Raw genomic sequence first — 111,583 nt, 5'->3', positions numbered from 1 at the left:
TTCTGATGATGCACTATTACACATGTGTCATGGTTCTAATAGTGTTAATTATCCAAATTTTAATCATTTGGAGGATATGGTCATGGATGAAACAGGTTGTCATGTAATAAATAATGAGACATGTGAGATGTCAAATTCAACTGCACAAAAACTGTATGATATGTTAAATGCAGCTAAGCAAGACCTATGGCCTGGATGTGAAAGTCACTCTCAATTATCAGCAGTTTCACATTTACTAAATCTGAAGGTAGAACATCATTTCTCATATTGGTGTTTTGATCAAATTTATGAACTTATCAAGGAGATGTTACCGAGTGACAATGTCATGACGGACAACTTTTACTCAACAAAAAAACTAGTATAAGAATTGGGGCTTCCTGTAGAAAAGATACATTGTCGTGTTAATGGGTGTATGATTTATTGGGGAATTGATTCAAAACTAACCAGATGCAAATTTTGTGACCATACAAGATTCAAACAACTAAAGGACACTGTGGGGAAAGGTAAGACTCTTATACCATACAAAAAGATGTATTACTTCCCCATTACACCACGTTTGTAAAGACTTTATGCATCGTCTGTTACAGCAAAGTATATGACTTGACACAATGACCATGCAAATGAGGATGGGGTGATGCGTCATTGTTTAGATGTTCCTACTTGGAAGCATTTCAACCAAACTTATTCAACCTTTGCAACAAAGGCCCGAAATGCCAGACTCGGCCTTTGAACTAATGGCTTTCAACCATTCGGTCAATCTGGGCAACATATTCTTCATGGCCAGTAATATTAACTCCATACAACTTGTCACCAGGGATGTGTATGAAAGATGAGTACATATTCCTAACAATTATCATACCTGGTCTTAAGAATCCAAAGGAAAAGCTTGATATATATATGCAACCATTAGTTAATGAATTGAAAGATCTTTGGAAAGTTAGTGTGAATACTTACGATGCTTTCCAGCAGAATAATTTTAGCATGTGTGCTGCTTTAATTTGGACTATTAGTGACTTTTCCGCTTATTCAATGCTCTCAGGGTGGAGCACAGCGGGATGCACTACATGTCCATATTACACGAAAAATACAGATGCTTTTACATTAAAAAGGAGAGGTAAACAAATATGGTTTTATAGTCATAGGAAGTTCTTACCACAAGACCATCCTTTTCGTCGAAACAAGACATATTTTATTAGGAACTGAACTGTCTGCAAGTCACTGCCGCCAATTAAAACTGGGGAATACTTGTTAAAAGAAATTGAAGAAATTGGCCTAATGCGGATAATAGACAATGACAGTCAAGAAATAAATGGTCGACTTTCAAAGGCAACTGGTTGGCGTAAATAGAGCATATTATCGGATTTGCCATATTGGTCATCAAACATGATTTGCCACAATCTAGATGTCATGCACATTAAAAAGAATGCATTTGAGAATATTTTTAATACAGTGATGAATGTGGAGGGAAAGATAAAAGATCATATAAAATCACGGGTAAATTTAAATGAGATATGTAGAAGACCAGAATTGAAGAAAGATCCAATCAGCGGAAAATATCTAAAAGCAAGTTATTGTTTGGACAAAGATTCAAAGATGTTACTGTGTGATTGGCTGAAAACACTAAAATTCCCTGATGGATATGTTTTCAATCTATGGATCTATGGAGATGTGTTGATAGTTGAAAGCTTAGACTATTTGGTATGAAAAGTCACGACTGTCATATTTTCATGCAATGAATTCTTCTTATAGCTCTCAGAGAATTGTTACCGAATAATGTTTAGTAACCAATAACAAAGCTTAGCAATTTTTTCAGAGAACTTACTTCAACTACAGTTACTAATTGGGACATGCAACGGTTAAATGAATAAATTCCTGTGATCCTTTGTAAGCTTGAACGAGTATTTCCTCCTAGTCTGTTTAATTCAATGGAACATTTACCAGTACACCTTGTATATGAAGCATCAATTGCAGGACCAGTACATTATCGGTGGATGTACCCATTTGAGAGGTATACTTACTAATTATTTACATATATTGGTAAGCATGTTGATTCACTCACAAGACATTTGTAATTTCTATTGCCACACAACAGATACCTAAGAAAGTTAAATAACAATATAAAAAATAAAGAAAGGGTTAAAGGTTCAATATGCAATACTTACTTGGTGGAAGAAGCAGCTGCATTTTCTGCTCATTATTTTGAAGCACATGTCATGATAAGACATCGAAAGGTTCCATGCAACTTGCCTGCAGTTGTCTCTGATGACGATGTACCGGGTAAATCAAGCATATTTAAATGCACAGATAGAACTCTCAGAAAGGGAAAATCGAGATATATGACTGAAAATAAAATTCGAGCTGCTCAAACATATATTCTCTTAAATTGTCCAGAAGTGAAAACATATATTGAGTACGTATTGTTAGTTTTAGTAATAGTATAAATTTCTCTTAAATTGTACATTCTATTAAAATACTAATTGTAAATTTATACGTATAGCATATATATAGAGCGAGTAAAGTCGGCACAACCAAATATCACAGATGCAGTTGTTGATGAAAACCTGGAGAGAGAGTTTGTCGAATGGTTTTACAAGTATGCACATGATTTGCAGAACAATGTAGATAATCAATTTATACAAGATCTGTCAAAGGGACCACTGAGAAGTGTCACCACTTTTGATGGGTATATGGTAAATGGATATAAATTCAACACAATCAAAGAAAGTTCAAATAGGAACACAATGAATTTTGGTGTATGTATAAAACGAAGCAATTACAGTTCAGAAGAAAGTGACTACTATGGATAATTGGTAGAGGTGTTGAGATTGGAGTATCCAGGGTTACCAATTAAGCGGACTATATTGTTCAACTGTAATTGGTTTGATCCAACACCAAATACTGAAATCAAGGTACATAGAGAGTATAGAATAGTTGATATTAATAATAAGTGGAGATTCACTAAGTACGAACCATTTGTGTTAGCATCTCAGGCAACACAAGTTGTTTATGCTTCATACCTGAGCACGCGTCGTGACAAAAATGATTGGTGGATTGTGATGAAAGTTAAAGTTAGACCTGTTGTAGAAGTAGCAAATACATCTTCAAAAACAGATAAACCTTTCCAAGAAGATTATATTGATTACGTAGAAGTAAATCTGGATGATGTAACTGAACAACATTTCCTAAATGATCCAAATGGAGGAATGACTGAGACTCGTGATTATGTTTCGACGGATGAAGATGAGTTCCTTAGTGACCCTGATTCAAATGCAGATATAGATGGTGATAATGAGTTTAATTCGTATGCATTAGAATGAATTAATTTACATTCTCAATCAGTTTAAAGTTGTATATTTTCATACTTTCTCTGTAAGTAACTTGCTACATCTGCACGTTTGTTATTTAATGTTAATGAATTTTATACTATTTTTTGGTCTTGACTATTTTTTTTCACAAATGAGGGGACGTGGAAGGTTTAAGAAGTCCAGAGGACCGGTTCGACTACCTAACCATACAAGTCAGGAGGAGCTGATTGCAGTTGACCTAATAGAGCATGAGCCACAGGTACCACGGACATCGATGGGACTTGGTGATACAGAGTTTCAGATATGGGTACCACTTGCATCCGGAGTACAGTCATCTCATAGTGATCGATCATGTCCACCAGTTCCTCCTTGTACCACTGCATTTCCTTTTCGTCCCATTGCAGCTCCTCCCCGTCCCACTATAGCTCCTCCTCGTCCCACTGTAGCTACACGACCTTCGATATCACATTCACAGTCATCTCATCCTGCATCTTCTTCTGCTATTGCATCAACTAGTGTAGCAGAATCTGCATCAGCATTTGCTCCAGCATCTGTGGGTTCGACCACTACTGTAGGCGACAAACAATCGTTCCAACAAACTATTTCACTCATTAATAATAAGTAATAATGAATTATTTTTTAATTACTATTAATTTCATTATTTTCCTATACTCATTAATTGTTGTTCATGTAGTTTATATCTGTCGGAGTTGTGCAGTCGCAGGATCACTCTTATAATAAAAGAGAGATTGGTCGCGGAAGGGCACTGTTGGAAGACAGTACCAAATGGCACGAAGGAGTTTTATTGACAAGAATTCAAGGTGAACCATAAAATTTAATGTATATTGAACTATAATATGAAATGTAAAATTACTAACTACTCTTATATTTTAATCTTTTTGCAGAAATACTTCCTATGGGACCAAGCAATTGATAGTTTGGTCAAAATTGCATGGCAGAAAAAGTTTACTGAGAGATATAGGGGCCTTACGTGTGAAATCAGAAAAGGAAAGACAAAAAATCTAACTATACCAGATTTTATTTTGAGGAAGTGGCAGGAAACTTGGAACACTTTTGAATATAAAGAGAAGTGTAACAAATTTTCTACCAATAAGCGTAGTGAGGCTGGAGGGGCAGGATCTAGCATTTCTAAGCATGCTTGTAGATCAGTTTCACAATATGCCCACCAGCAAATGATGGTATTAATAATCATTTTAATATTTATTTTGTTATATATATTTTATTACGATACTAATTGTCATTCTTCTTATACTTGGTAACAGAGAGAAAAATTAGAAGAGAACCACATCCTCATGAGCTTTTTGAGGCCACACATAAGAGAAAGGAGACTGAAGAGTTTGTTGATGCTAGGTCAAAAACTATTTATGTAAGTTGATAATAAATGTAGTTATAAACAATTTTGATATACTTAAATCTTATCATATTAATAACAAGTTATTAAAATTTTATAATATAGGATAAATACATACAACTAAAGGAGGCAGTAATACAGTAACAAGAGGGAAGCAGTGAGCCGACACCCATAAATGAGGCCCAGCTTTATTACGAGGCAGTTGGCGAACATAAAAAAAAAAGTCAAGTTTATGAATTAGGGTCCTAGGCTTCTGCATATTTTCATGAATCATCACATTGTTCCGCCTCATACTCGTCTACACCCCAAGTGGATTCTCCTACCATTGAAGCAATGAACAGGATGCAGAATAAAATTGATCAACTGGAGACTGAGAATGATCGACTGGAGACTGAGAATGATCGACTTAACTCAATGGTGGAGGAGTTGTAGGCGTTTATGCATAGGATGATGGCAAACAGGGTGTTGGGACATCTACTTAGACATCTGCTCCTCCGGCACCTCCAGCTCCGTCTCCATAGCAGCAGCATGATGATACCCTTGTCATTACTGATCATCATACAGACAATGATGATGATACAGAGGATGAGCTTGCTAGTTTAGTTTAGTATGTATATTTTATTTAGACCAGTTGATAATTTTATTTTAATTTAGAACTGTTGTACAAAATTAACATATGTAATATAATTATAAAATATTTTAAGTTTTAAAGATATTTTATTTTATATAATGATTGATTTGGTTCTTACATATATAGTTGAATATATAGTTGAATAATGTATAGGGTGATGATGGATATATATGAAAGTATAGGAATGATGAATAATATACGGGTGATGATGGATATTTATATGATTCAATCACAGATTACCAACGGAATTTATATTAGTATTCTAACAGAAAAAGTCTGTTGTAATGGAAAACAATATTATTTTTAGGGAAAATTACTTCTTAGTCCTTGAGGTTTAACGTAATTAACACTTCTGTCCCTCTATTTTGGCGACCCAACACTTAAGTCCCTTACTTTCTCTTCCGTCCAAATTCGTAGTCCTTCCGTCCATTTAAACCGTTTGGTCAAAGAGTCAAAAGTGAGAGGTGATAATTTTTTCCAAAAATACCCTTCTCTCAATGTGAAATTCCTTTTTTTTTTCTCTTTCATGTTTTCTCCAGTTGCAGAAGAAGAAGAAAGGGTAGGAAGAAGAAGAAGAAAGAAGAAGTTGCAGAAAAGGTAGGAAGAAGAAGAAGAAGAAGAAGAAGAAGAAGAAAAAAGAAGAAAAAGAAGAAAAAGTTGCAGAAAGGGTAGGAAGAAGAAGAAGAAGAAAAAGAAGAGGCATTTGAGTTTGGATTTAGTGAGGGTTAATTTTGTCAATTCACGTGTCCCAAACGGCTATTTTGGACGGAAGGACTACGAATTTGGACAGAAAATAAAGTAAGGGAGTTAAGTGTTGGGTCGCCAAAATAGAGGGACAGAAGTGTTAATTACGTTAAACTTCAGGGATTAAAAAGTAATTTTCCCTTATTTTTATTCACTAACGCATTACTAACGGAAATTCTATTATAATTAATAACGGATAATTCAGTTCGTTAGTGAAACACATGTTAAAAATCTATTATATCGCTAACGGATGGAAATTTTTATTGTTGATCCATTAATGACATTAACGAATTTTAAAACCGTTGATAAATACATCATTAACGAGATTTTTTATAACAAATTTTATTTATCACTGATCCGTTAGCAAATTATTTTACTAACAAAATTTTATTTACTAACGAAAATTTTCGTTCGTAATAATAAACATTATTATAGAGATACATATTTAGATATAGATTTTATTCCATTCATGCATGCAAAATGTAATTCATCTTTAAATTTGGTAGTACTTTTTATATTATTTTTATTTTAAAATTTATTGGGTTTAAAGTATAAATTTTGACAGTAATTTTATTAATTTAATTCATTTTGTACATGTAAATAAAAAGGGTTTAATTTGGAATAATTCATGCTGATCTTTGATCCTAATTAGATTTTAATATTCCAACAATGGGAATCTAAGGAACTCAACCTGTTGAAGAGACAAAAATTTATCACATTATTTGTAGTTTTGTAGTTGCAGTTTCTGATGTTAGCCAGTGCATGTTGACAAGGATTAACGTGGAAAAATCCTTTAAAAAAATAGTTGCAATTTCAATCACTTTCAGACCACCTAGGTTTTATTTTGTATTGCAGCGACACCCATCTAATTTAAAAATAAAATAAAATTTATTATTTATATTTTAATTAATTATTAATTTAATATAAATATTTAATTCGATGATTATTATTGGAACCTAAATTAAATATTCCATCGATGTGCTTTTCCTTTCTACGTCAGCCTAGCTGGTATTGTATTTATCTGAAATTTCGAGTATTTTAATTATTAAAAAAACTCTAACTTTTATTTTAAAAGGAAAATCTCATGATGCAAGTGAAGAAGAAGAGAATTGCTATTTTGCCTACCTCGTACAAAAATGAAATCACCATTTTACCCTTTTTGCATTTTGCTTCATCTCTCATATTGCTTATTTTATGGTTAATTTAATTAAATTAGTTACTAGTCATTTGATGAATTTTTATTTTTAAATTTATTTATGAAAATTAATAAAAAAATATTTATTAATTTATATTATGTTTTTATTTTTCAATTTCGTAAAATTTAAAATGAATCTAATTTAAATTAAAATGTTAATTTTCAATAGAAAATTACTTCTAATATCAGCATTGGATTTTATCCTTAAATGAATAAAGTTAGTCTATAAATTTTCTATATTTTTTAATAAATAATTATTATTTAATTTGATCATCACAATAAAATATGAGAGAGAGGAAGGAATAAAATGAAAAAGGGAAATAATAATTTTTTTTTTATAACCAATTATTATACGTTAATATTTTTTCTAATTTAAAATTTAATTGACGATTTAATGTCTATTTTCTAATTTATTAATATTCTAATGAATAAATTTTTAAAATCAATTGTTTTCACATTCCAGTGCTTACCTGATAATAAGTGTATTTAAATAAATTTAAGAGGTTTAAATTCTAATTCTCGATTTCAATTTTTATTTTAAAAAAAAAATTATTTTTATATTTTTATTCAGAGAATAAGATATTTCTTTCTTTTTATTTTTTTTTCTTTTATTTGTTAGTCACGTCTAACTATCTCTTTAATATAGTGCTATTTATCTATATTATTTAAATCCGTACATATGGACGAGTTTAATTGTCTTTTTGCTATATTGTCATTTGTCTCTATTATTCAGATTCATATATACAGACGAGTCAAAATACCTTTTCACGTCAGACAGTCATTTAATTTTTTCAATGCGCATGCTGATAGAACTGTAGAGTGACTGACTTTATTTTTCTTGCTTTATATCACATCATCGAATTAGATTTTTCATAAGTATGTCCGAACATGTAATTAATTCAATCTATCTCTCATCACATGATTAATTACACGATATTGAACCAATCTATCTATGTAAAGTTTAATAAATTTTGAATCCGTAATTTTTTTCAGGTCAGGTCTCTTCTTCTGATTAGAGCTTCTGATTAGAGAAGCCTGAGAATCATCATAATACGTGAGAGTAACATTTAATCTCTACTTCTTAATTTTGTACACCAAACGCAGCCTAAATTTAAAATTTTTCTACTGGTAGAGCCGTAATAAAGAGGATGACGCTGGTCATTGGAAAATAGTAATTAAATGGTAGTAATGACAGAACAATAGTACTTAAAATACTGCTGATGACCGTTGAATATTAAAGGTGATGACGATAGACATAAGGCCAATTAATTTAAATTAAATAAAAATTTTAAAATTTATCATAATTTTAATCATTAATATAAATTAATTTTATCAAAATTTGATTTGAAATTGTCAATATGGTAATCTATTTAATGTTTTTATTATTTTTTAATTTATTGAATAAATTAATTCAAATATTTTTATAAATTCAGTTGAATAAACGTTAGTGTTTTTAATATTTATATTATTTAGTTTTTAAAATTTTAATTATATATATTATTTAATATACATAATTTTAACTATTTATATTATTTAAGTATTTTAATTAATATTAAAATAAATTAATTAACGATTATTTTAATAAAAAATTTAAATAATTTAATAATTCAGTAACATATTATTTTAAACAAGAATGAATTAATTAATTTTTTAAAATAAATCTACCAAAATAATCACTATGATTAGATAATAGTGATGATGATAATAAAAACAAATAAAACTCTTGACATTATATTTATATTTTTTATTTATTAGATAAATTTAATATATATATATATATATATTTTTTTTTTTCGAAGATGAATATTATTTCCCAGACATACTAATGATGCAGAATTACGGAAGATGGATGCTGCGATGTTTGTGGTCACGTGACGTGGAAGCCAATTCCACTCACACAGCAAAATAAGTTCCGTCTGAAAAACAAATTATACCTAAAAAAAAAATAATTATCATGTAATTTGTATTATTTCTAATAATTTATATTTTTAAAAATTAAAATATTAAATTTTCAAACACTTTTTTTAAAAAAATTAAAATTAATTAAACTGAACTTTCTAGTTAATCTCTAAATAAGGGATTACATTTTAAAATTTTAATTTCATATACATTTATAAAGTAATAAATTAAAAAACAGATTTTATTACAATTATTAAATAATTACTTCTTAATTTTTTTTAAAAAAATAACTGTTATATAAAAATTATTAAATAATTACTTCTCCACTGTAGTTTTTTGATTGCGATTGATGCTGATGCTGATCCTACTCGACACCAGAGATCTACGTGTACTAGTCATCAGCATTTATAAAATTTATATGGCGCCACGTGTCACATTAATATATCTCACTGCGTCTATAAATAAGCACCACTCTGCTGCGATAATCTCATTGCAATTAGCAGCAGTTCCGTGAGAGTCTCAACAGCTCTCTTTCTTGTTCTATTCTATTTTTGTTGTCTAATTTCTCATAATTTTTGGTTTCGTCTCTTTCTTGATTTTGTTTCTGATTCTTTACAACCCACCATTTTGCTTTCAAGAAAACTAATTTCCTTGATTTCATTTGGTTTCCTTTCTCATTGACAATGAAGCAGAATATGGAAAATCCTCTTCATCTCAAGTCCTTGAATCACATCTCGCTTTTGTGCAGATCAGTTGAGAAATCCATTGATTTCTATCAGAATGTTCTTGGGTTTGTGCCAATTAGGAGGCCAGGATCTTTTGATTTTGATGGAGCTTGGTAATTTTTCACTTTATATTGATTTAAAATAATAACTGAAAACCAAAAATGATCATTTCTTTCTGGGGTTTTTCATGAATCTAATTTTGTTTTTAATGTTATGATCTGTTGAAGTGCAGGCTGTTTGGCTATGGAATTGGAATTCATCTATTGCAATCAGAAGATCCAGAGAACATGCCCAAGAAAAGTATTATTAATCCCAAAGACAATCATATGTCTTTCCAGGTAATTTTCATTTAGTTTTTCTGTGTTTTTAAGGTTTTAATTTGATTTTAAAAGATTATTTGATTCTTTTTTGTGTTTTTGAGGTATCAGATGTATTATAGATGTGAACAATGAACCAAGACATGTTCTATCTGGTTCAGGCTTGATAGTCACCACCTAGTGGCTTTTTTTGTTTTGTTGTGGAACTTGTGGAGGAATCCTATAATAAAAAAGTCCAAAATGACAAAATATGATGCTGCAAGTGAAAATCAAGTTTTCAATGCAATGGTCATCTATTGCAAGGGATGATCTTATTTTCCAAATTGAATAAATTCTAACCTTTCTATAATTTAGATTACCATTTTGGAGTTCCCATAATCTGACAGACTCCAATTGCTTTGTCTACATGAGAAAAAGAAAATCATGACCAATGTGACACTTAACCTGCTGATTCTGCATCCAATGGCTACAAGTATCAACGCAGTAGTTTCCTTTTTGCCTATTTTCTACAAATGAAGGCATGATTCTGGTTTTACTGTGATCATTATCCATGGATTTATGTGGGTCTCATCACAATTCACATGGAATAATTTCTCCTGACCTTGATCAGGGTTCTCAATTATTTCTCTCAATTTTCTCACTATCATAATTATGCAGGGCAACTCGTGGGGACTTGGGACCACTTTGCTATTAGCATAAGAAAATTTGGGTTTTCCTGAAATTTTAGCTAGTCAAGTTTTGGCAATAGAGATTGCTTGGAGAAATCATAATCTCTATTTTGTTCTCTACTGGTGGATGAGGAAACAAAACAAGTATCCAAATATAAGAATCTAAAGACTATAAATCCTGAAAAGGATGTGGTAGCTGCTAGAAATCATATATTCTATTGTTAGCTTAGGTGAACTCGTGAATTAATCATTAGCTGTCAAACTTATTAAATATTGTATGCTGCAGTGTGAGAGCATGGGGGCAGTGGAGAAGAAGCTGAAGGACATGGGAATCAAGTACGTGCGAAGCATGGTGGAGGAAGGTGGAATCCATGTGGATCAACTTTTCTTTCATGATCCAGATGGATTCATGATTGAAATATGCAACTGTGATAGTCTCCCTGTGATCCCTCTAGGAGGAGAGATGGCACGATCGTGCTCTCTTGTGAATCTTCCGACAATACAGCATAACAAGCAGCAGATGCAGCAGGTGGTCCAGCAGTAGAGAGAAGTAGAGGCTAGCAATAGGCTCAGCATTTGGTGTAATTTGTCAATAAAATTGTCGGCCTAAGAGATGGGGTCTTCGTTGTCTATTGTGTAATGTGTTCCTTTTGTTTCTTTTTTTACTTGTTCGAGTCTTTTGTTAACAATAAGATTATAAGATAAATGCAAAATGTCCTTCATTTCAATGTCTACGGTCATTCTTGTTAAATTTGCCTCAACAGTGCTTGTAAGATTTTAAGAATGCAAGAGCAAAGAGTTCCATAAGAGTCCAACAATTGCAGAAACGACAAACTTAGTAATGGTAATGCCGACGAGACGACAAGTGTCTAGTTTCAAACCAGAAAAGGCAAAACAAGTGTTTGATGGAAAATGGTTATGGCTTTTGAAACGTAAATGCGTACCCTTTGAACCCGCAAAGAAATTTAATTTGCATTACTGGACTCATCTGGGCAAATAATTCAAAAGAGGTTACATCAAGCCTGCAGAAATTAGGTTCAATTGCAACAAGATAAATCAAACAGAAAGAAAAAAATCCAATTAAGAAAACCAAACCACAAATATCTAAACCCTACCCGAGAGGGAGGTCATTTTCGCCAAACTCCTAGCTGCAGTTCTGAAGCACACCATAAAAAGCAGCCAAAACGGACCAAAGCACAAGAAATTATAGACTTGAGATGAAGAATTCACAGTTGTCAGGAGTGACAGGCAGAGCTCACGGCATCTCAATTTTGTATAGCCTTCGAATACGTAGATCATGAGCAAAGCGGACAAAGACCTGAATTGCCTTTGGCATCAACATGCAAGTCATTTTCCTACAAACAAAACGTAAATGCATATATGATCTATGCCAGATGAGAGGTGACTATCTAATTGGAAACAACCGATGTAATTGTTTAGGGGTAATTTTTTAGTGGAACTCCCATGTAGATAATTAAATATATTTAATAAATAAATAAATATGGTACTTTCACGGACCCATTTATGACCAAACAGCTGTGGGCTCCCTGAAATTTTTAAATCTTTTTAAGAGTGTGTAGATAATTTTTTTAAAAACATAAAAATTTATCATTAAATTTTTTATATTTAAAAAATTTATCCACTCATTTTTATTTTAAAATTATTTAATTAAATCATCATTATATTTTATAATTTTAAATTTTTTAATTTATTTATCAAAAAATTTTTATTATTTAATCCCTCATAATCCAAAAAATTTATTTTCAAAATTTCAAATTCAAGTTTCCACTTAAATTTTTTTTAGGGTATTCATTCATTATTTAATTTATTTTTATATATCATTTTTATTATTAAGTTATAATTTTTTTTATTTAGTTACTAATTTATTTATACGATTGAAATTATATGAAAATAATTTTTAATGGGTTAGAATATTTAAAAAAAAATTTCAATTGTAAATTCTATATTAAAATATTATATTATTTTAATATTTTTTTATAGATTTACATATTACAATAATAGCGAAAATAAGTTTTTCTAAAAGTCAACTCTATAATAAATCATAAATAATTTATCGATAATTTATATTAAAAAATATATTTATAAATGAATAAAAAATATATGAGAATTTAATTATAATAATTTATTCATTTTTATAAAAAATTATTTTCTGAATATAAATTTTTTACACATATTAAAAAATCATTTATTTTATTAATTTTTTAATTATATTATCTTAAAAATATTAAATTTTATTAAATATTAAAAAATATTTTGAATACTTATTTAGAAAGATAATAATTAATGATAGAATAATTTAGAAATAATATAAAATTAAATAGAATTATAATAGTTAATTATATATTACTATAATAAAAGAAAGTGTTAAATAATTTTAGAATAATAATAAAAAAATAAAAAAATAATAAAATAAAAAATACTTATTTAAATTGAATCCTGAATTGAATTTTGCATTCATAACTGTATCAATTATATTTATTTAATTAATAAATATAGTGTTAATCATGTATTTAGTTGCACTCACAAATTTAATTTGATAATATGTGTATTTGAATAAATCTGACAAGTTTCATATTCTGCTCTCTAATTTCTAATTTTTATTTTTTTTAAAAATCCATATATTTAGCTAGTTTCTAAATCTTCCTTACTCCTAAATAATTTAACTAAAAAGTAGCATGAAATGAAGAAAAATCACTAGAATAATATTAAAATTTAACTACACATCAACTATTGATAACTGATTGAAGATCACCTTCAAAAATAAATTGATTGTAACCTTTTGCAACGGAAACTTCAATGTGTGGATAAAGTCTGCACTCTGCAGCTCTAACTCACAACATCAAAATTGAATTTAACAATGACTCTTGCAAGCAGGATTCCATGAAGAGCAGTATGCCTAAGACCTTCATGCATTTGTTTGATTTAAGTATTATTCCTTTAATTAGTAGGTCAAACCATACGAGTCATAACAGTTATTCTTAACATATTAGTTAATTTAATTTAAATTTATTATCTGCGTTTTTGGGATATCGATGAAGTGAGTACTCAAATATAAATCGATTAGGTGGATAAAATAATTTTTGTTATAGGACTAAAATACCTATCTATAAATTATTCATCATAATATGTACCAATGATCGCCGGTTTTTTATATCTGCAGACAAGGTCAAACTCTAAAGAAAAAGGTACACCCAAAGTTCATCAAACTTTTCTTAGACAGACCGACCTAGTATCGTAAGTTCTGATCCGAACACATGGGTAGGCTGAGCCTATCATAAGCCCAGATCCAACAAGAAACAATCCAGTCCGGTGACTGACATGAAGGAGAATAGCTAGCCAATCATTTCGCAACTTTGTTCACATGCGTGCCGGGAGAATTAAATGGCCGTGTAGTATTTAGTGGGGTTCTGACGTATCAGTACAATTTAGATAACAGAGACAGAGACAAGTAGTACTGTTGTAGCAGAAGAGCGGTTAGACGTCATCACATATAAAAGAAAAATGGATAAAAGGGAACATATTTTTCTTTTTTCAAATTTATACAATTACTATAAATCCTATTTTTTAAATCTCAGAATATCATTTACAAATCTTTAAATTGAAAATTTTCATTTTCATGATTCTTCCATCTAGTTGCAAGATAAACTTTTATAAAATTCACTTGATTCAAATTAACATGTCGGATCAGTGATGGCTGAATGCCCAATTTCATCCCTGTATTTATAGAAAAAGTTCAATTTAGTCCTCATCACTTTTTTCCCAAATTAGCTTAAAAGTTTCAATTTAGCCTAAAATTAAACATATATCGTCTAAATTTCTTGATTTATTAACTTTGCTAAATAATTAAGAACCTCAATTCCATGATTTTGGACTGAATTTCTTAATTTCTTTTATTTAGTCCAAAAATCAAGAAGCTCAATTCCTTGATTTTTGGTTTTCATTGAGCTTCACATATAAACTTTTGGATTAATTTGGACAAAAAAATAAAAATAGATAGAACTGAATTAGTAAAGGGATGGATTTCTTTTCATCTCATATAGATAATCAAAAAAAAAAAAGCAATTTCACAAAACAAAAGTCAAAATTACAAATTCCCTGAGCTTCAGAGAGAAGATAGAAGACAAGCCAGAGATGGAGGAAATAAAAATAATATTTAATACATAAAAAGGAAATTCCCATATTACCCAGTTGATTATTATTGTTAATATTCTTATACATGTTTTGTCTCTCAATCATACAGATGATGAAATAATCCAAATCTATAATATATCACAACTTAATTAACACCTCTTTCCAGCATTTTCTCGTAATTCTCAATGGATTCAAGCCTCTGGATCAAAAGTTGCTTCCTGAAATTCTTGATGAATGCTTCTGCACTTTCATTTATGTCCATGGATTGATTTCTCTCTAGTTTTTCTGCAGATTTATTCTCTGTAACCACAGCTCTTTCTTCCTCGCTGCTGAAAACCTGAGCCTCTTCTTTTTCTTCAAATGGTTTGGAGATTTGGCATTGAGAAGAAAAAGAGCTCTTCATCGTTGCTTCTTCTCTTGTTCTTGATTGTTGAATCCTGGCCTCCATGGATTGTTTCTTCATGGTTCTATGCCTCATATTGCCTCCTTATATAGAAGGAGGAGAGAATAGAATTAATGGTTCTTCTTGTCAAATGAGTAAAAGATTCTATCTTTTATATTATTATTATTATTTTCTTTTGCTAAATGAGCACTTCTCCCTAATAAAAGGATTACCATATATAGCTAATAATTTAACATTATCTTTTATTTTTTTTAAAATAATTTTAGTATTAAATGTTTTTCATTTCTTAATTATTAATTATATAACAAAATCACTTATATTTTATTTTTTTATTTTATTAAAAAATATTTTTTAAATATAAGATATTTTTCACAAAGTTTAGTCTTATAAAAAAACATTAACTTGTTGACAGAAAATAAGATAAAAAATAAAACTGTTAGGGTTATACAATCGATCGATTTGATTTTGAACCGAATCGAATTGAAAAAAATAAAAATTAAATTATAAAATTATTAAAAATCAAAAAAATTGATTATGAAAATATAATCGAATCGAATCGAATCAATAAAAATCAATTCAGTTCGGTTTGATTATTTCAAACCGAAATCTGTAATTTTTTCTTTTAATTTCAATAGAATAATTTAATAAACATTTCACATAAATTTATCAATAAATATTTTCTGAATATATAACGATAATACTTTAAAAAATTTATATAAATCTATATAAAATTTAAAAAAATTTATATAAATCTATATAAAATTTAAAAATACATATAAAATCAGTATTTCAAATAATTAAAGTATAAATAAAATTGATTATTCAATTTATTGATTATTTAACATGTTTAAATCGAACTAAAAATCGAATAAATTAAAAAATATTAACCGAACTGAATCGAATATTTTGATTAACCGAGCAATTAAATCAAAATTGATTGATTCAGTTTGATTTTTAAATTCAAACCGATAAATGCTCTCCTCTAATCGTATTAAACTTTGACTTTTTAAATGAATCGTATATTAATTAAAATTAGAATTCAGTTTGAAGAGTTAGAAGTAATTGAAAATGAGAACTACTCGATCGGTTCAAATTTCCTAGAAGATTAGATGATATATATGAAAGTAAAAGATGAAGACAACTTGCATTTATTTTTTATGTATATCAAAATTCAGAAATTTCCATCTCTGGAAAGTTTATCCGTAGAATTTGAGTTTTTTCCATGGCAGGATCTGAATTAAAATTTGGAAATAAATATATAGCAGGCAACTAATTCTTTTGAGTAATAGTGATTTTGAATTAAGAAATAGATTTTAAGAATCAAATCGATATAATTAAGTTGGATTTGATTATTGAAATTTTTAATAATTTTTTTATATTTTTTAATATCTTATTTTTAGTGTTATTTTTAGTTTGATTTTATTAATTTTTTTATTAAAATTAAATTAAATTAAAGTAATTGCATTTTTTAAAAATAAAAATCAAATCAAAAATAATAAAAATCAAATAAAAAATAATAAAAATCAAATTAAAAATTAAATTAATTAAATTAATTTTTTTAAATTTACATTAAATACTCTTCACCCATAATAATAAAATCTAAGGGCCCAACATTATTTTTAGAGAAGAAACAAGCTTAAAGAAATCGAAACGCACGAGATTCTTATTGAAAGAAAAGCTTAAAGGAACTTGAGAGACCGGATACTTTGGAGAAAAATATTGATAATATCCCCATGAGTGATAGTAACTGAAAGCAGAAACTGAACGCATGCAAGAAAAAAAATTATAATAATTAATATTTATAGGAAAATTATTATTTTAAAATTTGGCATTTTTATATAGAATTGTGATTAGCAAAACAAGGAGTGCCCAATTAAGAAGGAATTTTGATAGGCGTCTTAGCCGACATGGGAAAGGAATTGTCAAATAATTGAATTTACATACACACGCAGATGATAAGAACCATTAAATTAAAAAACGTGCGGCTTAAGATGAGGTTTGGGGCCGAAAGCCAGCCCTTCCAGAGTCTTCTCAAGCAAAGTCCCATACCTTTTGGTTCTTCCTCAACCATATCCCTTTAACCTAAAATTTATAAAAAAAAAAAAAAAAAGTTAAACTTATAGTTATGGTGGATTGCCAATAAGTCAACTCTATTTTTTTTTTTTTTAAATCAAAGAAAGGTGAATAATTGGAGAGAGGAGTAGGGTTGAAGTATGGTGAAGAAAGAAAATGGCATCTAGACCTAAATTCTAAAATGTACGACTATATAAACTTAGGTATATACAGTGTATGCACATGTTTTGCCCTAAAAATTAGTGGATAGGGACAAATTTCACATGCTTTACATTAATTCTCCAAGTATGGAACTGGCTGGTTTGTTGCCCATGCCATGTGTGTTAGCCTAATAAATTAATATTCTCGTAATTTTTGTTGAATTTATCTTAAAAATAATTTTTTAAGTAGGTATCTTCCATACCTATAACTCCATTAATGTCCAGTCTATGAAATCAGTGATGGTGGATCTTTGACATTCACTTGGTGGCATAACCATCTCTGAACTTGGGGCGCGACGATTTCTCTTTCAATTTTATAATCAAGTGGATTTGGATAGGACAATTGTCGGATCACCATGTTTGTTTAACAAGCACCTTCTTGTGTTTAGTATCATTGGTAGAGGAGAGGACCCTTTGAGAATTCCTTTGTTGTACGTTGATATATGAGTTCTTGTACCTTATTTGAAACCTGGTTTTATGAAGGAAGAAGTGGTTGTATCACTAGAAAACTTTGTTGGTGAGTTCATCGAATATGATGCTAAATCCTCGACTAGGGATGAAGACAGTCTGTGAGAATGAGAGTTCGATTTGATATTCGTCAACCCTTAAGATGAAAAGGAAAATGGTGGATGCTAATGGAGACGTCTTTTATGCCTTATTTAGCTATGAACGTATATAGGTATTTTGTTTCTTGTGTGGTATTTTAAGACATACAGACTTTTATTGTGAATTGAGATTACAGAAGAAGCCTGAAGAACTGTGTTTTGGTTGGGATGAACGACTCCGTGCTCCGATAAGGCATGGTGGTCAGCCGGCGAGTCAGTGGTTGAGAGATTATGGTCACCCAAACTTAAGCCCTATGATTTCGGATGGCAATAATGCAACACATAAAATTATGGAATCTGTTTTATTAAAATTGCAAATTTACAGGAAGTCTCTCTTTAGTTCAAATTCAAATTTTAGTGAGGTGGGTTCGGAATTGGGCTAAATGGATACAAAATCGATGGGTCGTATGAGTATTGGGGATTTGGAGGAAGAGAGGTTGGGTTTTCAGAGGATGGTAAAAAAAGCCCAGGAAAGACATACCACAACATCCTTCTATCGTCTCTAAGATTAAGGATCCGATAGGTAAGAACCATTTTGGAGTTTCTTCTTCAGTTAACAAAATATCAGCCAATTATGTGTTCTGGGATGGCCAGAATCAATGAGGATCATAAGTTGGAACTGTCAGGGCATTGGCAACCCCTGGGCAGTTAGAGCATTGTGGGATATGGTGACTATTAACAATTCCAGTGTTTTTTTTTTATTATTGAAAACAGAATGTTCGCCGGTTAGCTTCAAGAAATAAGGAATCTTATTCATTTTGAAGGTTGTTTTTGTGTTTATAGAATTGGCTTGGGTGGCGGTTTGTGTCTATTATGGAAGTCTAAAGTTGATAGTTTAGTTATTGCATATACTAATAATTTTGTAGATTGCAAGATTACTGAGGCTAATAAAGTATAGAAATATATAGGTTTTTATAGATATCTGGAATCTAATAGAAGGAGATCATCTTGGAACTTGCTTAGAGCTTTGGCAAATTGGAATTCTTTGCCTTGGCTAATTTCAGGCGACTTCAACGATATTGCAGCTAATGAAGAAAAGTTAGGTGGTCGGATAGAGCTAATCATCTAATTAATGCCGGCATTTGAAAAAGCTTTACATGATTCAGGTTTGTTTGATTTAGATTCAAATGCTTTCCTTTACACTTGGGAAGGCACTAATAGGAATATGGATTATATTAAAGAATGTTTGGATCGTGCTATGTCTAATGAAGCATGGAGTCTTATGTTTCCAAATACTATGGCACCTTCTCTGGTGCTTCCAGTTTCAGATCATTAAGCTATTTTAATGGAGTTGGAACCAGGTGATAGGAATTTAGTTGATGGGCCTTTTCGAGTTGATAATTCGTAGCTGATGGATTACGAATTGGAATTGATCATGAAGAGCTGTTGGATTTTGAACTTAGATTTGGACTTTATAGGAAAGCGGGACCTATTGATTAATATAGTTTAGAAGTGGGGACATGGCAGGATTAGGGATTTTTGGAGGAAGAGAAATCTCCTGAGTCATCAGATTGAGCTAGAAAAGGAGTTATACTGTGATTCTCATTCTTCCCATCTTAAAGAAGAAAGGCATCGTATACTGTTAGTGAAAGAAACCCGTAGGAAACAAAAGGCAAAAATATTTTTGTACAAGGAAGGAGATCAGAGTTCTAAATTTTTTTTACAAACAAATAAAAGGGAGGCAATCATATAATAAAATAAGAGATTTGCATAATTCGACAGGGGAGCTGATTTCTGATAGTGATGCTATGGGCTCTATTGTGAGGAGCTATTTTCAAATTTTGTTTCTTGGTGACAGTAATGAAAATTTTGAGAGGGTAATGAGACTTGTGGAAAAAAAGTCACAAAGCATAACGTTGATTTACTTCTGAGGCCTTTTCAGAAAGAAGAATTTAAGGCAGCTCTTTTTAGTATGCACTCGGACAAAGAGCTTGGCCAGATGGCCTTAATCCTGCTTTTCTCTAGAAGTATTGGCATATTATGGGTGATGATATCTTTCGTAGTGGTGTTCTCTAGCTTAATCAAGGTACTTTTCTATCTTTGCTTACTTTGACTACTATTACCTTGATTCCAAAACTTGCAATGTCTGATGAGATTAAAGATTTTAGACCCATTGCTTTATACAATGTGATTTATAAGATAGTTTCTAAAGTCTTGTCTAATAGATTGAAATAAGTATTGCCTCATGTTATCTCTGATAATCAGTCTGCTTTTGTGCATAACCGTTTAATTACGGATAATGTATGTGTTGCATTTGAAACTATGCATAACTTAAAGAATATGAGGTCTAGTGGCTTGGATTATTGTGCTATGAAAATTGATATTAGTAAAGCTTACGATTGGGTTGATTGAAATTATTTGAGGGCTGTGCTTGTCTCATTGGTTTTTTGGATAAATGGATTGTGTGGATGAGTGTGTGTTTCTCGAAGGCGAGTTACATGAATAATGTGAATGGTCATCTTGTAGATCCTGGTTCACCGAGTAGGGGGATTAGACAAGGGAATCCCATTTCCCTCTATTTGTTTTTTATTTGTACGGAGATGCTGAGGTAAAAGGTTTATTGCATGGATGTAGGGTTGGAAGGGATTGTCCTAGAGTTTCCCACTTGCTCTTTACTGATGACTCTATTTTTTTTATCTTTAAGGCTAATGTTATTGAAGCTATGGTGGTTAGGAATATTTTAGTTGATTATGAAAAAATTTCTGGTTAATGTGTGAATCTCCGAAAGTCAGATATTTTTTTCAGCCCATATGCGAGTAATAATATTAGAGTTGTTATCTCTAATTCTTTTGGTGTGACTAATTCTATGGAAAATGGTTCTTATTAGGCCTTTCCTCTCTTATATGCCGAGATAAGAAGCAGGTTTTCCATTACATTAAGGATAAGTTGAGGAAACGTATTAATTGTTGGAATAACAGATTTTCGTCAAAGGCGGGTAGGGAGGTTGTTTTGAAGTCGGTGGCTTAAGTTGTACCCTCTTACTATATGTTAGTTTTCTTATTGCTCCTATCCTTATATAATGAGTTAGAGGTTATCATTAATAGGTTTTGGTGGAATGACAAAAAAGAGTTAAATAAAAACATCAATTGAATGTTTTGGGAAGGATGAGTGTTTAAAAGAAGGAGAGAGGTATGGGTTTTAGGGACCTTCAGCACTTTAACTTAGCATTATTGGGGAAGTAAGGTAGCATCTTCTCATTCAAAAAGATACTTTGTTTTATAGAGTTTTAAAACTAAATATTTTTTCATAGGAGACTTGTTAAAAGCTTGATTAGGTATTAATCCAAGCTTTATTTGGTCTAGTATCTTTGCTTCCATCGATTTGTTGAAGAAAGGTATTAGGTGGAGGGTTGGTAATGGAAGAAGCATCTATGTTGATTCGGAACCTTAGATTCCAAATAATAATGGTTTTATGGCGAAGGATGGCCATTTGTTCTTAGATCATCTTTGGAGGGTGTGTGACTTCATAGATTTGGATAGAAGGAAGTAAAATGCGAGCAAGTTAATAGAATTTTTTTCAGCTGCAGATGTTAGAGCTATTCTCTCTAATCCTCTTAGTGATAATGATGTCAATGATTCTTTGTTCTCTTGGTGATAATGATGTCAATGATTCTTTGTTGTGACATTTTGACAGAAGAGGAATTTATACGGTAAAATCTTATTATCATGTGAGTCGTGAAGATGGAAGTTTTAGTAATTTGGGCATTTCTAGTGATGTGTGGCGTAGAGTTTAGAAGTTTGATACACCGCCAAAGATTAAAGATTTAATGTGGAGAGCTTTAAAGAATGTGGTGCCTACTAAGATCAACTTGAGAAGTAAAGGTGTTGATGTGGATGAGAGATGTTTATTCTGCCCCTCTCGTGAAACTATGGACCATTTATTTTTATTTTGTCCATATGCTATAGAGGTGCAGAGGAGAGCTGGCTTTGGTATACACTCGTCTGGTTTATCATTAACTAATATTTTCATGTAGGTTTGAAACTCCAATGGGAAAGAAAAAGCTACTTCTTTTACTTTTATTTGTTGGTACCTTTGAAAAAGTCAGAATGATCTATGTTGGTCAACTAAATTTTGCTCGGCTAGTCAGCTTTGTCAATATGTAAACCAACACTTGCTAAATTGAAATTTCTAGAGTAAATGCCGACCAACAAATGGAAGTGCACCAGCAAGCCAACACGTCATCAACAAAGCAATAGTTTTGGATAACGCTAATTGGAACGCTTTTGTCCATGTTGCAGTATTTCAACATGAAGATTGCACAAGTTTTGGGGCTGTATTTGAAGACCCAGATGATGGTTTCCTTAAGGCTATCTCCGGCTTTCAAGAAGGTGTCGAGTTACCTGACATTCTGGAAGCAATTGCTTTACGAGAAGTATTACTGCATGTGAAGGACCATTTACGTAACGGTGGTTCTATTTTTATAGATTGTCAACGTCTTTTCTTTACTTTATATTCTAACTCTTTAGATGTGTCTGAGTTTAATTTGATTGTGAAGGATTGTATGAATATTCTTGAATCCCGACCAAGTGTTAAGGTTTGATGAATTCGTTGGTTTTTAAATGAACTTATTAGAGTTTGAATTTGTTATTTCCTTTATAACTATTGAAAACTTGATCCGATCGTTAACATCCATCTTTTTACTCCTATTTAATTTAAAAGTTTTCGAACCCTAAAAAAAAAAAATTGGCAAAATAGCAATCAATTCAAATGAAAATAAAATTCTTCAATATTTTTCTAAAAAAAATAATATTTTACGGTGTTTCAATTTATGAGTTTTGCGCAATTCATTTTCGGTAATTGATTCAGCAAAAATATATAAATAGATTGTGCTCCTATATTTTGTTGAAATTGAAATGAATTAATTTAAATTTTCAGTTTAATTTTATATTACCTTTTATTTGATTTTATTTTAAATTTTAAAAAATTTAATTATTTTAATTCATTAGATTTTAATCCATAAAAATTTAAAAAAATTAAATCAAATCAATCAACTAATAATACTGTGTCGTTTTGATATGGTAAAGAAAATTTAATTAATATTAAAATATTTTAATTAAATTTTTAACATATTAAAATAAAATATAAAAAATAAAAAATTTATAAAAAATTTAATCAATTAAATCAAATTAAATTAAATTAAATTATTTTAATTTAAATTATTGTTTTAATTTCACTCAATTTAATTTTTATAAATACTTAAATTTTAATAAACCGAAAGATGCTCCTATTACTTGCTAAAAATATACCAAATAAAACTCGGGTCATTTTGGCCTTAGTCCAACCCAAGCTAGTTGACTGTAAGGCCCAAGCGGCCCAAGCAGTCCAAGCCCATTAGTAGAATAGCGAGTGGCAACCTTGTAATAAAGCTTGAACCAGCTACCGACAAGCCGGCTCAATAGCCATGGAGACCCTCCACCGATTGTCCCTCCGTCTTATCCCGGTATCTCTGGTCGGCAAATGTCTGACGCCCACCCCACTGCCTCCGATATCTCGTTCATTTAGAATGCCCATGTCCAAACCCGAATTCATAACCTCAAACTTCTCATTCATTGCCCGGAAGTCTATCTCTTCCTCTACAGTTGCCAAATCGGGTTGGCTTCTGGGTCTTGGACAGAAGAAAAGAACGAGCTTGCAGGATATAGTTAAAGCAGGTGATCCGGTTTTGCATGAACAGGCTCGAGAAGTTGACCCGGAGGAAATCGGATCGGAAACGATACAGAAGATAATTGATGATATGGTTAAGACTATGAGGATGGCTCCTGGTGTTGGATTAGCTGCCCCTCAAATTGGGATCCCATTACGGGTTTGTTTTGATTTTTTGCTTTTTTAGTGTTTGGTTATTGAGAAAGCGAATTAATTTGTTGATATGTGCGGGTATCCATGAATTAATTTGTTGATGCTGTTGAGATTTTGGAAATTTTAGGTATTCTATTGTACAGAGATTATAAGAATTATGATGAATCTTTAACAATTAAAATCTTGATAACAGTAGGATAACCTAGTTATCCTATGTGATGCAGTACGACTGTGATTTTTTGTCAGTTTAATCCTACAAGTTTCTCTTTTCTGAGAGAAAATTTTAATTTTTATTGAGTTTATAGAATTGGGTAATGTGTGATTACTTGCTGTATGGAAACGTTGCAGTACAATGTGAATTCATTGAAAATTTTAAATTTGCTAAAGTGAACTAAATTATGTGCCCTGCCTTAGGGGTGGCCAAGGACCAGTTCCGGCCCTGAATAGATTGTTCCACTTCAAGATTCAGGGTGATTGGATCCTTGTTTGTGGATATGGAGGCCATCTGATGAATGAATGGAACAATGGTGATTGAATGTCCCATTTTCTTGTGCATAAGGCCTAGATTACAATATTATTGTAGTTATATTTCCCTTTTACAATATTATTTGTTTCTGGATGAATTGGAAGATTCTTCTACTTTCTGTCAGTTATCTGCATTGTGTTAGAGCAATTGCTGGTGAGTTGCATGATAGTTTTGAGTGTAATCCTCTCATAGATCCTGATCTTGTGTGATTAGTATGGAAAATAGAAATATGGAGCATTAAACTCTTTTTACTATAGCCTTCAACTTAGGTATAAAATGAAATTTAAGGCAATATCACTGTTTCATTTCAGATAGCCAAGTGCCCAGTTCTCAAGCTCGAGGAGTTTCCTTTTTATTTTATGTATAGTTAATATATATGACTGCTACTCTTGGTGGACGAATGAGTTCTCTGTTATTGATATACTAGAGATTGAAAGGGGTTTACTATTTTTCTCTTTTCACTATCTTGCATACCCCAAAAGGACAACTACTTTACTCCTTTAAGGTACAAATGACTGTTACTTCTATTTCTGCAGATCATAGTTTTGGAAGATACAAAAGAATATATTGGTTATGCACCCAAGGAAGAGACTAAAGCACAGGATAGGCGCCCTTTTGATCTTCTGGTATGTTCATTTGTATGGAATCAGGAATATTCTAATCGTTGACATCTTAATTTTAAAGCTTAATTTTCACTTTACTTTTGCAATTTATTAGTTCATTTGAGGCAGGTGATCCTGAACCCAAAGCTTAAAAAGAAAAGCAACAGAACTGCATTCTTTTTTGAAGGTTGTCTGAGGTAAGACGAAGTTAAATAGTGAAATATGCTTGCCTTGAATATTAAAAAAGGCTTTGTGTTTTACTTTCAAGTTTCAACCCACATTTGGTTGAATGTCATTTGAGATTATACAACAGTGAAATATTCTGCTATGGATAACGGATAGATTAAATCCTTAACATCCATAACAAACAGATTATATTGATCTTATCTTATGTTTGTTATTGTATGAACCTCCATTATACAAGAGGTTTAATTTTATTTAATAAAATAAGCAGAATTTATTCCTAAAAATTGTGAGAAGACTCTCTCACTAAAGAGTCTATTGGTGTTAAAAGCACCCTCCAATGAGCTCCTTTCCCATCAACCTGATGCGGGACTGTATATTCTTGTGCCAGATTTCTTCATGCTCATTGACAAAATTTGGGTCTTGTTGATGGCACATGAGATTATACAGTAAATATTCTTGTTTCAAATTTCTCCAATTATGTAAATACTTTATAATCTTTGGCAAACTCAGGTGTTGCTACATAGGGAGAAGAGATTCTATTGCTTAAATGTCAGTCAGCCATGACTGTCACTAGACAAAGTACTATAGTAACCTTATTTCACTTTTATTGTCCTTCTTCACAGTGTTGATGGATTCAGGGCAGTGGTGGAGCGATATCTTGATGTTGAGGTTACAGGTTTGAGTCGTTATGGCCAGCCCATCAAGGTAGAGGCTTCAGGTTGGCAGGCCCGTATCTTACAGCACGAGTGTGATCATTTGGATGGAACTCTTTATGTTGATAAGATGGTCCCAAAAACATTTAGAGCTGTAGAAAATTTGGACTTGCCTCTCGCTGAGGGGTGCCCTAAGCTTGGTAACCGCTAGTTCGTGCGAAGTCATGAAGATGGTGGAAAAATGCAAAACAGGGGGTTTAAAATCCACTTCACATGGAAACTGGCTCAAGTATGTTTCTTTATCCGGTCTGTCGTAGAAATTTTCTCTCCCCTGTTTTCATATATTTTTGCTTCTTGGAAAAGGGCAGAGAAACAAGTTGGTGTGCATTACATCATGATTCAAAACAGTTTTCTCCGTTTCTTTTTTCAGCTAGTAAGTTACATAACTTTGTTTCCTTTTAAAGCATTGATTTATGGTAATTTTGATTTAATTTTCCAGTTCTAGCCTTCCTGGCATTTGGGTGTTTGAAAGGAGAAAATAAGTATGCCAGGTTAAAGATGTATGATACAGAACACTGGCTATCTATTGATACAGAAAAAAAAAGAAAAAAAAGAAAAATCAACGTCAATGCAAGAAGCAAAAGTTACTCAAATTAGTTTAAACCTGCTGCTTTTTCATGATCAAGTCCAAGTCTTTGAAGTCTCCACTATTTACAGACAACTCTCTATATGATGCTCTCTCTATGATAACAAGGCATCCACAAATTTCCCAAATGTCTTTTTGACAAAGAATCGGCTCCAATAAGATTCTTGGACTAATAATAACATTATTCTGGGTAGAGTGGGTCCTTCAGAGAAACTGTAGGGAGTCAGATGGGACTTTCTGCTTAATGAAGCTATCGTTGCATGATAAGCAAGGCGGGGGAGTGACTAGACCCACGCTTGAGCCATAGGCTTCCCAGCAAAAAGAATTTGAGATTTCTTCAGTGTTTAATACAAGTTGAATATCTTCTAAATATAACCCTGTGCACGGCGAGTAATCACTGCATGCAAGTACGATAGCATGCTCTGTTGCTGAAGTTCCTTTGATGTGTATATAGGATATGTTCGCCACTTTAACAGCTGAAGTCTGCAATCCATGGAATAATAGGTTATACAGTTTCTCTTAACCAGCCAAATTATTACAATTTCTTTGTAGTTTTCACTGTAAATCTCAAAGGGTGTAATATTCTCTTACCTGGTTTGCACATGGAAGTCGTGAATCACAATAATATTGATCTATTATAATTGGGTTTGACACATTTTCCATTAAAACATTCTGGAACTTGATCCGACTGGCCTCACCACTGCCTCCCTGATCAAGTGAAAAGCCAAGATCCCGTTTAGTATGAATTCACCTGTTCAATGCATCAACTCATCCATTTTCACAAGCACACACTTCTGCGAAAGAGATGTTGAGAAAATTACCTGCCATGTTTTGATACGAAGCCCATTATCAGTGTTGGACAGAAATGCCCCATCTACCAGTATATCATGCACCTTTGATGACGAGTGATATTTTCCCAAGCTTCCAATGCTAGAAGATGTATGTTGGAATCAGTTAAAGAAAAAAATTTTCAGAAAAACATAATCCAAGACATCATTGAAAATTGTCATTACCTTATGCCATGCCCTGGACCACAAGCAAAGTTCTTGATTCTGATCCGTGAAGAGTTGCTGACTATAGAGATGCAGTCATCTCCTGGATGCCCAATTTAGCATATAATCAAAATTATGCAATGAAAAGAGCAGCATGCATGTCAAACATCATGGTTATTTCTGAAAAAGCCAACCTGTCTGGACTATGCTGTCCCTGACCTCTACGCGACGGGATGCACTGATGTGAATTCCATCGGTGTTGGGGCTAAAAGCAGGTGAAGTCACTAAAACACCAAACACCATAACTCGGATACAATTAGTGAATGCAATGTGCATTTGCTGACCATAGACAATTCGAATGTTCCTCACTCTCAAATCCTTACACTTGTGGAAAGTCATGGCCTGTAGTGTAATTGTGATACCAGGTAAAACAAAGACATGGCCACAATAACAAGAGAAAGCATAACAGAAACAAATGTGTTGTTCGAAGAATGTCTGTAAGGTGAACTAACCGTTGGAGCATGTCGACATGGCTGCCACAAACAAAAATGAAAGCCAGATTCAGAAATTTGTTTAAATTAAAATGCATATAGAGAAACATGACCCTTTGTTTGGCATTGATTCTTCTAGAAAAGAATTTAAATGAATTATTGCTTTTCGCAACAATTCAACATCCTTTAAAATGAAAATGAAATTTTTTTGAAGTTAAAAGAAATTGAATTCTTTCCTTTAAGGAGAGAATTGTTTAAACAAAAATCAATTGAATTGAAATTCTTATAAAATTCTTGATACCAAATAGAAGGGAAATGAATACATTTTCCGGGTTGATCTTGCAAGATCGCGCCCACCATCTCCGTCCCATGCCATTGACAGTTCCTCCACCATCTATTGTAAGGTGGTTTACTCCATGGAAGTATAGCCATTTACGAGGATTCAGACCTTTCCAATAAGCAGGATCTTTGGGAGCAACAACAGTACCAGAGATCTATTAAATTACAATTCCAACGACATGACTAAGAGGACAATCATATTCCAATATATAGCTAAAAATTGCCTGCAAAATCGAGTAATCTAACTGTTTATTCTTACATTAAGGGTGATTCTTGATTTACACGGCCCAGCCAAATCAACAGGATGGACCAGCAAAGTTACTCCAGCTGGAATTACAATTCTGGTTCTTGCTGGGAAAGAACAAGCCTTCTTCCAAGCATCCCCGAAAGCCTGAAAACCCAGAAAAGAAAATTTCTCATAGGAGTATTTACAAACGTATTTGAAGTAATTTGAGATAACAGAAAGATTTGAAATGAAAGAGGAACTAACAGGAAAGATTCATACAATCCATTTTCAAAAAACCATTCAAATAAAATAATTAAATAATTATTTCTCATCTTAAAAAAAAATAAGAAAAAGAATAAGATAATATAAGAGTATCACCTGAGTATCATTACTAATACCATCACCTCTAGCACCAAAATCAGTGACAAAGAAGACTCTCTTGGATCTGGGTCGGGAAGTTTCCGACAAAGATTGTGGGAGCTGTAAGAGAGAGTCGAAACCTTCGACACATACAAAACATGAACATAGACACAAAACAATATGAATGAAAAGAATCAGAAATGGTGACCCAGAACCAATTCCTTGGCAGCTCAGGCTGTTTATTTTAGAAGATGACATGTATGTGGAAAGTCCCCTTAACAGTTTTTCTAGAATTGCTTAGGAGTATAGAGAACCTCAAAAAGACCTTACCTTCTCACATCACCCCCTCTGCTTTTTTTAGTCTTGCTTTTAATTCCTTTGATTTGACAGGCCATGTTTAAAAAATGGAAAAGATTCCAGTGAAGGATCCTTCTGCAACAGAGATGACGAAACAAACGAAAAAAATTCGAAAACTTCATTGACAATCAATCAGGAAATATTAATTAACCAAAGTACTGAAAATAAAAACCCACAAGCTAGTGAATTAATTAACCGAAGCTAACTGTTAATAAATAAACAGAGAAAAAAAGCTTATCTTTCATTTGAAATCGGGTCCCTGTCACCCCAATTTAGGAGTCAGCTCAGCGACTTAGCTGTCGTTTCCCTATCAGGCGAGAACGGTTTGTTGGAAGCTCGGACCCAGTTTTTACTGTAATTGTCTTGACACTGAAGGTGAAATCGATTTGATTGAATGGGTTTGTTCTTTTCTCCGTATATAAAATTAATATTTTTTTTTCATTTTCATTTTTAAAAATTTAATAATTCATTCTCAATAAAACTAAATATTTTTTATTTAAAAATAAATAACCCTTACGTAATTAATAAATTAATTCTTTATTTTTAAAATCAAACTCTTAACTTAAATTATTTCATTCTAAATATATTAAAAATAATAATTTAAATTTTATAAATACTATTTTTTAAATTTTCTCTCTTCCCCTTTCATCTCTCTTAAATCCCATAATCTTTTTCGTTCAAGATAGAGTATAGCCATTGCAAGAAATTGATCTTACTCTTCCACCAATTGCAAGCAACGATCCAACTCTGGCTCGAGTGTGTTCCACTGCTATTGAAGCTTTTAAAGGAGACTGATTCTCCAATGAGGATTCAGACTCTGACAGCCAGTTTGATTGTAAAATTGGCGGAGAATGATTCCATTGCGCAAGATGATTTCGCTAGGGAGAATGTAATTCTACTGTTTGTCACACTGCTCTCCTTCGAGACTTTTCAACTGGTATGATCTGATAACAAAAATAAAAGTATCAAGAGGATCGATCCATCAAAAATTACATTTAAAAAATTCTTTAATATATAGGAAGCTAGTTTTTTGAAGGAAGTTATTTTAATTGAAAAGAAATAAATTGATGAGTTCCATTTTTCCTTACTTACGCTTTCCAATTCCAGCAACTGTGATTTTATTTGTGCGAGTTTCAGTTGGATACTTTCATCCTTGAGTTCCTGCAACATGTTTCGTGAGTTGCAGTAGAGCTTCACCTTCATTTTCAAGGACCACCCATTCCTTTGTTAAAGTTCCAATCTCATTTTTCTTCTTCTTCTATTATAAATTCTCTCTAATCATATTTTATGCGATATTGATTCTTAAGTTATATTGATATTTTTAATTTTGTTGATGAGCAATGGATTCATCACTCATTTCTCTTCACCATGCGTGCATGCTTTATGTTTGATAAAATGCTTGAGAGAAAACTTACTAAGTGAAAGAAAAAAAATTTGTTGAACATTAACATTTGAATTGAAAGCTCATATACAGTTTTAAGATTTCACAATTATAAGGGCAAATAGACAATTATATATAGACAATTATATATAACATATGGTGGTTTTTTAAAAAATAATAAAAAGACTTCTTATTTGAATGGATTTAAAATTTAAGAATTTAAATATTTTTAATTTTAAATATTTAATTTTAAAAATAAAAATATTGTTAATTACGTTCAAATTTAAAAATTAAAGTATAATTTATTTTTTTATATAATTTTTTTTAATTATCTGAAAAATATTTAAATATTCTTAAAATACATTACTTTTTTATCTCTCGGATCGAGTGGAATTAATATTTACATCATTTGATTTTTTAAAAAAAAAAATAAAAGGAATATAGCTAGATGAAACTTCAAGACAATTTTTTTTCTAAAAACACTGGTGCTCTAACAATTAGTTTGGATGATTTGATCTAAACCGTTTGATATACGAAATTTATTGATCTAAATTAATCAGAATTTTTATCAAATTTTAAAATTTTAAAAATTGTCATATCATATATTTAAATTTGAGACACTATTTATAGAAAAGAGACTTATTAAAACACCAAAAATTACTAATTCAAGGAATTTATTATTTTTCATTTCTTTTACTATCCCAATCACAATAATACCTAATTCAAGGAATTATATTCAAGAAAATAACAAAATTCAGATTTTATTTTATTATATTTGATTGTATAGATTTTAATTTTAGAAGATATCCAGATTTGGATTAGGAAACTTGTTTGACTTGCTATACACCTGATTTTGAAAAAGAAGAGAACTAAGTTAACAAGCAAGTAAAGAAGATGAAGAACCTTTTAAAATTTGTAAATAATGGAAGTTTTTTAGAAAATTAGGGATTTTATGAAAGGAATTAGCTACTTTGGGATTAATTTCATAATTCATACTATTTGAATATATTTTTCATCTGTTATTTATCACCAATTCCACTTTGATACATTTGCTTGCTTGTATCAACACACTCATTGATTAAAAAAATTACATAATTATTCACTCTTAATAAGTTGAAATGTGATACAAAACAATTTAAATTGAAATTCCCACTAATTTTTTGTTTTATTTTTATTTTTTGTTAAAAAGATAATTTTATAAAGGAAAAAGTATGATTTATTTTATAAAAAAAATTAAATGAATTATTGCAAAACTAAAATTATTTAATTTTATATAATTTAGTATAATCATCTTATTTCTATTTTTTTTTCTTTCTAATTGGGTTAAGTTCATGATCATACTAAATTAAATATTTTTAATTTTAATATCTATTTTATATGTTACTCCAATTTAAATTTTCGACATTTTATATTATTGATGGATATTCAACTATTAGTATTAGAATTATTATTATTATTATTATTATTATTATTATTATTATTATTATATATATATATATATATAAAAGAATAATATTTGTTATATTTCATAATAGGTATTACGATTTATTTATACATTTAAAAAAAATTAAATATATAATTATATAAAAAAATAATATTTATTATATTTTATAATAGAGATTATAATCTATTTATATATAAAAAATAATATTTAAATAGAAATAAAAATTAAATTTATAATTATATAATTTATAAAATTAAATAATTATTTATTTATTAATATTTACTTTTTATATTAAAATACTTTCTTCGATTATAACAATATGATGCCAATAATTTTGGTATTTGTGGCAATGGCTTTGAGATATTGAAACGGCAAAGGTCAAGTTCAAATTTGCAATGGGACTGGGTCTGTGTCAGCGGCTGGATGAATCAGGAATTTAGTCAATGTGTCAGAAAAATAATAAAATTTGCAAATCCTAATCACATAAACCACAAAATACAATAACATATGATAAAGCTGACATTTTCACCTCATTTTGCCACTTAATTATCATATTAATTTTCATGTCAGATTTTACTCCACTACAGTCAGTCCTTGGCGGCCAAATTGCATCACTCAAAAATAATTTAAAAAGAAAACCCCTCCACTGTCAGAATATATTAAAAAATAGAAATTCATTTGTTGAATTATGGCTTTTTTCATCTTGGCCTCACAGATTCTACCAGGTGCATGTGGCTTTACTACAACTGCTGGGTCAAAACTGTGCAAATTCATTATATTAGTGGTGCAGATGCAGCCCAATGATTGGGAGCCTTAATCTAACCCCATGTGATGCGAGACACAGAATCCCCAAATCAAAGAGAGACTACTTGTGCAATTGCTGCAGGAGCAACCGTCCTTTAGAATAAAATAAAACTTGCTGCAGCGCAATCAAATTTGGGGAATCAAGGGGCAAAATGACTATACTATTATCAATCACTCTTTAATTTTTAATTTTTCCTTCTATGAACTACCTACTTCTTCAAAGTTGTATATTTAGTCAATAAAATAGTACTATCATCCACAGCAAGTTGTAACAACATTAAATACGCAATAGATATTTTATGTACTATGGAATTTGACCAAAAAAAGCTCAGAGCACCTTATTAATTTGCCTGCCTGACCAAGAGCAACCAAGCTGGCCATCTATTTGGTAGGGTTATAGTTGGGCGTTGTGATAATGATTTGGGTAAAGTAATTGCAACAACTTTGATTAACACGGTCCACTTCTGTTTGGTGATCCGAAGAAGAAGGCCAGAATCTCCCTGGCAAAGGAACCAGAAATGGATGGTGAGTCACCTAGATCCTGCTCTTTTCACTGTTTGGGGAAAAAAAAAAAGGGAGATCCTCAAACTAATCAAGAGGGTGAAATCCAAATCTGTTGTATGCCCATCACCAGATTCTTACTAACAAATCTTCTCCTGCAATAAAATCCCACCCCAAAAGCTGCATATAATCACACAAAAATATTATCAAGAACAGAGAAAGAATCGAGATTTTCTTTTTGTACAGAACAAAAGTAAAATTTCCTGATCAAGAACCAAACCATATACACATAATTGGATCCGGCTAAAACAGAAAACCATCTCTAAAATCTAAGGGGAAAAAGAGAAACTCAATGAAATGATCATGGCTAAATTAACAGGACAAGAAAAAGAATATAGCTCGGTTCTGTTCCAAAAACAAGCCCCTGCGTTTCAGTCTAGTGAGCTGAACGAGAGGTCTTAACCCTACCCTGACAGAAGATGTAAATAGTGGTAATACTGTAATTAATCATATCCCTCTCCCCCCAAATTCACCGGAATATTCCATCCCCAGCTACCGTAAAAAGTGGAAAACTATCGTGATCTGGGCTTACCGGCCCTTTTCCGATGATTCTTTGTTGGTTTTCCAAAAGCACTGCAAAATCCACAAGCAGAAACCCTTGGAGAAGGAGGTTCGATAGCCGGAGAGACCTTGCCGGTGCGGTAGGCTCGTTGTCCACCGTTAGATCGGCTTCTTTCAATGGTAGTGATTGATCCTGATGATGATGGCTTAACATCCCTTTCTTGATTGATATCTAGCTTCTCTTGTAGCTCTCGCTGTTGTTGGTGTTCTTGGTTTTGGTTAGCGACCTGGTTTAGCTCTCCTGACAAAAACTTATCATCCCATACAATACCTGAAGATCCTTGCCTCCTAAAAGACACGGCAGATCTTTGCAAACCAGCCATGGCTTCTCTCTGGATCTTTCCTGCTGAGTTCTGCGCAAGGATATTTACCTCTGTGTGTTCTTTAATTGCGCATATACGACCTGAGGGTTTCTTTTATATTCACACACTGATGGAAATCAAAGTTTAATCTGTTGTTAATTTTCAATAAAATATTGAATTTCATAATTGATTAATAAATTTTTTAAAAATATAAAAAATTAATTAATAAAATATTTAATAGTAAAATTAATAAAAAGATTAATTAATAAAATTTTTAACATATATTTTTTTAAAATTAAAATATTAATAAATAAAAATTTTCATTATATATAGTAATTATTGCTTAATTTATTTATAATTTTTTTTTTAAATGGCTGCAAACGTGATTGAGTTTTATTTTTCTACCATAACTGACCTGGCTTTACTCATCCTCTACGATCTACACTGGAAGCGGCCAGCTCGTTTTATTTAATTTATTTTTTACTTCAACCCTACTTTCTTTAATACTTAATTTATTATTATTTAATACACATTAAGAAACAACCGTTCATAATTTTAAGAATAAATTAATAACATAAATTGTTAAATATTTTAATAATACAACAGCATATTTAAAAATATTATTATTATTATTATTAAATCAATTAATAAGTTAAATTTTTTTTAAATTAAAAATTAAAAATTAAAAAAATAGAATATGAGATTTTTTAATTTTATTCAAATTTATTTGTTATTAAATTAAATTTATGAATCAAATTAATTTAAATATTTAGCAGTAATTAATATAAATATTTTAAAATATTTAGTAGCTATTTAATTTAATTGTTAGATGTGACGGATAATTATTGTTAATAGATAATAATTGATAGGTAATTTTAATTAATATATATTAGGCATTTGGTAAATTATGTTAAAATATTGATAAGGATATATATTATTTTATTATATTAATAAAATAAATATTAATTTATTATATAATATATATAATAATTGAAAAATTAAATATAACTTTTTATATAATATACTACCAAATTACAAAATCCTTGAGATTGGAAAATCAAAATCTCTCTCAAAATCTCTCTCAAAATCATCTGCGCCGTCAACCATTGGGTCTTTCACCGCTGTCGCTTTGCTGCCGCTAACCATCGTCCACCGACTCTATCGACGATCTGTTCCTCGGCATCACGGTCCACGAGTTAGCCTCTCTCTCCGATCTTGCCATTATCGACGGACACTGTCCACAGGTATCTATTTTCTTATATGTATTTCAGTCTTGTAAAATTATTTGTGAAATGTTTTATATTTTTAAAATTATTAATTTTTGTGAAATTTATGAAATTATCTTCTGTACCCCTTGATTTTTGTGAAATATTTTACCTGATTCATGTTTTATATTTTTTTAATTTATCCTCTGCACATGCTGATGCACTTGACAGGTACTGAAATTTATATTGATGTCATTTTTTTCGGGTATTTTAGACATCTAATTTGGGCCATCATATATTTTGTATATATTTTTAGTTTAATTTATAAATATAGTGAGGAGATATGGATTAAATGAGTTACATGTGAATATCTTTTGAGGTCATTTAACAAGTTAGAGTGTAAATTTAAAATTTGATTCATAAATGAGCTAAGTTTGAGTTTGTTGAAGCAGAAATTGGCCTCAGGTTTGGCTCATTTGTTGGTTTTCTCATGAGTTCATCTTGAAAATTCATCATTTGTTTTCTTTTTTGCTAAACAAAAAAGAATTTTAGGAGTCCAATTGCTGGTGCACTTGCCCTGTGCACGCATTTTGCAGTGCACCTGCTGGTGCACTTGCATCCAGTGCACCTGCTGTTGTTGGCGTTCTTGGTTTTGGTTAGCGACCTGGTTGAGCTCTCCTGACAAAAACTTATCATCCCATACAATACCAGAAGATCTTTGCCTCCTAAAAGACACGGCAGATCTTTGCAAACCAGCCATGGCTTCTCTCTGGATCTTTCCTGCTGAGTTCTGCGCAAGAATATTTACCTCTCTATCTGTTGTTAGTTTTCAATAAAATATTGAATTTCATAATTAATTAATAAATTTTTTAAAAATATAAAAAATTAATTAATAAAATATTTAAAGATTAATTAATAAATTTTTTAACATATATTTTTTTAAAATTAAAAAATTAATAAATAAAATTTTTCATTATATATAGTAATTATTGCTTAATTTATTTATAATTTTATTTATTTATTTTTTTAAATGGCTGCAAACGTGATTGAGTTTTATTTTTCTACCATAACTGACCTGGCTTTACTCATCCTCTACGGTCTACACAGGAAGCGGCCAGCTCGTTTTATTTAATTTATTTATTAGTTCAACCCTACTTTCTTTAATACTTAATTTATTATCATTTAATACACATTAAAAAACAACCGTTCATAATTTTAAGAATAAATTAATAACATAAATTGTTAAATATTTTAATAATACAACCGCATATTTAAAAATATAAAAAAATTATTATTATTATTATTATTATTATTATTATTATTTCTAAATCAATTAATCAGTTTACATATTTAGCAGTAATTGATTATAAATATTTTAAAGTATTTAATAGTTATTTAATTTAATTATTTTTGTAATTATTATTGATAGATAATAATTGGTAATTAATAGATATTTAATAAATTATATTAAAATATTAATAAAAATATATATTATTTTATTATAATTAATAAAATTTTATCGCATTTTTTAAAATATAAACTAAACTATTAATTTTATAATTAATTCAAACATTTCGAGTTCTAAGTTTATCATGATTTTTTTTTATAAAAAATCTGAAATTGAAATGATAAAATCTGAGATTTCTCATAATTATATTTATTGCTAACCTAATCAAATATGTGATTACGTTAGGTTGTCAAGATTTATAATTAAGCTTTTATATTCATTTACTTTTTATTGTAATTTAAGTTTGAAATCTCATAAATTTAATATAATTATATTAATATTTAATAAATATTGATAAATCTTTTCCTCTTCCTGGTCCATGATAGATCTGGTTTTCTTCTGGGTCCCTTTTTGCTGGGCTCTCTGATGGGTCCCTCTATGTTCTATCTGGTGAAAGGACCTGTAAAATAAGAAAGAATGGTCAGGGGCCTACCGGGGGTGCCCCGGTAGAGGCCCTCCGACGCTCGAGTCAGGTTTCATGCGTAAGAGTAATATATTTAGGCAAGGGTTGCAGAAAGAATAAAAATGGTGTCCAGGAAGGAGAAGGAAGAAGAAGAGAGCACACCTCTGCGTGGCCTTTACCGTGATATATATATCTGTCTCTCTGCCACAATGCTAGCTGTCTTCTGCCGCTCAGCTCCGTATGTACGGATGTGTCAGGCACCTGCTCCATGCGTAACGGCCATTAATTCTCCTCTGATACGCATGCGGAAGGACCTACCAGCGGGGCATCTTGGTCATTTTCCCCTTTCCGGGCTGGGTTGAATGGTAGGGCTGAAGTTGAGCCTGGTGAGGGCCTGATTACTGGGCCGAGAGGTTGGGGCCGGCTTGATTGAGGAGTCTAGGCTGAGTCCGGCCCTGTGACTGAGCGGGCTGGACCTGACTCTCGAGGGGAATATTGAAGCCTTCGGATCATGGACTGTTTTCGTGGGCCTGGCCTTTTAGACCGGGGTGAAGAAATCTAGCGATCATCAATTGCCCCTTTATCTCCTCAGCAGTTATTCCATGACTGGTGAGGGGATAAATCTTTAAACTCTATTCATGACCGTGTGGTCTGAGAACTGCTCCTATCGAAAGTATCCCTTTCTTGCCTTTTTATTATTTTTGCCTGAGCGTTGGACTCCTGTGTATGTTTTTTGCCCCTGAGTATTTATGGGCTGTCTTCTTTCGAGTGTTTTGCGGGCTCTTTGTTGCTTGGACCTTTCTCTAGGTCAGCTGAGTTGGTTTAGTGTGAGCGGTCAATTCTCGAGGTCGTTGCCTCTTATGATTGCCCCTGATTCTCTGTTTGGCTTTGTATTTTGGTATGCAGTTTGCTTAGGAATCGCCTTGCCTTAATTCGGCCTGCCTATTGGGTTTACCAGTACTGCGCTCGTTTTCTTAAGATCGGCATGATGCTTTGGTACTTTTGGCTGTTGTGTGAGATCAAAGTCTCTCTACCAGATGACTCGAGGTCCTTTGGGAGGTCGGAGTTTAGCTTTTCATTTATGGTCCCGTGCCCCAATCTTTTATGTGAGATCGGAACTATGTTCTTATGAGTTATTTTTGCTTGTAGCACCGGATGATCTTGGGGATTTCGGCTATTTTTGCTCCGGGAGATCTTTGAGATCTTCGCCGGTCTTCTACCTCAGTGAGGTCTTCTACCTCTCAATGAAGTCTTCTGCCTCAGCGAGGTCTTCTGTCTCATTGAGGTCTTCTGCCTCTTTGAGGTCTTCTGCCTCAGTGAGGTCTTCTACCTTAGAGTGAGGTCTTCTGCCTCAGTGAGGTCTTCTGCCTCATTGGGGTCTTCTGCCTCTTTGAGGTCTTATGCCTTATTGAGGTCTTATGCCTCAGTGAGGTCTTTTGCCTCAGTGAGGTCTTCCGCCTCATTGAGGTCTTCTGCCTCATTGAGGTCTTTTGCCTCAGTGAGGTCTTCTGCCTCAGTGAGGTCTTCTGCCTCATTGAGGTCTTCTTTTGCCAGGAGCTCAGTGAGGTCTTCTTATGCCAGGACCTCAGTGAGGTCTTCTTATGCCAGGACCTCAGTGAGGTCTTCTGCCTCATTGAGGTCTTCTGCCTCAGTGAGGTCTTCTACCTTATAGTGAGGTCTTCTGCCTCAGTGAGGTCTTCTGCCTCTATGAGGTCTTCTTTTGCCAGGACCTCAGTGAGGTCTTCTTATGCCAGGACCTCAGTGAGGTCTTCTTTTGCCTGGACCTCATTGAGGTCTTCTCAGGGAGGTCTTCTTTTGCCAGGACCTCAGTGAGGTCTTCTTATGCCAGGACCTCAGTGAGGTCTTATTTTGCCTGGACCTCATTGAGGTCTTCTCAGGGAGGTCTTCTTTTGCCAGGAGATCTTGGGGACCCTGGTCTTCATGCTCCGGGAGGTCTTTTAAGATCCTCACCGGCCGTTTTTATTTTGTTTTTCCGGGAGTTCTAGGGGATCCCGGTCTTCTTTGTTTTCCCGGGAGTTTTAGGGGATCCCGGTCTTCATGCTCCGGGAGGTCTTTTAAGATCCTCACCGGCCGTTTTTATTTTGTTTTCCCGGGAGTTCTAAGGGATCCCGGTCTTCATGCTCCGGGAGGTCTTTTAAGATCCTCACCGGCCGTTTTTATTTTGTTTTCCCGGGAGTTCTAAGGGATCCCGGTCTTCTTTGTGTTTCCGGGACGACCTCGGGGCCTCGCCGGCTGTTGTTGTTCCAGGAGATCTTACGGGATCCTGGTCGTTTTTGTATTTCCGGGACGACCTCGGGGCCTCGCCGGCTGTTTTTGTTCCAGGAGATCTTACGGGATCCTGGTCATTTTTGTATTTCCGGGATGACCTCGGGGCCTCGCCGGCTGTTTTTGTTCCAGGAGATCTTACGGGATCCTGGCTATTTTTGTTCCGGGGTGACCTTGGGGCCCCGCCGGCTGTTTGTGCTCCAGGAGATCTTACGAGATCCTGGCTATTTTTGTTCCGGGGTGACCTCGGGGCCCCGCCGGCTGTTTGTGCTCCAGGAGATCTCACGAGATCCTGGTCGTTTTTGTTTCGGGGTGACCTCGGGGCCCCGCCGGCCTTCTTTGCTCCCTTAGGAGGTATTGCGCAAGGTTCAGGCTCATTGGCCTTACTGTCGCTTCGTCATCTCAGCTGGTTTTGTGCCTAACTGAGGTCTTGTTCATTTTTTTGAATTTTTCTGCAAAATAAGAGCTTGCACAAAGCGTATATAACGAGAATGCTCGTTGTTAATTTAATAATATTCATCAATAAATAATATGTCGTACATGTCACTTAGTTTCATACTTCAGATGAACAATTTATAAAATATTATGCTTGAACATGTAAAATATTGTGAAAAGTGTAAGTATTATTTACACTTTATAATTCTGAAATCAATAATAACTGCAAAACTATAAAGTGAAAGTAAAGTAGAAGATTCTTTATCTTAAATTTTGTCTGGTTGTGACGGTGATTAGTAATTAATTTTTTGCAGGAGGAGTAGATTGTGGGTAAGCTAATTTTAGAGAATCATTTACAATGGCATTGTTATAATATTTATAAAGGATTTGGGTACCTACCTCCCGATGATCAAAAGCCACGTCGACCACTTTTGCATGGATTGTGTGGGCGCGTCACTTTACTCCGATCCCACCAAACTCAATCTTAAAAATTGACAATTTTGGTGTTTGGCCGACCTGCTGTAGTCCGATCGTCGTTCTCCAATAAACCCAAGTTCGAGACTTGCACCTGTCTTCAAGCTGGCCAACAGGGCTGAGCTCCTTTCAGTCCTGCTGCTTCGATCGGCTGACCGACCCGTTTTCCCCAACTCATTTAATGAAGGGACAGAAAAAATAAACGGAACAGGAAAGAAGGAGACAAACGGAACAGGAAAGAAGGAGACTTGTATCATCCACTTGAACTTTCATATTCACATACAAACAAAATGTCAAATCATACTTCTTATTGGAATTCTCAGCAATTTGTGGATAGAGTGAAGAAAACCCACTTCCAAAAGGAACCAGAATGAATTGTTTTTCAAATGACACATGTCCTTTATGACCCAGCTCTTCTCATTTTCATTGCCATCCTTTTCTGTGGCATATTGCGTCATGTGCCACTGTTCATCTCCAAATTCCCATCAAATAACCAAAATCCACTCGCAAAAATTAACCCTCATTTCCCAGCTCTAGCCACGAAGGGTCGTAACGCTCGCTTTGCCCACTCTTACCATCCAACGGCTCTGATTTGGAGCCGGTCTCATTGTCCTTTGATTGTTCTCGATGCTTATTCCCTTCATTCCCTTTTTCCTCCTTATTTCCATTCCTCATTCCCCGGAAGCTGCCCCATCTTCTTTCTGTCAACAGATTATGCGCATCCCATACCCCAGCTACCGTCGATGGCTTTGGGTCATTGGAAGATCGGGAGCAACGTCTTCACAAACCCCAATACTTTGATCAAGTCAACAAAATTTTCCCTCAAAATTGATTATTTTACCTCTCACAGTAAAATCCCCACCCTTTCAAACGGACTGCCACCAAAAATCACAAAGGGGATCACAAATCTAACTCCACCAGTGCTGTTTTCAAGTTTGTCTTCCCCCAAACATTGCATTCCTTTCCCACTCTCTTTTTTTTTTTTTTTCTTTTCTTTTCTTTTCTTTTTTATATATATATATATATACACGGCCGACCTCAGAATTTCAACAAATACATAAATTACTCACCCTTTTTTCCTTTTACAGAAAATATTCACCAGACTTCAAAGAAAAAATCGGCCGTAATAAAACCTTTGTGCTTCGCCGGCGTTCCTTTCCGCCGTCGGCGCATACGAAGTTGAAGGCATCGCAAGGGATCCCGCGACCTCCCACAGTTGTCTTCCCCATCCTCAAGATGACCGAGCTTTCTCTGCTGTTACAACGCACGGCTTCGGGCTTCGCCGGTGACACCCATGACTGGACGCGACATTGGATCGTCACCTTCCTGCGCCGGCTGTCCCGACGCCGTTCACCAGGCATGAAGTCACTGTTATCATGAACCCAAAGTAGCAGATTCCCAATTTTTCACTCTTTATGTGGATCTCAATGGGTGGATCTGGAAACTTTAGAGATAGTAAAATCTCTTTCGTTCCCCACAGACGGCGCCATTTGATAAATCGTTTCCTCTTCCTGGTCCATGATAGATCTGGTTTTCTTCTGGGTCCCTTCTTGCTGGGCTCTCTGATGGGTCTCTCCATGTTCTATCTGGTGAAAGGACCTGTAAAATAAGAAATAATGGTCAGGGGCCTACCGGGGGTGCCCCGGTGGAGGCCCTCCGACGCTCGAGTCAGGTTTCATGTGTAAGAGTAATATATTTAGGCAAGGGTTGCAGAAAGAATAAAAATGGTGTCCAAGAAGGAGAAGGAAGAAGAAGAGAGCACATCTCTGCGTGGCCTTTACCGTGATATATATATCTGTCTCTCTGCCACAATGCTAGCTGTCTTCTGCCGCTCAGCTCCGTATGTACGGATGTGTCAGGCACCTGCTCCATGCGTAACGGCCATTAATTCTCCTCTGATACGTATGTGAAAGGACCTACCAGCGGGGCATCTTGGTCATTTTCCCCTTTCCGGGCTGGGTTGAATGGTAGGGCTGAAGTTGAGCCTGGTGAGGGCCTGATTACTGGGCCGAGAGGTTGGGGCCGGCTTGATTGAGGAGTCTAGGCGGAGTCCGGCCCTGTGACTGAGCGGGCTGGACCTGACTCTCGAGGGGAATATTGAAGCCTTCGGATCATGGACTGTTTTCGTGGGTCTGGCCTTTTAGACCGGGGTGAAGAAATCTAGCGATTATCAAATATAATTATTATTTTTTAATATGTATCACATGTATGCTTCACTTCCTAATTTATCCTATAAAAATAAACTTAATTTTACTTTTCATATATTAAAATTTTTAAGTTAATACCATCAAAGCAATCAATTTTTTTTCTAAGTTTATTCATACTAATTTATTAAAAACTAAATAATTTATTTTACTAAATTATTTTCAAAAGTTCAATTTTCAATATATATTAAATATAAGTAGAGCCAATAGTCTATGCCCTATGTGTTTCTTATGTTCGGTAAATTCAAAAGTTAATACCCTAAACCTTACTAAACTTTAATAAGTTGCACTTTTCTAGTTAATTTATATTGAATTTAACAATTTATCCCTTACTTTATTATACAACGTAATTATTATAGATATTATTATATTTTACCACTTAAAAATAATTTTACTTCTTAAAAAATTAATTTATATATAAAATATAATTATATCTATTTTCAACAAATTAATTTATTGAAAGTGTATTTATATAAATAAAATTATATGAGTCCAAGAAAAAATAAAAAAATCATTTGAAATCCATTTTGAACTCTATACCGAAAATTAAGAATTTAAGCTAAATAAATATATAGTTACATCGGCCTGTTGAAGAGAAGTGAGGATGAAGAATCTGAAAAACACAAAGCATACTGAGGTTTAAGTATAAATCCTTACAGACGCTCCTATCTTTGATTCAAGTCTGCCATAAAATTCAAAATTAATTATTCCGTGTTACAGCTTGTTCATCAGGATCATGGGAAATAATATACAAATCGACTAATAAGTGGAAGCCATTATCTCGCTTTTCTCATAAAATAAATCAATTGGGCGCTAAGGATTGAGAAGCCTTCATATTTAAAAAAACCGAGAAAAGATACAATCGATATAAAGTTAAACACATAGCTAGGCAGTCCAACTATAAATCCTTAGCCAAAACACTAAAAGAAACTATTTACACCCAATCAACTATGAGAAAGAAAAATTTATAGTCGAGTAGAAGACTCCCACCGTCCAGAGAAGTGAAAGTATAATTAAATAAATAACTAAAAAATTATTATTTTTTAATATTAAAGAGATGCAAAAGTTAAATTAATATACCAATCGAATTTGAGATTTCACACACTTTTTACACTTTAAAAAGTATAAGATGATTAAAAAAATTAATATTTTTAATGATTAAATTAAAAAATATAGCATAAAAATTATTCTATGTAATTGCAAAATGAATCAATAAAATATCTAAGTCAAATTATATATAATTTTTTGAGCTTGCTCCCAAATTGATTACCTTTTAGGCTTTGGTTATTTTTCGGCTTTCAAAAATGGCAACTCATTGGCTTTTCAAGGAATTCAAGGGGTGGGAAATTATAAGCATTGAATAGTAATTGGTCACACCTAAATGGAAAACGATGGTCTACGTACTACTTTATTTCAATTAATTATTTTGGGGCTTGAAAAAGAAATTGTAAACTAAGATGACCAAAACTAGAAAAATTTGGAAATATGTGATTGTTAATTAAGCGCCTCAATTCTTTAATTTTTTTCCCTATCATAACATCATCAACATCAGCTTTGGGCCTACATAAAAAACTATCATGAAATCAAGTAATTCATGATGGTCTAATAATATATTTATATATATCCAATTAAATCAGGTATGGAAAATAGATAATATTTTGAGTTTGAATATTTTCTTCTTTTTACTATTAGACTTTCATGATAAAAAAAATAATGAAAAATAAATTATCTAGTATAATTCATCAATAGTATATTACACCATGTTATTTTGTATTAATAATCAAATAGCGATTAATATATGGTCTCTAAGTTATTCATTTATATATTGAACTAGACTTACTGAAGACGATCTACACCTAAGACCTCAAATTCATACCAAAGACAATCCACACCCAAGACCTTAAGCCCTCTTCCCGTTCAGATCCATCTCCTAAACCCTTTTTCTCATGTCGCTCAATACTGATAAAATCTTTATGTATCATCCATCTCTCAAACTTCTAATCTCGTATTTGCTCTTTTTCAAACTCCAATTTCGAAAACCTCTCCTCATTTAAATCCATATTACAAATCTCGATCATCATTCTCGGTCTTCAAACTCCAATTTCAAAAACCTCTCCTCATCCAGATCCATCTTACAAATCTCGATCACCATTCTCTGTCACATTCCTCTCAATTTCTTGCCCAAAGCTCACATTCTAGTGCTCTACGGATGGCAGGCGGACAGATTTTCACAAATACCCGATCCGCCAAATCCTATTAAAACGGATTTAGATTTTTGCAAAATGTATATGGGCGAATTCATATTTAAAAAATTTTACCCTTCTCGGATTCAGGTAGGGTTCGAAATTAGGTGATCGGATACCCGTTACTCAAACCCGATTAGCTATATTAACAAAATTAACCCTTCCCATAGTTCGACGCCTCTCCCCCACTTTACTGCACCGGCGACGTCTCCTTTCTCCCTATAAATCTTCTATCTCCCCAGTCAGCGATATCTCCTTCTCTCTCCAGCAGCAACATCTCCGACTTTCCAGTTGGAGACAACTCTTCCCTCTACCATCGACGATATCTTCTTCTCTCTCCCCAGTCGGTGACATCTACTCTTTTCAATTAACACTGACGCTAGAGACAACCCTTGCCTCTCCTCAATCGACGTCGGCAACATCTCTTTTGACCTGAACTCTCTTCAGGTTTGCAATTAAATTTTTTGATAATCAAGATCTTTTATGTGCATGTTTTTAAAGAATTTTTAGTTACTATTAAAGATTTTTAGAATTTATGGACTATTAATTTGATTATTTGGATACTGTTAAAAAATTTAATTATTTACTATTTGATTAATGTAATACTGTTGATTTTTAGAATTTTTATAAATTATTATTTGCTAGGTTGCTGAGTTGCTGGTTCTTGTAGTTGAACATTATAAATCATTATGCTGAGCTATTGTCATTGAACATTTCTCCGGTTTGCTGGGTTATGCAACTTTTAGATAGTTTATTTGATAGTTTTTGTCATTGAATTGAATTAAAAAAATCGGATTCGAGTATTGTGCGGGTACTGTTAAACGGATTTGGGAGGATTTCGATAGTAAAATTAAAATATTAAATGGGTTTGGGACGGTTTCAAAAATCGGATTTGAGTTTAGTTACTCTCAATTTTGCTGTTACCCTACCCTTTTACATTACTAAGTGCTCCCTCTATTTTTCTCTGAAAATTAAATAAAGTGAAGGTTGTTTAATTTCGATGGATTTAATTTGCTTATGCATGTTTATATTGGGGTAGAGACAATTATTTTGGTGAGGATTTAATTTCCTTATAATCAGGATTTTTAAATTTAAGTATTTGCGTGTGTGTTTTTATTTTAAATGAGTTGGATTTGACTTTATATATTCATTACACTTGTGGTCATAAATACTTATTTTTATTTTTTTTAATTCATTTTAAACTGAAATAATAAATAAATTTTAATAATAATTACAACGCTCAAGCAATTCGCTTTTTTATATAAGCAGTTAGAATAAAGTCTAATGCTTGTATAATAAATCCATATTATATATATTATATAACTCATATATATATGAATTCAATTTTAAAAAAATAATACTAAAGTATGTGAATTATTTATTAATTACACATTTTATTTATTTTTGTTTCACTTTCCTCTAACAGCGTTAATATCCAAAACGCATCGTTTAATAACTAAAAATAGCGTGCATCACAGAACATGAGCCCTTTTTTCGCGGTTAATTTCAAAAAATGTATGAAAATTTCCCGCCGAAGCCATATGCATCTCAAGGCTTGATTATGGTCGGTTCGAGATCATCTAAACGATACCCCAATACTGCACTCCATCTTTACGATCTCTTACCGTGCCCAGCGGCTCCAGAAATATCCATTGTCGCCACCACGCCTCTAGATACTTCTATTGTTGCCGCCGACACATCCAGAACGCCGAAGCCAGTCAATTCCACTCATTGTCTACTCTTATAAGAAAAAGAAGCGTTAATTTCAGAGACCTCCAGGCATCTCTCTTCCTTCAAGCTACAACTTATTGTGAGCTCCTTACACCCCATTTTCCGTTCAACATTCTTTCATTTCCTGCTTTTTTTCACTTATGACTTTATTCCTGCTGTTTTGTCTCATTGAAGCATCTATTCCCTCTGTGAAATTCTCAAATTGCATCTAAACCCATCGCACAGACACTTCACTTCTCCTAGTCGAAGACCTTCTCAACAAGGTAAACCCATTTGCCTTTTCTTTTCATAGTGAATTGGATTGATAATTTTGGTGCGTGTTGTCGCTGGTGTTGTACGGGATTTAGAGATTAGGCTCTGCAGAAACCCTTTCCAAATCTTGCGCATAAGAGTAGCCAACGACGTCGTTTAGAGACGCATTAGTGAGATTTACCGCTAAAGAGAAGTTTTGAATGGTAGCAAGGGACGCATAGGGTTAGGGCCTTTGCAGCTCCATGTCTCTCAAATTTGCTTGCGCAGAAGGTCTACATTATCATCATAGGAGAGACAGAGAAGTGAGATTTTGGATTAAAACATCTGCCTTGCGTTTGATTCCAGTAAATGATTAGCGGTTTAATCATCGCAACCCTACTGTGTGAATGTCACGAGTCGTTTGAAGAATTATTTTAATTTTTTATTTTAAATTTTTGGCTTCAATTCTTCCTATTTTCTTTGATAACCAAGAAAGCGAAAGAAAATTTATAAAATATTAATCTAATTAAGATTTTTAATTTTAATTTGGAGGTTTTGGATGCTGCCATGAAATTATCTGAGTGTTTAAGTGATATGGGCGGAGGTATAAGAGGGTATATTACCTAAAAAGAAGTTGATGATACAATTGTAAAAAATACGAAGTTTCGGATTATTATGGATATTGTTGTTCCTAGTTATTTTGAAATTGTTATAATTAAAATATATCAAATTTAATTTTAAACCAAAATTTCAATATTCCAAACACGTTCACTTTTCTTCCCTTTCCTGCAGTTTCTCTCCTGCCAAACAGCAAAAATGTATTTCAATTCCAAATCTGAACACCTGGTTCTCCAGTCTTAAAAGTTTTCCTATAGTTCATATCTTTCCTGTTATTTTCTTTTTACTTCCAGATTGGAAGTAGCTTGGGACTCTTTTGGCGTGCTGTTGTTTTTGCCACTTGTATGATGTTGTATATAGGTGTGTATGTGTATTAGTAAATGAGTGAAGCTGCTGTCCAGTTTCATGTAGGTGTCTGTGAGTGTGTGTGGTTCAGTTGTAATGGAGGGGGAGAGACGCTTAGGTCCATAAGAAATCAAACTTTTTGTGCTTCATCCATGTAATGTTACCCACCTTCTTGTTTCTTTTCTTAGTTTCTTTTCTTTTTAGCAGGTTGAGGGAGATGTATGCGAAAAAGGGATATGAGCTGGTGAAAGAATTGGCTAGTAGTGAAAAAGGCCAGCTTCAGCCATTTAATGTAAGTTATTGCTTTCTTCCCCTATTAAATCACAGTTTCCTGAGAATAATGTTAGGGTAATCAATGTCTTAGTTCATGTGCTCCTCTGATCATGTTTGCTATACATGTGATATTGAAGGAGGATCTGGTTAATCAAGTGATAGATCAATGTTCTCAGCACTACCTTGAGCTTCAGGCTTTGATAAGGTAATTTCTGATTGACATATTGTTTGGAACACTGAAACACTTTTTTTTTTTAACTAGTCTCCATTGTATTATTTTAGAAATTGATAATTAAAATGTGCAGAAGTGATAAAATTCTGAAAAGTTCGGTGTTTCTACTGCTTTTACTGTTAAGCTAATGGATCTTCATGGTCATTTATGCTTTGTGGTCTCTTGCAATTCAGTGCATCATTTAAATTTGCTCCAACACAACTTTTATAGAAGCAAACATTATTGTAGGAGATGTTCAAATCAAATCATGATTATCCTGCCATCATACAAATAGTAAATAATCTGATCGTTAAATTTGGATCAGATTTAACTCATCCAAAAATTAGTTCAAGGGAGAATACTGCCTAAATTCAGAGCATATTACCCACTCCAAACTGACATGGGATTCAATACCCCTTGCGCCAATATGCCAAGTATGCAGGAATATATTTTTGATAGACTATTTTTTGGTAATTCTGATACCATGTTAAATTTGAGTAAGGTCTAACTTATCAATTACCATGTTAAATTTAAGTAAGGTCTAACTTACCCAAAATTAGCTCAATAGGGAGGAATGCGGGCACATTACTCTATACTAAACTGACGTGGGATTCAATACTGATTCACAGTGGAAAGGACATTGGTTTTGTTCAACACTGATTCACAGTGAAAAGGACATTGGTTTTGTTCACATTAAGAGATTTCGTGTCCATCTACCAGGAGACAATATTAATCATGCACTATGTATCAGATGGCATAAACCCAGAAGCACTTTTTTAGCCCCAGAAGTATGGCAGTAAGGGATCATCAAATTGAGCTTTTAGCATTGTCGTAAAGAATTTCATTACATTTGCAGTTGATTATGCATCTTTGAAGATGTCTTGGTAGCTCTGATGTGTGCTTGCACACTAACACATAGGTCGTTTTGTAATATATGGGATTACTATTGTGCTGTTCGATTTTTGACATGATATCAAAATAGGAAAATGCAGGGAGAAAACGTGGATGTGAGAGAAACTAGAAATGCAGACCACTACGGGGCACTTATTCACCACCTTGCTTTAATTCGCAATAAGCGCTGCTTAATGGCGTATGTGTGAGTATTTCTCAAATGACATTTCATGGGCAAACAGTTCCTTGTGGTCCTATTTTGAGGTTTACCATATCAGCAGCTCATTTTTATTTTTTATAAATACTGTAGGTACAACCGTGCAGAAATTATACGTAACTTGGCATGGAAAGTAGGACTTGAGCTTCTGGAGCTTCCAGAAGAAATTCAAGAGAAGATCAGTCACTCAGAGAAAAACTATTATGCGAAGCATTCTGCTGCTCTGCAATCATATATGGCAGATGTGGGCATTGATTTGAATGTGGTAAGTTCTCTCTTTCTTTCCTAGACATGCACAATTACTTAAAAATCTTTTTAAGTGTTAAAAGTTAATGATATATATCTCACAACTATGCCTGCTTTTTCTTTTAAAAATAAGTTTCTTGTCCCAGAAATAGAAAGATTTTTTGGTTTGAATTGAACAGCATTGTCAAGAAAAGTATTCAAGTCTGAAAACCAGTGTTAATCAAAATAAAGGATAATTTCTGAATATGTGGGTAAATATATATTGCTCAGAGCATATTTGAGCAGATTCTGCCTAGTGTTTTAAAATGTAATCTTAGTGGTTATATAAGCTGAATGCGGTGCATTATCAGAATTTGTTCAAAGCACAACTAAGCATCTTGGACTGATAATATAGATTTTGATAGCTGAAGTAATTGTGTGTGGTAGGATATGGTGCCACCCAAAGATCCCTACATTAAGGTGAGAGTCCTTGATGATATGGGTGAAGGGATACTACTAAGTGATAAGACGGCCAATCTTGCCCGCCACTCAATGCACTTTCTGAAACGAACTGATGCTGAGCAATACATTGCACGGGTAGATTTCAACACGTTCAACTTATTAAACCTTGAATTATCTAGTTGCATGGTATTCAGAACTCCAAACTTCTCATTTCTTGTTTCTACTTCTATTGGCCAACAGGGTTTGATGGAAGAGCTTACAGGCTGACCCTAAAGTAGCTGAGCCCCAGAAACAAATTGAAAGGACCACTTTATTGCAACAGGAGAATTTAAGTTCTTGAGTTATTCTGATTTTAGCTTGTAATTGTGTAGATCTCTTTTGAAAGTAAAAAAGTTTTTGGATAATTTGTGCTGTCATGTAATATTCAAATCTCGCATTAATATTATAATAAAATTTTATGCTCCAGATTATTTAAGTTGCACGTCTCTAACCAGATTTTGAAAAAAAATTTTATACTGCAGAATTCCTAACCTTAGAATAGAATCCCTGAACTTGATACGACGGAGATCTTGTAATTTAGCTTATCCGGATTCAAAATGCAAAAGAGACGAAATATTCTCAATACAAGATCAGCATGTCAAATAAATCTTGCTAGTTTGTGCTTCTCTGTCCAAACAATAAAATTGATAAAAGATGAGGTTTGCAATTATTGCCTAACCGTCAAGTTATTTATATGTGAAACACTTATCGAGCAGCTGGAGTAGCTCAGTTGGTTAGAGCGTGTGGCTGTTAACCACAAGGTCGAAGGTTCAACCCCTTCCTCTAGCGCACTCTTTCATTTTTCCACATATTATGTTAATCTTAAATAGAGTTCTAGCTTTAATAACAATAACCATTATTATTATTATTTTTTGCAACCAAATACATTTCAAGGCCAATGAAGCATTCCCCATGGAGTTCTTCACATATGTACTTAACACAACCACAAATTATACAATTCATTCAACAAAAATGGGGGAGGGAGCAATGTTTGGATGAATAATCACACCTCTAATTGACACACTTTGCACTTGTTTACCACTAATAAAACAACACCCTTCAATCCAAGACCATCCCCATCTACCTTTCTCACCATCTTCTCTCCACACTACCATCCCTGATCCAAGCTCTCTATACAAGCAAATTGCCCCATCACCACCAACACATTTAACACCATCCCAGCTTGCATTACCCTTCTTAAGTTTCATTCCCAATTCAATTGGTGCCTTCTCAATTAGACGCCAAATCTCTCCTTCATTTAGCTCCCACACACATGCATCACTTCTGCAATTACCACCCACAAGCGTCAGCCTCCCATTGCGCTGTGCCAATGCGGCAAACTCAAGCTTGTCAGCCATGGGTACTCTCAGTTCTTGCCATTTGTTGGACACAATCTCATACCCCATCACACTATAGGCTCTGGCTGAAGTCATCCAATATATGACTCCATCAATGTACACACTCTCATTAGGGGTCCAAACTGTTAGCCTTACTGAGAATTCCACTGGCATAGGCCCAACTATTTGCCACGTGTTAAGCTTCGAGTCGTACATATCCACTGTGGAATCATACGTGGCACCGCCACCTGGAGCATCCGACATCCCACCTGCCACGTAGACTCTGAAATGTGGGGATGGGCTATATTGGCTTGAGCTGAGAACTACAACACCAACTGCTGGATTAGTCCTAGCAATGTTCAACACTGGGAGATGTCTAAATTGCCTAGTGAAAGGATTACATATACTCAAAACAAGAACTGTAGAATTTGTAGCTCTTAGAAGAATAAGGCTTCCAATGGAGGCAATGATTCTGATTGGATTGGATAGAAGCTCAAGAGATAGCACATGCCATCTCTTGCTAACTGGATTGTGAACATAGTAAGACGGCTTACGGTTCCTTGTTGGAAAAGCCACAAACCACGGTGGTTGTTGGTGGTGGTGGTGGAGCATGGAAGGCCAACTGCTTAATGGGTATGCATCAGCACAAGTGCGCCAATGATGGCAGACAGATCTACTACGTGCCAAAGAGTCAGGGGAGAGGAAGAAGAAGACCTTAGCCAGGAGATCAAACGGAAGACTGCTCCACATTTTCAAGAATGAGAAAAATGGAGCAAAGCTTTTTCAAGGTTCAGCCATGGAAGTGTATATATACTAAAATGATAATTGATGTGGTCCAAAATGTAATTATTGGAGATGAAAATGTGAGGAATATAAAGCACAGGGATGAGTGACCCACATGAACTGGTTGATTGTGTATTTGCATGTGAGCCTCTCAATTTTTAAATATTATAAGTTTCTGAAATAATGAAAGGATGATTCTTGGTGGAAGCCAAGGGGCAAAAGCAATGACAAGATATTGAAAATGGACAAATTAACACCTATTGGCATCAATCCTTTTCTTCAAAGATTGCTTTACATTGAATTATGATTTGTTGATTCAAGTTGGTGATCTAGTGTAGGGTTCCTATGATAAGGTGCTGCCTAGATATTCTTTAAAGCATCAAGCTCAATTGTGACGTGGCATGAAGTGATCAATTTTCACCACTGCTACTGCGATAGTTGTTTCAAATAAAGAAAGGGAGAGGAAGAGAAAGAAAGCAGGAGAAAATTGGAATTTTTCCAATAAGTTTGAGAGAAATGAACATTTTCTGCAAGAAATTCAAATGTGATCTTCCCCTTTGTCTTTTCCTGAGTGGTCCAGTGTTTATTTTAAAACGAAATGTGGTCCTATGATAAGTTATTATACAGTTACTACTCTATCTATACAAAAAAAAAAAAATTAATTTTTTCACATAAATTAGAAAAATATAATGATTATTTTATTAATAAAATAAAAATAATAGAATAATTATTTTATTAATAAAATAAAAATTTAAAAACTATTATTTTAAATTAATAAATTAGTTTTTTTTCTTTAATTTGTCTATAGAAATATCTACCTGGAGCATACTAAAATTGTACTTTTAATATAACTTTTTAAAAATATTATTTTAAAAATTACTAAAAAGCAAAAAGTGTGAAACATATTATTTATATTATTTTAAAAGTAAACTAATAAAATTCAAAATATTTAAAGTTTGAGTTTCATCTGTCTAATTTAAAATTTCATAATTTTGAAAATAAATAAAATATTCACTATATGAATATTAAATTTGGAATAATTACTAGTATTTTTTGAAAAGATAAAAAATTTAAAAAATAATTAAATTACACATTATTCACAATTATATTACTAAAAATAATTTTATTCATATAGGAATTTCTCATGCAAAAAACATCTCATTCTCATATTCTAGAAAATATTTTTTTCCTCTTAAATTGAATTGGATTTCTCAAACAGTAACAAGAAGACAGCCTGTTGTCTCTGGAAAATTTGGGCCTCAGTAATTCAATATAATAATAAATCCATTGGCGAGATAATGGCTTCTTCAAGGAGATGGGCAGCCACCGTTTCATTCTTCGCCTCTTGGTTCTTTTTCTTTATTATAATCTTTCAAGTCTCTCTCTTCAGGTAAATCTTTTTTCTTTCTTTTCATTTTCAGTCATTATCACTCCTTTTCTCTCCCTTTTTATTTCTGAAAATTTTTCTCTTGTTTTAATGATATGGATTTATAAAAAATCGTCGGAACCCTCTTCCCCACAATTCTTTTTCCCCCAATTTTGAAGTATATACAGTAATTTCAGTTAGAAACAATATTCCTTATAAGAAAAAGTCCTATTTCTTCTTCTAACCCTAGATATTAATTATTTATCTTTGATTTTGACTGTTATTATTACTAATTTTTTTTCCTTTTTTGGTTCTTAATGATATCTTTTGCTATTCTTGCAAATGGGTCTGATTTACTTTTCTATTTGGTAGACTACAATGTTAAATAAATGCTAATTTCACCCGCAAAAGGAGATTTGAGAAGAAGATTGCTTATTAACAGATGCAAGATTCTTGGTTTTTTTTACAGGGTACCATGTAGAATTGGAATGTGTACATCACCGGTAGAAGTTACATCCTCCCAGTTGATTGCAACAGAGCTCTGCCCTGCAATTTTTGTTCAGGCTCTTCTTTACCCTGGAGCCATTGCTAAAGCTTTCAACAAGAACAAAACCATCCCAAGTTTTGGTAATTTGTTGAAGCTATATAACCTTACCAATATGAAGAAACACTCTGCTGCAATTGATCTCCATCACCTTGAGGTTCGTCATATCATTTGCCTTGTTTTGTTCTTGTCCCGTTGTTTGATATCACTAATTTTGAAAATAAAAGAATTGAAATATTCTTGCAAAATTATGCAAGAATTCTACCTCTTTTAAAATGAAAGCTTTTCAAATTAAAAAAAAATTGAATTCTTTCCTTTCAAATAAAGGAATCTTTAGAAAAAAAGATGAATTGAATTGAATTGAATTTTTGTGAAATTTTTGATTCCAAACAGAGGGTATATGTGATTTACCTAGTATTTTTCTGTGGCAGATTATTGCAGGATGCTACTTGACTGTGGGAGGAGCTCTACTAGGACTTATAAACACAGGGAGAATGAGCCTCTTTGGAATACTTCTTATTATATGGGGTCTTGTAAGAGAAGGGATTCTAAGAAAATCCGCTAATATGAATCCTATGAAAACTTTTCAATTCTACCCAGCAATGTCTATTGCTGTAGTCTTTGCTGCCTTGTCCATAAGAAAAGATGTCAGGAAACTAATCCGGAGTTCCAGAGCTCGTCAAGTTGGGAAATGTATGAGATCCAAAGCTAAGTATATGTGACTTGAGGATGTTAGAACCTGTACATGTTCATGTAGCATTTTCAGGAGATACTTGCTGATTTTCAGAACTTGCAAGGAAAGAGTTAGAAGAATCTTCTCTGATCAAGTAGTTGTAGTATTCTATACATGAAGGCTCATAGCTGGAAAGAGGCAGAAATTGTTTTTCTCCTTGTAATTTGGTTTCTGTACATGGGCTTTTGCACCTGTTGTTTTACAGATTTGCTAACCAAATCCCCATTTAACTTGCTTGTTTTTGGAGGATTCTATTTATTTATTTTTTTAAAAAGCGCGTAAGAGTCTATTGCACTAATAATTAAAAAAAAAAAAATACATTGTGTGGGATTTCATACTTCAATTAATTTAAATTATAAAATTAATTTTTTATTTAATTAATTATTATATTATATTTTATTAATTTAATTTATTTAATTAAATATTAAATTTATATAAATATTATTATAAAAATTATATTAATATTAATTATTTTAAGTTATTTATAATATAATATTATATTTATTAATTATATAATTTAATTAATTATATATTAAATTTTTATAAATATTATTATAAAAATTATATTAAAATTTATATTAATATTAATTATTTTAAGTTATTTGTACTATAATATTATATTTATCAGTTTATTTTATTAATCATACAATTTAATTAATTATATATTAAATTTATATAAATATAATTATATTATTATAAATATTAATTATTTTAATTTATTTAAAATATAACCTTATATCTTTCATATTTATCATTCTATTTTATTATTTTTATTATTATAAAAGCCCTAAAAATTATACAATTAACACTTGAGCTTTTTTACTGTTTCAAAGTTTTTAAAATCTGTTACTGTTTTAAAAATTAAATATTTACAAATTAATTATAATAAAAATAATAAAATAAAATGATAAATATAAAAAATATAATATTATATAGTAAATAAATTAAAATAATTAATATTTATAATAATATTAATATAATTTTTATAATTATATTTATATAAATTTAATGTATAATTAATAAAATAAATTGATAAATATGATAAATATAATATAATATTATAAATAACTTAAAATAATTAATATTAATATTAATTTAGTATTATTTTTATAATTATATTTATATAAATTTAATATATAATTAAATAAAATAAATTAATAAAATAAAATAATTAATTAATTAAATTTATAATTTAAATTAATTGAAATGAGAAATTGCCGTTTAAATTTGCGATAACCTTTTTAAATGTTTAAAGTCCGGTAACATTTAAAATTTTTTTTATTATATATTTTTTTTTAAAATAGGGATTGGGGAGTCGAACCTTAGACCTTTCAAGGTTACAGGATGCATTTTCCATCAGCCTAGTATTGTGATAAAAAAATATTTTTTTAAATTAAGATTTAAAATTTTTTATTTTTTTAATTTAAAAAGGTAAAAAGCCCCAAATTTAAATTCTCTGACCCAATGGTAAAAAAATTATATAAAGCTCCTTTTTATGTAGGGATGAAATGAAAATCAGGGTAAATTTTCAAGAAATGTGTGCTAATCTTATTTTGTCTAACAAAGGGGACCCTACAGAGGCAACCCAGTTGTTTTGGCAACATCAGTATATACAGCCACAAGGCCTGTGAACAAATAATAGAATTTTGTCTCTCCATCGTTTCTACTTTGAAATTTGAATGAGAGGTCCCCCATCATTTGATTGCTGACTTGAAAACGAAGTCCTTGTGTTCATTGCATTTAGATAGTGTTGTCATGTCTAGACTCTGTATGAAATACAACTTTTTTTAAAAAAAATCCATTGATAGTTACATCAGAATGAATTTAATAACTATTATATAGATATTTATATAAAATTAATTAATTAATATATATAAAATAAATATATAAATTTACAGAAGGCATCACACAACAAGATATACTTGAAAGGTCCATGACATTCAGAAATATGCCTGTTACAAACAGACAAAGTTTGAGCATCTGACGATGAAATTCCTTAATGCACTGTCACTATCTTGCATAAAGGTAACTGCAAAAAGAGAAAAATAAATAAAGGTATTGAATTTATTGCTACTATTCAAAGTTCTAACCAATTGTCGACTGGATTAGGCTACACAGTATACTTGCAGGGGGAAAATTTGTTTTTTTTTTTTAAGCTTAGAGAAAAGGGTATGGTCCTTTTAACCTGCCATAGCTAATTGATGCAAGGTTGAACCAGAAATTCATTCCATGCCAGATCAAGCGTACCCAAGTGCTCAATTTTCCGAACTAGTTGCCAGTTCTGGACAAGGTAGTCGACTGACAGGAACATGTGTTTTTCATTTCAGTGTTTTTGTCTTCTGCTTCAGTGGTTTCTTGTTTTTAACCAGAGGTAGTTTACAGTATAACATGGTGTAGTGTGAACTCTCTGATAGATTCTTTCCACTTGCCAATTGCCATGACTTTTGGGTCCATCTTTATTTGGTTGGTGATCACAAAATAAAAAAAAAAAAAAATAAACTTGGGAGTTTCTGGTGTCTTTGCTATCTTTCAGCAGTCCCACTTGCCTTTTGTTCATTTTGATCTTCAAGTTCGGTTCTCATTGTTTGTGGCTTCAATTGTAGAAACGTGGAGAAAATTTTTTGGGTTTTTGGAGTTGGGTTTCGCCATCGTTTCTCAAATATCGAGGCAGTGTCCATAGATTTGCTCCGCTGGAACTTAACCCAGTGAAGGGCTTTGCTGTTCTGTTCTGGAAGTGGGTTACTGCTAATATGCACTTAATTTGGAAACCCAATTAAATATTTGGGGATTTAAGGGCTGAGGATTGGTAATTTGTGATCATTACCTCTTTAGGACTCCTCGGGAAGGAAAAAATCGAGAGAGAAGTTTGCTTGGAGAGACGTGATTTCTGGAGGAAGAATAGAATTTTCGTCAGAATTCATTGGTTTTAGAAGTAGGTTTTAATTGCCACACTTTCCAGAAGCTGCTACGGCAGAATTTAGAGTCGTCTTGTGATTCCTGCGCATTGAAATTGCTTGGTTTTGGTTTATGGGATGTTTGATGGGAGCTTGACAATGTCTTTCTATGCATTGAATTACCCATCTCATGCGTTCAGTCATGTAAATTCTCATAAAACATACAAGGGAAGGTTGAATCCAGTTCTAGCAATACCACCATCATCAACTGTCTTGCACACAGATGAGAGTGGCAAGTTTCATGAATCTAAGAAGAATTCTGATTTGATAAGCAGTGGTTCTTCTGATTCGTTGCTTAGTCAAGCAAATACTGTGGGTATATTGGGAGGAATATCAGCAAATTCTACTGTGAATTTCCTGAAAAAAGTAGTCCAGTGGAGTACAAAAGATGGTCAAGATTCTCTTCCATTTGTTCTTTGTTCTGATCCAGTATTAAATGAGAAGCTTTTGTTACATGAAAGAGATTCTTTTCACTCTCTTGGCAGGCGAAATGAACATTCTGGATTGGATCATACTTCAATTGTGGAGAATCTACAGAGGAAGAGGGAGTTTCTTGAGAAATCTGGGGCTCGCTGCATTGTAATGCCTTGTCATATTGCACATGCTTGGCATGATGATATTTCAAAGGGATGTTCTGTTCATTTGCTTCACATGGGTGAGTGTGTTGCTAAGGAGCTTAAGGAAGCTAAGCTGAAGCCACTAGAAGCTGGGAGTCCTTTGCGGATTGGGGTGCTGGCAACCCATGCTACTTTGACTGCAGGGTTCTATCAAGAGAAACTGCAGAGCGAGGTAAAATCTCATTTTGTGCTCATTTTTGCTTCTGCTTATGATTATGCCATCATGGAAATCCAACAAGAGATGATCTAAATGATGTACCATTTCAACTTGCAATTTCTAAGAAGAAAAAATAACTGAAGAATAAAATAGTTTAGAAGAGGGTAAAACTTTTTTGCCGTGAGTGTTGAATGCCTTTGATTTTAGTATGTGAATATGAAATTGAGAGGGAATTTGAATTACACATTCCTCAAACCAAGGTCGAGGTGCCTACTGTTTTGCTTGTTATCTTCATGGTCATCCTAAATTCACTTAATTAGAGAGAAATTGATTTTAGTATCAGTGAACTTGATCATGAACATCTTGTTACCCTCTTACCAAAATTCTATCAAGTAGTTTCACCTTCTTAAGATCAACTCTAATCGCTGATGGATAAAATCATAATGCTGATTCTGTTGGAATTTCTACCTTTATAAAAATACTGTCAAGGTAATAGAATTGTGCTGGTGCCAACTGCCATGCATAATCTCATATGTCCTGTGCTTAGTGCTAGATGGAGCTTGTACTGACTCTGCATAATCAAGCAACATGAAGTTCAGATGGTATAATGGAAGAATTAGGTTGCACTGCTCATTGCAGAACTTTGATCCTATTTTACACTGCTTAAGTGATTCCTTAAAATGTGGAAAAATGCAGCACACAGTGTCCTATTTCAATTTTTTTTTTTTGTTATAAAGGTGGATAAATTTGTTGAAATGTAATCCTATTGCTGCATGCCTGTATCAAATTGCCTCCTATTAAATCTCCTTTGAGCTTCTTGGAGCTATATATTCTGAAAAGATTTTGTACCTTGTGAGGAATCATTCTTTATCATTGCATATCTGTTTTTCTTCGTTTTATGGAGTCTTTGATTTTAGGTTATGCTGGTGTTTATTTAAAATTTTCTATATGCAGGGTTTTGAGGTTGTGCTACCAGATAGAGCAACTATGGAACACGCTTTAATTCCTGCAATTCAAGCTTTAGACAGAAGGGACATGGAAGGGGCAAGGAATCTGCTGAGAATAGCAGTCCAGGTTCTTCTAGTGAGGGCAGTAAATACTGTTATCCTTGCCTCTGACGATATGTGTGATCTTTTGCCAGATGATGATCCTCTTCTCAAGAAATGTATTGATCCAGTCGATGCGTTGGCCCGTTCAACTATCATGTGGGCACAAGCTGCTGGGAAAGGTACATAGTTGATACAGAGAATGCATCTATTCTGTTAGTCATGCTTTTCCATTGTGTACAAAAATGCAGTCATTATTTGGTAACTTCGATTTGTCATTATTGTCATGCTTGGGGAATGCCTTCGCTGAAAGTTGGCCCCTATAGTTCTGTATTACTTTTCAAATGAACATTGCTATTATCGGATAGAACTGTACTTGAAAACTTACTGGAAAAAAAATCCTTAATGGGTCCTATAGAAAATCAAAAAAGGAAATGCTTGTTCTGTGCTTGTTGATGAAGCCAAACCAAGGAAGCATCATCTAAATTATTGCTGCAATTCTTCTGTGTGATATGGTAATCTTGTTGCATCAGTTATATTGCCCATCTCTGGAGTATGCATAGGTCATTAATTTGTCAATTATGATTCCCCCATAACATGGTATTAGGCAATTAACAAGACAACTATGGAGATAGGCTCATTATTAGAAGTCCTTTTCTACATGAAGTTGTTGCTCCCAGTCCTGGAATCTATGTCTGTTGGCTTGAAGCACTAGATGTTACTCGTAAAAAATATGTACCAGCAACTGAAACTGGGATTTCAGAAATAAGATAGGCGTTCATGGGTATTTGAGAAATGTATTATGCAGAAGTGTGGAATCAACATTTGGCGTGAAGCTGATGAGGAACCTGGAGGAGATGGGTATATTAATGAATCACCTAATGTTTAAAGTTCAAGCTTAAAGGTAAGGCTTGAGGACAACCATCCGTTCTCTTAGAATAAGCTTCGTGGGAAAAGGGAGCATACTGCAATCAAAACTGCAAGATTCACTTTGATATGATTGATTGGGTCTTTTAAGCATGATGATTTTTGGTAAGAGAATTTCTTCTGGAGATTAGTATTCTTATAGTGGCAAACTTTAGTCAATTTGATTCTCTTCAGCAAGCTAAAGAACGTAATTGACCCACAAATGCAGAATGCATTATTGGAATTTGTTCACCTCTCCACTAATATACACAATGGCAGCCGGTAGCCACAGTTGATAGGCGCCCTGCTATTTCTCTGAAAAGGATTACCAAATGTCAATCTGATAGAAAAGGAATTTATTATCCTTATCTGAAATTCATCAGGATCAAACACTAGGATGGTATTTATCATATTAGATTGAACTACATTGTAGTAGACATTCATTAACATCATAGCTTATATAGGCCATTTAGATGAATTACATGTCTAATAAGATAACAACAAGAACATAACTAGGTGAACAATTCTGAGATCAAAGAATTAGTCGCCTGGAGAAAGCCAGGCCAAGTATATGCATCAGAACTGATGAGCATCAAGACCTGTTGCTTGTTTTAGTCACTCAGAAGACAAATTCAATACATACAGGATTTGAAAAAAGGAAGGAAAGTTCTAAGAGTTTTTTCGTCCTCCCATTCTAGATTTTTCCACCAGTCTTCCCATCCTTGAATAACAATTCTGTGTTCCTTTGCACTGTTAGAATCAAGCGGAAGCTTCTTCAGCTTTGGACATTCATCAACAATGATTTCTTTCAGATATGGGAAAGGCAGGGCAACTGGGCAGATGCTTTTCAATTTCGGCAGAGAAACTAATCGTAGAATTTGAAGTTTTGCCAATGCCAATAAGTTGACATTTCCTTCAGTCAACTTTCCTTTGCAGCATATATCTTCCATGTTGGAGCATCTTGCTACAATGAGAAACTCAAGGTTTGGAGCAACAACAATCCATGTCAGGTCTTCCAGTTTCGAGCAATTGATTATGGAAACTTTGCGAAGGCTATTGAAGCTTCCCCCCCTCATGATCAATGACTGCTCAATTCTTAGCTCCTTCAAATTTATGCAGTTAATAAATTCAAGGTCATCCAGACATTTCATGCCTTCTAGAAAAGATACATCAAGAAATGACCTTGAGTGCTTCAAATGGAGGGATAGAGCCTGTGTGCAGGTCTGAAACTTGTCCCAGCCTCTAAACGTTTCAAGAGAATACTCGCGCGTTATGCTGATGGTTAGCTCATTCAGATTCTCCAGCTGCTGCAATTCTCTTACCAAGGATTGATAACCACCAGTCTGTATACCATCTCCCACAGTTCTATCTGAAGAAGCACAGTGAAGCATTCTCAGTACCTTCAGGTTCGAAAAGCTGGATATAACTCCCATTGGGATTGTCCAGAGTTCATAAGTGTACTCCAAGTTCAAACATTTCAGCTTCACCAAGTTCCTTAGCTCAACCGGCAGCTGTCGTATGCCTGTCCTGGACAGATTCAGGTATTGTAAAGAATCTGTTTTCAGAATTCCTGATGGCAATTCATTTAGATCTCTGTTTCCAGACAGGTCCAAAACTTTCAGAGAAGGCATAAACTGAAAGAAAGTATTTGCAATCATCTTCAAATGATTATTTCCCAGGAAGAGAGTTAAAAGATCATTGCATCTAGGTGCTTTTGTTAGGCTAAGAATATGATTTGACATTAACGACATCCTTCTTGCTCTTTCCCATCTCCCGATCTCTGGTGCTTCGCTCAACTTAGCTCCTGCCTCCACTAGGTACTTGTCTCTGAGCCTCCCACATTCGCATGCTACCCATAAGGCCACCTCACGAATCAAATCATGCATTTTCACATCTTCACCATCATCTTGCAGTAAACTAGCTTGAACAAGAGTACTGATAATTTTCTTGCCTTCATTTCTTATGCCACTTGCATCATTAAATTCACCCAAAAACCCCTCCCCAATCCAGTAATCTATCAGGTTAATTTTGTTTATACTAAAGTCTTCTGGAAACAAAGTACAGTACAAAAAGCAGGCTTTATATGTATCACTGGGTAGGTTGTCATAGCTGAACTTTAGCAAAGCAAAGACAGGATCTTTTGTACCTGAAAATTCTGAGATAGACTTCTTTAAGACTTCATTTGAATGGCTCCATTCATGCAAGGTCTTATTCAACATAGCCTGGCCGACGGTTATGAGTGTAAGCGGCAAACCATCGCACAATTTGGCGATGGTTTCAGCTGGCTTACGGATCTGTGGAAGATCAAGTGCATTCTTCCCAGCCTTCTCCCAAAATAATTCCCAAGCTTTCTTCTCTGTTAATCGAACCACTTCAATCTTTTCTTCAGCACCCATTTGGTTGCAGACTTCCTCACAACGAGTTGTGAATATCATCTTGGATCCATTAGCTCTATCTGGAATAGGAACTCCCACTTCAGTTAGATTAACCGGTTCCCAGATATCATCCAACAGCAACAGGAACCTCTTACGGCCCAAAACCTCGGAGATGTCTTTGGCTCTCTCATTGGGGCTTTTGTCCTGCCATCTTTCTTCAACAAATCCCAGTTCCTTCCCAACATCACCTTGGATTTTTTCAAGGTTGAGATCCTGGGACACCTCCACCCAGATGATGTAGTCAAATTGCCTCTCTGAGAGCAGGTTGCTGGTAAGTTCATTCATGACAGTAGTCTTGCCAACACCTCCTTTGCCATATATGCCGATGCGTCCCACATCATCTTTCGCAACGCAGCCCCGGAGCTTATCCAATGTTCCTTCCGCAGGAGTAGCCAATAACTGTTCTCCTTCGGTGTTTAGAGCTGCCACTTCTGTCAACGTACTCTGAATTTTCCTTCCAATCTTGTGCCTGGACCAGCAATTCCTGGGACAGCAGCTGCAACCGACGAGGCAGTTATTTTCAAGTTCTTGAGAGCCCTGATGCATGAGTTCAATAGTATTAGTTTCCACAACTTCAACCTTAGAAAACCAATGCTCCAGTTTGTGTATCAGCTCGTTTACTCTGTCAGCCGACTCCGCGATTCTCTTCAAATGGCTCCTTAGCTGCCACAGCATTTCCATCTTAGTTTGCAATGTACGGAGATCTTCATCATAACAAACATAACCTCCATGTGCTGTGATGCAATTCCAGAAGCAGGAGAGCAATTCCACCAGGGGAAGTTCCACGTTCATGTCTTCTCAGGGGTGGAGTAGGACTAGCGGATGAAGGACAGAAAGCTGAAAAGTTTGCCAATTCCAAATCAAGAAATTTTCTACCTTCACAACTTAATAAGAAGAAATTTATACACTCAAGGTATCAAGCTTACGTGTTGTGTCCTTATCTTTGCTAAAATTGGCATGACGATGGAAACATGGAAAGGCTAAGTAGGGCCTGGAGAAATTTTCTTTACAGGCTGCATGGATACGTCGACCTTAACTCATTATACCAGCTATTGGGATTCTAATTATCTTTACCAAAGCTGCCTTCTATAAAGCAAAAGCTAAAATGGCTATGATTGCTTACAGGCTGCAGTTGCAGCTCTTCTGAGATTCTCTGTGGAAAGAAATTGTTTTTCATTTCTTAAATCGCATCAGTACTTCCATTCCATGTAGTTTCCAACTACTTTATTTATCTGTTTCTTGGTTATTACTGTTCTTCAGTCTTGTCGTGTATTTGGACCACATTAACTTTAAATTTGCTGTACGTTTTAAATATTCCAATCCCTGGTGGAGAAAAATTCTTACAGACGCGTATTTTAGACATTCCATTTGCTGTATTTGGACCATATTCTTACACTCAGCTGCGTGCAAGAATTTCTCATCTTCTATATACCCAACAAGTTGTGACTACAAGCATTGCCAGATCTCACTACATTAAGGAACAAAGTTATACCGGTTGTATTGATTTAAATTAAATGAATATTATAATTATATAAAAGGTTATTGATAGAAATTCAAAAAAAAAAATTTATATATTTTTTATAACGATGACTATTGGACCTCAGCCAGCCGGATTGAGGTCGAGATTAAGGTCGAGTTCTGAAAAAAGAGACTGAAAGAGACCGTTCCAAAACCCATTAGAATTAACACACCATTCAATCCGTGACTAAAGCAAGCTGCGCTGCGAGAAGGGAGTTTAGCTCATTTGATGTGATCGAGAGTAGGAGAGTAAATTCAGTTATGTCGAGACCCTATCAACACACGTGCCGGAGGGAAATTAAATGGTTGTCTGACGAGGATGGATAAGCAGGTATGTCTGTATTACGGCTCTGTGTGACAGAAAAAGATAACACAGGAGAATGGTGGTTATTCATCACTATAAAACAAGGGAAAAAGGAGTAGTTATGTGTATAAGGGGAAAAAATAAAATAAAAGAGAGATGCGACTCTCAAACTAAGTTTACACATTCAAAAATTTTATTTTCTTTAAATTTTAAAATATCATATAATAAAATTAAAACTTTAAAATTAATTATCATTTTAGCCGATTGATTAAATTAAATTTGAGAAAGTTAATGGTAAATTATAATATGAACCTTGAAGTTTTATTTAATTAATAAAGAGGTTGCCTTAAATAAATATTTAAGTTTAATTATGCCTTTATTTGTTAATTATAGTATTTTCTCTTATAATTAAAAGATTGTGCAAATTAATTTTTAAGTTAAATTTCATACATTTTAAATGTTATCAACAAATATTAAAATAATAAAACAATGTTTTAAAATTAATTTAAATATCATTTAAAACTTTTTAATTCTTAAAAAGTATTGAATATCAAAAAGATAATCCATAAAAAAAATTTCATTCAATATCTATTTTCAATATTTTATACTCATGTATACAAGTTTCAAGAGCTAAAAAAAAAATTAAATAATATTTAAATTAATTTAAGAATATTATTTTACTATTTTAATATTTGTCAACAAAAAATTAAAATATATTAAATTTAATCTCACAATTATTTAATTATAGAGATGAAAATAATATAATTTATAGAAAAAAAAAATCTAATAAGCATAGTTAAAATAAAAATATTTATTTCAAAAGATATTTTACCAATAAAAAAAATTAAGATATAAATATAATTTGGGCTTTTATTTATTCAATAAGCCTTATATAAAATGAATAAATATTTTATTGAAATTACAAACTAAAAATAAATTAATTACAAATTTTGGCACATCATCGTTTTAAAAATTAAGTTAAAATCTTTTCTTCTAGAAGTTAAAAGACTGTTGCATAGTAAAGTAAAGAAATAGAATTTGAAAATTGAAATTGGCCGACAGGGTTGGTGTTTAGGCTCAGTCTCCTTTCAGTCTGCGGATGTGATTTCTAAACTTTTTGAAGTTAGCCGATCAGCAGTAGCATCGAGCATGGACTTTACTTACAGCCTCCTAGAATTGCCAATCTCACCAAGACCTTGCCTAAAGAAAAGTTAATATGCTCATATATTATAATTTACATTTTCCTATGTTTTATCTAATCTTTATTTTGAATGTAAAACTTCCTTTTCCTCTTATATACTGTATTACATATTATAATTGAAATTTCTTTGTTTTCTATTCATGCTAGAAATGATGATTATGATGATGAGCATCACAAGTGTGAAATGAGATTACAGAAAGGAAAAATAAAATTCACATTATGTAATTCAGCTCCATTGAATTTTTCATGGTTTGTCCATCTCCATTCTGACATAGATAAGAATATTTCTAGACCCAAATACATCAAGAACCTTCCTTGTCACAATACAGTTCAAACTTGAATCAACCAACAAGAATATGATTGACGCTATGACAGGAAAAACAAAAATTGAAGAGAAGAGATAGGGAAATAACAATTGTTTTAGTTCCTTCTCCTGTGGAAATAGAAAGCAAAATTGCAACTCACTAGATATCAAAAAAGTATGGGGGCTGATATATTCTTATTGTTGAGAAACATCTTCTGAAACAGGGCTCAAAGGCAAGTTTAGTGTCTTCATCTTCCCACTCCACATCTCTCCACCAATGTTCCTCAGCTTCAATGACAACTTTACGTTCTTTTGCACTGCCAGAGTTGAGTGGAAGCTTCTTAATATTTGGGCAATCCAGTATCCTGACCCTCTCTAAATTTGGGAAGGGCAAGGGATTGCAACATATGCTCTTCAGTTGTGGTAGATCCTCCAATTCTAGAACTTGAAGTTTGGCAAATGGTTCTACTTTTACGTTTTCACCTGCAACTGCAACTTCAACACCACCCAGTTTTCCAACATTGATTATTTCTTCCATTTTTTCACAACCAACAACTTTTAGAACAGCCAAATTTGGAGCCTGAATAACCCACCTCAAGTTCTTTAATCGAGGGCAGTATTCCACACTCACTTCCCGAAGACTGCCACAAAATCTCTCTCTTACAAGTCTCCAATTGCAGTCGATATTCATCTCTTCCAAGTGCTTGATTACAGAGATATGTAGTGTCTCCAGAAGCTTCATGTTTGCTATCCACGAAAAATCAAACGACTTTGAACAGCTGAAACACTCAAGGGATAAAGCTTGAGTACAACTCAGTAATCCATGTGTGCTAACATAGCTCTGAAGAGCAGAGGCAGATTTTATTGCAATGCTCAATTCATTAAGATGTTTTAGACACTGCAATTCTGCTACAAGAGTATCACTATCAGACAATATATTACCTTCTGTTGCTTCATAGAAAAAGCTACAATTCACCATTCTCAAGACCTGCAATGCTGCCAAGTTAGATATAACTTGCCGAGGAATCATGTCAAGAAAATCATTATGCTCCAAGTTTAAGTACTTGAGCTTTCTCAGCATCTTCATGTCAACAGGCAATTGTTGTATGCAAGTACGTGATAGATTAAGATATGCTAACGAAGCCAACTTTGATATTCCGGGTGGAAGTTCCTTTACACTACTATTGGACAGATCCAAAACTGTTAGTGCATCCATAAATTGGAAAAAGTTGCTGGTGATCTGATGCAGATGAGGATTCCGACAGAGAAACAGAGTCAAAAGTTCAGGGCATGTAGGCACTTCTAGTAGATTCTGAATGGAGTTCTCCATCAATGATATTCTCGTTGCCCCTTCCCAATTTCCAACTTTTGGTGCTTCAGTTAATTGAGCACCACTCCGAACCAAAAAATTATGCTTCGACCTTTCACGCTTACATGCTATCCATAAAGCCATGTCTCGAAGCACATCATGCATTTTTACATAATTCCCTTCTTCTTCTTCCAACAAACATGCATAAACAAGGGTACCAATGATATGATATCCTCTGTCTCTAGCAACATCTTCATTCTCTTCGTCATCCCAAAATTCCTCACATATCCAATAATCTATCAAATCATTCTTGAAAATTCTAAAATCTTCCGGGAACAAGGCACAGTATAAGAAACAAGATCTAACTCTGTTGTTGGGCAGTTTATCATAACTATACTTCAAAAGAGGAAATACCTCATCTGTCAAGCCTCGTAAATCTGAAGTAGATCGTCGCAAGTCATTAAGAGCCCATCTCCATTCTTCAGGTGTCTTATTGCAAGCCATTGCACGACCAATGGTAATGAGGGCGAGTGGCAAACCACCACATTCTCTAGCAACATCTTTAGCTAAATCTGGAATAATTGGATCCATGCTGAGAGTTTCTTCCCCAACCTTCTCTTTAAACAATTTCCAAGCTTTTTCCCAAGCCAAAGGTTCCACTTTGATCCGTCTGTGAGTATCCATTTGGCTGCACACTACCTCTGAACGTGTTGTGAGTACTATCTTTGATCCATTTTGTTTTGTTGGAAGAGGAACACCAGCTGTTCGAAGGCTAACTCGGTCCCAAACATCATCTAACAACAGAACAAACTTCTTTTTCCGCAATGTCTTGAAGATTTCTGTAGCTCTGTCATCAATGCTTTTGCTCTTCCACTCCCTAATTGAAATACCTATCCTTCTTCCAATCTCTTCTTGAACCTTAACAAGTCTCAAATCTTTTGATACCACAACCCAGACGACAAAATCAAAATCATTGGGTATGTTGAGGAACCTGTTGTTGATTTTGGTTAAGAGGGTAGTTTTGCCAACACCACCCATGCCGTATAGGCCTAAAATTCCGACTTGTTCTTGCATAAGGCAGCTCCAAACCTTATCTAACATGGTACCCAAGCCCACTGTTGGCTCAGTGGGTCTTTCAAGCACTGATTCTACAAGATCCCTTGCAGCCACATCTTTGAAATCTCCTTTGCGCTTTTGTTCCACCACATTTTCCAGTCTTTTAGCAACCTTTTCCCCAAAATCGGAATTGGAACATCCATTAGATTTCAGTTTCTTGATTTCTTCGGGGCCATCTCTTAGCAGTGCATCAGCATCAACTATTGAAGCTTCCACCATTGAAAGCCACACTTGAACCTGTTGCAGCGGCTTCTTTTGTAATCCTTCCTCTTCTCTGACCCTATGCATCACGTCGAGCTTCAATCCCACTAATTCTTCCCTTTCAGTCTGCAAAGATTTAAGATCATCTTCAAGTCGCTTTATGTACAATGGTTCTGCAGACACAACCCCTTTTATGTCATTTCCTTTATTCGTCAAAGCTATGACAACTTTTTTCTTTTTAGCCACCCTTTTCCCAAACATGTAACTTGAGTAGCAGTTCTTGGAGCAACACCCACCAAGGCACAATTTCTCAATTTCTTGTGGACCATCTCCAATCAGCCGATCAACTTCATTTAGGGTAGTCTGCACCTTTGAGAGCCAGTCTCGGACTTGTTCCAGCATCTTCATTTGAGGTCCAGCATCACGGATCACTCTCTCTACGTCGCTTTTTAATGCCTTTAGTTTTTCCCTCGCATCCTCCAAAGCTTGGAAGTTATCTTCAAGTTGGCAAATATACATTGCTTGTCCTGCTGCGCAATCCCAGCAGCGGCCGATTACGGAATCGCACGACAATTGAATTGAGAAGCAATTACCCATAGTTGATTTCCAGTAAGAGAGTATAAGAAATTCGAGAACGGCAAGGACGGAACTGAAGACTCAACCCAGAGACCAGAGTACAGTAAGCGAAGAGATGCGAGCGAGGTCTAGGAGAGGAAAATAGAAATTTGCAAGTCAGCATTTAGATATTTTTGAATTGAATTTAATTTTTAAGGATAATAAATTTTTATTAGATATTTTTAAATTAAATTTAATTTTTAATTATAATAAATTTTTATTAGATATTAGAACTGATTTTTATTAGATATTAGAATTAATATTTTTATTTGACGGATTCAAAAATCAATAAAATTTATATGCTTTAATAAGTTTTTAACTATGATTAATATTACCATTTGAAATAAAAATAAATTAAAAATATTAACTATAAGAAAAACGTTTAGTTATTAATTGCATTGTGTGGGGTTGGTGTCTTCCATTACCTTTCCTTTTAGGTTTTGTTTTTTGATTTTTTTAAATTATTGGTAGGACCAACAATAATTGGAACATATCTCTGGAAATCGTGTCATTAGCTGCCGAGAAATTATTAGGTACACTCACAAACACTAATAATAATCAGAACCATGATTATTTAACGTTCTCTATTTTATTGATAAATAATTATATTTTTTATTAATTAATAATTAATGCATATTTTTATCTTTTATATAAATAATAATAAATATATGATAATTTATCAAATGTATATATATATATATATATATATATTAAATATAATTTATTATTTTTATTATCACTATTAATATATAATTTTTTTTATTATAATTTATTATATTAACTCTTATTAATCTTTTAATTTCTTATCACTTTTTAATATAATATATTATTGATATTATAATAAAAAATTTTTTACTAAAAACTATTTTATTTTTTATTTTAATAATAAACATAATATTAAAAATATATTTATAAAAATTAAATAATTATCATATAAAAAATTTATAGATAATAAAAATAAATTATTATCAAAATATGTATATATAGTCCATAATAAAATATTGTGTAAAAAAATTTTATTATCTCAGTGTTAGTTTATTGATTTGCCATTTTTTTAAAATCATATCTAATATAATCTAATTAAGACATGTTATATATTTTTTATTTCTGTAATATGAATAATTATATGGAAGAAATAAATATAATTAATTAAAATTATTATAAAAAATATTAATTGTGATAAAATATAAACAAATTAAAAAATCATCTGAATTAATTGTATAAAATATTATTAAATTAAAATTTTATTTAATTTAAATAATTTATATAAAAATTAAATAAATATAAATAATTAAAATATAATAAAAGTAAAATAGTATTTGTAATATTCTAAATCAAGGATAATAAATTTTAAACACCTAAATTATTATAATTTATTATATTAATTATATAGTTCTTAAATAAAATTTATTATTGAATATTAATAATAAATACTAAAATTTTTATTTTTTTAATATAATTAAATTTATTGATGTGTAATTTTATACTTAATTAATATTTGAAATCTTTAAATTTTTTACTCTAAAATTTGAATCATACATATTAGTTAGATTATAACTATCTCTACCTGTCATCTTCTTTGTTTGATGGTAATAGGCTGAATATTCTATTAATATTCTTTTCTTATATTATTTTAAACCCTATAAAATAAAATAAAATATTATGATTTATTTTTCATTAACTAATAGTTTCTAAGTTCGACATTTGATTATAATTGAGAAAATATTTTATTCCTCTTTATTAGTGGGTGAATTTATATAAAAAAGTATTTTATTTTATAAAATAATTTTATATTATTTTATAAAATAACTTTATATTATTCTATATAACAATATAAAATATTTTAATACCTGTATATTGTGAGATAAACCACTAGTAATAAAATAAAATAAAATAAAATTTGAAATTGAAAATTGAAAATATATTTAGCCAAGTATTTCAAAAATATTATTATTATTTTTTAATAAATTTAATATATTAATTTTACTTATAATAATTAATATTCTAATAGTGTAAAAATATTAATATTTACATGGAATGATATATGATGCATTATTTTCTAATGCTTCATTCCAATCCCATGAAGGATAGTTTTGAAGCATTAGTGGACACAACCCGGAAAGCATCTAAAATAAACTTGACAGAGTTTGAATGTCCTGAAGAGCATTAGATATCTGTTGATCACTTCTGTACTTCAGAACATAAAGAACTAATCAGAGATTTTGTCACAAAAAAAGTTCAGAAACGAGGTTACTCTTCAAACTCTGAGTCCTCAAACAAAGAACTGAAACCAAGCGACAGTTTCCAAGAGTCAACCAAGATCTACAAACCAAGAAGCTCCGAGAAACTAGTGAAAGGAGCTAAAGATAGTGATGTGAGGGCCAGTAAGATTCAACTACATTTCTCTGCTATGTTCAGTGAATTATGCAGAAGGGGCATATCTTCTATCCAATCAGCATATATGCCGCTAATTTTTTGTATTGCTCTCTTCTTAAATGTGCACTTCATGCCCTGCACTTGCAGTTGATAACTAGTCCCAACCACACTCTTGCTAATGGGAAGAGCCTTTGAAGTGTTAGTTGGCGCTAACCCAGATGCCAATTCAACGTCGCCAATAGGCTTTTCTAGTTCTGTAGGTGAAAGTGAAAACCAACATCAAACATCAAAAACATATTATGGCAAAGAGCATCTTTGCAGGTTCCAGTAACCACAAACAAGATCTCAGTCAACCCTGAATCAAGAGAAACAACAAAAAGTATTCGTGCTTGCAAACAAAAAATCAACTTAGAATAAATATTGCTAAGAAATTATTCAAATACTGGAAAAAGTATGAGCTTTTCTAACTTCATAATTTGGAAATGGCATGAGAGGATTCAGAGCATCCTATTCCTGTCTAAAAGACAAGATGGCTTCCATCATAGCCATAGCCTGCGTTGGCTCTGTTGAATCACAAAATTTAAGACATGATTATAACTTCATTGGCACTTATGGTTTCCAATCACGAAAGTATTTGCTACTAACATTATTTAACAATAAACATTTCAATCTACCATCAACGACTAATTTGCCAATTACAAGAAAATATTTATTGGAAGCAATACCAACAATCCAAACTTGAATGCTATTCTATAATACCAATTAAAAAATTTCATTTCTTCCAAAGGAGGTGGCCATGATATTGCCTGTATTAGGTCCCGATGGAAAAAATTACTTAGACTAAGTCTTCAAAGACTAAACTGATAGTGAGTCCACATGAAACCTATGTATTTATACTATGGATTCATGTAAACTCAATATAGACCCAGTTTAGACAACTACGACATCTTTTATACTATGCTATATGTAAAAGAGAAGATCTTCTGTCGTTATTGCTCAAAATTTTTTCTAGAGTTCCTCCATTATTTTAATAAATTATGATTAATCTAATACTGTTAGTCAAATTATTTTGCGAGTCCCCATAACTTAATAGCTACACAGTAATCTGTTAACCTTCTCTGATATAATAACTGAAACATGCCCTAAAATTATGCAAAGGTATTCGCAAACACCTGCTTGTCCATGAGCAAAGCAACATGTCTTTCCATATGGGCAGCTTCCAGTCCTCTCCCATTTGTTACATATTCTTTTTTTCATCGCTAACTTTGAGCTCGCAAAACCACTTCTCTGACCACCTGAAAATCCTGTAGTTCCAATTCTCAAGGATGAACTCTCCCTACAATACCCCATATCTCTCTTAATGTTGTCAGGACTTACATGAAGGAAACGACACCTATCCCCATATGTGCATTCATTCCTGGAATAGAACATTCTGCAGATATTTGATTGATTTACCACAGGCCCTTGCACATTAACCAGGCGCTTCCGCAACTCACCAATGCCATGTGCAAAACTACATTTGTAACCATAACTACAATAACCCAATCTAAACTTCGCACATAGTTGGGTCTTGAAGCTGCCAGTCACAGCATTGCTTGTGGCCACAGGCATTTTAGGATTTGGGGCAGCAATTTCGCAAGTTCCGGGTATATTGCACATTGGGTCTTGAGAGAGATTCTCGTACTCTTTATTCTCAGTGGGAAAACGAGGGCGTAAATGATGCATTTGGATACCAAATCCAAAAGTTAGAAATAATAATTCGCAGCCAAGTGCCTCTCGAGACCCAGTTGGAACTTCGAAAAGCAACAACTTCAGCACAAGATCACTAAAACCCAGATAGTATGAAGATTAAAAAACATCAAATATCACCAATAACACTCAATATCAAACAAAAGACCCAAATGAAATGCTGAACTCGGAATCTCTCATTGAACCATCAAGAAAACCCATATGAATTAGAATGCAGAACACCGAATTCCTCAAAGTTTTAGGGAAACCATGTCAGGTTGTGTAGCGAATCGGTATAAGCAACGTTGACGGTGAATCTATTTGGCATGTGAACTAAAGCAAAAACCCTACAAAGATCAATGTTCGTTCATACCGTCTTTACAACTTCACAGGCGTTGAGAGGAGAGACTAAAATAGCTCTCATAAAAACCGCCAAAAATGAGAATGGAGGAGGCCTGAACCAAATTACCAAAATAGCCCGGATAAAAACCCCGGATGATTAGGTGGCGCAGATTTTAGTTCAATTTTCAGTATTTTAACTTTAATTTTAATTTTTAAAAATTAAATTCATTTAATAATTTTTATCTATTTTTAATATATAATTTAAATATTATAATTTTATTTAATTTTATTTAATTTTATTTTTAAAATTATTTTTTATTAATAATTTATTAAAAATAATATTTAAAATATTTTTTTCAAAATATATAATAAAATTTAATATTTTTAAAATGTATATAATTAAAAAATTATTTTTTAAATATATATGAAAAAATAACATAGATGAAAATTATGAAACTGAAGTATTATATTATATAGTAATCAATTGCATTTAAAATTAAAATATTTTAAAATAAAATAAATATTAAATAATTAAAATAAATTTTTAAATAATTTTACCAATTATGAGGAAGCTTTTTGTGATACACCATAGTTCCTATTACTTAATGGGTTAGTTTAATTTTTTAGCCATGATTGGTCCAAATCTAGATAACCCTAATCTCATTGGTAAAATTACTAATTGATCCATGTAATATAAAAAAATTCATTATTCAATTCCTCAATTTTAAAAAATATATTAAAATACCCTTAAAATTTTAAAATTTCTAATAATTTCTATTAATTTTAGCATGTTGTAACTTGTAAGGAAGTCTGAAAATTGATAATCGAAAGAAGTCTCTATATTGATGAATAATTCACAGCTAAAAGTTGTAAGTTCAATTATATTTATTGAGCAATGTCAAAACTTGGGGAGGTTATCCATATGAGTAAGCATCAAATTTGAGTAAAAATCCCAAGAAACACCAAATATCACTCAACTGCATATTCTGCAAAGCATGGTTAGTACACAGAAGAGCAAAGGACTCTCGTTGTATCATCATCTCAGTATTAGATCATCTATTGATGAAGCTTCTTTATTCCAGGAAATGAAGGTAGTATTGCAATGAGAGCATCACCATATCCAACAGGTTCTGTGCAAAAAAACATGCATGAGAAAGCAAGTCTAGATGAACCCAGATCATTCAACCACAATTTGAAAAGGCTGAAAGAAAAAAGATTGAACTTACCACCATCCTCGCGCAGTATTTTGATCACCTCACCAGATACATCAGACTGCAAAAGATTAAAGAAATTGAGGGCTTCAGTATTTCCCCACATTCAACGCAATAATTATATTGAATTCAAGATCCAAACCTCAATTGGAAGCTCGCCACCCAGCTGTTCAATGAAGCAAATCACTTGGCCCTCCTTCACTATTTGCTTCTGTTGAGCATAAAAGGTTATCAGAATTAGTTGATTCACTCATAGTAACTGAAGTGGTACAGCAAGGGATCAACACATGGTCTATGACAAAGGAGAAACACAAGGACTATGATTAATTGACAAGACCCCTGAAGAAATCTGGGGCATGCGTAAACAAGGCAAAATATTTATCCCCAAAATCAAACCCTCAAGTAATCTCCCAACTATAAAATGTATATATTCTTGTGCCTTTTTCCCCCTTATTTTCCACAAGCTGCCACACATTAATAATGCAATTTAAAAAGAAGAATCAGTGGAAGGCAGAGAAAGTACACAGTAAAAGTACTTGAGCTGAATTTCTTTCGTTAAACTGAATACGCTTTTGTTCACATGAAGAACATGTATGATACTAAAATTTCTGTGAACAAATAAACTGGTGAAAACCCATGTTCACATGTAACTAGCTTGCATAATTCAACGAGAATGTCACTGACTACAAGGAAATGGAGCAAGTATTTTCTCTTAACCCAAAAGAGAGAGAGGGAGAAGAAATAAAGAAAGAAAGAGGAAGAGGAACTTCAACAAGAAGCGAGTACAATAAATTCATCACAAACTGAGTATATAATAAAGCACAAGATAAGAAAATCATCTAAAAAACCCATCACATTGTTTTTTTTCTTTTAATTTCTTTTTAGATAGTGAACAATTACATTTCAAATGAAAATCCAGCTTGTATAGATGCAATCAATTATTGCATGGTCCAGTCCCATAAAATACAATATTTCTGAAGGTAATTGGTACCTCTTTACATGATGGAGGGGCAAGTTGTCCCTTTATAGTGCGAGATCTTCGGAAAAAACCTACCTGCATATTTATGATGTTAGTGCCTCAAACTTGAAAAAGCAAAAAAGCATTCATATTTAAGATTCCTTTCTCACCCTTGGAGACTGCAGTATTATTAAGCCTTCATCTGCAGCTCTATCCAGAAAAGATTTGATCCCCCCTGAAAAAGGTACTGGTTTGGAGACAACCAAAGATGTAGAAGATACTGACCCATTTGAATCAGGTGCCTTGCTGATGGTATCAACACTGACAGAAGGGGAAGCAAGAGCAGTAGAATTGGAAGGGGCAGGGGCAGGGGCAGAGGCAGGAGCAAGAGTAGGCAGAGGTGGAAGTTTACTTTTCTCAGTTAAGTCCCTCATCACATATAGCCTAAATCCTCCAACCTAACAACAGGCAGGACAAGAGAAGAAGACAAAGTATCATGAAAAAGTTATCAGAAAATTTTTGAAGTAAAATGCATTGAAGTTACAAAAGTGGGCATAAAACAGTTTATGTTTGTTTACCTTCATTTCAAACTCTGCAATAGAAGTTGTATTGCATATTTCTGACACCAGAGCTTCAACCTACAGATGAAATTTAAGTGAATCATGTCACGAAGCCAAGAAGAAACTTCCATACTTTATATATGTTTCACCACACACAGACGTCTTTACACACAACTCACAAGACACTTGAAGGAAAAAGTAGGAGGTAGCTGGGCGGATACAGAAGACAGTAGTTAAACTAAGTTTGGAATAAGCATTTGTCTCCACCTTAACAATAGATGGGGAGGATGTTTAGGAATATAACAGAAGGAAAAGGGGGCTCATTACTATACAATTCTCCAACATCTCATAAGAAGTAACAGGTTGTTTTGATAGCATACACTCACCATCCACACCTTCAACAGCATACACTCACCATCCGCACCTTCAACCTCTATGCACACTTGGGAGTTGGGAACATGTGTATGCAAAATATTGTATCATACTCCCAATGCAGCTTAAAGATGTGCTTATAAAGGAAGTGTTTGTTACATTGAACCAGCTATTCTAGTTTGCAAGAGCCAAGTCCCAGTTCAAGAAAATGTAATTGCAATCCAGCTTAATCTCAGCTTCTTTAACATGTTAGCTGGATTGGCAATCCACAAGTGGCTTCCAACTAACTTCTTTGACTATTGACAACATATATATGCATAACATCACTAATCATTAAGATTTCCTACATGATAACGTGCATGGTTAACAAATTCCTCTCCTGGGCATTTCCTAAAAAGAGATTGCATAAAAACAGAGAGATAGGGAGATGGCATTTAATCTCAGTTCTAATCCACAAAGCTAAATTCCAATTAGATGACATCAGCTAAGCGAATCCCTTTCCACCATTGTTTTTTTCCTTGTTAAATGATCTTGTATACTCCCACTCAAGATACAATTGCAATCTAGAACATGATAACAAAAAAAAAGTCATAACTTGAAGCACTCGTAGAAAACAATATTGATCACTCAGCTTGGGTGCATTATGAAATTAAAAACAATTTTGAACACTCGGCACAAAGCTCATAAATCTCCCAGTCATAAATACTTCATATGGAGAAAAGGGGAGAAGAAGAAAAAGGAATCAAACTCTGGGTTTCACTCCATCCTCTGAATTTCCAGTTCTCTCTGCAGTTGCAAATTTGAAAGACTACAGAATAATCACGCCAATAATACTAAATATAACAAATTAATTCAAAGGAAAATTTTATAAACTGAAGCTTGCATAACCAGGTAACCATCAATCATAACATCATACAAAATAGAGCCTTGAGAATTCAGATCTTTGTAAGTAGCAATATATATTACAATGGAAATGGTAAAGCAGTGGCAATCAGGATTTAAAACTCGGACAACTAACAGAGAGGTACTGACCTCAGACGAATTTGGAATAAGTTGACTTGTCAAGCCAGATGATTCAATCCCTTTGAAGTCGTCCACTCTATTTGTAGCAGCTACAAAAAGAAGCACATGAAATAAGTCACTCAGCAACTGAAACACATCACTCTCTCAGTTGCATTGTCTTATAATCCAACATGCATCTTTCTTGTGCGAATGCAAGAACACCAAAATTAAATGAGGGATCCCATAACAGCTGCGTTGTCATCAAATCTAGGTAATATGTGGAGGGCATTGAACCAAGCCTTTTGTGTCACCTTTCTAAAGATAAAGATTGTGAGCCCTAATGGGCAAAAAGGGAAAATTTCTAAAGAGTGGGCTATATCTTTAAAACTCAATATTAGCAGACCATTTGTTTTAGCCTTTTTGAGAGAGAGAGAGAGAGAGAAAGAGAGAGATGTAACGATTTTGAATATTATTTTTATCCAGCAAACTTCAAAATACCATTAACCTAATCAAGAGTGTACAATTACCAAGCGTTATAAGGTACTTACACTCTGTTTCCAATTTTGGACCACAACATATGCTGAATACTTTCTTCGGTTCATATGATACGGTGAGACCTACATATTGTACTTGTCTCCTGCCTAGCCATGTCCTTGTGCCATTCAATTGCCTTAGATTTCCAACTCTTACTCTGTCAAAATCCAACTTTGGAAGTTTAATACCTGAAGCTCCTAAGCAGCCTGTAAAAACCAAACAACAAAATAATTAAAGCATGTGAAAATCTTTCATAATATATGTGGGACAGTGGGAGTACTAAATATTATCTCTATCCTTTTGGATAGGAAAGAGAAATACATCAAATTAAAATAAACAAGATAACATAATATCTTCTAAATCTGAATTCCTTTACAGGATCACATTCTTAAATTTTCTTACCAATTCAAAAACTATTAAAACCTTTTAATTGGATATTCAACATTGTTTTTCAGAGAGCAACGCAACCCTGTGGCCTCAACACAAACAGCTACGATCCATTATAGGCCATGCATTTCCTTCAATTGAAACTTGGCTAGAGGGAAATACAGATACAAACACACACAAACATCTTCTTGTAACAATATTACATAAAACCCCATGTGTTTCGTGTTCATAGAATTGACTTCAACTTTTGCACTAGAAATAGGAATATTTGTAGCTAACAATACCTATTAAGTTATAAGCCAAAAGCCATATAGAAATAAGTTAATTGTCTGCAATAACTGCTTCTGAGACATTCAAACACACAAGATCCAGTTGACCGACAATAGAACAGGAACTACTAAGGACAATGCTTCGCATGGAGAGGATTTGGTCAAATTTCTGGCCTGCAACTTTTTTGCCTTTCTTGGAGTTCAAATTTAGTATTATATGTTGACCACTTCCAAGTCAATTTAATTCAAAGTTTCCAACCAACTAGCACCCCAACAACACATTCTTTGAAAATTCTATTCTACATTTCCCCAAGCAAGTCTTCATGCTGTTGCTGTCCATGTAACTACTGCATTTTAATCCCAACTCTACATTGCATCTGCAAAAAAATCTTAAGATGCTTTCAGTTTTTCTTTCTCTGTGATAGTTCTACCTTTCCTTATAATGATGCAAAATCATGATATCCTCATCTATTCTGCATCATTTTCAATCACTTTTCTCATACAGCTAACACTCAACTCCCAAAAAGTATGTGGCCTCAAAATCAGGTAGGCACCTTCCTAATACATTAAGTAAGGAATCCACCACCTTCCAATGATTACCATATCTCCCCACCAGCAAAACAATATGCATTGGCAGCCTCCTTCGAATAAATCAACCGTGGAAATGGTACAAGATGCTAGAATGGTTAGTGTAGGTTGTTTAATATTTCAATTTCAAATATTAAACAACTGTGGAAAGAATGACATTGTTAAAACAAAGTAGTTTCTGAAAGAGAACACTGTGACAGAAGCTGAAGTTGACATTGAATCACCAACAGAAAAAAAAAAAAAATCATTTCATGCTGAACTGTATCAACTATCAACCTAAGATTGAGAATCTGAGGACTAGCTATCTTAGGTGATGAATATGTCTAATGCATTACAAGGTTTGCAATATAAGCCAGAAGTTTCCATGAAAATGTCAAGCCAAACCTGATCAAGCAATAATATCCATAAGTTATATTACTTTATAGACAAACGTATCTTAATTCCTCAGTGAATCCAACTCACAACAAACTTCATATGGACAGATTAAATTTTCATAAAACCATTCGAGCAGAATCATTCCTCTTTTTTATCGAAATTTCAGGTTTCCTTGTGATTTTGGGGCGGGATTTATAGCTTTATTTACAACCAATCCATAATCAAATTCAAAACAGAAAATTCAAAAACTTTTTAAACCGAAGAGCATGTTACTAAAATGCAGCAACAAATTCTGTGGAGGCATTAACCAGAAATGACTTAGTACAATCAGAGAACAAATTAAAATCAATACCATTTCCCATCATGTAATGCAAATAGGGGAGAAAAAGAAACTTACAGGAAGCCATGGGGACCTCGGAATAGTTGGGGACCAGGGAATCCAGAAAAGTAATGAAGGGTCCAGAATAAACAAAACCCAGTTCAAATCCAATCTTAAATACCCACAAGGCTCAAAGACTCTACTTAATTGCAAATGCGTGTCTGCAATACAAGCGAGGAGAAGTTTGTATGCGGCTATTGGGTCTCCTCCAACATTAGAATAGTGCAATTCAGCCCAAATAAGAGAAGGAAAGAGCAGAAATGGAAATTGAGGGAGTCGTAAACCCCCGAAGGCGACAGAAGAGAGGAAGCCAGCCAACGCTAAAACTCTACAGCTGGTGGACTGGTGTATTGTGCTTTGATTAGTTTGGCCTACCATTCTTGGTTATATATTTTTCAAAAATGTTTGAATTTTTTTATCTAAAAAATTTTGAAATTAAAAGTAAAGTTTTAACCATATTAAATTTCACTCGTTATTATTAAAAAAAACGATTAACATTTTTTTATTTAATTTAATTGAGATTATTTCTGTTTGATTGAAATCTGTTAAGGGTAAGAAGATGAAATTTTGTAATTTTTTTTTTCAAATGGGAAATTTTGTAATTTAAAATTAACAATTTTGAAATACATAAAAGTGTAAAGTTTTCAAAAGTTAAAATATATATTTTCTAAATTTTTGTTATTTATATTAATATATAAATATGAATAAAATATATGACCAATTTAATTAGAAGCGTTCATCCGTTGGTTGAATCGTGAAATTCAATTAATTTAATTTAATTTAATTTAATTTAATAAATTTAATTAAATGATTAATTAATAAAAAATATATAATTTAAATTGAATTTAATTATAAAATCAATTACTGTGTGGTATGATGGATGTCAAAATTTAAATGTTATATTATATAGTTTGAAACATTAATAATTTCTTTAACATTTTAGTTGTCGAATTTTATATTATATAGTTTCTTGTTAAAAATAATTAGTTGCTTTTAAAATTTTATAATTAAAAATATTAATTTTAATAAAGAATAATTTTTAACAAATCAAATCAGAATTTAAAATTTGATTATCAAAAATTAGATAACAATCATAATTTTAGAAATTGGCTAACTAAAATTCAATCCAAATTAAATTGTCAAATTGGAAAAAGAGGGAGAGATTTTAAGTTTTTTTTTTTTTATATCATTTGACATTATATTTTTTACATTTTAAACTCCATTTGTTTATAAAAATAATTTATATTTAAAAAATATTTTTTATAAAATATAAAATTTATTAATAAATTTATATATAGAAATTTTAATAAAAATTTTAAGGCGTGAACAAGAAGAAGTCATTTTCTTTATTTTTTTATCAGAAATATATATCTATTAATTAAATTTTTTTAAAGATTTTAAAGGTTAAAAAATATAGAAAATATTTTTTAAAATATGATGAATAAAGCAAATACATATATGGAGAGAGGGCTCCCACCCAATTTTTACGGCAACACCCAATTTTTACGGCAACATCTTTTCTAGCATGGTGTCACGGAATCTCCAAGAATTATGCAATGTGACAGAGGGATCTTGAATTATGCGGGATCTTTATATATTTTATGAAGTTGATAATAATCATTTCAAGTAATGAAAAGAAGAGGAGAATCATATTCTTTTGAGAAAACCATAAACCATTACAATGAAAATAAAGTTTAAAAACGAAAGGGAAATATTGGGTAGTAGATTTCTTTCTTTCCCCACATGGCTACAAAAGGATGTAATTGTTCAAAGCACCACAACTACAATGATGGTTTTAAACCTTGTTTACATCTCAAGAACCCTAACACCCAAAACAAATACTAGTAATTTTCTTCAATTAATATTCTCACTCTTGTGCTGCAATACCTGCAAATAATAAAGCAATTCAAAATTTTACTAAGTAGCATGAGTTATAAGTAAATGAGATTATGCGATCGATCGGTTTGATCATAATCAAATTTAGATTAAAAAATTCAACTCTCACCTTATAAATATAAAATAAGAATCTTATTAAGGTGATTAGTAATAAGTAGGAGTGAGCAGTATTCGGTTCAAATCGAAAAAATCCATCAAATTGAATTAATTTAAAATTTTAGTTTGATTTTTTATTTATTTCGATTTGATTCGATTTTTAATTTTAAAAAATTTTGGTTATTTCGATTCGGTTTAATTTTGATCAGAAAAAAATCGAAAAAATCAAACTGAATCGATTAGTGATAATATGTTATTTTTAATAATATAGAGAAATTATATCGTATTAAAATTAAAATATTTTAATTAAATTTTAAAATATTAAAAATAAAGTGTAAAAAATAAAAAATTTATTAAAAATTGAAACCAATCAAACCGAACTGAATCGAACTAAATCAGACCTGTTCGGTTTGTTTCAGTTTCTAACCAAAATCAATTCGATTTGATTTTTATAAATACTAAAATTTTAATTTCAATTTATTCGATTCGGTTTAATTTAAAATCGAACCGACCAAATGATCACCTGTTAATTAAGTATTTCATACCCAGTAATGGAGAAAACATGTCTAGTATGAAGTTCTGTTACTGAGGTCTCTAGGAGCATTGCATTTGAAACACTCCATTCTGCTTGCAAAATTGTGTTCATTGCATTCCCACCTGTCCACATTATGAATTACATTGTTCAGCATAAGATTATAAAACTTTACCAACCAAACACACCAAAAGCAAGAAATATTTTCGAAGCCCAGTTACCTGGTACAGATCCAATCTCCAGATTTCCATCCAGAAGGATTGCTGCCACTGCCAAAACCTCTAGAGCGAGGAATGTCAGAGTCAAATCCTCCAGCAGAATCATCCTTGTAAACGCCACATTTGAAGCAACTTGAGCGGTTAGCAAAGTTGTGAGCACCGCAGTTTCCGGCAGTGCAGTACCAATCACCTGGACGAACGTCTGAACCAATCCCAGGGAACCCAAATGATGACCCACCTCGCCCACCATAACCTCCAAAGTCACCTCCAAACCTCGAGTCCCCGCACCGCTGGCACGAGTCACGTCTCTGGAAGTTCAGGTGTTGGCATGACCTGCAGTTCCAGTCACCCGGCCTACTCATATTTTCCTGCATGCAAACACATCATTCAAAGGATTTAGCTAACTGCAACACAAAAGTGTAATACATAGAGGAAGTTCTTAGAACTTAGGAAAACCTTTGAAGTAGAAAGAGGGGATCAAAGAGAGATAGTTGAAGGTGATAAAGCTAAGAAGAGAGATTAAAATCAAGGAGATGGTGGTGAGCGAAGGTGATGGAAATGAGGGGGTGCTTATATACATGGTGAGATCAGAGAAAAAAAGGAAACAAATGGAGGGCCAAGTGGATGTAACTTTTTCGTTTTCTTCACCTATTGCAAACCTTGATAAATGGGAAGCAAACAAAATCCAAAGTAGGAAAAAGAGATAAAGGAAAACTCTAGCTACAATTCCAAAGACTGGATTTTGAACAACTTAACTACTTTGCCCATTTATTCTAGGTGAAAATTAAGAAGTGCATAACAATTTGAGGAATCCTTGACATGTGTAATGAATAATTCTGACCAAAAAAGTAGAGAAAATCTTGAGACAGGCCCACCCACCCCTTAGCTCCATTATTATCCATGAGGGGTCTCTGTCAAATTACGCATATACTTTGAGAATCAACAAAGTGAAAGCAAATGCAAGTGCATAGGTAAAATTGCTGTTGCTTTACATTTTTGAATATTCCCTTTTCTTCCACTTTGGTTTCCCTCTAATAACAGAATGCATGCTTTTTTTTTTTTACTTTTGCCTCTGCATTACTATACCAGAATCAAATACAATCTCTTCTGTACCTCAATAATTCCAATTGTACAAATTTATAAAAATAAAATAAAAGTGTTAAATTCGAATCAAGTCCTCTCATGAAGGGATGTGAGATTTAACCCACACTCTCTCTTTGCTTTTCGGTGAGAAATCTGTGAAATACAAATGGAATATATGCATGGCATCTTTTCTTTTGTAGCTGGTAAGTAAGTAAATGCAGAGATACTTTGGAGACAAAGGAAAGAAAGACAAAGGGAAATGGAGAGTTTCAATAAAGATAGTTGAAGCTAGAAATGATGGAATAACAAGTCTTCGAGGTTTAATTTTGACCACCTTTTTTTTTTCTTTATTTTCCTTTTCTGCGGCTGCCTGCTATTTCAATTCTTTATCTTCCTTTAGTTCATCTCTCTCTAGAGAGAGAGCGAGATGAAGATATAAGTAGAGATGGCCTCCGTTCTCTCGGAGAAAGGTAAAGAAGAGAAGGGGGCAAAAACTGTAAAGAAGAGGAAAGACAAGAAGTGGTGATTCGATTCTCTCCTCTCCTCGGGAATCACACCCATGCATGACCACGACAATCTTAATACGCTGCTTCTTTCTTTTTCTTTTTCTTTTTTTGTTGCACCCACCCACCAAACCCTTCTCTCTATTTTCCTTTGTGCTATTGTCTGCTTGTGTTGTCTTGTCCAGGAAAAAAGACTGCCACTTTCATGCATTCACTTGTCTTGTCGCTTTGAAATGTAATAGTAAACCTTGTCTAAATGAATTTTATTATAATTTATACTATATCTCCCTATGATTTCAATTTAAATAACTTTTTTTTTTAAATGAAAAAATATTTTTCGTGTTTAAACATATACATAAAAAAAATGAAAAATACTTTTTTAAAAAATATTTTTATATAAATATATGATGAAATTCTCGTAAACTACGATGTAAACCTGATCTGAATAAATATTAAATTCAACAACCGAAGCAGCTGGGGTGAGTGTGGCTTCCCTTCTTCTATCTTTGGTCCAAAAACAAAGAAAAAAAAAAATCCAAGCACTGGAAATGACCCTTAACAATAACATATAAGATTTTAGAGTTTTGGATTTTTTAAAGCTCAATCAATAGCCAGAAACAGGTGAAGCAGAGGACGGCCTGTTGCTGACGTGGATGTGCTCCTCTTTTCCGTCTCGAATTCGTGCTGGAACATGAATTGAAACCCACCAATGGAGATGGTAAATCCTTCATCTCTTGTCGAAGAGGGTTGCTAATGGGTCTGAATTTTGCATAAATGAGTTTAGGAATGCAATGCGCTTCGACCTAATTAAAATAGGTTTGAATTTTATATATTTGACATTGAAACGGTTGGATTTTAAAAATGAAAAATTATTATTTAATTTTTATAAAAAAAGTTAAAATTAATTTAGTAAATTTATTAAAGAGTTCTATTAGTTTAAAAAATTTACAAATTAATTTTTCTTTTAATTTTAGACGTTAAATATTTTATTATTTAATTTCTATTATTTTAAAAAAAATTATTAATTAATCTATTAAATTTTAAAAAGTCTACTGATCAGTTTTTATATATACATTTTAAACTTTCTATAATATTTAACTGTTAAAATTAATGAAAAAATTAAATAATAAAACTTTTAAAATGTTAGTGACGTTTTTATATATTTTTCAAAATCAATGAATCAACTAGTGAATTTTTTTTTATCATATAAATTAAATAATAACTTTTTTTAAAAAAATATTATACGATTAGAGTTTTTTTTTCAAATGTTTTTTGGTGTTGAATTTCAAAAACCTATTAAAAATAGATGGTATCATTTTTAGTGATTTTTTTTAAGACATGAACCTTCAATCTTAAAAAAATTATGCAAGAATCAATGTTCATATCACTTGTATGAATGTAAAAATAATTTTCAATTAATTATACAAAAATATATTTAGACTTTACATTATAAGGTTAAAGCAATAATATTATACAAGATTAATAAAATACTGAATGTATATTTTCTATGGGAATTTTATAAAATTAAAATAATTATTATCTTATGAAAAAAAAATATATAGTCCTCTCTTTTCTTCATATATTATTATACTCTCTTCATATTTGTAATAAAAACATAATGTATTTTTATTTTTAGGTGAATTACAAAAAACGTTCTAAAAAATATTTTTATTTCTCTCGTCACGAGTAAACAATCTGACAATTTTCTTTAATTATGTTATTGTTTGATTATCATATTTTTTCGGGGTTCTTAGCGTTGACGGTGAGAGTTTCTTCAAGGCCTGTTGTCAGGGGATTGCTTTGCATCTAACTTCTAAGAAGGGGTTTCAAACGTGCAACCTCGATATCTCAAGCCGCTCTGCTTCATTGATAACTTTTTTTATAATCATATATCAACATTGAACTCTTTCACATCTTCTTTCTAAATATGGTACCGTTTTTACATTCAAAACTCTTTTATTTTAGCTTCTTTATTTCCCTTGTTTCAATATTTGCTTGGAGTTTGTTTTGAATTATAATTTTCTTTTTTTTGTATCTAGTATTTTGCGCAAAGTCATCTCTAGGCGATCTACGCTCAGAATCTTCACACGCCTAGCCTTCTCAGTCTTGAGGAAAACACCTCCCTAACTAGCGAATATGGTATTTTTCTTTCTGTCTTATATTAAATTTTAAACTGCCTTACTTACTTTTTAATCTATACAGATATGGCTAGTTTAAGAAGTAAATTTATTGGAGTAGTGTTCAGAAAGGCAAAACTATTGCTGGGGCGTCCACACGTGCACCCAAGGAATGTTTGGTTTGTTGGTCTATTTGCTTGGGTTTATTTAGCTTGATTAATTTTTCTTTTAAGTTTAATTGAATGGTTTGATTTTTTTTTTTAAATAAAGATCTGGAATCGGAGCATAAAATTTTAGATTTTTCAAATTTACTTAGATGTACGTACCATCAGACTAAATCTGTGAGTGCTTAATAAAATTATTGTATGTATGGTTATGTAATAAAATTATTATATGTATGGTTATAATTATTTTTTAAATTATTTAATATTAATATGTGAAAAAAATATAATAATTTAAACAGTTTTTTAGATAAATTATTATAATTTTTTAAAATTATAATTATTAATTATTTTTGTTTATTTGAACAACAAAACAAAAGTTATTATTGGATGAATATAGTATAATATAATTATTAATAAAAAATTTCAAACTTTTTATTAATTTAGAATTTAAAAATTAAAAAATTTATGAATTTAGAGTCAAAAATAAAATATTTACAGATTTAACTGTTGTATAGTAGTTAAAATTCATCTTTTGCGCTTTTATAAAACACACCAGACATTTTTTATTAATGCACCAAGACCTAATTTTTTTTATAAAATCGCTACAGCTTAAGACCTAATTTAATTTTTTTATTTTTTAATTATTAATATATTATAATTATATTAATTAATTATTATATTATATTTATATTATATTAATTTAATAATTTTATTTATATTATATTTTTTATAATAATAATTTTTTATAATATATTTTATTAATTTTAATATATTATTGTAATAATATTATAATTAAATAATATTAATTATAAATTTATTTATCCATTATAAATTTATTGATAAATAATTATTGTATTTTATTTTTTTTAATATATATAAAAATTAATAAAAAAATTTTACATATAAATATTTATAATTATAATATTATCTTGATATTAAACGGTCACTCAAATTAAATAAATAAATAAATTAATTAATATAAATATTTAAAATTATAAAAATTAAACACGTTTGTGTAGCCATAAATTCTATTTATATTAATTGAAATTCGTTGATTTTGTATATTTTTATTGAATTATTTATATGCAATAGTATATAATTACATAACAATATTAATTTTGTAGCACTGAAATTATATACAATCTGTAATATTTTTAATGTAAATATTAATAATAAAATATATTAATATAAAATTATATAGAGTTAATAATATTTTTAATTTAAATATTAATAATAAAATATATTAAATATTAATATATAAAATATATTAAATATTAGAATTACAAAATAAAATTATATTGTAATTAGATATTGTAGAATAGATATTGTATACAATTATAGAAGATTTATTTAATTTATTCTGTGATTAAATTTATTTATTTATTTATTTATAATAAATTATAAATAATTCAGTGATTTTATATAATATTTAATAATAAAATAATTTTAAATATTATATGTGATTATTTAATTGTTTATAATTTATTAAATAGAAAAAATAAATAAGTTTATAATATTTAATAATAAAATAATTTTAAATATTATATGTGATTATTGAATTGTTTATAATTTATTAAATAGAAAAAATAAATAAGTTAACTAATTAATTTAGTGAATTATAAACAATCAAATGATTTTATATATATTTAATAACAAGATAATATTATAATTTTAAATATTTTTATGTGTAATTTTAATATTAATTTTTATAGTATTATTATATATTAAAAATATTTTTATAAAATATAATAATTATATATCAATAAATTTATAATTGATAATTTTTAATTATAATATTATTATAATAATATATTAAAAATAGTATATAAAATAATATTATTATGTGATTAATAATATATCAGATTATTAATGTTATTTAATTATAGTATTATTATATTAATATATTAAAATAATAAAATATATTATAAAAAATAATTAAAAAATTTTATCACTAAACAAATTATTTTTTTATATTTAATTATAATATAATATTAATTTTATAACACTTAAAATTATATAATATTAATAAATTTTTTATTTAAATATTAATAATAAAATATATTAAATATTAATATATTAAAATTATAAAAATATTTATTATTATAAAAAAATAATATAAATAATATTATTAAATTAATATAATATAAAAATATTATTATAATATGTTAATAATTAAAAAAATAAAAAAATTAGCCTAGCGCCATGTCAGCTGAAACAGCATATTTAAAAAATTAAAAAAAAAAAAAAAAACAGTGGTGTCAAACTATTATTTAAAAAAAAAATCGTGTCGTTTTAATGAAAAGCGTGAGATTTTAGTGCGTTTTATAAAGACGCGAATTTTGACCGCAAGGTCAAACCCAAATCTGAATATTTTGTTTGTGGCTCCAAACTGATTTCTTTGTTAGGAAATTTCACGCTATTTGACAGGTGTCAGATTTTGAGACCACAACATGGCAAGCTCATATAGGCTGTGTAATCAATCCAATCCTACAGACCGACATGGAGAGCAAGATGGTTCTCAGATTTAAGGCACGTGTCTTACAAGTGTCGAAACGACAGGACACGTGTGAATCACAAGACAACCTCCTTATGCGTATAAATGCTGCTGGAACTGGAAGAACCAGCTTCACCTTCACTAGCCGAGGTTCGTTCCTATTCAAATACCATTCGCTAAGCTAAAAAGAGCAAACCAAAAACAAGAAATCAAAGCTTTAAACCTCCGTCACGCAGTAGCAGTGCAAAAATGGCATCCCACGATCAGTCTTTCAGAGCTGGTGAGGCCACTGGCCGAGCTGAGGTATATAAAAATTCACTATTTATTTCTCTATTTTTAGCGTTATTCATATTCAATGAGCTGCTAATTATCAATGGCACATGTGGTTTTCAGGAGAAGGGTGACAGGGCGACTGAGACTGTGAAGGAGAAGGGCAGAGAAGCGAAAGACAGGACCAACCAGACAGCCCAACAGGCGAAAGAGAAGACAGGAGAGGCGGCAGAGTCAACGAAGGAGAAGGCTTCTGAAGGGAAGGAGAAGACCAAGGGAGTCTTCCAGCAGACTGGGGAGAAAGTGAAGCAGGTTGCTCAAAGTGCTGCTGATACTGTGAAGACTACTCTTGGTTTAGGTCAACATCGTGATGACGAGCACACCACAACTCCCAAAGAATCCGGACGTTAGCTAGCTAGCTTGTCACCTGAACCAATGGACGGTTTCAGCGAGTTTACTAGCCCTCAAGAGACATTATTTGGTTATTGTTTTCAGTGTCGTGTCTGTATTTTGAGTTGTGTCCTGTCCCTGCCGTGGCTATGGTACGTGGTGTGTTCTAAAGATGATGGTATTAGAATCTTGTAGGGGATCAGAGGAAGTCTGAAAATAAAAAGGAGGTTAGTGTCTGGGCGGCTTGTTGTGGAGGGCTGCCACTGTAATTCTATGTATTTAACTTTCCTAGTGCAATTGAAGAGCGTAGAGAGAAGGGGAATTCTGTAACAGTGGACGTTTCCCATCTTTGCATTTTGCTATGTTCTCTTGATCCAACTTTAGTTGGATTTATATGAGTTCGGAGTTTAATTAATATTCAGATTCAAATAAGTAAAACTCGTATTTTGTTTGAATTTAAAAAAAAATAATAAATTAAATTTGAACTCTTTAAAATTCAAACAATACTCAAACTATTATTTTTATTAATTTAATCATTATTTATAAAATTAATAACTATTTTCATGAAAATTTGTATGTTTTATATAAAATTTATGAAAAAAATTATAAATTTCTGACAATGTAGTACTTATGAGAAAAATAATGCTAAATTGTATTAGGAAAAAAAATGATAAAAATTATATTTGTTTTTCAAAAGAAAAAAAAACGTTTATTTCTCTGTCCATGAAGGTCGTAAGGCCAATTTGGACTTTTAAATTGATGTCTGCATACTAAATTCTAGCTTTTTGAAAGTTTCAAGTTTATCTGTGGCTCAATATTCACTCGTTTATTTTTTATTAAACCTAATTTATTCTTTTCTCTTTTCTTGCCCCTCTTCCTAAACTTAATTTCTTATTTTCTTTTTTTTTTTTCTATTCTTAAATCTACTTTTTCAAGTGAATTCAATATCAAAACGGTTTGAATCAGGATAGATTATTGAAACGGCTCGAATCAGCTCGAATCAGGATAGATAAACAGAGTTAGCAAATGAAATTTTATTTTATTAGTTATAATTTTATTGTGATTTCGTGTCCAATGATAGTCATTGGTTACAGTTTTATTGTGATTTAGTGGTTCCGTCAAAAATTAGAATAATTAGGATAGATGAACGAAATTTTATTTAATTTTATTGTTTACAATTTTATTGTGGTTTCGTTAAAAGGTGAAGTTAGCAAAAAAAATTTTATTTAATTTTATTGGTTAAAATTTTACTATAAAAAATATTTTTATTAATTATAATTTTATTGTGAAAAATTATATTTCAATATAATTTTTTAATTTTTTAAAGTTTAAAGTTTTCAATAATTATTAAAAATTTAATTTTTCAATAATTATTAAAATTTTAGCTCTTTATCATTATTTTTTTTTAAATAAAATTTTTATTTTTTAATAATTACATTTTTATAGATAATTTGTAAGTAATTCAAATTTTTCAATCTAATATTTTTAAATTAAATTAAATTTTAAATAATTATAAATTTTTATTATATTTTTATTAGATGAATTTTTCATCCTTCTCCTTGTACGTACTTTAATTAAAAAATTTATTAGGATGATCCTCTCTATTTAAAATTATATCTTTTTATTTGACGATGTTTTATTAATACAACCAAGGTTTTGCTTTAAAAAAAACAATTGATGTCATGTCTGTATTCTCACCGCTGCGTCAAGCTAGCACGAGTCTCAGCCTCGCAATCGCTTTCTAGTCAGTGACTCTTACTCCCACGGAAGGGCTTGATCGAGCAAAGGATCGGCTCGCCGTCATCTCTTCACTGGTATTGACTGAGCTTTCTCTCTTTCCTGGGTTTCCATCTGTTCTCTCTCTCTTGTTCCATATTTTGCGATCCGCCTTATGTTTCTTAGCTTCATTAGAGAATGAGATATAAGGAGAGACCCTTCTTTCGTTCTCTCTTTCTTTTCCCTTGAGTGAAAAATACTTAGAAATCCGAATTTTGAATTCTCTTGCATTGGTTTTTGCCGCTATAATTATTTCAATTTATTCATAAGTTGTTGCTTTATTAAGATAAAATTATTTCAATTTATTCACTTCTTCTTGCCTTAGGTTAGATTCTATGTTTCGGGTGGCCTTTTGTCATTCTGTTAATTCTGGCTTGTTGATATTGCAAAGGTAATATACCATGGCAAGGCCTTTGTCAAGTATTCTCTTGAAGGGCATCGTAGGTCTCCCTGCTGTCCGCTCTACTAGAACTGTAAGAGCCAACACTCTCTGCTTCATTTCTGTAATGAAAAGAAAGCTTATTTATGGACAATCAGTTCGACACTAACAATCATCTGAGTGCTTGATAGCAAAGTAGGAAACTGTTATGTATATATATATGAGAATGATGCAATGAAGGGAAATTTATTAAAAAAAAAAAAAAGAAATTGAAACCTTGTTTGTGATAATTAATTTGACACGGACAGTATCATCTGAAACATGCAAACTGTTCTAGATTTAGAATTTATCTTGTTGAAGCTTTTGCTTGAAATTTCAACTTATGATTGGGGACTTGGGGTTTGGGTCATTTGGAATTTTATAAGCAAAGCATGCTGTTGAGAGTTGCACATCTAAAGAATACATAGAATCCAAGGGTTCTGTAAGGGTCTTGGGTCAAACTAACTAATTGGTTAGTTGAAACCTTTTAGCAATGGTGGTAAGTAAGCGCAGTCTTACTCATAGACTTTTGCCTCTAAGCCCAGTATAAAACGTGAAAGAGAATTCTAGAATTTGAGGGAAAAGTGTGTCTCTATTATTTGCTGAATGGAAAAATGAGAAGTGAGTTGTCTTTACATCAAGGGCAGCCTATTTATAGTCTCAGCCAAGAAGTAAAAGATTAAAGTCCTAACTACTTACAGCAGTAAAAGATTAAAATAAAATAAATAACCTATACATTTCTACACATTCATTCAAGTTCACCCTTGAATTCAAAATTATAATACATGCGCATAGTTACACCGTGCCTGCTAAAACTAATTCTTCATGATTCTTACTGAACTCCTTTAACAGTGGCAAAAATGGTTCTGTGTTACTGCTGAACCAACTTCATGTTATGTTATTTGGCTTCTGGTGAAGTTGGAATTCACTTCTCTCAGTACCAGGATGTGCTCAAAGTGGCAGCTTAACTGTGCCTAAATGATCACTTCATGATTGCAATATTGAGTTATGGAATATTGGCCAGAGCTGCTTTTTTGTTTGTGTATGTTCGTGAGTATTATGGCCTAATACCCTCATATTTCACTTTGGATCATTTGTAGGTTTTTGGATCCCTTAATTGCTATGGAATGAGATATTCGACTACATCACCCAGTGATCCTGACACACATGAAGATTTTCGACCAAATAATAAACTTGAAGGTTCTGGAATATATTTGAAAGATATTGTTGAACAGGTGAGCCTTCTGAAACTATTTTCTGACCTTATTATCTTTGTTAACCAATGGCCATATTTAATTTGGTAACCTTTTACCTAATATGATTACTTCTGCTGAAGGATGTCAAGGACAATCCAGTGATGATTTACATGAAAGGGGTGCCTGATCTTCCTCAATGTGGATTCAGTTCCCTGGCAGTAAGAGTGCTTAAGCATTACAGTAAGTGTTTAAATCTTGTTTTGATATTACTATTTCTTGATAGTTCATAATTCATATGATGAACTTATACATTCATAAATACTTAAACAACAAATGATCTGGGGCTAAATCTTTCTTATTTCTGGTAATCCAGAGTGTCTAGGATGAACAGTGGGGAGAGTATTAAAATGACAGGGATTATTTCCGTTGCAAATGGGAAGGATGGTTCTCTTCTAATTAGTGTGTGCCTTTGTCAGCTAGAGCAGATTATTTCTAAAGTCTAAATTATACTATTTTGTTTTTCTTTTTGTACTGTCTTTCATTGTTTATAATCTTTTCTTAACTGGAAATAAACATGCAATGCCATGAAGATTTTTCACAAGAATTAAAGAATAGCTTAAAAAGAGAAACTTATAAAATGATGTGATGCGACGCACAGTCAGGAGAAGTTTATGGCACAACACAAAATTCTCATTAAATTTCATGGTGTAATTGGTTTTAACTGTTGAGTAGGCTAATTCAAGTGAAAATTCTCTTCATTAAATTGCTTACACCTGCTTTCTTGAGATCCGTATTTTGCAAAACACCATTGTTTGGTGGTTCTATCTCTTAAGAGGGCCTCACCATTGGAAGGGGCTTGGTCTCCCGCTAAACAAAATGTTAGCATAAGCACACACCCCTAATCTATTGGACACAACCAAAACAAAATCAGTAAAGTATAGAACAAATTGAAAATATTAGAAGCATAAGATACAGGGCACAATGTTTAGGATGGATAATTAATCATTAGTATATTTTTTATTAGTAACCTTCACTACTGTTGCTTCATTTGATGTTTCTTTCAATCATAATGCATATCCATGACTTAGTTATAGAAGTGCACTGGGATTTCCAATCCATGGCAGCTTATGGTAAAGGGTTTGGAAATAACAACTTTCTAAATATAGTTAAATTGTATTCTTAAAAGATTCTTTCTGGAAAGTTCATGGGTTTAACTAACCATCTTTTGGTTCCTTCTAACTGGAGTTTTTGTTAATTTATTTTTGGTAATTTATTTATCAGTTTGTTCATGACACATTCCCATTTACTTTAGATGCATTTGTCAAATTATCTGGTTCTATAACCAGTACTCAGAGTTCAAGTCTGAAGTAGGTTTTTTTAAAGGTTAATGCAAGATCTCTGGTTATGAGTTCTCATCCTGATTTGATTATAAATAGCTACTATGATATCCTTACCATTTATGGCCTGTGCAGATGTTCCCTTGAGTGCAAGAAATATTTTGGAAGATCCTGAGTTGAAAAGTGCTGTAAAATCCTTCAGGTGAGTTACATTCAGCAGTCTTGTGACTGGGCTGTTAAGTCTTGTAATAAACTATTGTCAGAATCTCGTAGTGTAGATTTCCTTGGTGCCACTATTGGCTAGTTTGATAAGCTGCAGTAGCTAACGGCATTACATATTCCTGGGTTTGAGTAAAGAGTTGTCAATGTGATGAGTGATGTATGGATATTTGTTACTGTACCATATAAAATTTACGTACATGGGTGGCACTTTGCAGGGATTCCCTCCCCCCTCCCCACAAGCCCCAAATAAAGAAAGGTGGGATCTAGAGGAATTTTGTGATATCTCTTGAACAATGACTTTGGTTTTATAAGATTATTGGTTGGTTTATAAGAAAACGATATGCTTGCTGTCTGCTAGTTTCTCTAATCCTACATTTATGTGCAGCAATTGGCCAACATTTCCACAGATCTTCATCAAGGGAGAGTTCATTGGTGGGTCAGATATAATTATGAATATGCACCAGGTTAGTTTGCATACTTATTATAAATTTAGACACGCTGAACTCTTTTTCTTTTTCTTCTTCTGTTTTTCCTTCTGTTCTGGAACCACTGGTTTGATAACTATAAAATATGCAAGCTCCTGATTTGATTCTTTGGCCCTTTGCAGAGTGGTGAACTGAAAGAAAAGCTGCAAGATGTTGCAGCCAATCAGAAGTCTGAATAGTTCCCTCATTGAACAATGAGTAGATTTTGCTTTTTGAACTATGAAGGAATGCGTTATTGAACTCAAAACCAGGAGCACAAATATATGGTTTAGAATGGTGGGGATAGAAGCGAATCGTGTATCAATATGTCCTGCAGCAATCGGTTTTCGTTGAAAACTATTTTGTAGTGGCAATTTTCTGTTCAAACAGTGAAAGCCCAAATATCCAATTTTTCATCCACACAGAGCTGCAGTTTTGTCTATGATGTTATTTTCCAACTTTCAGTTGAGACAATTATATTATCTTCCGACAGAAAGTGAGAACTTGTCTTTTGACAGAAAGTGGCAAAAAAGACGTCCAAAACTGAGGTGCCAACTGCAAATATAATTATATCATCTATTTTTGAAACAGAAATACAGTCGGTAAATGAAATGTTTTCTTGGGCAGGAACAAGGATAAAGGGGGAAAAAATCATACAGCCAAATTTCAATAGACAAACAGCAGCATAATATACAGAAATGCTTATAATTTGGATGTTCCCAGCGACGATCAATTCTACAGCATTTTTGAGGCCATCAGCATAGCTAATACGCAAAAATGACTAAAGAGCTTGCGCATATGCTTCCCATTGAATTGCAACAACTGGGGGAAATGTGAAGCAACGAGCGAGAGCCTTTTGGTTGTCAACGCTTAAGTCAGGCGTTTAAAGTCTACTCATCACCTTGGGATGTCCATTTCTTATTGCTTGTTGAGCATAAATATCGGAGCATATATTCATTAGAAGAACAAGTATCAGCCAGCTCCTGATGTATTCTGGTAATTGCCTTCTGCAAAGATTTTAAAGAAGGAAGAAGATTTCTGGAGTTTTGTTGAATGGAGTTACCATGAGCTTTGCACAGCTCCTGTTACGAAAATGAATAAGTACACACCATTAGACATGAACACCAGTAATAATTCTGATCTTATGAAAATATTCAGGAAATTACCTGACACCAGCGAAGTATAAACTCCAAGTGTGGGCAGCTTTCCAAAAGATCAGCAAGTGCCTCTACTAACCTTTGTAGATATCTACAAGGAATTGAGGAAGCAACAGCTGGTATATCTAATGGGCTGACAGCAAAAATGCACTTCTTTATTAAAGAATCTTCATTCAATCGAAGGCTAAGAATCAAAGCTCTGTTTGGTTGATCCTCATTTAAGGCTTCATCAACTGCCTGTGTAATAATGTCGCCAATGAAAAAGAAATTAAAATCAGCTAAAGGATATGTATAAAATCAGCAACAAGCTAGCCAGCATTTCCCAACAAGTGCATCAAATAGTTTGGACACATTCTCCATTGGCAAAGGGCTCGAAAAATATCAAAGCACAATTTTGATTCTAATTTCTTTTTATTGTATCTTCACAAGAGATAGGAACTTCTAAAATAAAAGATCTAGACAAATAAGCAGATAAGCAATCAAGTAAAATCTTCAACCAAATCCTGATAATTTCAAAAAGAAACAAAATGATCACGTGATTTAAATCTCATTCAAATAATTTTTAAAGTCAACTTAAATATCCATTTTTAAGTCCTCGCTATCCTAAATTAAACAATGATTTTTTATAAGAAACATTAGCACTGTATGCAAATGCCACGGAATTTTAGAGGGTGAAATACCTCTGGTGTAACATCTATGTCAAGATCCGTGGGATCAAAGATAAACGAGTCGTCAATTGAATAAACTAGAACCCCTTCCGTTGTTGCCGCAGAAAAATTCCTGCCAGTGGGTGCAATTCTCAGGCATTTTGTTCGAATGATAGGCCTTCCACGATTGGGCATGGATCCTGGTAAATCATAACCCAACTTCCCTCGAACTTGTTTATCAACACCTTCTTCGGTATCAGCGTCTTCATCATCAATTAAATCAAGTGGACCAGCATCTGTCATTTTCTTTGAATTCAAGAAATCAAGCACTCCATCTAGTGAGAGGTTGTGGGTTATTTGAAAACGGCGCAGAAGTACCTGCAGATGGTGCATAAATAGATTGACAACAACACAGAAGAAGATATATAATGAAGAAAAAAAGAACACAAAACATAGAGCAATAGATGCAGGTAAGTATGACAGAAGCATATGAGAAAGGACAGCGTTGGTAAACAATCTCCTTAAATATGAATTTATCAATACTTTCAGCATATGAAAAATAATTAAGGTTATCAATTAACTTTACCACACAAAAATAGTATGAAATGGTATGATAAATGATATATATTTTAGATAAAGCAGAGTATTCATCTTTTAACTTACTGCCTCTCTCTGATTTTTGGCGCTCGAGAAAACAAATGATTGGATGTGTTGTTAAAACGTAAACAATGTAGTTTAGGTTAAAAGGGTGGTTGAACAAAATCTTTGAAATGAAAAGCTCCTCCATAAAGTCGCAGAAAATTTCAAACTGACAAGTTTCTTCTTGGCGAACAGAAGAGATACAAGCAACTACAGTCCTTTACCACATTAAGATTACATGTCATAACTCATAAAATCAAGTTTCAGAATATGCCAAATCCCAATGTATTTTCACGATTGAATAGCTTTACACAATGCAATTTGCAAATGCTACTGCTATTTTAGATCAGAATAAAGTGAATAGTTTTATATATATTGAAGAACGTAGAACAATTTAATTATACATGTTAGATGACAAGAATGAGATCCATGTAAGCACATGAACAAACCTGATCAGCAATGTCATACATACAGATATATTTGCTACTTCCACCAGCTAGTATGTAACTCCCATCTGCAGAATAGCATAAAGTTGTGAAGCACTTTCCTGCAGATGACTTAGCTGCTGACCTACGATCAGTCATGAGGCGCCCTCCAGCAATATCCCTACGGCCCTCAATGGTGTACATTAATAAGCCATTGATAGGGTCCCAGAAATTAATCTGCCCATCTAATGTGCTGCAAGCCAACTGCCTTCCATCTGGGCGATAAACTACCGTAAGGACATCATGCATGTGAGAAAATGTTTCAACAGCACCTTTTCCTTCGAAAACATCCCATAAGCGAACAGTTTTGTCCCATGATGATGAAGCTAACACTGCCTATATTTGTGACAGAGTAGTTCATTAGTTTTCCATGAACATTGGGTAGCAAACACCTTAGTTTAAATGAAACCTTTAAAAAATGTATTCATTTGCTTGATTTCTAATTGGTACATCATGATCCATAATAAGCAATTAAGCATCATATTTAGAAAATATAAAAGTAGAGGCATTGAGCCCGAAAAAAAAAATTCATAAAACCAGTAGTGCACTATGAAACAGTGTGCAACCACATAGAACAAAGAGTATCATCAAGAATAACTCACATTTGTAGGAGAAAACATCAATCCATGCACAGGGCCTTCATGTCCACTGAGGACATCCAACAAACGGCCTGTCTTCATTGACCAAACAAATATCTATGCATTTGAACATTAAGCAAACTGTCAGGATAAGTAACTGATAAAAGCAGACAAGTGCCAAAATACATCAGCAATGTGCATAAGTACCTCAAAAGAATCCAAAGTTCCTGCACAAATTACTTCACCACTTTGGTCTGCTGCCAAAGAAACAAACTGCCTTGAAGAGGGGGTGGTAAATGTCCTAAAATTTCGATAGCGAAATAAATCCCATGCACGAACTGTCCCATCCAGGGATGCACTCAAGAGACAATGGTTATTAGACATAAAATGGAGCGCAGTAACTGCATTAGTGTGCTCTGAGAATGTTACAAAACAAAAGCCAGAGGAAACAGTCCACACCTGCAACAAAGCATGCAATAGCATATTTAGATGATAATCAGAAGGTTTAGTATAAAATCATAGAAAAAATATATAACAATCTGAAAGACACCTTCACAGGCATAATAATTTATAATGGTAATCATTAGCATAACAATACAATTTCCAAAATAATATTCTATGATATGCTTTAATATAGATCTAAGACACAGTGCAGATGCAAAATACCAAATCAGATTGCTATAACCTCAATAAGGCCAGCAATGCAATGATAAATCATGCACATAGTAAAAATAAACGGATGAATTGAAAATTTGAAGGACCGTGAACAGATTCCACCAAAAAAGAAAAGAAATCTAACTGCTCAAATGATTGCAAGAAATGCATTATAAAGAAACTTACAAAACCCTTTTACATGTTTAAGCAACAGGACAGTCAACTAAACACTATGCTTAAGTGGGTCTCAGAAACAGGTGCATACCAACTAAATGCTTTTGTCTGTGTGTGCGCATGCAATCAACACGTGCTCATTTGTCTTGTATAAGAACAATCAGGACAATCAGCCACCAAATTTTGTAGTAAGAGCATTTAACAAACACAGAGAAAATAAAAATATAGGAAATGCACCAAACGGCACAAGCAGCTCTACGGAATCACTAACAATACAACCAAGTTCATCATATGAGAATTCTAACAAACTCGTCTGATATAAGAAAAGCTGATCAAGAAAATAACCATAACTTCCTCAAATCATTAAACATCTAACAAATTCTACCTTGACTTTGTTATCATCTGCCCCAGTAGCCAACAATTGTGAATCTGGTGAATAAGCCAAGCAATTGACATCAAAGTAATGCCCTTGTTGCTTCAATATATAACTCTCTGACCTCCATTCCCACACAAGCAATTGCCCTAACTTTGCACAACCAAATGTTAACCAGTTGCCCATCTCATTAAACACAGCAGTAGTTATCTTTTCCCTCGAAATTGACAACAAATGGATGCAAACAAAATCAGGCATTTGATATAAACCAAATACACCATTAGAAAACCCTACTACCACCATATCAAGCAAGCTATGGTAATCACAAGCTGTCAATTTTGTTTGAGATTGCATAAACCCATCCTTCCTTAACAATTTCCATTCCCCTTTATGCAAATAACACTCTTTTACACCCAAAGTGTCATCCTTCCCATCAAAATCCTTTCTTTTTTTCACGTTACTATCACTTCCACCAACCAAATTCCCTTCACCATCACGCTCTGGTGTCCCTGGGGAGGGTGGCTCTACATCTTGCTCGTCATTCTCACGGAATTTATCATCATTGCCACCACTATAACTCCAGCTAAAAATATAACCATCACGGGCAATTGTATAAACCTTATCAACATTGTTTGTTTTCTTATCAAAACCAAAGAAACACCCAACAACTGCATCTTTATGCCCCAAAAACAAAAAAGGCTTATTCAAAATCCCTTCCTGCAATTTCTCAACACAGAAAAGTCTCGCAGTCAAGTCCTTGGACCCAACTAACAAATACTTACAATCTAAACTCCAATCCAAAGCCGTAACAGTGTCCTCGCAGTCCGCAAGAGTCCTAACCAACTCGAAGGCGAAATATTCCTTCTTGAACCCAGGGGACCTCCATATTTGGACCAATTTTCCCGTGGCAACCGCAATGAATTTGCCGTCGGGGCTGAACCTGATGGCATTTACTGACTTTTTGAAAGTTATACGGTGAAGGACCACGCGGCGAGGAACATTAATGAAATGGCAACGGTTGTTCTCGTCAACTGTAAGAAGAAAGGTGCCGTCAGGGGAGGCGGCGAGGCGACGGATGTTAGAGGATGATTGAACAGGAAGTGTTATGGTTTGGGATTTCACAAGGTCAGTGATAGAAACACGATTTCCAACCGGAGAGATTAATTGGGTATTTTGGGTGATTATAGCGTTGCCTCCTCTGTAGGGAGCTCCAAGCAAATTTTGAAATCTATAATTCATTTCTTTTAACGAACAAAATAATAGTGCACTATATTTCTCTCTGTTTGGAATCAGAGAGAGTGAAGGAAAGAGACTCGAAATGGAAGAATCCGCAATCCGGCAACGAACCTCTTCAAAGTTCTCTAGCTTGTTAGTAGAAACCAAAGCTAGCTAGGGGCTTTGCTAGGGTTTATTCAGCGTTAGGGTTTATTACCTGAAAATAGAGATTTACGTGTAATTGGGTTTACTATTAGGGGTTTTTGTTCGGAGCTCAATGGGCTCATATTAGAAGGGAAATAAAATTAAAATTGAAAAAATGACAACTATGACGGAGCTGGGCGAGGGGAATTCTGTTTAAATTGAAAAAAATCTATCCAATCAAATTAATTTAAAAATTTAATTTAATTTTTTATTTATTTTTATATGATTTAATTTTTAATTTAATAAATTGTAATTATTTTAGTTTGATTTAATTTAATTTTAATAAAAAATATAAAAATTAAATTAAATGGATTAGTGATAATAATATAATATAAAGAAATTAAATCATATTAAAATTAAAATATTTTAATTAAATTTTAAAATATTAAAAGGTAAAAAATAAAAAAAATTATTAAAAATTAAAATTGAAGAAATCGAATTGAATTGAACTAAATCAGACTGATTTTATTCGATTTCTGATTAAAATCAATTCGGTTTGATTTTTATAAATACTAAAATTTTAATTTTCAGTTTATTCGATTTGATTCGATTTTAAACTAAACCCGCCGAATGGTCACGAAATACTATTGTCAGAATTTAATTTAATTATTTAATTTAATAAATTAATTTGATTTCTATTAACTTTTTAGATAAAATTCATTTTTTCAAACATAAGTAAAATATTTATAAAAATTATGTTCTACTTATCTTTTATTATTTATAAAAGAACATCAAATTTTCAAAAAAAAATTATATAAAAATTTTGTAAAATATACATTATTTAACTATAATCAAATAACCCAATAAAATTAATAAAATTCAGTGTTTTTTTCAGTTTATTTTTATTATTAAATAAAAAATTTCAGTTTTATTTTTAATTTGATTGTTTTTTTATATAATAATCAAATTAAAAGAAATAATGAATTTTTTATTATTTGGGAACGATTGTCTCAACATCTTTTCATAACTCTGTTGACAAATTCATAGAAGCCATGTAAAGAGATAGGGCCAGAAAATTAGGCTATCTTTCAGTCATTGCAATGTAAACTCAGTGAAAAAAAAAATCTAAAACATTCAAAGCTTTATTTTTCAGGACAGGAAAGAAGACAAAAGAGGAATTAGTAGTTGATTATCTATACCATATATCCACTCTATTTACTACCTACTTAATACAAATCCGTTTCTTTCCCTCCTCTTATTGCTCTCTGCTGCTCTTCCTCATCACTAGCTTTGTCTAGAAGTTGCTCCTGTGCTCCAACTATCAGCATGATCACTCAACGTTCAGTTTTGCTTTGAGCCAACTGTGAACCTCATTCATTTCTGTAGGAACTGTGTAATGCCCAAGTCTGCAGAGTCATATTAAGATGCAAAAAATATTGCTTTAATGTTCCACTCGGCCTGCCGTTGGTTAAACGCTGGTTAAAGAGGAAGCTGAATATTTACCCGTCATATTTTTTGAACGTGATAAGTTGAAAGCCAGCAGAATGCAAGAGGTTTGCAGATTGTTCACCATAGTTATAGGAGACTACATCATCATCTGCATTATATTAATAAGAATGATCATATTGCATAAAAGATAGACTACAATGGAAGGTAGCATATCCAACAGAGAATGGTGCAACTTCATTGACATGTCATACACCATGAATTGCCTTCAACAAAATGAGAGGAACTAATTGTTTCACCAGGGTGAAACTTCAGAGTCAATTTCTTTCCATTTCCATGCTATGATAAGGTTCAGTAATTATCAAGTTCTTTATAGTAATGATAATGAGATCTGTGCTTTTTTCTCCATATATTGTGATACTGTTCTCATGATGTTCCACGTTGGCTTGAGGACTCGGTTTAATATCTGGATTACCGGAGTATTCAGTAAATACTCGAGACTTTAAGAATTATGCGGAATAAAATTCACAAACATTTTAAAGATGACATTGGAGAAAGATACATACTTGTTCCATGACAAACCAAAATGGGCAAGGATGCAGCACGCCTTGCAGCCTCATGCGATCCTTCTATTTTGTTCCTTAAGCCCCTGCATAATGACAAACTCTTAACTACTGGATATGGTAAATAATCTCTATACAAAGTGGCCTCTGTGGATGTTCCTTCATCTATGCATTATGAATACATACCACTCTCCTTTGGCACTCATCATTAATGAAATGTATTTAGCTAAAGGATAATACAGAAACTAGTAGGAAAGCCGTCAAAAGGTATTTTATGGTCATCAATGCACATGATCACTTAAATTGGCATGCCACCGAACAAAGTCTAGAACTTTAGACGTTACTATGTTAAAGCAAATATTATAACTCCAAGAATGAAGGTGTTGTTTGAGAAGAAAGGCTCAGAATTGTCATACCTTGAACCTGGGAGCCAGCCACTTAGTCCGACAACTGCTCTGAGTTTGATAGGATACAAATTGCCATTACTGTATCGTCCGGTTGCAGCACAAGTTGCAGAGTAGAGTGCTGTTGCAGCACCCATGCTGAAGCCTCCAATTCCAACTTTAACTGTTACAAAAATTGTAAGATGCATGAAGTTTCCATTAATTTAATGAGTTCATATAGGCAGAGATCTATGTATCACATCTAAACCCAACAGCCAAATACTACCGGTGCATAGCAGTATAACGTTTAGAGTTCCAGTTAAAAACTGATAAAAGGCAGAAAGATATGGCTTAGTAGTACAAAAAAAAAGAGCTCTCCCCTTGCATTCAATGTGCTCTCTCCCCTTTGCATTCAATGTAAAGACTGAAACTTCAGTCACCAATTACAGATGGGCAAAGTTATAAGCCATAATTTCATATAATAGAAAGCAAATTTAACCTTTACTTCTTAAGTGAAGTTAGCAGTTCCTTAGCACTCAATTCAAGAATACACAGAATCTTATAAAAGCTTACAACAGGACAAAAATTGTTGTAAGCGAGTAAAGCAGATCTTTGCAGTAATTAAGTTTTGAAAGTACCATCAGTGGGCTCTGTTGATAGTAAATTTGCAATATGTGCTGCTGAGGCATCTAAACCCTCCAAATCATCTGGACTATTTTCTGAAATCTCACCCACATCAAACCCTGCATGAATTACACAAGAATTTTAGGTTATTTCCTTTAAGGATAAGAGCAATAAAAAATGTAGTGTACTATAAATAGAAGGCAATGAAAACCAGTCTTACATGCAGTGCAAGAAAATCCACCCAGAAGTGACACAGAACGTGTTGGAGCAGTTGGACAAATCCATTTAATCTGCCCCATAGATTAAACAGCGACAAAATATAAATTATGGAGAAATATGAGTACAAGTATTTCACCACTGGTGATCAAGTGGTAATATATACATGCATGACAGTGAACAAGAAAGCAAACTGTTGAAAATTTTGCATGCTTACATTTGGAAGAGGAAGGTTTTCCAGGAGCTGGGACCAACTGCAACCAACAAGAGGATACAATGAGAAACATTTCTGGGTTTAGCTTATATTTCCTGTATTACTACTCTATCTGAAATAGGAATTGTATTACAGATAGGAGCTCTTGTGACTCGCTTGAAATTTGACAAGCAATACATTTTTCAAAAAATTGGAACCATAGTATTTGAGCAAAAGCAGTACCCAAATATGCAAGTAAAATTTCCATGTAATTATCTAGTGCTCAATAATATAAAAAAAAAAAAAGAGCTTATTTTTGTTGTACTGGGATTTGTAATGACTGCACAACCATCATGGTGTGCAGAGACAAAAGATTTTTCAGAAGTAATAAATGTTTACTTGCATATGTATAAACTTCCTTCACTAAGCACATTCTATGGTTGCTCGATTGCCGGAGTTAAGTGAATACTGATTCCTATTCATGAATATGGATATACTTTGTTTCCAGTTTAAGCCTACCCTTGAGAATTGGCATCCAATGATACATTAACAGGAGAAGTTTATATATATAGCCGCTTTCCCCTTAGAATTTATCTGAGTGGGAATCTCAATGAAAGGAACTCAACACCAAGAAGAAGAAGACGAAAAACAAAAAAAAGGACATCAAATGGACCCCTCCAATAAAGAACATGCTGCTATTTGACATTTGCCTAGTCCTTTTACTTTTTTCTTGTCCTTGGAGCCAAATGTCCACCATTCCAGCTCAAGAATTGTAGTTAATACAAAAGCAAGAGAATAAAATTTGCGAGTTGGTGAACAAATATGAAATATCACAGATGAACATGCATCATTTAGTTCCCACTAGCCAGTAACACAGTGTTTCCAGATGAAGTTCACAGAAAAATGATCAACAGCTCGGTTATACAGATAAATATATACACCCCAAATATCCCAATTATATGGACTTCATTATGACTATATTATATGCAAGGGTTGGAATCTAAATCAAGGGTTTGAATGAACAAGAACACCTAGGCAATAAATGAAAATGGTATAGAAAATAGCTGCAATACCTTGAACCATTATCACCAAGACCATGTAACCAGACTACAGTGGCTTGATGTTTTCCTTTAGGCCTCACCACGTAAGTCCTCCCAAACTCAAATGTTCTTCTAGCAGTTCTACTACCTAAAAAATTGAAACATGAAGAGGCATCAACCTTATGAATCAACAAAGAAAATCAATATTCATTTGAAAAAGAGAAGAGGAACAGAACCCAATTCATTAAGTTGATTGGTTAAATCAAAACACAGGAAACAACTAATTAAGACCCATTATCAGAATGAATATGACAAAAAATTTGATTCCACACTAAATACAAGTTGAAAACAAGAAAGATCACAAAATGGGGAAAGAAAACAAACCAGAGCCCGTAGAAGAATGTTGTTGGTAGCTCATTTTGGTGATGCAACGAAACGCCCCTACTATGGTTTGTGAATGGGGGAAGAAGAGCTGCTGCAATGAAAAACCCAGAAAGAAAATGTCTATTTATAGTGTGGAGAAGGAATAAAACAGGTGAATATGCATAACTAATTTAAGTGTAGTGTGTACACAAGCTTTATATTGGAGCCTGAAACCACGTAGAAGCTCAAAAAGGAGAAGCATCCATCAAAAGGAGAGGGTAAAAAAGACAAGGACAAAAAAAGGCAGGAAATCTTTTTAAGAGCGGAGAGAATCCAAGCAGTGAAGAAGAGCACAATCATCCATCCCAGGGCCACCCAGCTAGGAGAGAGGGGAGGCTCTGAGAACTGCAACATAGAGAGAATTTATGCTCATGGGCACTGGCAATGGCCACAATAAAAATATAGCAATCCCAACTATCAACAACAATCAACGACAGATCTCAAGAATATTTCTGAAAAAATAGAAAGATTTATCCAGGTCTGCAAAGAAAATATCTTTTCTCAATCATTTGTTTATGAATTTTCTCATGATTGACAGATACCCATTAACCACAACACCAAACCATGGTTCAAGCCACAAATTTTTCAATGTAAAAAACAAACAAAAAAAATTATGATGCAATAGATGCCCTTAATGGGTACAAGGAAATCATGAGAAACAGGGGTTTAGAGTGTGTTTTATTTATTTATCTATTTAGTTTAAGGATAGTAACCCAAAAATTCAAAAATTTATTGGTTTTTTTAAAATAAGTAATTTCTCACTTATGTGTATTTTAATTTATTGAAAATATAATATCACAATACTTTAGCAACTTGAAATTTTCTTTTATGAGGAAAAGAAAGGAGAAAAAGCAAGTGAACTTTTTTCTCTGCTTGCATCCTCTTTCTTGCTTTTGTGTTTGCCACTATATTTGTAAGGTTGCTTAGCCTAAAACCCCACCAATAAAAAGTTTTGTTTGTTTATACTCATGAGGAGACAAACCATAATCTCATAATAAATCCAAAATCAAGGCTCCTCTCAAATTCTTATTATTATTGTTTCTATCTTTTTGTCAATAAATGTTCTTAATTGCACTAATCACTATTCCTTTATGTAGAGATTCTACTTAAAAAAAAATTAGCAAATTATTTTTGAAAAAATATTTTTTTATTAAAAGAGAAATTAAGTTATATTTTAAAATATAAATTATTTTTTATAAATAAACGGATGAATGAGAGGTAGATTACATGTTAATTGAGGCCAAAGTTTGAAATGCTTGTGTGAATGGGGAAGAGAGAACTTTTTTAAAACAATGTGAACTTCTTCCTATCTTTTTAAAGCTGAAAGCTAAATGTTGAATTGTCAGCAGCATATTGCTTTTGCAGAAGTATTTGAGATTTCTAATTTAATTTTACTTAATCTGTTAAAAGCTTCAAGAACCTAGTTTCTCCAATTCATTTTCATTCCATTCCAATCTTTTATTTTTTGTGGGTATTCTAAATATAATTATATTATTTTTTTAAAATGGTAGAGGAATCTCTTCATGGGTGTCATTTCAATCAATATCACTTTACAAAAAGTATTGAAACTCTTAACTTACTAAGCAGAATTCTCTTTTTTTACCTACCACGTTTTGCAATCTAAGTTCAACACAGAACTCCAAGAAAAGTGAAAATTGGAATAAGTGTTTTCTTTGTTTGAGTAATTATGCTAAATTTGTAATCCAAGACCAGCGGCATGCATCCTATATTGAGCAAGATAAGTTCTGATTTGGTTCCACCATCAAGTGCTTCTATGGACTCTAAAGATTTTGCATTTCAGTTGTTCTAGCTCTCCCATCATCATATTTCACCATTTCAAGCCACCTATAGATACAGGATGCAGCCTTATTGCAGCAGCAGGAATTTAGTGGAAGAAATTATGCAGACGAAATTGCATCCGACTCATTAGTCTACCTTTTGAGAGGTCAACTTATAAAGTAATTTATTTCTCTGAGGGAGGTAAAAGTCAAGAAAAATAGCCAACAAAATAAGAAATTTTAATATTTTCTGTGAATTTAAAGTTCTTGAAATGATTTTCTCTCAACTGAATAGTATATATTTTTCTGTGTGAAAATATTTTTATTTTCATGAAAAAGTAAATTATTTAAGTTGTATTTAATAAGTTGCAGTTTCAAAATACAATAGAATATGATCATCGTCAGATTTTGGACATTCGGATTGAAGTTAATTCCTGAAACCGTTCAACATCCAGTAGAATCCAATAAACAGATCTATCCACTGGCACGTCATCCAATCCATGACTAAAGACAGACCGGTCTGAGCCTTGAATTCGTCATAGGAGAGCCTAACTCGTGTGATGTGACAGGAGGTAGGAGAGCAGATCCGACTACACCACGACTCTATCGGCATGCGCACCGAAAATAAATTAAATGATCGTCTGATAGAATGAATAGGTAAATATATCCGTACGTATGGATCTGTCTAATAAAAACATATTACATTATAATGACTTTAATTGTTGTATTTTAAATTATATTATAGAGGTAAATGTTTTTTATAACTTAAAAATAAATTTATTTAATCAGAAGTTAATTTGTAGAATAAATACTATTATATCATATTTTTATTTCCAATAAATATATTTTTTAAAAATTATATTTTCTAAGAAATAGATTATTTTTTCTTTGCCTTTCTTTTCAATCTTAATTTCTAGTTTCTAAGTAAGAATCTAAACTTTATAGCTAGACATACACTAATGTCCCACTGAGTTTCTAGCTTTTTTAGCTTAGGGTTTAGCAGCCTATACATAGGTTCTAAAAACATAAACAAATGCAATCTCTGTTACTTAACTAGTTGACTCAACACTTGGAATAAAATAGCTGAGTTGGCAAATTACAATTGGTCACTGCAGTAAATGGTGGTATCAGATTTCCTTACAAGGTCAATCAATATTTAAGATTAGGGAAATTTTCCCTCCTTTTTGGGAAAAAGTTTAACTAAACTTTTGTAAATTGTCAACCCCATCCTTGCTTGCCCCACACTCAATGTGGGTAAGAATCAATCTCAATTGCAAAATGGGATTATAATAAACTTGTGGGTTTTGTTTAACAGATGCTGTTGGCACTAGTACAATGTGGGATTCATTAATTAATGGACATAATTAATAATTAGGATGTTAATCTATATTTAATTTCTGTATTAGTTGCTCATAAGCTGGCTTCCAAATGGTAATTAATAAATTATAGCCAATTTGCATAGGTAAGAAGAATAGACATTTGTGAGCCAAACTAAAGTAAATTAGGGTTTTCTATGTTCTGAATTTTATGCATTAAACTGAAATTAAATTAATCAGTGAATGTGGATTAAAGAAGTAAATATTAGAGATTAAAGAAATGATGGGTAATCAATAGTTTTGGATGAGTGACATGACACTTTTTGTCTTTAGGTAAGACAGGATTTTAGAGAGTAAATATTCATCGAAAATATTTTATTATTATATTTAAAAAATAAAAAATAAAAAAAAATTTTGGATAAGGAAGAATTAGATTGGATTAAGAGATAATATTAATAATTTTGAAAAAAATTACAGGGTGGAAAAGGATTCTTGAAAGGACAAAAAAAAGATGGAAAAGACATAATCTTGAAGCATAGTGGGATATTGTGAGGAAGAGTACGGACATGGATTTTGTAGTGCTAGTCAAATTTTGCTCAATTATATTGTTCCCTTGTACAATTTTTTTTTTTGTGGTAATTAATTGTTGATTTTTTTAGGGTAGAAGATGTTAGTGTGATTCAGAATTTTAATAATATTAGAGTTAAGAAATTGAAATATTCAACCCAATTTCTAATTTCAAATGAAAAGGAGTTACCTAATTCTTATTTTAGGTTTTATTTTCCCTTTATTATTTTGAAATAAGATAATTTTTTTTACTATTTATCCTTATTAACAAGGCAATTCTTTTCTCCCTGGATTTTTATTTCAAGGACATGAAGGCCATTTTCACTTTGCAAAAAAACCAAGTTATCCTAATGTGAACATCTCCAAAATTACATAACATTATAGAACATTTCAGTCCCATCAACAAATATCTTCTATGCATCGTTTCGTAACTTTATTTCTTAGTGATTTTGTTCCTACTTTACTCTTTCCATCATGAGGTATCAATTTTTTCAATAATTATGTGAATAAAGGATACCATATAATTATTTTATTAAAATATATTGAAATTCATTCAATAAATTTACTTATAAATCTACTATTAAATGAATTGACAAAATAGATATGAAAATCTCTTGTGATCAAGGTTGGATTTTCCTTCCTTTCCCAAATATCTATCAACGAAAAAATTTATTTATTTTATTAGAAAAAAAGTTGAAGTTAATAAAAAAAAATTGAAATCATAGCATATAGGATATTTTATTCAATGA

At 32.5% G+C, this 111,583-nt stretch overlaps 19 protein-coding genes and 1 non-coding gene across 38 annotated transcripts; 9 read left to right on the top strand and 11 right to left on the bottom strand.

Annotated features, from left to right (window-relative positions):
* The first annotated feature begins 9,631 nt into the window (after window positions 1-9,631).
* On the top strand, window positions 9,632-11,588 carry LOC110625765 (metallothiol transferase FosB). The gene is made up of 3 exons (XM_021771388.2): window positions 9,632-9,984; window positions 10,104-10,209; window positions 11,143-11,588. The coding sequence occupies exons 1-3, from the start codon at window positions 9,830-9,832 to the stop codon at window positions 11,398-11,400; spliced, it is 519 nt and encodes a 172-aa protein (XP_021627080.1). The 5' UTR covers window positions 9,632-9,829; the 3' UTR covers window positions 11,401-11,588.
* A 3,421-nt stretch (window positions 11,589-15,009) lies between these two features.
* On the bottom strand, window positions 15,010-15,522 carry LOC110626948. Its single transcript, XM_021773147.2, has one exon. The coding sequence runs from the start codon at window positions 15,484-15,486 to the stop codon at window positions 15,154-15,156; it is 333 nt and encodes a 110-aa protein (XP_021628839.1). The 5' UTR covers window positions 15,487-15,522; the 3' UTR covers window positions 15,010-15,153.
* A 3,488-nt stretch (window positions 15,523-19,010) lies between these two features.
* On the top strand, window positions 19,011-22,866 carry LOC110626051. The gene is made up of 2 exons (XM_021771786.2): window positions 19,011-20,315; window positions 22,422-22,866. Exons 1-2 carry the CDS (start codon window positions 20,202-20,204, stop codon window positions 22,827-22,829), a joined length of 522 nt encoding a protein of 173 aa, XP_021627478.1. The 5' UTR covers window positions 19,011-20,201; the 3' UTR covers window positions 22,830-22,866.
* Window positions 22,867-23,663: 797 nt separating this feature from the next.
* Window positions 23,664-26,550, top strand: LOC110625531 (peptide deformylase 1A, chloroplastic/mitochondrial). The gene is made up of 4 exons (XM_021771155.2): window positions 23,664-24,092; window positions 25,148-25,237; window positions 25,343-25,410; window positions 26,023-26,550. The coding sequence occupies exons 1-4, from the start codon at window positions 23,691-23,693 to the stop codon at window positions 26,261-26,263; spliced, it is 801 nt and encodes a 266-aa protein (XP_021626847.1). The 5' UTR covers window positions 23,664-23,690; the 3' UTR covers window positions 26,264-26,550.
* A 131-nt stretch (window positions 26,551-26,681) lies between these two features.
* LOC110625530 (probable polygalacturonase At1g80170) lies at window positions 26,682-30,310 on the bottom strand. 2 transcript variants are annotated; one of them, XM_021771154.2, is made up of 10 exons: window positions 30,180-30,310; window positions 29,125-29,832; window positions 28,780-28,911; window positions 28,505-28,675; window positions 28,203-28,223; window positions 27,885-28,092; window positions 27,712-27,793; window positions 27,520-27,628; window positions 27,290-27,406; window positions 26,682-27,181 (listed from the first exon to the last, which is right to left on the bottom strand). In XM_021771154.2, exons 2-10 carry the CDS (start codon window positions 29,362-29,364, stop codon window positions 26,903-26,905), a joined length of 1,359 nt encoding a protein of 452 aa, XP_021626846.1. In that variant the 5' UTR covers window positions 29,365-29,832; window positions 30,180-30,310; the 3' UTR covers window positions 26,682-26,902. The 2 variants fall into 2 exon arrangements, with proteins under 2 accessions (XP_021626846.1, XP_043817627.1); XM_043961692.1 differs by lacking the exon at window positions 27,290-27,406.
* Window positions 30,274-34,625, bottom strand: LOC110625532 (MAPK kinase substrate protein At1g80180-like). 3 transcript variants are annotated; one of them, XM_043961693.1, is made up of 3 exons: window positions 34,186-34,625; window positions 33,430-33,592; window positions 30,274-30,407 (listed from the first exon to the last, which is right to left on the bottom strand). In XM_043961693.1, the coding sequence occupies exons 1-2, from the start codon at window positions 34,535-34,537 to the stop codon at window positions 33,474-33,476; spliced, it is 471 nt and encodes a 156-aa protein (XP_043817628.1). In that variant the 5' UTR covers window positions 34,538-34,625; the 3' UTR covers window positions 30,274-30,407; window positions 33,430-33,473. The 3 variants fall into 3 exon arrangements, with proteins under 3 accessions (XP_043817628.1, XP_043817629.1, XP_021626848.1); XM_043961694.1 differs by lacking the exon at window positions 30,274-30,407 and having other exon boundaries at window positions 32,946-33,592; XM_021771156.2 differs by lacking the exons at window positions 30,274-30,407; window positions 33,430-33,592 and adding an exon at window positions 33,632-33,773 and having other exon boundaries at window positions 34,186-34,624.
* A 12,210-nt stretch (window positions 34,626-46,835) lies between these two features.
* LOC110626080 (probable DNA replication complex GINS protein PSF1) lies at window positions 46,836-50,952 on the top strand. 3 transcript variants are annotated; one of them, XM_021771821.2, is made up of 8 exons: window positions 46,836-47,083; window positions 47,179-47,267; window positions 48,406-48,490; window positions 48,609-48,676; window positions 49,665-49,778; window positions 49,884-50,055; window positions 50,463-50,612; window positions 50,718-50,952. In XM_021771821.2, exons 3-8 carry the CDS (start codon window positions 48,416-48,418, stop codon window positions 50,742-50,744), a joined length of 606 nt encoding a protein of 201 aa, XP_021627513.1. In that variant the 5' UTR covers window positions 46,836-47,083; window positions 47,179-47,267; window positions 48,406-48,415; the 3' UTR covers window positions 50,745-50,952. The 3 variants fall into 3 exon arrangements, with proteins under 3 accessions (XP_021627513.1, XP_043818111.1, XP_043818112.1); XM_043962176.1 differs by having other exon boundaries at window positions 48,403-48,490; XM_043962177.1 differs by lacking the exons at window positions 46,836-47,083; window positions 47,179-47,267 and adding an exon at window positions 47,309-47,558.
* Window positions 50,953-51,231: 279 nt separating this feature from the next.
* Window positions 51,232-51,305, top strand: TRNAN-GUU. Its single transcript has one exon. It is a non-coding gene; the product is annotated as a tRNA-Asn (tRNA).
* Window positions 51,306-51,355: 50 nt separating this feature from the next.
* On the bottom strand, window positions 51,356-52,726 carry LOC110625977 (F-box only protein 6). The gene has a single exon (XM_021771687.2). The coding sequence runs from the start codon at window positions 52,601-52,603 to the stop codon at window positions 51,476-51,478; it is 1,128 nt and encodes a 375-aa protein (XP_021627379.1). The 5' UTR covers window positions 52,604-52,726; the 3' UTR covers window positions 51,356-51,475.
* A 1,119-nt stretch (window positions 52,727-53,845) lies between these two features.
* On the top strand, window positions 53,846-55,553 carry LOC110626120. Of its 3 annotated transcripts, XR_002489668.2 has the most exons (4): window positions 53,846-54,026; window positions 54,472-54,703; window positions 54,978-55,320; window positions 55,370-55,553. XR_002489668.2 is itself a non-coding variant. In XM_021771870.2 (3 exons), the coding sequence occupies exons 1-3, from the start codon at window positions 53,935-53,937 to the stop codon at window positions 55,266-55,268; spliced, it is 615 nt and encodes a 204-aa protein (XP_021627562.1). In that variant the 5' UTR covers window positions 53,847-53,934; the 3' UTR covers window positions 55,269-55,553. The 3 variants fall into 3 exon arrangements, 2 of the variants coding, with proteins under 2 accessions (XP_021627562.1, XP_021627564.1); XM_021771870.2 differs by having other exon boundaries at window positions 53,847-54,026; window positions 54,978-55,553; XM_021771872.2 differs by lacking the exon at window positions 53,846-54,026 and adding an exon at window positions 54,099-54,180 and having other exon boundaries at window positions 54,978-55,553.
* A 1,650-nt stretch (window positions 55,554-57,203) lies between these two features.
* On the top strand, window positions 57,204-60,519 carry LOC110626580 (aspartate racemase). Its single transcript, XM_021772577.2, has 2 exons — window positions 57,204-59,022; window positions 59,962-60,519. Exons 1-2 carry the CDS (start codon window positions 58,312-58,314, stop codon window positions 60,241-60,243), a joined length of 993 nt encoding a protein of 330 aa, XP_021628269.2. The 5' UTR covers window positions 57,204-58,311; the 3' UTR covers window positions 60,244-60,519.
* An 822-nt stretch (window positions 60,520-61,341) lies between these two features.
* On the bottom strand, window positions 61,342-64,445 carry LOC110625553 (probable disease resistance protein At5g63020). Its single transcript, XM_043961847.1, has 2 exons — window positions 64,321-64,445; window positions 61,342-64,231 (listed from the first exon to the last, which is right to left on the bottom strand). Exon 2 carries the CDS (start codon window positions 64,184-64,186, stop codon window positions 61,592-61,594), a length of 2,595 nt encoding a protein of 864 aa, XP_043817782.1. The 5' UTR covers window positions 64,187-64,231; window positions 64,321-64,445; the 3' UTR covers window positions 61,342-61,591.
* A 2,162-nt stretch (window positions 64,446-66,607) lies between these two features.
* LOC110627014 (probable disease resistance protein At5g63020) lies at window positions 66,608-70,100 on the bottom strand. Its single transcript, XM_021773228.2, has one exon. The coding sequence runs from the start codon at window positions 69,942-69,944 to the stop codon at window positions 66,882-66,884; it is 3,063 nt and encodes a 1,020-aa protein (XP_021628920.1). The 5' UTR covers window positions 69,945-70,100; the 3' UTR covers window positions 66,608-66,881.
* A 1,872-nt stretch (window positions 70,101-71,972) lies between these two features.
* Window positions 71,973-74,600, bottom strand: LOC110626293 (zinc finger CCCH domain-containing protein 39). 2 transcript variants are annotated; one of them, XM_021772114.2, is made up of 2 exons: window positions 73,511-74,592; window positions 71,973-72,592 (listed from the first exon to the last, which is right to left on the bottom strand). In XM_021772114.2, exons 1-2 carry the CDS (start codon window positions 74,061-74,063, stop codon window positions 72,354-72,356), a joined length of 792 nt encoding a protein of 263 aa, XP_021627806.1. In that variant the 5' UTR covers window positions 74,064-74,592; the 3' UTR covers window positions 71,973-72,353. The 2 variants fall into 2 exon arrangements, with proteins under 2 accessions (XP_021627806.1, XP_021627807.1); XM_021772115.2 differs by lacking the exon at window positions 71,973-72,592 and adding an exon at window positions 72,599-72,901 and having other exon boundaries at window positions 73,511-74,600.
* Window positions 74,601-75,225: 625 nt separating this feature from the next.
* On the bottom strand, window positions 75,226-81,406 carry LOC110625745 (biotin carboxyl carrier protein of acetyl-CoA carboxylase). The gene is made up of 9 exons (XM_021771368.2): window positions 81,062-81,406; window positions 79,060-79,251; window positions 78,542-78,621; window positions 77,156-77,215; window positions 76,748-77,035; window positions 76,611-76,673; window positions 75,762-75,830; window positions 75,635-75,680; window positions 75,226-75,538 (listed from the first exon to the last, which is right to left on the bottom strand). Exons 1-9 carry the CDS (start codon window positions 81,069-81,071, stop codon window positions 75,465-75,467), a joined length of 882 nt encoding a protein of 293 aa, XP_021627060.1. The 5' UTR covers window positions 81,072-81,406; the 3' UTR covers window positions 75,226-75,464.
* A 1,267-nt stretch (window positions 81,407-82,673) lies between these two features.
* LOC110626917 (TATA-binding protein-associated factor 2N) lies at window positions 82,674-84,383 on the bottom strand. 5 transcript variants are annotated; one of them, XM_021773104.2, is made up of 4 exons: window positions 84,242-84,383; window positions 83,789-84,153; window positions 83,581-83,692; window positions 82,674-82,930 (listed from the first exon to the last, which is right to left on the bottom strand). In XM_021773104.2, exons 2-3 carry the CDS (start codon window positions 84,145-84,147, stop codon window positions 83,602-83,604), a joined length of 450 nt encoding a protein of 149 aa, XP_021628796.1. In that variant the 5' UTR covers window positions 84,148-84,153; window positions 84,242-84,383; the 3' UTR covers window positions 82,674-82,930; window positions 83,581-83,601. The 5 variants fall into 5 exon arrangements, with proteins under 5 accessions (XP_021628796.1, XP_021628795.1, XP_021628798.1 ...); XM_021773103.2 differs by having other exon boundaries at window positions 84,229-84,357; XM_021773106.2 differs by having other exon boundaries at window positions 84,232-84,325.
* A 5,912-nt stretch (window positions 84,384-90,295) lies between these two features.
* Window positions 90,296-91,225, top strand: LOC110626929 (late embryogenesis abundant protein D-7). The gene is made up of 2 exons (XM_021773123.2): window positions 90,296-90,449; window positions 90,540-91,225. Exons 1-2 carry the CDS (start codon window positions 90,396-90,398, stop codon window positions 90,825-90,827), a joined length of 342 nt encoding a protein of 113 aa, XP_021628815.1. The 5' UTR covers window positions 90,296-90,395; the 3' UTR covers window positions 90,828-91,225.
* Window positions 91,226-92,461: 1,236 nt separating this feature from the next.
* On the top strand, window positions 92,462-96,639 carry LOC110626394 (monothiol glutaredoxin-S15, mitochondrial). 5 transcript variants are annotated; one of them, XM_021772243.2, is made up of 7 exons: window positions 92,462-92,620; window positions 92,908-93,055; window positions 94,101-94,235; window positions 94,337-94,436; window positions 95,669-95,735; window positions 96,141-96,219; window positions 96,363-96,639. In XM_021772243.2, the coding sequence occupies exons 2-7, from the start codon at window positions 92,984-92,986 to the stop codon at window positions 96,417-96,419; spliced, it is 510 nt and encodes a 169-aa protein (XP_021627935.1). In that variant the 5' UTR covers window positions 92,462-92,620; window positions 92,908-92,983; the 3' UTR covers window positions 96,420-96,639. The 5 variants fall into 5 exon arrangements, with proteins under 5 accessions (XP_021627935.1, XP_043817702.1, XP_021627936.1 ...); XM_021772244.2 differs by having other exon boundaries at window positions 92,467-92,620; window positions 92,974-93,055; XM_021772245.2 differs by having other exon boundaries at window positions 92,471-92,620; window positions 92,913-93,055.
* Window positions 96,640-96,763: 124 nt separating this feature from the next.
* LOC110626393 (periodic tryptophan protein 2) lies at window positions 96,764-102,412 on the bottom strand. The gene is made up of 7 exons (XM_021772242.1): window positions 100,939-102,412; window positions 99,933-100,184; window positions 99,750-99,842; window positions 99,112-99,483; window positions 98,057-98,401; window positions 97,386-97,613; window positions 96,764-97,301 (listed from the first exon to the last, which is right to left on the bottom strand). The coding sequence occupies exons 1-7, from the start codon at window positions 102,163-102,165 to the stop codon at window positions 97,110-97,112; spliced, it is 2,709 nt and encodes a 902-aa protein (XP_021627934.1). The 5' UTR covers window positions 102,166-102,412; the 3' UTR covers window positions 96,764-97,109.
* Window positions 102,413-103,397: 985 nt separating this feature from the next.
* On the bottom strand, window positions 103,398-107,829 carry LOC110625776 (acyl-protein thioesterase 2). Of its 3 annotated transcripts, none has more exons than XM_021771411.2 (10): window positions 107,322-107,818; window positions 107,135-107,222; window positions 106,784-106,898; window positions 105,735-105,771; window positions 105,522-105,591; window positions 105,316-105,420; window positions 104,711-104,861; window positions 104,298-104,380; window positions 103,789-103,882; window positions 103,398-103,691 (listed from the first exon to the last, which is right to left on the bottom strand). In XM_021771411.2, exons 1-10 carry the CDS (start codon window positions 107,373-107,375, stop codon window positions 103,616-103,618), a joined length of 873 nt encoding a protein of 290 aa, XP_021627103.1. In that variant the 5' UTR covers window positions 107,376-107,818; the 3' UTR covers window positions 103,398-103,615. The 3 variants fall into 3 exon arrangements, with proteins under 3 accessions (XP_021627103.1, XP_021627102.1, XP_021627104.1); XM_021771410.2 differs by having other exon boundaries at window positions 107,135-107,225; window positions 107,322-107,817; XM_021771412.2 differs by lacking the exons at window positions 103,398-103,691; window positions 103,789-103,882 and adding an exon at window positions 103,889-104,197 and having other exon boundaries at window positions 107,135-107,225; window positions 107,322-107,829.
* Between the last annotated feature and the right edge of the window lie 3,754 nt (window positions 107,830-111,583).

The sequence above is a fragment of the Manihot esculenta genome, chromosome 11 (genome assembly GCF_001659605.2).
Source record: "Manihot esculenta cultivar AM560-2 chromosome 11, M.esculenta_v8, whole genome shotgun sequence".
Taxonomy (NCBI): domain Eukaryota; kingdom Viridiplantae; phylum Streptophyta; class Magnoliopsida; order Malpighiales; family Euphorbiaceae; genus Manihot; species Manihot esculenta.
This window is presented reverse-complemented; position numbering and strand designations above follow the sequence as displayed.

What these genes read in the sequence shown, in the direction of transcription:
- LOC110625765 (XM_021771388.2), top strand. Translation starts at nt 9,830, where the DNA reads ATGAAGCAGAATATGGAAAATCCTCTTCATCTCAAGTCCTTGAATCAC. An exon ending in TTTGATTTTGATGGAGCTTG is followed by an intron (nt 9,985 to 10,103) that starts GTAATTTTTCAC and finishes GTTGAAGTGCAG; the next exon opens with GCTGTTTGGCTATGGAATTG. An exon ending in ACAATCATATGTCTTTCCAG is followed by an intron (nt 10,210 to 11,142) that starts GTAATTTTCATT and finishes TGTATGCTGCAG; the next exon opens with TGTGAGAGCATGGGGGCAGT.
- LOC110626948 (XM_021773147.2), bottom strand. Translation starts at nt 15,486, where the DNA reads ATGAGGCATAGAACCATGAAGAAACAATCCATGGAGGCCAGGATTCAA.
- LOC110626051 (XM_021771786.2), top strand. Translation starts at nt 20,202, where the DNA reads ATGCACTCGGACAAAGAGCTTGGCCAGATGGCCTTAATCCTGCTTTTC. An exon ending in TGTTCTCTAGCTTAATCAAG is followed by an intron (nt 20,316 to 22,421) that starts GTACTTTTCTAT and finishes TGAAATTTCTAG; the next exon opens with AGTAAATGCCGACCAACAAA.
- LOC110625531 (XM_021771155.2), top strand. Translation starts at nt 23,691, where the DNA reads ATGGAGACCCTCCACCGATTGTCCCTCCGTCTTATCCCGGTATCTCTG. An exon ending in AAATTGGGATCCCATTACGG is followed by an intron (nt 24,093 to 25,147) that starts GTTTGTTTTGAT and finishes CTATTTCTGCAG; the next exon opens with ATCATAGTTTTGGAAGATAC. An exon ending in TTTTTTGAAGGTTGTCTGAG is followed by an intron (nt 25,411 to 26,022) that starts GTAAGACGAAGT and finishes CCTTCTTCACAG; the next exon opens with TGTTGATGGATTCAGGGCAG.
- LOC110625530 (XM_021771154.2), bottom strand. Translation starts at nt 29,364, where the DNA reads ATGTCATCTTCTAAAATAAACAGCCTGAGCTGCCAAGGAATTGGTTCT. An exon ending in AATCAAGAATCACCCTTAAT is followed by an intron (nt 28,676 to 28,779) that starts GTAAGAATAAAC and finishes GTAATTTAATAG; the next exon opens with ATCTCTGGTACTGTTGTTGC. An exon ending in GCAAGATCAACCCGGAAAAT is followed by an intron (nt 28,224 to 28,504) that starts GTATTCATTTCC and finishes TGTTTGTGGCAG; the next exon opens with CCATGTCGACATGCTCCAAC.
- LOC110625532 (XM_043961693.1), bottom strand. Translation starts at nt 34,537, where the DNA reads ATGGCTGGTTTGCAAAGATCTGCCGTGTCTTTTAGGAGGCAAGGATCT. An exon ending in GAATCATCGGAAAAGGGCCG is followed by an intron (nt 33,593 to 34,185) that starts GTAAGCCCAGAT and finishes TTCCTTTGCCAG; the next exon opens with GGAGATTCTGGCCTTCTTCT.
- LOC110626080 (XM_021771821.2), top strand. Translation starts at nt 48,416, where the DNA reads ATGTATGCGAAAAAGGGATATGAGCTGGTGAAAGAATTGGCTAGTAGT. An exon ending in CGCTGCTTAATGGCGTATGT is followed by an intron (nt 49,779 to 49,883) that starts GTGAGTATTTCT and finishes TAAATACTGTAG; the next exon opens with GTACAACCGTGCAGAAATTA. An exon ending in TGGGCATTGATTTGAATGTG is followed by an intron (nt 50,056 to 50,462) that starts GTAAGTTCTCTC and finishes TGTGTGTGGTAG; the next exon opens with GATATGGTGCCACCCAAAGA.
- LOC110625977 (XM_021771687.2), bottom strand. Translation starts at nt 52,603, where the DNA reads ATGTGGAGCAGTCTTCCGTTTGATCTCCTGGCTAAGGTCTTCTTCTTC.
- LOC110626120 (XM_021771870.2), top strand. Translation starts at nt 53,935, where the DNA reads ATGGCTTCTTCAAGGAGATGGGCAGCCACCGTTTCATTCTTCGCCTCT. An exon ending in TTTCAAGTCTCTCTCTTCAG is followed by an intron (nt 54,027 to 54,471) that starts GTAAATCTTTTT and finishes TTTTTTTTACAG; the next exon opens with GGTACCATGTAGAATTGGAA. An exon ending in TTGATCTCCATCACCTTGAG is followed by an intron (nt 54,704 to 54,977) that starts GTTCGTCATATC and finishes TTTCTGTGGCAG; the next exon opens with ATTATTGCAGGATGCTACTT.
- LOC110626580 (XM_021772577.2), top strand. Translation starts at nt 58,312, where the DNA reads ATGTTTGATGGGAGCTTGACAATGTCTTTCTATGCATTGAATTACCCA. An exon ending in AAGAGAAACTGCAGAGCGAG is followed by an intron (nt 59,023 to 59,961) that starts GTAAAATCTCAT and finishes TTCTATATGCAG; the next exon opens with GGTTTTGAGGTTGTGCTACC.
- LOC110625553 (XM_043961847.1), bottom strand. Translation starts at nt 64,186, where the DNA reads ATGAACGTGGAACTTCCCCTGGTGGAATTGCTCTCCTGCTTCTGGAAT.
- LOC110627014 (XM_021773228.2), bottom strand. Translation starts at nt 69,944, where the DNA reads ATGGGTAATTGCTTCTCAATTCAATTGTCGTGCGATTCCGTAATCGGC.
- LOC110626293 (XM_021772114.2), bottom strand. Translation starts at nt 74,063, where the DNA reads ATGCATCATTTACGCCCTCGTTTTCCCACTGAGAATAAAGAGTACGAG. An exon ending in CTTTGCTCATGGACAAGCAG is followed by an intron (nt 72,593 to 73,510) that starts GTGTTTGCGAAT and finishes TTTCACCTACAG; the next exon opens with AACTAGAAAAGCCTATTGGC.
- LOC110625745 (XM_021771368.2), bottom strand. An exon ending in TCCAAAATTGGAAACAGAGT is followed by an intron (nt 78,622 to 79,059) that starts GTAAGTACCTTA and finishes TTCTTTTTGTAG; the next exon opens with CTGCTACAAATAGAGTGGAC. An exon ending in TAATACTGCAGTCTCCAAGG is followed by an intron (nt 76,674 to 76,747) that starts GTGAGAAAGGAA and finishes ATAAATATGCAG; the next exon opens with GTAGGTTTTTTCCGAAGATC.
- LOC110626917 (XM_043962016.1), bottom strand. Translation starts at nt 84,159, where the DNA reads ATGCAGGAAAATATGAGTAGGCCGGGTGACTGGAACTGCAGGTCATGC. An exon ending in GGAGATTGGATCTGTACCAG is followed by an intron (nt 83,693 to 83,788) that starts GTAACTGGGCTT and finishes TAATGTGGACAG; the next exon opens with GTGGGAATGCAATGAACACA.
- LOC110626929 (XM_021773123.2), top strand. Translation starts at nt 90,396, where the DNA reads ATGGCATCCCACGATCAGTCTTTCAGAGCTGGTGAGGCCACTGGCCGA. An exon ending in AGGCCACTGGCCGAGCTGAG is followed by an intron (nt 90,450 to 90,539) that starts GTATATAAAAAT and finishes TGTGGTTTTCAG; the next exon opens with GAGAAGGGTGACAGGGCGAC.
- LOC110626394 (XM_021772243.2), top strand. Translation starts at nt 92,984, where the DNA reads ATGGCAAGGCCTTTGTCAAGTATTCTCTTGAAGGGCATCGTAGGTCTC. An exon ending in AAGAGTGCTTAAGCATTACA is followed by an intron (nt 94,437 to 95,668) that starts GTAAGTGTTTAA and finishes TGGCCTGTGCAG; the next exon opens with ATGTTCCCTTGAGTGCAAGA. An exon ending in TAATTATGAATATGCACCAG is followed by an intron (nt 96,220 to 96,362) that starts GTTAGTTTGCAT and finishes GGCCCTTTGCAG; the next exon opens with AGTGGTGAACTGAAAGAAAA.
- LOC110626393 (XM_021772242.1), bottom strand. Translation starts at nt 102,165, where the DNA reads ATGAATTATAGATTTCAAAATTTGCTTGGAGCTCCCTACAGAGGAGGC. An exon ending in CAGATGATAACAAAGTCAAG is followed by an intron (nt 100,185 to 100,938) that starts GTAGAATTTGTT and finishes GCTTTGTTGCAG; the next exon opens with GTGTGGACTGTTTCCTCTGG. An exon ending in GAACTTTGGATTCTTTTGAG is followed by an intron (nt 99,843 to 99,932) that starts GTACTTATGCAC and finishes TCAAATGCATAG; the next exon opens with ATATTTGTTTGGTCAATGAA.
- LOC110625776 (XM_021771410.2), bottom strand. Translation starts at nt 107,375, where the DNA reads ATGCTTCTCCTTTTTGAGCTTCTACGTGGTTTCAGGCTCCAATATAAA. An exon ending in ACATTCTTCTACGGGCTCTG is followed by an intron (nt 106,899 to 107,134) that starts GTTTGTTTTCTT and finishes TCAATTTTTTAG; the next exon opens with GTAGTAGAACTGCTAGAAGA. An exon ending in AAAACCTTCCTCTTCCAAAT is followed by an intron (nt 105,592 to 105,734) that starts GTAAGCATGCAA and finishes TCTATGGGGCAG; the next exon opens with ATTAAATGGATTTGTCCAAC.